We start from the raw sequence: 144,179 nt of genomic DNA on the forward strand, positions 1-144,179 counted from the left end.
GATACATCCACATGGATGCCCTCTTGTGTCTACATGTTACAGTTGTACGGCAAGGCACACGATACATCCGCTCTGGTACTCGAGACCGCCTCCGTGGTGTAGTGGTTAGAGCGGAAGGTCGCGGCTTCGATCGTCGGCCGCGTCATACCAAAAGACGTTAACATATGGTACTTGCTGGTCCCAGCCTGGCGCATGGCATTAATGGGTACAACATGGACTGGTCGGCTCTAAGTCGTATAATGTGTCTGAGTTGTGTATTCATGCTGAACTGCGGCATGATATCTCAGTGAGCTAGCACTAATATAGTATGACCAGAAATTATTGAGAATTTTAGGAATATGTTTAATTGGGATTTCTAGTATAAACAACCTTGACCAGCTATCAAGTGCTTGGTTTCATTCAAGAGAGACAACTCCGTTAATCCTTTTTCATTAGTTTGTGAAGAGTTATCCCCCTTTGTTAACTTGCTAGCAGACGACATTTTCAATGAACCCCCCGTATGGATGATTTAGAGAAGAGGAAGTTGATTTTAGAGTATTATAACAAGGACATCAGATCAACTAAAGTGATTTCAAGTAGAACAGGCATCCGTTTGTCCACTGTTTATCGTGTTTTGAAAAATATTGCAAATGGATATGGCATTGAGCATCAGGGAGGCGCAGGTAGGCCCAGAAAATTGACTGTCGGTGACAGGAGGCGGCTTGGTATTCTTGTTTCTAAAAACAAACGAAGGAGTTTAGAAAACTTAAGGCTGGATATGATTGATAGAGGAACTGTGGCTGTCTGTAAGGAGACAATTAGAACTGAGCTGCATGCAATGGGTTGGCAGAAAAGTCGAGGAATTCCATCACCGATCATGAAACCTGAACAAAAGGAACAAAGGTTGAACTGGTGCTTACAGCACGGAAATTTTAACTGGGACAATGTGATTTTCTCAGATGAAAGTTCTGTGTGGCTGTTTCCTAATACACTGAAATTCTGGACCAAACAAACTGAAAAACCTTTGTATCAGCGCCCAAAGTACAGTCCGAAATTTAACGTGTGGGGTGGCATATCTGTGTTAGAGGCAACGCCCCTCGGTGTATTTGAAGGGAATATGAACAGTGAGCGGTACACAGATATTCTCGAGAGACATTTACTTCCATCTGCTCACGTGTTCTATGGAAATGTTTGGATTTTCCAGCAGGACAACGACCCAAAACATTCAAAGCATTCACAGACCTGGTTTCGGACTCAAAATATGACATTATTAGATTGGCCAAGCTGTAGCCCTGACCTTAATCCAGTGGAAAATGTTTGGGGACTTATGAAGGAAAGTGTCAATAAGAAAAATCTGACAAATATTGCTGAAATGAAAGAAGAGGTGGTCCGATATTGGGACAGCATGGACCACGACTTTCTAACTTCTTTGATCAGTAGTATGCCCCGCCGCATTGAAGCCTGCATTGCTGCCCATGGTGACTTGACAAAATACTAACTGTTCACCTGTCTTTGAATCTGGAGTTATGTTCTGCTATTATTCACATTTAATACGTGAGCAATGAGTGAATTTTTAATTTTTTTTTACAATCTTTAAATTCTCAATAATTTCTGGTTGTACTGTAAAACCAGCATGCACGTCCTCAGATGGGCGAAATGTTCTTAAAGGCCGGGGTTCAAACCTATACACAGATGTGGTGTGGCCTCCTTATTCTTAAGTATGACGTTAAACCCCATTTCACCTTCACCTTCACCTCACCGATACATCCACACTGACGTACTCTTGTATCCAGATACAATAAATATACGACCAGATCCACATTGATGAAGTCATGTGTCCACATGTTATACCTAAAGACTAGGCACTCCATATATCCACTTTGATGTACACTTGTATTAAGATATTTTACGTAAAGGACCAAGCATTCTATACTGATGCACTCTTGTATCCAGATACAATAGATACACGGCCATGTGCTCGATACATCGCCACTGATGTACTCTTGTATTCAGATACAATAGATATACTACCATATACTCGATACATCGCTACTGGTGTACTCTTGTATCCAGATACAATAGATACACGACCATATAGTCGATACATTGCCACTGATGTACTCTTGTATCCAGATACAATAGATATACTGCCGTGTGCTCCATACATCGCTACTGACAAATTCTTGTATCCAGATATAACAGATATACTACCATGTGCCTCGATACAATAGATACACGCACATATCGATGCATCATATAATATCGCCATATGATGTACTCTTGTATCAGATACTGACAATAGATACATGTGCGATACACGCCACTGATAAATTCTGCCGTGCCTTACCGGGATAAATCTCATCCAGATATAACCGATGCACGCCACTGATGTACTCTTGTATTCAGATACAATAGGATATACTACCATATACCGATACATCGCTACTGGTGCTCTCTTGTATCCAGATACAATATATATACTACCGCATCGTTGCCCGATACACGCTACTGATCAAATTCTTGTATCCAGATACAATAGATATATTTACTACCATACATCGCTATAAATTTTGCATCCAGATACGATACACCGCAGCTCTATACATACTGATAAATTCAAATTCTTGTATCCAGATACAATAGATACACCATCATATACTCGATACATCACCACTGATGTACTCTTGTATCCAGATACAATAGATATACTACCATATACTTTCTACGATACATAGATATACGCCACACTGATGTACTCTTGTATCCAGATACAATAGATATACTACCGTATATCGCTACTGGATGTACTCTTTGTGCTCGATACATCACTACTGATAAAATTCTTGTATCCAGATACAATAGATATACTACCATGTATACTACCGCGGTGCTCGACATTATCGATACATCGCCACTGATGTACTCTTATCTATCCAGATACAATAGATATACTACCATGTGCTCGATACAACTTATTGGTGCCTGTACTCTTGCATCCAGATACAATAGATACACTACCATGTGCTCAATACATAGCTACTGATGTACTCTTGTATCCAGATACAATAGATATACTACAATGTGTGCTTTCGATACATCGCTACTGATAAATTCTTGTATCCAGATACAATAGATAGATATACTACCATGTGTATCCAGATAATAGATATACTACCTTGTGCTCGATACATCGCCACTGATGTACTCTTGTATCCAGATACAATAGATATACTACCATGTGCCTGATACATCGTCACTGATGGACTCTCTCTTCTTCTATGTTTCCACTGATGGACTCTCGTATCAGATATTACGTAAACGACCAGGCACTCGATGCATCCATACTGATGCGCTCTGGACAGTGTCTACATGTTATAGAAAAATGGTTAGGTACTACATATATCCACTCTGATGCTTGTATTAAGACATTTTACGTCAACGACCAAGCATTTGATGCATCTTCACTGAATACCCTTGTATTCAGATATGATAGATATACGCTGATGCCCCTTGTGTCTAGGCGTTATACCTACAAGAATCAGGAAGAGACTTACCTAGGCTGACAAAAGAAAGGATATCATTAGGGATGATACACTACACATTCGGCATCTCTAACAAGAGAGTTGTAAACATTTTGATGAATGCTCTGGATTCTAAGGCTTCAGATTTCTAACCAGATACGCTCCGTGTGAGAATATTAACCTTGTTTTTAAGAAGCTAATTTTGTTAGTCTCGGGCTCACCAATGGTCAAAGCAGTGGAAACACTTAATGTCTCTGCCTACTTGGAATGCAAAGTTGTAGGCATTCACCAGATGGATGAATGCCTACAGTGTTGGCAGCTGGAATTGGTGAAGCCTACAATGTTGGCAGTTTGATTCAGGTGATGCCTACAGTGATAACAGCTGGATTCAGTGATGCCTACAGTGATAACAGCTGGTTTCGGTGATGCCTACAATGTTAGCAGCTGGATTCGCTGATGCCTACAGTGTTGGAATCTAGATTTCGCTGAAGCCTACAATGTTGGCAGCTGGATTCTGTTATAGCTATAAAGTTGGTTTCCGGATTCGGTGATACAAACAGTGTTGGAAGCTGTATTTTGTGACACCAAGAATGTTGGAAGCCAGATTTGGTAATGCTTACAATGTTGGCAGTCGGATTCTGTTATGTCTATGATGTTGCCATCTTCACACAGAGCTGATGCCCTGCAAAAGGATGAGTTCTACACTTGAGATCAACACATGCTTCACACAGAGCTGATGCCCTGCCCCACAATAAGATGAGGTCTACTCTTGAGATGAACATCTACTTCACACAGAGCTGATGCCCTGCCCCACAATAAGATGAGGTCAACTATTCAGATCAACATCTACTTCACACAGAGCTGATGCCTTGCAATAGGATGAGGTCTACTCCTGAGATGAACATCTACTTCACACAGAGCTGATGCCCACAATAAGATGAGGTCTACTCCTGAGATGAACATCTACTTCACACAGAGCTGATGCCCACAATAAGATGAGGTCTACTCCTGAGATGAACATCTACTTCACACAGAGCTGATGCCTTGCAATAGGATGAGGTCTACTCCTGAGATAAACACATACTTCACACAGAGCTGATGCCCCACAATAGGATGAGGTCTACTCTTGAGATGAACACATACTTCACACAGAGCTGATGCCCCACAATAAAATCAGGTCTACTCTTGAGATGAAAATCTACTTCACACAGAGCTGATGCCCTGCCCCACAATAAGATGAGGTCAACTATTCAGATCAACATCTACTTCACACAGAGCTGATGCCCACAATAAGATGAGGTCTACTCTTGAGATGAACGTCTACTTCACACAGAGCTGATGCCTTGCAATAGGATGAAGTCTACTCCTGAGATGAACACATACTTCACGCAGACCTGATGCCCCACAATAAGATGAGGTTTACTCTTGAGATGAACATCTACTTCACACAGAGCTGATGCCCACAATAAGATGAGGTCTACTCCTGAGATGAACATCTACTTCACACAGAGCTGATGCCTTGCAATAGGATGAAGTCTACTCCTGAGATGAACACATACTTCACACAGACCTGATGCCCCACAATAAGATGAGGTCTACTCCTGAGATGAACATCTACTTCACACAGAGCTGATGCCCACAATAAGATGAGGTCTACTCTTGAGATGAACATCTACTTCACACATAGCTGATGCCCACAATAAGATGAGGTCTACTCTTGAGATGAACATCTACTTCACACAGAGCTGATGCCTTGCAATAGGATGAGGTCTACTCCTGAGATGAACATCTACTTCACACAGAGCTGATGCCTTGCAATAGGATGAGGTCCACTCCTGAGATGAACATCTACTTCACACAGAGCTGATGCCCACAATAGGATGAGGTCTACTCTTGAGATGAACATCTACTTCACACAGAGCTGATGCCCACAATAAGATGAGGTCTACTCTTGAGATGAACATCTACTTCACACAGAGCTGATGCCTTGCAATAGGATGAGGTCTACTCCTGAGATGAACACATACTTCACACACAACAGAGCTGATGCCCAACAATAAGATGAGGTCTACTCTTGAGATGAACGTCTACTTCACACAGAGCTGATGCCTTGCAATAGGATGAAGTCTACTCCTGAGATGAACATCTACTTCACACAGAGCTGATGCCTTGCAATAAGATGAGGTCTACTCTTGAGATGAACATCTACTTCACACAGAGCTGATGCCTTGCAATAGGATGAGGTCTACTCCTGAGATGAACATCTACTTCACACAGAGCTGATGCCTTGCAATAAGATGAGGTCTACTCTTGAGATGAACATCTACTTCACACAGAGCTGATGCCTTGCAAAAGGATGAGGTCTACTCCTGAGATGAACATCTACTTCACACAGAGCTGATGCCTTGCAATAGGATGAGGTCTACTCCTGAGATGAACATCTACTTCACACAGAGCTGATGCCTTGCAATAAGATGAGGTCTACTCTTGAGATGAACATCTACTTCACACAGAGCTGATGCCTTGCAATAGGATGAGGTCTACTCCTGAGATGAACATCTACTTCACACAGAGCTGATGCCTTGCAATAAGATGAGGTCTACTCTTGAGATGAACATCTACTTCACACAGAGCTGATGCCTTGCAATAGGATGAGGTCTACTCCTGAGATGAACATCTACTTCACACAGAGCTGATGCCTTGCAATAAGATGAGGTCTACTCTTGAGATGAACGTCTACTTCACACAGAGCTGATGCCTTGCAATAGGATGAAGTCTACTCCTGAGATGAACATCTACTTCACACAGAGCTGATGCCTTGCAATAAGATGAGGTCTACTCTTGAGATGAACATCTACTTCACACAGAGCTGATGCCCACAATAGGATGAGGTCTACTCCTGAGATGAACATCTACTTCACACAGAGCTGATGCCTTGCAATAAGATGAGGTCTACTCTTGAGATGAACATCTACTTCACACAGAGCTGATGCCTTGCAATAGGATGAGGTCTACTCCTGAGATGAACATCTACTTCACACAGAGCTGATGCCCACAATAAGATGAGGTCTACTCTTGAGATGAACATCTACTTCACACAGAGCTGATGCCTTGCAATAGGATGAGGTCTACTCTTGAGATGAACATCAACTTCACACAGAGCTGATGCCCACAATAAGATGAGGTCTACTCCTGAGATGAACATCTACTTCACACTGAGATGATGCCCACAATAAGATGAGGTCTACTCCTGAGATGAACATCTACTTCACACAGAGATGATGCCCACAATAGGATGAGGTCTACTCTGGGGATGAATTTCTACTTCACACAGATCAACAAAGGCTTCAATTACCAGTGAATGGAGTTGGATGGTTGTATCAATGTATGTGTAAGGGGGCTCAGTGTTCATTGTGTGTATAAAGTTGGGTAATGTGTGTGCTTCAACACAACTGGATAAGATGGTAAGAAATCAGTGAAAACAAACTGGTCCAAATGTCTTCTCAGTGAGCATGTCAAATCAGTGATTCTAGCAGTGCTTCAATTGCATTTTACTAGGGGAAATATTCCTTTCAGTGAGTGACTTGTCTGACTGAGTGAGTGATGCAATCTCTATAATTTTTTTACAACAGCAAACATAAAATATAAAGTAAACTTTAAAGTTTATTTAAATGTTAAATGCAACCATCTGAGCAGAAGTAAGAGCACATTGATACAGATTTGATATCACAACCTGACTGGTATTTGTTGCAATAAATATATACAGGACACTTTGCATTACCTGGCATAGCTTGAAATACCTATGGTAATATTTGTATAAAGCATAACTAGAATGTATAGGTTACCATGATATATCTATACAATCTGAAACATCACAGCAAGCTTATATTATCACATGTATAGTAAGTTGTCCAACGTTCCACAATCTACTTACAGAAATATAGGTACAATAATCAAACAAATCAACAAATCTTTCTCCAATAGACATTGATCATCAAAGCTGTGTCTCGATCATGTCAAGATATGAGATCCTACTCATGATCAGTCATTAGTTATTATTCGCCACATGAAATATTTGCTATTTTCACACAAATATTTTAAGCAGACTTAAGATGGTGTCAGTCCAGATGTCTAGGAACATCCTGGGCATCAAATGTTGCTATACAGGTTCTTCAGTGTTGGGGTGGGTGGAAGTGTTGGTGTCACCTGTTGCTACTCCGGTTGGCGATCTTCCTCTGTGTGGGGGGTGGATGTGGACATTGGGGTGGGTGGAAGTGTTGGGGTCACCTGTTGCTCCTCAGCCTGGCCATCTTCCTCTGTGTGGGGGAAAGAGGGGGTGATGTGGACACTGGGGTGGGTGGAAGTGTTGGGGTCTCCTGTTGCTCCTCAGACTGGTGATCTTCCTCTGTGTGGGGGTTGGATGTGGACATTGGGGTGGGTGGAAGTGTTGGGGGTCACATACTGCTACAGAGACAGCTTCTTGAACTTCTTGCTGGAGGTATTTGGAGTCTTTGGAGTAACAGATCGAGTGCCTGATGACATCATTCCTTCAAGAATTCTTAATGTTTTCTTTGACTCTCTGAAACATGGCAAAGAGAAAAATGTTTGTTAAATAATTTTTGACATCATAAGATTTAAACCATACACAAGCTAAATATATTTTATATTAATACAAGACTTCTGAGAAGAGGCATCTGACAGCTCTGACTTTTTACAAGTTAGTTTACAGATCACTCTGTTAGTTTAAAGATCACTCACACAAAGGGGCACTTCATAGAGAAAAACATCTGAAATTCGAATGACATTTAATTTACATTTTTTTCACCATTATTTTTCATGTTAATGGGAGCCTATTTGTTTTAAATTTTATCTGGGCTTGAGCAATCTTTCACTTACTCATTATTTGAACAGCCAATGTCATATAGAGCAACATAGTGACAGCAGTGAAGGAATGAGGAGCGTGTTCCCCCAGCAGACAAATGTGTACACACATATACATACATATCATGCAGATATCACACACCAAAAATGCAAGCACCTTTCACTTTGGCATCACACACACATCATCATCTGTGTGATGTGTGTGTATGCGTGTGATGTCTCCACGATGTGTGTGTGATGTTTGCGTGATATCTGCATGTGTGTGAGGTGTTTGTGATGTCTGCATGATTTGTGTGATGCATCTGTGTGATGTTTGCATGATGTCTGTGTGTGATATCTGCATGATCTGTGTGTAATGTCTGTGTGATGTGTGAGTTCTGCATGATTTGTGTGATGCATCTGTGTGATGTCTGCATGATGTCTCTGTGTGACATCTGCATGATCTCTGGGTGTGTAATGTCTGCATGTGTGATTTCTGCATGATGTGTGTGATGTCTGCGTGTGTGTGATGTCAGCATGATGTGTGTTATCTCTGCATAATGTGTGTGATGTCTATATGATATGTGTGATGTCTGCATGATGTGTGTGATGTCTGCATAATGTGTGTGATGTCTGCATGATGTGTGTGATGTCTGCATGATGTGTGTGATGTCTGTATGATGTGTGTGATGTCTCTATGATGTGTGTGATGTCTGCATGATGTGTGTGATGTCTGCATGATGTGTGTGATGTCTGCATGATGTGAGTGATGTCTGGATGATGTGAGTGATGTCTCGATAAGTGTGATGTCTGCATGATGTGTGTGATGGCTGCATGACGGGTGTGATGTCTGCATGATGGGTGTAATGTCTGCATGATGTGTGTGATGTCTGTATGATGTGTATGATGTGTGTGATGTCTGCATGATGTGTGATGTCTGCATGTGTGTGATGTCTGCATGATGTGTGTGATGTCTGTATGATGTGTGTGATGTCTGCATGATGTGTGTAATGTCTGGATGACGGGTGTGATGTCTGCATGATGTCTGCATGATGTGTGTGATATCTGCATGATGGGTGTGATGTCTGCATGATGTGTGTGATGTCTGTATGATGTGTGTGATGTCTGCATGATGTGTGTGATGTCTGCATGATGTGTGTGATGTCTGCGTGATATGTATGTGTGATGTGATCGTGATTTCTGGATGATATGTGAGTGTGTGCATATATGATGAGGTGAAATGTTGTGTTTATGATTCCAGCACTTCTATGGTGATGTGCAGGCATGTGTGTTCAGATGGGCATGTGAGTGAGTGATGTCTGCATGATGTGTGATGTCTGCATGTGTGTGATGTCTGCATGATGTGTGTGATGTCTGTATGATGTGTGTGATGTCTGCATGATGTGTGTAATGTCTGGATGACGGGTGTGATGTCTGCATGATGTCTGCATGATGTGTGTGATATCTGCATGATGGGTGTGATGTCTGCATGATGTGTGTGATGTCTGTATGATGTGTGTGATGTCTGCATGATGTGTGTGATGTCTGCATGATGTGTGTGATGTCTGCGTGATATGTATGTGTGATGTGATCGTGATTTCTGGATGATATGTGAGTGTGTGCATATATGATCAGGTGAAATGTTGTGTTTATGATTCCAGCACTTCTATGGTGATGTGCAGGCATGTGTGTTCAGATGGGCATGTGAGTGACTGATGTCTGCATGATGTGTGTGATGTCTGCATGATGTGTGTGATGTATGTATGATGTGTGCGATGTCTGCATGTGTGTGATGTCTGCATGATGTCTGTGATGTCTGCATGATGTGTGTGATGTCTGCATGATGTGTGATGTCTGCATGATGTGTGCGATGTCAGCATGATGTGTGCGATGTCTGCATGGTGTGTGATGTCTGCATGATGTGTGTGATGTCTGGATGATGTGTGTGATGTCTGGATGATGTGTGTGATGTCTGCATGATGTGTGTGATGTCTGTATGTGTGTGTGATGTCTGCATGATGTGTGTGATGTCTGCATGTGTGTGATGTCTGCATGATGTGTGTGATGTCTGCATGTGTGTGATGTCTGCATGATGTGTGTGATGTCTGCATGATGTGTGCGATGTCTGCATGATGTGTGTGATGTCTGTATGATGTGTGTGATGTCTGCATGATGTGTGTGATATCTGCATGATGTAGGTGTTAGAAGTGAGCTAGTATACTCTAGCTAGTAGAGAGGCAGACAGCAGATGATGTAGGTGTAGAAGTGAGCTAGTATACTCTAGCTAGTAGAGAGGCAGACAGCAGATGATGTAGGTGTAGAAGTGAGCTAGTATACTCTAGCTAGTAGAGAGGCAGACAGCAGATGATGATGTAGGTGTAGAAGTGAGCTAGTATACTCTAGCTAGTAGAGGCAGACAGCAGATGATGTAGGTGTAGAAGTGAGCTAGTATACTCTAGCTAGTAGAGAGGCAGACAGCAGATGATGTAGGTGTAGAAGTGAGCTAGTATACTCTAGCTAGTAGAGAGGCAGACAGCAGATGATGTAGGTGTAGAAGTGAGCTAGTATACTCTAGGTAGTAGAGACACAAACAGCAGATGATGTAGGTGTAGAAGTGAGCTAGTATACTCTAGCTAGTAGAGAGGCAGACAGCAGATGATGTAGGTGTAGCAGTGAGCTAGTATACTCTAGCTAGTAGAGAGGCAGACAGCAGATGATGTAGGTGTAGAAGTGAGCTAGTATACTCTAGCTAGTAGAGAGGCAGACAGCAGATGATGTAGGTGTAGAAGTGAGCTAGTATACTCTAACTAGTAGAGAGGCAGACAGCAGATGATGTAGGTGTAGAAGTGAGCTAGTATACTCTAGCTAGTAGAGAGGCAGACAGCAGGTGATGTAGGTGTAGAAGTGAGCTAGTATACTCTAGCTAGTAGAGAGGCAGACAGCAGATGATGTAGGTGTAGAAGTGAGCTAGTATACTCTAGCTAGTAGAGAGGTAGACAGGGAGGTATCAGGCCAGGGCATGACAGGATATGGTGTCATTGTTTTGGTTGTGTCTGAGGTAGAGCTTTATACCATAACACCCCCCAATGTACAATGGCACACAGAACAGGGTCTGAACAACAGTCACACAACTGTATACTTCACATACATGCTTAGTTTAAACACTTTACATATTTGTGAACATCATGATATTTGACAATGTGATCAAGGAAACACTGTACTTGTGTACTATGAAGCTACCTGTTTTGTACTGTACTACTGAGGTAAAGTCTGTAAACATGTAACACTTCACATACATGCTTAGTTTGACCATTTTACATATTTGTGAACAGCATGATGTTAGAGTGACAAAGGAAACACTGTACTTGTGTACTATGAAGCTACCTGTACTGTACTGTACTACTGAGGTAAAGTCTGTAAACTTAATTGTGGGAATAAAAACATGAAAAAAAACCCCGAAAACCCCGCGAAAAAAACCCAACAAACAGTGTCACACAACACTGTCACTGAAGGGAAGATAGTTTCAACATCACACAGGATAGTGTTTGACACCAGGGTCACAATATCACACAGGATACAGTTTGACAATAGGGTCACAGTATCACACAGGATATAGCTTGACAACAGGGTCACAGTATCACACAGGATATAGCTTGACAATAGGGTCACAGTATCACACAGGATATAGCTTGACAATAGGGTCACAGTATCACACAGGATACAGCTTGACAATAGGGTCACAGTATCACACAGGATATAGCTTGACAATAGGGTCACAGTATCACACAGGATACAGCTTGACAACAGGGTCACAATATCATACAGGATATAGCTTGACAATAGGGTCACAGTATCACACAGGATATTGACAACTTGACAATATCACACACAGGATACAGTTTGACAATCACACATATCACACAGGATACAGCTTGACAATAGGGTCACAGTATCACACAGGATATAGCTTGACAATAGGGTCACAATATCACACAGGATATACAACAGGGTCACAATAGGGCTTGACACAGTATCACACACACAGGATATAGCTTGACAATAGGGTCACAGTATCACACAGGATATAGCTTGACAATAGGGTCACAGTATCACACAGGATATAGCTTGACAATAGGGTCACAGTATCACACAGGATATAGCTTGACAATAGGGTCACAGTATCACACAGGATACAGCTTGACAACAGGGTCACAGTATCACACAGGATATAGCTTGACAATAGGGTCACAGTATCACACAGGATACAGCTTGACAACAGGGTCACAATATCATACAGGATATAGCTTGACAATAGGGTCACAGTATCACACAGGATATAGCTTGACAACAGGGTCACAATATCACACAGGATATAGCTTGACAATAGGGTCACAGTATCACACAGGATACAGCTTGACAATAGGGTCACAGTATCACACAGGATATAGCTTGACAATAGGGTCACAATATCACACAGGATATAGCTTGACAATAGGGTCACAGTATCACACAGGATATAGCTTGACAATAGGGTCACAGTATCACACAGGATATAGCTTGACAACAGGGTCACAATATCACACAGGATATAGCTTGACAACAGGGTCACAATATCACACAGGATATAGCTTGACAATAGGGTCACAGTATCACACAGGATATAGCTTGACAATAGGGTCACAGTATCACACAGGATACAGCTTGACAATAGGGTCACAGTATCACACAGGATATAGCTTGACAACAGGGTCACAATATCATACAGGATATAGCTTGACAATAGGGTCACAGTATCACACAGGATATAGCTTGACAATAGGGTCACAGTATCACACAGGATACAGCTACAATAGACAATAGGGTCACAGTATCACACAGGATATAGCTTGACAATAGGGTCACAATATCACACAGGATACAGCTTGACAATAGGGTCACAGTATCACACAGGATACAGCTTGACAATAGGGTCACAGTATCACACAGGATATAGCTTGACAATAGGGTCACAGTATCACACAGGATATAGCTTGACAATAGGGTCACAGTATCACACAGGATATAGCTTGACAATAGGGTCACAGTATCACACAGGATATAGCTTGACAATAGGGTCACAATATCACACAGGATATAGCTTGACAACAGGGTCACAATATCACACAGGATATAGCTTGACAATAGGGTCACAGTATCACACAGGATATAGCTTGACAATAGGGTCACAGTATCACACAGGATACAGCTTGACAATAGGGTCACAGTATCACACAGGATACAGCTTGACAACAGGGTCACAGTATCACACAGGACATAGCTTGATAACAGGGTCACAATATATTTGTTTTGTGGGAACGTCGGATACAGACTTCTCGCTTGAATGATCCAACCTGTATTATGTCCCGTGGGATCCTACAACATGAGCCAGAAATGTCAACAAAGATGCCTTCCCATTTATCAAACCGGAGAATAAAAAAAGCCACAGAGACATAAGCCAAACATTCCCTGACATTTCCCTCGCTATTCCTCCACTGATTTTCATTTTCTCCTGTCCACCAAACACAAAACCACAAACCATTAAGTGAATGGCATCCATGCTCTGTTTCACCCATTGTACTCAAGAGGACCCAGAGAACCACAAATATTTACATGGAAATCACAGATTCAAAGATAAACAGCGAGATTACTATATTATGTGACTAAATATTTATAATATTTAAGTTCTTGATTTCAAAGATATACATATCTAAATTGAAACAATGGAACATTTGAAAGTATGGACAATAGTTTCTAGCATTCCAGCACATGTTAAATCTTGCACCTAAACAAGATCATACAATGATGACATCAGTTCTATTTCACAAACACAAACAAGATCATACAATGATGACATCAGTTCTATTTCACAAACACAAACAAGATCATCCAATGATGATATCAGTTCTATTTCACAAACACAAAATCTCATTGATTCTACAAAATCTAGTGTATGTTGACAATGGGCATTTTCCCATGATGTATCCCCAGCTCTCTCTGATCTGTGGCAACACGTATAGGATCAGTGTGTTAAACATGTTAGAGGAAATATGCTCAGGCAATAATGTCAGTTGAAGTATGTATGGGGTTAGATTATTGGTCCATGTGGTGAATGTCCTACTGTGCTGACAACCATACCTGGCTAGAGGTCCCTCCTGCCTCTCACGCTCACGTAGGGTCCGCAACACACGCCGGTCAACCAGCCGCAGAACAGCAAACGACCGGACAACCTGAAACACAGTGAACAACTGTACAATCTGAAACAGTGAACACCTGGACAATCTGAAACACAGTGAACAACTGGACAATCTGAAACAGTGAACACCTGGACAATCTGAAACAGTGAACACAACTGGACAATCTGAAACAGTGAACACCTGGACAATCTGAAACAGTGAACTCACCAGGAGAGTGAGGGAGGGAGAGTGTACTCATCAGTAGAGTGAGGGAGGGAGTGTGTACCCACCAGGAGAGTGAGTGAGTGTGTACTCATAAGGAAGAATGAGTGAGGGAGTGTGTTCTCACCAGGAGAGTGAGTGAGGGAGCGTGTACACACCAGGAGAGTGAGTGTGTACTCAGAAGAGTGAGTGAGTGAGTGTGTACTCATCAGAAGAGTGAGTGAGGGAGTGTGTACTCAACAGGAGAGTGAGTGAGGGAGTGTGTTCTCACCAGGAGAGTGAGTGTGTACTCATTAGGAGAGTGAGTGAGGGAGTGTGTACTCATTAGGAGAGTGAGGGAGGGAGAGTGTACTCATCAGAAGAGTGAGTGAGGGGGTGTATTCACCAGGGTAGTGAGTGAGGGAGTGTGTACTCATCGAAACAGTGAGTGAGTGTGTCCTCACAAGGAGAGTGAGTGAGGGAGCGTGTACTCACCAGGAGAGTGAGTGAGGGAGCATGTACTCACCAGGAGAGTGAGTGAGGGAGTGTGTACTCACCAGGAGAGTGAGTGAGGGAGTGTGTACTCATCAGGAGAGAGAGTGAGTGAGGGAGTGTGTTCTCACCAGGAGAGTGAGTGGTGGAGTGTGTACTCATTGAGGAGAGGAGAGTGAGTGAGGGAGCGTTCACTCAACAGGAGAGTGAGGGAGGGAGTACTCACCAGGAGAGTGTGTACTCACCAGGAGAGTGAGGTGGGTGTGTACTCATGGGAGAGTGAGTGTTCACTCAACAGGAGAGTGAGTGAGGGAGTGTGGTGAGGTGGGTGAGGGAGTGTGTTCTCACCAGGAGTGTGTGAGTGTGTTCTCACCAGGAGAATGGGTGAGGGAGCGTGTTCTCACCAGGAGAGTGAGTGAGGGAGTGTGTACTCATCAGAAGTGTGAGTGAGGGAGCGTATTCTCACCAGGAGAGTGAGTGAGGGAGAGAGTATTCACCTGGAGAGTGTGAGGGAGAGAGTATTCACCTGGAGAGTGAGTGAGGGAGCGTGTATTCACTTGGAGAGTGAGTGAGGGAGTGTGTACTCAACAGGAGAGTGAGTGAGGGAGAGTGTATTCATTTGGAGAGTGAGTGAGGGAGCATGTATTCACTTGGAGAGTGAGTGAGGGAGCATGTATTCACCTGGAGAATGAGTGAGGGAGCATGTACTCAACATGGGAGTGAGTGAGGGAGGATGTTTTCACCTGTAGAGTGAATGAGGGAGCATGTACTCACCAGGAAAGTGAGTGAGGTAGAGGGTACTCACCTGGAGAGTGAGTGTGGTAGAGTGTATTCACCTGGAGAGTGGGTGAGGTAGAGCGTATTCACCAGGAGAGTGATTGAGGGAGTGTGTACTCACCAGGAGAGTGATTGAGGTAGAGGGTACTCACCTGGAGAGTGAGTGTGGTAGAGTGTATTCACCTGGAGAGTGGGTGAGGTAGAGTGTATTCACCAGGAGAGTGATTGAGGGAGTGTGTACTCACCAGGAAAGTGAGTGAGGTAGAGTGTACTCACCTGGAGAGTGAGTGTGGTAGAGTGTATTCACCAGGAGTGAGTGAGGGAGTGTACTCACCAGGAGAGAGAGTGGGTGAGGAGAGTGAGTGTGGTAGAGTGTATTCACCTGGAGAGTGAGTGAGGGGGCATGTACTCACCAGGAGAGTGAGTGAGGGAAAGAGTATTTACCAGGAGAGTGAGTGAGGGAGTGTGTACTCACCAGGAAAGTGAGTGAGGCAGAGTGTACTCACCAGGAGAGTGAGTGAGGGAGAGATTTATTCACCAGGAGAATGAGAGAGGTAGAGCGTATTCACATGGAGTGTGAGCATGTACTGAACAGGAGAGTGAGTGAGGGAGCGTGTATTTACCTGGAGAGTTAGTGAGGGAGCATGTACTCATCAGGAGAGTGAGTGAGGGAGAGTGTATTCACCTGGAGAGTGAGGAAGGGAGGATGTACTCACCAGTAGAGCTGGAGAGTGAGTGAGGAATGTTTTTCATCAGAGAGTGAGGGAGATTTATTCACAAGCAGAGTGAGTGAGGTAGAGTGTATTCACCTGCAGAGTGAGGTGAGGTAGTGAGGGAATACTCATCTGGAGGAGTGTTTACTGAGGTGGTGGGGAGTGTGTACTCATCAGAGAGTATGAGTGAGTGAGGGGTGTTTACTCAACAGGAGAGTGAGTGAGGGAGGGTGTGTACTCATTAGAGTGAGTGAGAGGAGTGTGTACCTGAGGGGAGTGTGTGCTCTCCAGGAGAGTGAGTGAGGGAGTGTGTACTCAAGGAGAGAGTGAGACTGTACTGAGGAGAGAGTGAGTAGGGAGTGTGTACTCAACAGGAGACTGAGTGAGGGGTGAGATGAGTGAGAGGAGGGTGAGAGTATTCACCAGGTGAGTGAGTGAGGGTGTGTGTATTCACATGGATAGTGAGTGAGGGAGCATGTAATCAACAGGAGAGTGAGTGAGAAAGTGTGTGCTCACCAGGAAAGTGAGTGAGGTAGAGTGTACTAATGAGGAGAGTGAGTGAGGGAGTGTGTATTCTAATGAGGAGAGTGAGTGAGTGAGTGTATTCACATGTAGAGGAGTGTGTAGCATGTACTCACTGGACAGGTGGGGAGTGTGTACTCAAGAGTGAGTGAGGGAGCATGTACTCACCAGGAGAGTGAGTGAGGGAGAGAGTATTCACCTGGAGAGTGAGTGAAGTAGAGTGTATTCACCTGGAGCGTGAGTGAGGAGGCATGTACTCACCAGTAGAGCGAGTGAGGGAGAGATTTATTCACCAGCAGAGTGAGTGAGGTAGAGTGTATTCACCTGGAGAGTGGGTGAGGTACAGTGTATTCATCTGGAGAGTGAGTGAGGGAGCGTGTACTCAGGAGAGTGGGTGAAGGAGTGTGTACTCACCAAGAGAGTGAGTGAGTGAGTGTGTACTCATCAGAAGTATGAGTTAGGGAGAGTGTATTCACATGAAGAGTGAGTGAGGGAGCATGTACTCACCAGGAGAGTGAGTGAGGGAGAGAGTATTCACCTGGAGAGTGAGTGAAGTAGAGTGTATTCACCTGGAGCGTGAGTGAGGAGGCATGTACTCACCAGGAGAGTGAGTGAGGGAGCATGTACTTACCAGGCGGGTGAGTGAGGGAGCATGTACTCACCAGGAGAGTGAGTGAGGGAGAGTGTACTTCACCAGGAGAGTGAGTGAGGGAGCATGTACTCACCAGGAGAGTGAGTGAGGTAAAGCATATTCACCTGGAGAGTGGGTGAGGTAGAGTGTATTCACCAGGAGAGTGAGTGAGGTGGAGTGTATTCACCAGGAGAGTGAGTGAGGGAGAGTGTATTCACCTGGAGATTGAGTGAGTGAGAGGGTATTTACCTGGAGAGTGAGTGAGTATGGTTTTACACCACTTTTAGCACTATTCCAGCAATATCAAGGCAGGGGACACCAGAAATGGGCTTCACTCATTGTACCCATGTGGGGAATCGAATCCAGGCCTTCAGCATGAGGAGCAGACGCTTTTTTACTCACTAGGAGAGTGAGTGAGGGAGTGTGTACTCACTAGGAGAGTGATTGAAGGAGCATGTCCTCCCTGCCCTGTGTACTCAAGGGGAGCATGTACTCACAGGGAGAGTGAGTGAGGGAGAGAAAGTATGCACCTGGAGAGTGAGTGAAGTAGAGTGTATTCACCTGGGAGCGTGGTGAGGAGGCATGTACTCACCAGTAGGGCGAGTGAGGGAGAGGTTATTCACCAGCAGAGTGGTGAGGGTGGGGGTGTATTCACCTGGAGAGTGGGTGAGGTACAGTGTATTCATCTGGAGAAGTGAGTGAGGGAGGCGTGTACTCAGGAGAGTGGGTGAAGGGGTGTGTACTCACCAAGAGAGTGGAGGTGAGTGTGTACTCATCAAGTATGAGTTAGGGAGAGTGTATTCATGAAGAGTGAGTGAGGGGAGAGCATGTACTCACTGGGAGAGTGGAGGTGAGGGGAGAGAGTATTCACCCTGGAGGTGAGTGAAGCAGAGTGTATTCACCTGGAAGTGTAGTGAGGAGGGCAGAGCATGTACTCACCAGGAGGTGAGTGAGGAGCATGTGTACTTACACCAGGCGGGTGAGTTGAGGGAGATTGTCATCATTCTGGGTTAATAGTAAGTATATGGTATTGTCATCATTCTGGGTTATTAGTAAGTATATGGTATTGTCATCATTCTGGGTTATTATTAGTAAGTATATGGTATTGTCATCATTCTGGGTTAATAGTAAGTACATGTATATGGTATTGTCATCATTCTGGGTTATTAGTAAGTATATGGTATTGTCATCATTCTGGGTTATTAGTAAGTATATGGTATTGTCATCATTCTGGGTTATTAGTAAGTACATGTATGGTATTGTCATCATTCTGGGTTAATAGTAAGTACATGTATATGGTATTGTCATCATTCTGGGTTAATAGTAAGTACATGTATATGGTATTGTCATCATTCTGGGTTATTAGTAAGTACATATATGGTATTGTCATCATTCTGGGTTATTAGTAGTAAGTGTATATGGTATTGTCATCATTCTGGGTTAATAGTAAGTACATGTATATGGTATTGTCATCATTCTGGGTTAATAGTAGGAGTACATGTATTGTCATCATATTAATAGTCATACATTCTGGGTTATTAGTAAGTACATGTATATGGTATTGTCATCATTCTGGGTTAATAGTAAGTACATGTATATGGTATTGTCATCATTCTGGGTTAATAGTAAGTCACATGTATATGGTATTGTCATCATTCTGGGTTAATAGTAAGTACATGTATATGGTATTGTCATCATTCTGTATTAGTAAGTACATGTATATGGTATTGTCATCATTCTGGTTAATAATAGTAAGTACATGTATATGGTATTGTCATCATTCTGGGTTATTAGTAAGTACATGTATATGGTATTGTCATCATTCTGGGTTAATAGTAAGTACATGTATATGGTATTGTCATCATTCTGGGTTATTAGTAAGTACATGTATATGGTATTGTCATCATTCTGGGTTATTAGTAAGTATATGGTATTGTCATCATTCTGGGTTAATAGTAAGTACATGTATATGGTATTGTCATCATTCTGGGTTATTATTGTAAGTATATGGTATTGTCATCATTCTGGGTTATTAGTAAGTACATGTATATGGTATTGTCATCATTCTGGGTTATTAGTAAGTATATGGTATTGTCATCATTCTGGGTTAATAGTAAGTACATGTATATGGTATTGTCATCATTCTGGGTTAATAGTAAGTACATGTATATGGTATTGTCATCATTCTGGGTTAATAGTAAGTACATGTATATGGTATTGTCATCATTCTGGGTTAATAGTAAGTACATGTATATGGTATTGTCATCATTCTGGGTTAATAGTAAGTACATGTATATGGTATTGTCATCATTCTGGGTTAATAGTAAGTACATGTATATGGTATTGTCATCATTCTGGGTTAAGTTTTGTAGGATAACAAGGTTATGAAAAGTGGATATTACATAGTTTAATAACAACAGCCATTTGTGTCATGTTTACAACATGTCAGAACGCCGATGTTGGGGAGGTTTTGAGGTTGTGTTACCTGACTGGCTGAATGTTTGGTGTGTGGGCATTGCTGACTGTCTACAAGAAGGAAATCCTATCATGATGTGTATATATGAGCAATGCAGTACCTCATGAATATTTTGTAGGTTGTAGTGCATGCATACTCAGGTTGGGTAAAAGAAGCAGAATCACTTCAGAGGTGGATATTGTAATATTTCTTTGTCACAGAAGTAGGAACGAAGGCATGTTTAGTGTACATAAGTCATAACTTGCTGACCAGATTACATGAAGACAGGACGACAGCGTTGGATTACGTCTTCAGGCATTGTTGACAGTGTTTACTCGCTCCATAGAGGGGTGTGTTGCTTCACACAGTCATTATCAATATTGATATTTTGGGTTATTGTTGTTAAGAGAAAGTTGTGTTTTATAAGAAAATGACATGTTTCATATACATGTGATAAACAACTGATTACTGTATACTGAACACAGTATTGTATCATGAAGTGATTACTGTATACTAAACACAGTATTATATCATGATTACTGTATACTGAACACAGTATTATATCATGATTACTGTATACTGAACACAGTATTATATCATGATTACTGTATACTGAACACAGTATTATATCATGAACACATATCATGTATTATTATACTGAACACAGTATTATTTATATCATGAACTGATTACTGTAATAGTGTATAGTGAACACAGTATTATATTGTGAACTGATTACTGTATACTGATTACAGTATTATATCGTGAACTAACAAAATTATCCAGAGAGATGAGGTATGACATACACCCAGTGAACAATTGTGTCTCAGTCAACAAACAGACATGTAAACAAAAACATGTACTAACCAAAACAAGTGTCTATACAATTACTTGAAGGAAATTCCCACTACAGAGTAAAACTTTTTGTAGCTTATTTGTTGCTGCACTTACTTCTCGATCGCCTCACATGCACGGGCAAACATCCGTAACGCAGTCAACGCCTTGGCCGCTGCTGTACGCACCTCCTACAACACAGAGATATGACCTGTACACAACTGCTTAGAATAGTAAACAGTACACAACTGTCCTTCAGTACAACACACACTCCGTGGTGATATGTGTAGTAAACAATACACAACTGTCCTTCAGTACAACACACACTGTGTTGTGCTATGTGTAGTAAACAGTACACAACTGTCCTTCAGTACAACACACACTGTGTTGTGCTGTATGTAGTAAACAGTACACAACTGTCCTTCAGTACAACACACAGTGTTGTGCTGTGTAGTAAACAGTACACAACTGTCCTTCAATACAACACACACTGTGTTGTGGTGTGTGTAGTAAACAGTACACAACTGTCCTTCAATACAACACACACTGTGTTGTGCTATGTGTAGTAAACAATACACAACTGTCCTTCAGTACAACACACACTGTGTTGTGCTATGTGTATTCGTATTCTTTTGTTAGATACAGCTTTGGATTTGTTTGGCTATCCCAAACCCTGGCCGACGTTAATGGATTTATCAAACTCTTTCGTACCAGGGCTATTGATATCTTTAAACAAGACTGGCATTCATCTTTATATGAAAGTTCAAGATATGATTGTTATCGTGAGTTTAAATCTTTACTTGAACCTGAGTCGTATCTACACAACTTACGTAGTAAAAAGCTTCGTAATGTTTTCATGCGCCTGAGACTTGGCCTAAATGATTTATATATCAATCAAGGAAGATATTCATCTATTATAAAATCACAAAGGTTCTGTCCATTTTGTAATACTGTAGAGAATGAATTACACTTTCTATTTCTTTGTCCTGCATATAATGATTTAAGGCAACTGTATTTTCCATAATGGCTACAATCAAATATTAATGCTACAAAACTGTATTCAATACTTTCATGTAAAGCATCCATATTACAATATAAGGTAGCTCTATTTATTTATCACGCGCTTATATTGAGAAGAGATTCAATGTAACGTGTGTGTCGCATGTTGTATATGTTGTACATATCATACATATTTATTCTGTATATGGGCCTCTGGCCTTCATGCAACAAACTGATAAACTATGTGTAGTAAACGGTACACAACTGTCCTTCAATACACCACACACAGTGTTGTGCTATGTGTAGTAAACAGTACACAACTGTCCTTCAATACAACACACACTGTGTTGTGCTGTGTAGTAAACAGTACACAACTGTCCTTCAGTACAACACACACAGTGTTGTGCTATGTGTAGTAAACAGTACACAACTGTCCTTCAATACAACACACTGTGTTGTGCTGTGTGTAGTAAACAATACACAACTGTCCTTCAATACAACACACTGTGTTGTGCTATGTGTGTAGTAAACAGTACACAACTGTCCTTCAGTACACAACACACACTGTGTTGTAGCTAGTAGTAAAACAATACATAACTGTCCTTCAATACAACACACACTGTGTTGTGCTGTGTGTAGTAAACAGTACACAACTGTCCTTCAGTACAACACACACTGTGTTGTGCTATGTGTAGTAAACAGTACACAACTGTCCTTCAATACAACACACACTGTGTTGTGCTATGTGTAGTAAACAGTACACAACTGTCCTTCAGTACAACACACAGTGTTGTGCTATGTGTAGTAAACAGTACACAACTGTCCTTCAGTACACCACACACAGTGTTGTGCTATGTGTAGTAAACAGTACACAACTGTCCTTCAATACACCACACACAGTGTTGTGCTATGTGTAGTAAACAGTACACAACTGTCCTTCAATACACCACACACAGTGTTGTGCTATGTGTAGTAAACAGTACACAACTGTCCTTCAATACACCACACACAGTGTTGTGCTATGTGTAGTAAACAGTACACAACTGTCCTTCAATACACCACACACTGTGTTGTGCTATGTGTAGTAAACAATACATAACTGTCCTTCAATACAACACACAGTGTTGTGCTATGTGTAGTAAACAGTACACAACTGTCCTTCAATACACCACACACAGTGTTGTGCTGTGTGTAGTAAACAGTACACAACTGTCCTTCAATACAACACACACTGTGTTGTGCTGTGTGTAGTAAACAGTACACAACTGTCCTTCAATACAACACACAGTGTTGTGCTGTGTGTAGTAAACAGTACACAACTGTCCTTCAATACAACACACACTGTGTTGTGCTGTGTGTAGTAAACAGTACACAACTGTCCTTCAATACAACACACTGTGTTGTGCTATGTGTGTAGTAAACAGTACACAACTGTCCTTCAATACAACACACACAGTGTTGTGCTATGTGTAGTAAACAGTACACAACTGTCCTTCAGTACAACACACACAGTGTTGTGCTATGTGTAGTAAACAGTACACAACTGTCCTTCAATACACCACACACTGTGTTGTGCTGTGTGTAGTAAACAGTACACAACTGTCCTTCAATACAACACACACTGTTGTGCTGTGTGTAGTAAACAATACATAACTGTCCTTCAATACAACACACAGTGTTGTGCTGTATGTGTAGTAAACAGTACACCTTCACTGTCCTTCAGTACAACACACACAGTGTTGTGCTATGTGTAGCTAAAGTAAACAGTACACAACTGTCCTTCAGTACAGTACACACACACACAGTGTTGTGCTATGTGTAGTAAACAGTACACAACTGTCCTTCAATACACCACACACTGTGTTGTGCTATGTGTAGTAAACAATACATAACTGTCCTTCAATACAACACACAGTGTTGTGCTATGTGTAGTAAACAGTACACAACTGTCCTTCAGTACAACACACACAGTGTTGTGCTATGTGTAGTAAACAGTACACAACTGTCCTTCAGTACACCACACACTGTGTTGTGCTATGTGTAGTAAACAGTACATAACTGTCCTTCAATACAACACACTGTGTTGTGCTATGTGTAGTAAACAGTACACAACTGTCCTTCAGTACAACACACACTGTGTTGTGCTATGTGTAGTAAACAGTACACAACTGTCCTTCAATACACCACACACAGTGTTGTGCTGTGTGTAGTAAACAGTACACAACTGTCCTTCAATACAACACACAGTGTTGTGCTGTGTGTAGTAAACAGTACACAACTGTCCTTCAATACAACACACAGTGTTGTGCTATGTGTAGTAAACAGTACACAACTGTCCTTCAATACAACACACAGTGTTGTGCTGTGTGTAGTAAACACTACTCAACTGTCCTTCAATACACCACACACAGTGTTGTGCTATGTGTAGTAAACAGTACACAACTGTCCTTCAGTACAACACACACAGTGTTGTGCTATGTGTAGTAAACACTACTCAACTGTCCTTCAGTACACCACACACAGTGTTGTGCTATGTGTAGTAAACAGTACACAACTGTCCTTCAGTACAACACACACTGTGTTGTGCTATGTGTAGTAAACAGTACACAACTGTCCTTCAATACAACACACAGTGTTGTGCTGTGTGTAGTAAACACTACTCAACTGTCCTTCAATACACCACACACAGTGTTGTGCTGTGTGTAGTAAACAGTACACAACTGTCCTTCAGTACAACACACACTGTGTTGTGCTATGTGTAGTAAACAGTTCTGAGACTCAGTATGTAGTTTTGTACAAGAGTTACCTACCTGACTGGGGTCATCCCACAGGCGTCGCCCAGCAGCAGGTAGATCTCCTCATAGTCGTCCGTCACACATGGATGGCCCGGGCCTGTACCATGGAGGAGAGAAAGGATCAGTTTACAAACTACTCTGACGGTTGTTTTCTGACAGAAACTGTAAGTGATTTCAATTGTGTGATGACAAAACAAGTTCTTTTGTCTCTTTGTCATTTACAAAAAAATGTTCAGATACTAAAGAGAAAGTTTGTAGATATGTTTCACATGACACTAGATAAGTTGACCCTATCATGTATCCATCTCTTGTACTATAACCCTGTCCCTAATGCATGCCCTTAAATAGTATCCCTAAGCGAGCTGAATTTGACGTTCTGGTGATTTCGCTGATTGCATTGCTCGCGCTATAGCGGGGGAGTATGTGCACGATCGGAGAGCATACCCTATTTCATCGGCAGGGCAGATGCCCAGTCACTATCGTGAGAAGTTTTATTGACAATTAAAATCCGGAAGTTAAGTTGTATAAATAGCAAACAAACATCAATATTATTTACCCGAGATCGTTAATACCACTTCAGATGCAAAATCAATTGCATTTATAACAAAAAATAGCAAGTAAAAATTCAGTAAGATCAGTCGTTTGCTAGTGACAGGCAATATCTAAATAGGCAGCCACATGATCACAACACTCCCTCGCAGTGCAGAGCGAAAAGTATGGCTCATCGTCGAAAACCCATACAAAATACCTGGATGTGGAGGGCGGCAACAGTTTCGCCGATACGATGTCATCAATGCTATTTTTGTAGGAAACACTTGACATTTTTGTGTGAAATAGATTAATATATCCTTTATCACTCAAGGCTAGTAAAATATAAACTTCAAATGATATTACAGATAAAAGTAACGTTTTTGTCTTACATCGTCGAAAACCCCTGTCACCGGGATATTGGCAATGGGGTTTCAGCCGCAATCCCCCTCATCAAACCCTTTCATCACTACGGCGGTGTAGTGTTCGCACTAAGGATTATGAACGTTGCCGAGCTGCTCAATATGTAGCACCTGATTGGCTGCTCAATACGTAGCACCTGATTGGCTCAATATGTAGCACCTGATTGGCTCAATACGTAGCACCTGATTGGCTCAATACGTAGCACCTGATTGGCTCATCGGCTGCTGATTGGCGGCACCTGATTGGCTGCTCAATGCGTAGCACCTGATTGGCTCAATCAATGTAGCACCTGATTGGCTGCTCAATACGTAGCACCCTGATTGGCTGCTCAATACGTAGCACCTGATTGGCTCAATACGTAGCACCTGATTGGCTCAATACGTAGCACCTGATTGGCTCAATACGTAGCACCTGATTGGCTCAATACGTAGCACCTGATTGGCTCAATAGGTAGCACCTGATTGGCTCAATATGTAGCACCTGATTGGCTCAATACGTAGCACCTGATTGGCTCAATACGTAGCACCTGATTGGCTCAAGGAAACCTTCAGACATTAATTTATGCAAGGTCAAGATAGACCCGTAAAACGGACGCTGGTGCTGTCAGAGCCTCGTTTGCTCAGGCTAGATAACTGTGGTGGCTGAGGCGCAGCTCTACATCATGAGTTCAAACCCCAACATACCTCTAAAGATACCTAGCACTTTCGGAACACTATCATAGTTAGGTATCAGGTCAGAAGAACAGGGGCACTCTCTGAGAGAGGAACAAAATATTTCTCCCCATGTGATTGGAGCTCACCGAGAACATTTTGCTAATTTTTGTAGTAAATTTTATCCATTATTAAAGGCTTCAACATTTAATACCAGCGGGGACATCAGACGCAGTTCCTGCTTATGGGCTACGATATTTTAATGGGGGGCTGGGAGCGGAATGGGGCAAAAGGGTTTGATGAGGGGGATTACCTGTACTACTCCTTACAACCATCCATCTAGGACATGTCCTACACCCATAGCTCACACTATACACCTGTCACTAATGCATCCCCTTACAACCATCCATCTAGGACATGTCCTACACCCATAGCTCACACTATAAACCTATCACTAATGCATCCCCTTGCAACCATCCATCTAGGACATGTCCTACACCCATAGCTCACACTATAAAGCTATCACTAATGCATCCCCTTACAACCATCCATCTAGGACATGTCCTACACCAATAGCTCACACTATAAAGCTATCACTAATGCATCCCTTGCAACCATCCATCTAGGACATGTCCTACACCCATAGCCTCACACTATAAACCTGTCACTAATGCATCCCCTTACAACCATCCATCTAGGACATGTCCTACACCCATAGCTCACACTATAAAGCTATCACTAATGGCATCCCCTTACAACCATCCATCTAGGACATGTCCTACACCCATAGCTCACTATACACCTGTCACTAATGCATCCCTTACAACCATCCATCTAGGACATGTCCTACACCCATAGCTCACACTATAAACCTGTCACTAATGCATCCCCTTACAACCATCCATCTAGGACATGTCCTACACCAATAGCTCACACTATAAAGCTATCACTAATGCATCCCCTTGCAACCATCCATCTAGGACATGTCCTACACCCATAGCTCACACTATAAAGCTATCACTAATGCATCCCCTTGCAACCATCCATCTAGGACATGTCCTCCACCCATAGCTCACACTATAAACCTGTCACTAATGCATCCCCTTACAACCATCCATCTAGGACATGTCCTACACCCATAGCTCACACTATAAAGCTATCACTAATGCATCCCCTTACAACCATCCATCTAGGACATGTCCTACACCCATAGCTCACACTATAAACCTGTCACTAATGCATCCCCTTGCAACCATCCATCTAGGACATGTCCTACACCCATAGCTCACACTATAAACCTGTCACTAATGCATCCCCTTGCAACCATCCATCTAGGACATGTCCTACACCCATAGCTCACACTATAAAGCTATCACTAATGCATCCCCTTACAACCATCCATCTAGGACATGTCCTACACCCATAGCTCACACTATAAAGCTATCACTAATGCATCCCCTTACAACCATCCATCTAGGACATGTCCTACACCCATAGCTCACACTATAAACCTGTCACTAATGCATCCCCTTACAACCATCCATCTAGGACATGTCCTACACCCATAGCTCACACTATAAAGCTATCACTAATGCATCCCCTTGCAACCATCCATCTAGGACATGTCCTACACCCATAGCTCACACTATAAACCTGTCACTAATGCATCCCCTTGCAACCATCCATCTAGGACATGTCCTACACCCATAGCTCACACTATAAAGCTATCACTAATGCATCCCCTTGCAACCATCCATCTAGGACATGTCCTACACCAACAGCTCACACTATAAAGCTATCACTAATGCATCCCCTTGCAACCATCCATCTAGGACATGTCCTACACCCATAGCTCACACTATACACCTGTCACTAATGCATCCCCTTACAACCATCCATCTAGGACATGTCCTACACCCATAGCTCACACTATAAACCTATCACTAATGCATCCCCTTACAACCATCCATCTAGGACATGTCCTACACCCATAGCTCACACTATAAACCTGTCACTAATGCATCCCCTTGCAACCATCCATCTAGGACATGTCCTACACCCATAGCTCACACTATAAAGCTATCACTAATGCATCCCCTTGCAACCATCCATCTAGGACATGTCCTACACCAATAGCTCACACTATAAAGCTATCACTAATGCATCCCCTTGCAACCATCCATCTAGGACATGTCCTACACCCATAGCTCACACTATAAACCTGTCACTAATGCATCCCCTTACAACCATCCATCTAGGACATGTCCTACACCCATAGCTCACACTATAAAGCTATCACTAATGCATCCCCTTGCAACCATCCATCTAGGACATGTCCTACACCCATAGCTCACACTATAAACCTGTCACTAATGCATCCCCTTGCAACCATCCATCTAGGACATGTCCTACACCCATAGCTCACACTATAAAGCTATCACTAATGCATCCCCTTGCAACCATCCATCTAGGACATGTCCTACACCCATAGCTCACACTATAAACCTGTCACTAATGCATCCCCTTTACAACCATCCATCTAGGACATGTCCTACACCCATAGCTCTTCACACTATAAACCTGTCACTAATGCATCCCCTTGCAACCATCCATCTAAGACATGTCCTACACCCATAGCTCACACTATAAAGCTATCACTAATGCATCCCCTTGCAACCATCCATCTAGGACATGTCCTACACCCATAGCTCACACTATAAAGCTATCACTAATGCATCCCCTTACAACCATCCATCTAGGACATGTCCTACACCCATAGCTCACACTATAAACCTGTCACTAATGCATCCCCTTGCAACCATCCATCTAGGACATGTCCTACACCCATAGCTCACACTATTAACCTGTCACTAATGCATCCCCTTGCAACCATCCATCTAGGACATGTCCTACACCCATAGCTCACACTATAAACCTGTCACTCAATGGCATCCCCTTACAACCATCCATCTAGGACATGTCCTACACCCATAGCTCACACTATAAAGCTATCACTAATGCATCCCCTTACAACCATCCATCTAGGACATGTCCTACACCCATAGCTCACACTATAAACCTGTCACTAATGCATCCCCTTGCAACCATCCATCTAAGACATGTCCTACACCCATAGCTCACACTATAAAGTTATCACTAATGCATCCCCTTGCAACCATCCATCTAGGACATGTCCTACACCCATAGCTCACACTATAAAGCTATCACTAATGCATCCCCTTACAACCATCCATCTAGGACATGTCCTACACCCATAGCTCACACTATACACCTGTCACTAATGCATCCCCTTACAACCATCCATCTAGGACATGTCCTACACCCATAGCTCACACTATAAACCTGTCACTAATGCATCCCCTTGCAACCATCCATCTAGGACATGTCCTACACCCATAGCTCACACTATTAACCTGTCACTAATGCATCCCCTTGCAACCATCCATCTAGGACATGTCCTACACCCATAGCTCACACTATAAACCTGTCACTCAGGCATCCCCTTACAACCATCCATCTAGGACATGTCCTTCACCCATAGCTCACACTATACACCTGTCACTAATGCATCCCCTTACAACCATCCATCTAGGACATGTCCTACACCCATAGCTCACACTATAAACCTGTCACTAATGCATCCCCTTGCAACCATCCATCTAGGACATGTCCTACACCCATAGCTCACACTATTAACCTGTCACTAATGCATCCCCTTGCAACCATCCATCTAGGACATGTCCTACACCCATAGCTCACACTATAAACCTGTCACTCAGGCATCCCCTTACAACCATCCATCTAGGACATGTCCTTCACCCACCGAGGGAGATGAGGAGTTTGGCTGCAAGTTCGCGATGCTTCCAAACAGTGGATGTTGCAAGGATGTCCTGTACGCTGGTAATGACGCTGCTGTCAGTGCAGTTCAGCTGCTTCACCAGGATCTCCACTGCCTGCAAGACAAGAGGACATACATGAGGACATACATAAACACAGAGGACACTGTCCTCCACTGCCTGCAAGACAAGAGGACAAAGCTGTAGATTCTCCTCTACAGGAAGAGCGGTGAGGTAACATAATGATTATAGCGTCCGCTTGTCATGCTGACGATTCCCCGCACGGGTACAATGTGTGAACCCCAATTCTGGGGTCCTCCGCCATGATATTGCTGGAACATTGCTGCATAAAGAAACATACTGTAGGACAGGAGGGCATTGATGAATACAGAGGACACTGTTCTCCTGGACAAGAGGACATATGTGAGGACATAGATGATATCAGGATATCCTCTATTTCAGGACAGGATTGATATGCATAAAAAAACTTGGTGGACACGGTGGGACAGGCCAACATACAACATGCACTCTAGATAGACGGTAGGCAGACCTTGGACTTGATGTGGGAATCTGTGGACTCGGTGAGAGCCTTCTTCAACTTCTCCTTGCCGTTGGCATCAGCCACACAAAGGCGTCCCAGCAGCACGGCCGCCTCAAATGATATAGGATCCTCAGGATCAGGGTTCCGACAGAAGTGGCTCAAGATTTTCACCAGTTCAGGGAAGGTTGGCATGTTCTGGAACAGAGGAACAGCATCCTCCATCACTGTGGTCAACTGGGGGTTACAGAGGAACAGCATCCTCCATCACTGTGGTCAACTGGGGGTTACTGTTGGCATTGTCCAACACACAGTGGGTCACTCGGAAAGGACATGGTCAACTGGGGGTTACTGTTGGCATTGTCCAACACACAGTGGGTCACTCGGAAAGGACATGGTCAACTGGGGGTTACTGTTGGCATTGTCCAACACACAGTGGGTCACTCGGAAAGGACATACACACTTGACAAAAACATTCCTTGTTGTAGCTGGCTTGCACAGCCTTTAGGACTGATGGGAGAGTATGGCTGTTATTGGTCCCATGACACAATGGCTACCATGATTGAACCAGATATGAGGACTAAATGTTTGCCATGTTACAGCTTTGATATGTCACACACCAGCTAACGTTTATCTAGAACATCGCTGTAAATACTTTCACACCTGCTGATGTGGCATCAAGCAATAATCACTCTGTCACTATGACATCATCAACAACTCACCATACATCATGTACGGGTGTAACCACTGCTCCGTGACCTGCACACTGCCATGGAACTACAGTATACAGCATATGTCTGTCTGGTGTCAGGACCAGCTCCCAGGGATAGACAGCTCACCTTGTCAACGTACTGCACATTTTTGCCATTGATCATGGTCCTAATCAGGTCCTGTCGGATTTCAGTGTTGCCAATAGCCAGGTACTTGAGGAGCACCTGCAGAATCTCATCCTCCCAGCAGCCTGTGGACATGTAACAAGGGTGAGAGGGAAGGAGGGTGGCTATGTGGATACATGGGAAGGTGGGTTAGTGGGAAGATAGCAGGTAACAAGAGTGAGAGGGAAGGAGGGTGGCTATGTGGATACATGGGAAGGTGGGTTAGTGGGAAGATAGCAGGTAACAAGAGTGAGAGGGAAGGAGGGAGGCTATGTGGATACATGGGAAGGTGGGTTAGTGGGAAGATAGCAGGTAACAAGGGTGAGAGGGAAGGAGGGTGGCTATGTGGGATACATGGGAAGGTGGGTAAGTGGGGAGGAAAATCTCGTCTTCGAAATTAAAGAAGAAAACTTCAATGGTCTCGAAGTCGGGGTCAATCGGAAATCTTTCTAAATGCTTCCGTAAAGAAAAATGCTCTCGTCCTCGGCATCGTCATCGGGCGTCGGTTAAATCCGTAAAGATAGATTATAAGTCGTCGTCGAAAGAAGGATCTAATGGTATGCAATCCGGGAAGTCGGTCGTCGGCGTCATAAATCTTTCGAAATTAAAGAAAACTTCTCGTTCCTCGGGCGTCGGTCGTCGTCTTCAAAGTAAAGGATGCTGTCGGTCATCGGAAAGTCGGTCGTCGGAAAATCTTTCAAATCTTCAAAATTAAGAAGATGCTTATAGATCTCGGAAAAGTCGATCACGTCGACAAATCTCCGTCTTAAAGATATAAAGAAGAAGGTCGCTATGGATATAGGCGTCGGTCGTCGGAAAGATGCTCGGCGTCGGTCGTCGGCGTCTCGGAAAGATGCATCCGCTCCATCGGGCGTCGGTCGTTCGGAAATCTCGTCTGCTCAGGTGAAGAGTCTTCGTTCTCGGGCGTCGGTCGTCGAGGAAGATAAACAAATGCTTTCGAAGTAAAGAAGGAAATTCTCGTTCTCGGCGTCGGTCGTCGAAAATCACCGATACTTCGAAGTAAAGAAAAATTAAATATCGTCGATCAATCAGGCGTCTCGATACTTCAAAGTAGAAGATGCTTCATCTCGTAATGCCGGGGAAAAATGTCGATGAAATATCGTCGAGAATGGAATGTCGTGATTAAAATTAATCGTCTCAAAGTGAAAAAGTCGATCAAGGTCGACGAAAATGCTTCAAAATAAAGAAGATGCTATCTTGGATCTATCGAAGGGCGTCGTCGACGATCAAAGTCTTCGGCTATTAGATATCGGAAGTGGATTAAATGATACCGGAAATTCGTCGTCGGAAAAGGCAAATCTTCCGTCGTTATCGGGCGTCGGTCGTCGATCTCGTATTTCAAATGTCGAGGAAGATGCTTCATCGTTCCACAAGGAAGTCCGGTCGTCGGAAGATAAAATAAAGTCATGCTTATCTGGATATAAGGTCGGTCGTCGAAGATCTTTCAAATCCGTCGTGTATGGATATCCGGAAGTCGTCCGTCGAAGATCATAAAATCGTCGAAAGGTCATATGGATCTCGGTCGGTCGTCGGAAGTCATAAATCTTCAAATTAAAGAAGATTATATCGTTCATCGGGGCGTCGGTCGTCGAGATAAATCTTCAATTAAAGATAAGATATCGAAGTCGATCGTCGGAAGATCAAATAAAGTCAGGTCATCGTTCTCGGGTCGGTCGTCGAGGAAATCAAATCTTCAAAGATATATCAGGCGTCGGTCGTCGAAGATCATAAATCTTCGAAATTAAAGGTCATATCGTCGGGCGTCGATCAATCGATCTTTCGTCATCGATAAAGATGGATATCGGGCGTCGGTCGTCGGGAAAAATCAAATCGATAAAGTAAGGAACTATGGTCAATACCGGTAACGTCGTCGAAAGACCTCGTCAAAGATAAAAGAAATATCTCGGAAAGTCGGTCGTCGGAAAATCGTCAAAATGAAGAAGAATATAAGGCGTCGGGGTCGTCGGAAAATCTCGTCGCTTCCGTAAAGATATCCGGAAGTAGATCAAATGAAGGATCGCAAAATCTTCGAAGTAAAGAAGGATCTGTCGGATATCGGCGTCGGTCGTCGAAGAAGTTTCGAATCTTCAGATAGGGGAAAAGGTCGTCGTCGGAAAATCGTCACTAAAGTCTAAAGATCGGTATCAATCGAAGTCGAAGTCGGTCGTCGGAAAATCGCAAATGCTAAAGATAAAGGATGGTCTTCATCGGTCTCCGGCGTCGGAAGTCGAAGATCATAATTTTCAGGTGAAGTCGGAAACTATCTTTCGTCTGGAAAAGTCGGGGTAGATCGAAGAAACAGATACCGTCATCACGGTGGAAGGAGGAACGTGGATCTCGGAAGGTGGGTTGTCGAAATCTTCCGTCGAAACTATGGAGATGGCAAGGTGGGATCAAGTCGGAAGATCTGGCTGGACCTCGTGGGAGGTGGGTTAGTGGGAAGATAGTCAGACAAGGGTGGAGAGGCGAAGTAGGGAGGCTATGTGGATGCATGGGAATGTGGGTGGAGTGCAGGAAGATGTAGCGGTAACAAAGGGGTGAGAGAGGAAGGAGGGCTATGTGGATACAGAAGGTGGGTTGGTGGGAGAAGGTCTTAGGTAACAAAGGGTGGGGAAGGAGATTTCACGATGGATACATGGGGAAGGTGGGTTAGTGCGGGGAGAAGAACAGGTGGCAAGGGTGAGAGGAGGAGGGGCTGATGGATGCAGAAGGTGGGTTGGTGGGAAGATGGCAGGAGGGAAGGGAGGGAGGCTATGTGGATACATGGGAAGGTGGGTTAAGTGGGAGAGATAGCAGGTAACAAAGGTGAGAGGGAAGGAGGGTGGCTATGTGGATACATGGGAAGGTGGGTGAGTGGGAAGATAGCAGGAGTAACAAGTGTGAGAGGGAAGGAGGGTGGCTATGTGGATACATGGGAAGGTGGGTTAGTGGGAGAGATGGCAGGTAACACAAGGGAGTGAGAGAAAGGGAAGGAGGGAGGCTATGTGGATACATGGGAAGGTGGGGTTAGTGCAGGAAGATAACAGGGATAACAAGGGTGAGAGGGGAAGGAGGGTGGCTATGTGGATGCATGGGAGGAGGTGGGTTAAGTGGGAAGATAGCAGGTAACAAGGGTGAGGGGGGAAGGAGGGTGGCTATGTGGATACATGGGAGGGTGGGTTAGTGGGAAGATAGCAGGTGGCAAAGAAAGAGTGAGAGGGAAGGAGGGTGGCTATGTGGATACATGGGAAGGTGGGTCAGTGGGAGGAGATGCTTAGGCAACAAAGGTGAGAGGGAAGGAGGGTGGCTATGTGGATACATGGGAAGGTGGGTTAGTGGGAAGATAGCAGGTAACAAGAGTGAGAGGGAAGGAGGGAGGCTATGTGGATACATGGGAAGGTGGGTTAGTGGGAAGATAGCAGGTAACAAGAGTGAGAGGGAAGGAGGGAGGCTATGTGGATACATGGGAATGTGGGTCAGTGGGAAGATAGCAGGCAACAAGAGTGAGAGGGAAGGAGGGAGGCTATGTGGATACATGGGAAGGTGGGTTAGTGGGAAGATATAGCAGGTAACAAGGGTGAGAGGGAAGGAGGAGGGTGGCTATGTGGATACATGGGAAGGTGGGTTAGTGGGAAGAGATAGGCAGGTAACAAGGTGGCAGGTGAGAGGAAGGGGAGGGAGGCTATGTGGATGCATGGGAAGGTGGGTTGGATAGATGGGAAGGTGGGAAGATAGCAGGTAACAAGAGTGAGAGGGAAGGAGGGAGGCTATGTGGATACAAAAGAGTGGGTTAGTGAGAAGATGCAGGTAACAAAGGGTGAGAGGAGGGGCAAAGGGTGAGGAGGAGGCTATGTGGATACATGGGAAGGTGGGTTAGTGGGAAGATAGCAGGTAACAAGAGTGAGAGGGAAGGAGGGAGGCTATGTGGATACATGGGAAGGTGGGTTAGTGGGAAGATAGCAGGTAACAAGAGTGAGAGGGAAGGAGGAGGCTATGTGGATACATGGGAAGGTGGGTTAGTGGGAAGATAGCAGGCAACAAGAGTGAGAGGGAAGGAGGGTAGGCTATGTGGATACATGGGAAGGTGGGTTAGTGGGAAGATAGCAGGCAACAAGAGTGAGAGGGAAGGAGGGAGGCTATGTGGATACATGGGAAGGTGGGTCAGTGGGAAGATAGCAGGCAACAAGAGTGAGAGGGAAGGAGGGAGGCTATGTGGATACATGGGAAGGTGGGTTAGTGGGAAGATATACTTGAAGAGCACCTGCAGCCTGTGGATATACAACAAACTAGAGAGTGAGGGGTTGGGTAGGTGGGTAGGTGGGTAGGTTGGAAGGTTGGTAGGTGTATAGATACAGTATGCGGATTGCTAGAGCAAAAAGGGTAGGTTAGTGGAATTTGACCAATTTAAACATATCACGATTATTTACGTATTATTGTTCCTGTGTATATGACCACAATGTTACCTTTCTTCTGTATTGATGTTGTTCGGTCACAGATATTATCAGAGAAGTAACAAAACCTTTGCTAGCTGATCTGAACATTGCTTGCTTGTACCCACCAATGAGGATGAGAGATTTGGCACTCTCGTATCGGACTCGCTGGTCCTCATCTTTGTTGAGTCTCTCCTTGAGAGCGTAGAACACCATTGTGTCTCCACAACGCAGCAAGCCAAGTTGCTGCAGCAGATCAAGAAGGGGGCAGCATCAGAGATTGTTGTCTTATGTGATGTACAAAGATAGCTGTCTTGTGTCATATGTCATGGTGTGAAGAGACAGCTGTTAGGATCTGAAGAGACAGGTGTGTCCTGCTGTGCTGTGCTGTGACAGATGTGTCGAGCTGTGCTCTGTGGTAGCTATGTGTCCTCCCGTGCTTTGTTGCAGCTGTCTGTCCTGCTGTGCTGTGTGGTAGCTGTGTGTCCTGCTGTGCTGTGTCCCACTGTGCTGTGTAGTAACTGTGTGTCCCGCTGTGCTGTGTTGTAGCTGTGTGTCCTGCTGTGCTGTGTGGTAGCTGTGTGTCCCACTGTGCTGTGTGGTAGCTGTGTGTGCTAGCTGTGCATCCTGCTGTGCTATGTGGTAGCTAGGTGTCCTGCTGTGCTGTGTGGTAGCTGTGTGTCCTGCTGTGCTGTGTGGTAGCTAGGTGTCCTGCTGTGTTGTGTGGTAGCTAGGTGTCCTGCTGTGCTGTGGGGGTAGCTGTTTGTCCTGCTGTGCTGTGTGGTAGCTGTGTGTCCTGTGCTGTGTGGTAGCTAGGTGTCCTGATGTGCTGTGTGGTAGCTAGGTGTCCTGCTGTGTTGTGTGGTAGCTAGGTGTCCTGCTCTGCTGTGGGGGTAGCTGTTTGTCCTGCTGTGCTGTGTGGTAGCTGTGTGTCCTGTGCTGTGTGGTAGCTAGGTGTCCTGATGTGCTGTGTGGTAGCTAGGTGTCCTGCTGTGTTGTGTGGTAGCTTGGTGTCCTGCTCTGCTGTGGGGGTAGCTGTTTGTCCTGCTGTGCTGTGTGGTAGCTGTGTGTCCTGTGCTGTGTGGTAGCTAGGTGTCCTGATGTGCTGTGTGGTAGCTGTATGTTCTGTGCTGTGTGGTAGCTAGGTGTCCTGCTGTGCTGTGCTGTGTTGTAGCTGTGTATCCCTCTGTGCTGTGTTGTAGCTGTGTGTCCTGCTGTGCAGTGTGGTAGCTGTGTGTCCTGCTGTGCTCTGTGGTAGATGTGTGTCCCGCTGTGCTCTGTGGTAGATGTGTGTCCCGCTGTGCTCTGTGGTAGCTGTGTGTCCTACTATGCTGTGTGGTAGCTGTGTGTCCCACTGTGCTGTGTGGTAGCTGTGTGTCCTGCTGTGCTGTGTGGTAGCTGTGTGTCCTGCTGTGCTGTGTGGTAGCTAGGTGTCCTGCTCTGCTGTATGGTAGCTAGGTGTCCTGCTGTGCTGTGGGGGTAGCTGTGTGTCCTGCTGTGCTGTGTGGTAGCTAGGTGTCCTGCTGTGCTGTGTGTGTTGTGCTGTGTGGTAGCTGTATGTTCTGTGCTGTGTGGTAGCTGTTTCCTGCTGTGCTGTGTGGTAGCTATGTGTCCTCCTGTGCGGTGTGGTAGCTAGGGGTCCTGCTGTGCTGTGGGGGTAGCTGTGGGTAATGCTGTGCTGTGTGGTAGCTAGGTGTCCTGCTGTGCTGTGTGTGTCCTGCTGTGCTGTGTGGTAGCTGTGTGACCTGCTGTGCTGTGTGGTAGCTAGGTGTCCTGCTCTGCTGTATGGTAGCTGTGCGACCCACTGTGCTGTATAGTAGCTAGGTAGCTAGGTGTCCTGCTGTGCTGTGGGGGTAGCTGTGGGTAATGCTGTGCTGTGTGGTAGCTAGGTGTCCTGCTGTGCTGTGTGTGTTGTGCTGTGTGGTAGCTGTATGTTCTGTGCTGTGTGGTAGCTGTTTCCTGCTGTGCTGTGTGGTAGCTATGTGTCCTCCTGTGCGGTGTGGTAGCTAGGTGTCCTGCTGTGCTGTGGGGGTAGCTGTGGGTAATGCTGTGCTGTGTGGTAGCTAGGTGTCCTGCTGTGCTGTGGGTGTAGTTGTGTGTCATGTGCGGTGTGGTAGCTAGGTGTCCTGCTGTGCTGTGGGGGTAGCTGTGTGTCCTGCTGTGCTGTGTGGTAGCTAGGTGTCCTGCTGTGCTGTGTGTGTTGTGCTGTGTGGTAGCTGTGTTCTGCTGTGCTGTGTGGTAGCTAGGTGTCCTGCTGTGCTGTGTGTGTTGTGCTGTGTGGTAGCTGTGTTCTGCTGTGCTGTGTGGTAGGTGTGTGTACTGAACCAACCTTGGCAGCATCCCTCCTCTCCTCCACTCGGGCAGACACCAGGTTACTGTGGACAAGTGTCTGAAATATACGTCACTCAGTCAGTGAAATATACCACACACATTGTACACCACCACTTACACTACCTTTACCATATCCTTGGATATGGACATGGTCCTACTTCAGCCTATCCTGGGATATAGACGCTGTTCTACCTTCACCCTATACTTGGATATACACGTCCTACCTTCACCCTATCCTGGGATATAGACATTGCACTCCTTTCACCCTATCCTGGGATATAGACATTGTCCTACCATCACCCTATCCTGGGATATAGACATTGCCCTCCTTTCACCCTATCCAGGGATATAGACATTGTCCTACCTTCACCCCATCCTGGGATATAGACATTGTCCTACCGTCACCCTATCCTGGGATATAGACATTGTCTTACCTTCACCCTATCCTGGGATATAGACATTGTCCTACCTTCACCCTATCCTGGGATATAGACATTGCCCTTATTTCACCCTATCCTGGGATATAGACATTGCCCTATCTTCACCCTATCCTGGGATATAGACATTGCCCTACCTTCACCCTATCCTGGGATATAGACATTGTCCTACCTTCACCCTATCCTGGGATATAGACATTGTCCTACCTTCACCCTATACTGGGATATAGACATGGTCCTACCTTCACCCTATCCTGGGATATAGACATTGTCCTACCATCACCCTATACTGGGATATAGCCGCTGTTCTACCTGCACCCTATCCTGGGATATAGACATTGTCCTACCTTCACCCTATCCTGGGATATAGACATTGCCCTTCTTTCACCCTATCCTGGGATATAGACATTGCCCTACCTTCACCCTATCCTGGGATATAGACATTGCCCTACCTTCACCCTATCCTGGGATATAGACATTGTCCTACCTTCACCCTATCCTGGGATATAGACATTGTTCTACCTTCACCATATCCTGGGATATAGACATTGCCCTACCTTCACCCTATCCTGGGATATAGACATTGTCCTACCTTCACCCTATCCTGGGATATAGATGTCCTACCTTCACCCTACCCTGGGATATAGACATTGTCCTACCGTCACCCTACCCTGGGATATAGACATTGTCCTACCTTCACCCTATCCTGGGATATAGATGTCCTACCTTCACTCTATCCTGGGATATAGATGTCCTACCTTCACTCTTTCCCATCGGAGACCTGAGTACTGGTTCCCTCGAGACTTGGGCTTCATCTTGCCCCACGTGTTGACAGCTGAAACAACACAATGGTAGAAGTCAACAGCTGACAAAAACTCAATAGTCCAAAATGGAAATCCTGGCAATCTACCTCTGAAAACAATTTATGGCGACATTTCAAGAAACTAAATCCATCCTCCATAACCAAACTTGGAAAACACACTGAAGACAATAAAATGGTTTCTCCTCACCAGTCAGTGATCACGCACAAGGAAGGATCATCAAGTTGCCATCCAACATAGAAATCCAACATAAACCCTCAGTTACCTTAGTGACATTTACTCAGTCGTCAGTCAGTGTAGTCTGATACCAGTGTGATCACAGTACTTAGAGGTGCTACAGTTTACCATGGTTACAACTCAGAAAATCAGCATGACAGCAGCATGTACAAAACCACTGACTGATGACGTGAGCATGAGGCTATGCCATTTGTTATTATTATTATTATTATAGGATATTTATATAGCGCACATATCCACGCAACTAGTGCATGCTCAAGGCGCTGGTATTTTTTCCCTCGATCACTGGATGTCAATCTCAACGGCACATCGTATTATCAATCTCAACTCCCTAGGGAGTATACAACTCTTGCAGCCACTAGGCGCACCGAGTTATTGTGGCGTTCTCATCCTTACGAGGTGCCCATTCACAGCTGGGTGGACTGGGACACATAGTCACAGTACTTTGTCCAAGTCTTACTGCACGTTGCTGTACCCGCAACTAGGTGTTTGCACGTATTCATGCGGCCACCATCTGGTCATATACCAACGGATTCGTGTGTTTTTTTAAGTGCACAGGGTTGTGTACTGTACACTAGGGGTTGTGACAACACTGAAAGAGTCTGCACACAAAGTTGACTCCAAAGTTTTTAACCCAGTCACAGGTGGGCTCGATCCTGTCACCTCAACCTTGCTGGATCACTAGCCTGGTGCCTTAGCCAGCTCGTCCACCGCGCCCCTTATTATTATTATAGGATATTTATATAGCGCACATATCCATGCAACTAGTACATGCTCAAGGTGCTTGTGTTTTTTCCCTCAATCATTGGATGTTAATCTCAATGGCACGTCGTATTATCAATCTCAACTCCCTGGGGAACATACAACTCTTGCAGCCACAAGGCACACCGTGTTATTGTGTCTTTCTCATCCTAATGAGGTACCCATTCACAGCTGGGTGCGATGACACACATGGTCAGGTTGGGACTGGAGAAAACAGAGATTGATCATGTGGGCATGGACCTCCCACATGGGTCACTTGTGTCTGGAACAATCAATCCCCCTTTTTAAACATTTCTGAGATTACCGGCGGGGATAACAAGTAGCCTACCCTGGCCAAGTATAGATACATGGACAAATGGATACAGGTCAGAGTTGGCCACATCCAAATGAGATAATGCCAGTCATGTACAGAAGCACAGGATATCGGTTATTATGGGTTTTCAGATAAGTGTCTTTTATAGTGACACATCAGATAAGTATTGTTGTGTGCATCATAATCTACTAGGATGCAATAAGTGCTATATTCCACAACCACACATGAGATAAGCGCTATAGTCTTCAAGGACAAATGTGATAAGCATTACAAGGACACATGGGATAAGTGTTATAATCTACAAGGACACATGCAATAAGCGTTATAGTCTACATGGTGAGATGAGATAAGTGTTATAGTCTACAAGGACACATGGGATAAGCACTATAATCTACAAGGACATGGGGATAAGTGTTATAGTCTACAAGGACACATGGGATAAGCATTACAGTCAACAAGGACACATGGAATAAGCATTAGAGTCTACAAGGACACATGGGATAAGCATTAGGGCTCTACAAGGACACATGAGATAAGTGTTAGAGTCTACAAGGACACATGGGATAAGCATTATCATCTACAAGGAAATCATCATGGGATAAGTGTTATAGTCTACAAGGACACATGGGATAAGTGTTACAGTCAACAAAGACACATGGGATAAGCATTACAGTCAACAAGGACACATGGGATAAGTGTTATAGTCTACAAGGACACATTGGATAAGAGTTATAGTCTTCAAGGACACATGGGATAAGAGTTATAGTCTTCAAGGACACATGCAATAAGCGTTATAGTCTACAAAGACACATGGGATAAGCGTTATAGTCTTCAAGGACATATGGGATAAGTGTTTTAGTCTGCAAGGACACATGGGATAAGCATTAGGGCTCTACAAGGACACATGGAATAAGCATTACAGTCAACAAGGACACATGGGATAAGTGTTATAGTCTACAAGGACACATGGGATAAGAGTGATAGTCTTCAAGGACACATGGGATAAGCATTAGGCCTCTACAAGGAAACATGGGATAAGCGTTATAGTCTTCAAGGACACATGCAATAAGCGTTATAGTCTACAAAGACACATGGGATAAGCATTATAGTCTTCAAGGACATATGGGATAAGTGTTATAGTCTTCAAGGACACATGGGATAAGCATTAGGCCTCTACAAGGACACATGGGATAAGCGTTATAGTCTACAATGACACATGGGATAAGCATTACAGTCAACAAGGACACATGGAATAGGCATTAGAGTCTACAAGGACACATGGGATAAGAGTTATAGTCTACAAGGACACATGGGATAAGCACTATAGTCTTCAAGGACACATGAGATAATGATTATAGTCTACAAGGACACATGGGATAAGTGTTATAGTCTCAGGGACACATGGGATAAGCACTATAGTCTACAAGGACACATGAGATAAGCGTTATAGTGTACAAGGACACATGGGAGAAGTGTTATAGTCTACAAGGACACATGGGTAAGCACTATAGTCTACAAGGACACATGAGATAATCATTATAGTCTACAAGGACACATGAGATAATCATTATAGTCTTCAAGGACACATGGGATAAGCGTTATAGTCTTCAAGGACACATGGGATAAGAGTTATAGTCTTCAAGCACACATGGGATAAGCATTAGGCCTCTACAAGGACACATGGGATAAGCGCTATAGTCTTCAAGGACACATGCAATAAGCGTTATAGTCTGCAAAGACACATGGGATAACCATTAGGCCTCTTCAAGGACACATGCGATAAGCATTATAGTCTTCAAGGACACATGAGATAAGCGTTATAGTCTACAAGGACACATGGGATAAGCGTTATAGTCTACAAGGACACATGCGATAAGCGTTATAGTCTTCATGGACACATGAGATAAGCGTTATAGTCTACAAGGACACATGGGATAAGCGTTATAGTCTTCAAGGACACATGAGATAAGCGTTATAGTCTTCAAGGACACATGCAATACTGTATATCGCCGCGTATAAGGTCAGGTTTTCATTCCTGAAATGAAGGGGCTGAGAAAGGGTTGCCTTATATGCGGGGGCTGGAAGATCTCAAATTATTTTCTGACTAGAAATGTCAAAACTAAGCCTAGTAAATTGAAACATAGATAATCGGCAATTATTTTTATTATGACCAATTTGGTGGGTGCATTGTGTGCAATATTTTTCTAATGACCTGGTAAGAGGGTGTTATGTTCTTACTGCTATGGTAACAGTCCATGAATATAGATGAAGCATTGCACCATCTACATGGGAGTGGACTACAGTGGTACTTCCTTGTCTAGAGTTTGTTGATACTCAGAGGTAATTTAGAACACTGTCTGACTACAAACTATGGTGAGACATACGAGAACATTCTATACATCAACAGCCAATACTGAACAATGCACAAACCAAATGCTGTACTATCTCAACAATACACACAAACACAAGGTTTACTATCTGAACCATGCACACAAACGTGTGCCTTATTACCTCAATAATGCACACAAACATGCTTTACGACTATGGAGCAGTGAGTTCTAGTCTTTATGTCGTGACTCAGCAATATTCCAGCTATATGGCGGCGGTCTGTAAATGCATCGAAGTCTGGACCAGACAATCCAGTGATCAACAGCATGAGACGATCTGCACAATTGGGAACCGTGGCATGTGTCATCCAAGTCAGCTGAAAGACCTGACCCTCACCTGATCCTGTTAGTCGTTTCTACGACAAGCATGGGTTACTAAAGGCCAATTTAACCCGAACTCATGGGTCCTTTACTATCTAAACCATACACACAAACATATGCTACCTCCCTTGTGATCTTTTGGCTATATTAAGCATCGAAAACGTCTGTTTCAGTTTTTTCTGAAATGACAGCAATACAAGAAGCATTCTAGTGACACAAAAGAAAGCTTGAAGATTTTATGGTTTTATCAGCCAAACTGACTTTGTCTGGTTTATCTATAGACATCACACACCTCTCCAACACCTACAGTACTTCCCTATACCTACACACTCCTCTCCAACTGCTCCCTTTATACCCAAACACCCCTCTCCTTAACAACACCCACAGCCCCTCCTTCTACCCAAACACCCTCTCCAACACCCACAGTAACTCCCTCCCTATACTCCACAAACACCCTCTCCAACACACACACAGTACCTCCCTATACCCACACACTTCTCCAACACCCACAGCTGCCCCTATACCCACACACCCCTCTCTCCAACACACACAGTAACTCCCTATACCCAAACACCCCTCTCCAACACCCACAGCCCCCTCCTAAACACATACCCACACACAGCCCTCTCCAACACCCACAGTACCTCCCTATACCCACACACCCTCTCCAACACACACAGTACCTCCCTATACCCACACACCCTCTCCAACACCCACAGTACCTCCCTATACCCACACACCCTCTCCAACACACACAGCCCCTCCCTATACCCACACACCCTCTCCAACACCCACAGCCCTCCCTATACCCACACACCCTCTCCAACACCCACAGTACCTCCCTATACCCACACACCCTCTCCAACACCCACAGCTACCTCCCTATACCCACACACACCTCTCCAAACACACACAGTAGCTCCCTATACCCACACACCCTCTCCAACACCCACAGTACCTCCCTATACCCACACACCCTCTCCAACACCCACACAGTAACTCCTCCCTATACCCACACACCCTCTCCAACACCCACAGTGCCTCCTATGCCCACACCCTTCCATACCCACAACACCCTCTCCCAACACCCACAGCCCAGCCCTCCTATACCCACACACCCTCTCCAACACACACAGTAACTCCCTATACCACACACACCTCTCCAACACCCACAGTCGCCCCTATACCCACACACCCTCTCCAACACACACACACCCTCCCTATACCCACACACCCTCTCCAACACCCACAGCCCTCCCTATACCCACACACCCTCTCCAACACCCACAGTACCTCCCTATACCCAAACACTCCTCTCTCCAACACCCACAGTACCTCCCCTCTCTATACCCTATATCCACACACCTCCTCCAACACCCACAGTACCTCCCTATACCCACACACCCTCTCCAACACCCACTGTACCTCCTATACCCACACACCCACAACACAGTAACTTTCCCTAGTCTCCAACACTCCACACACACCTTCCTCCAACACCCACAGCTCCTCCTATACCCACACACCCTCTCCAACACCCACAGCTCCCTCCCTATACCCACACACCCTCTCCAACACACACAGCCCCTCCCTATACCCACACACCCTCTCCAACACACACAGCCCCTCCCTATACCCACACACCCTCTCCAACACACACAGTACCTCCCTATACCCACACACCCTCTCCAACACACACAGTACCTCCCTATCTAGCTACTGGGATCCAGCAACACCTGCCTACTGTGCTGATCTCACTACACCTGCCTTTCTTTAATGATCTCGCTACACCTGCCTACTGTGGTGATCTCACTATACCTGCCTACTGTACTGATCTCGCTACACCTGCCTACTGTACTGATCTCGCTACACCTGCCTACTGTGCTGATCTCACTACACCTGCCTACTGTGCTGATCTCACTACACCTGCCTACTGTGCTGATCTCACTACACCTACCTACTGTACTGATCTCACTACACCTGCCTACTGTACTGATCTCACTACACCTGCCTACTGTGCTGATCTCACTACACCTGCCTACTGTTCTGATCTCACTACACCTACCTACTGTGCTGATCTCACTACACCTGCCTACTGTGCTGATCTCGCTACACCTGCCTACTGTGGTGATCTCACTATACCTGCCTACTGTACTGATCTCAAGCTACACCTGCCTACTGTACTGATCTCATTCGCCTGCCTACTGTGCTGATCTCACTACACCTGCCTACTGTGCTGATCTCACTACACCTGCCTACTGTGCTGATCTCACTACACACCCTGCTGTGCTGTGCTGATCTCACTACACCTGCCTACTGTACTGATCTCATTACACCTGCCTACTGTGCTGATCTCACTACACCTGCCTACTGTACTGATCTCACTACACCTGCCTACTGTGCTGATCTCACTACACTGCCTACTGTACTGATCTCATCTACTACACCTACCTACTGTACTGATCTCACTACACCTACCTACTGTACTGATCTCACTACACCTACCTACTGTGCTGATCTCACTACACCTACCTACTGTGCTGATCTCACTACACCTGCCTACTGTGCTGATCTCACTACACCTGCCTACTGTGCTGATCTCACTACACCTGCCTACTGTGCTGATCTCACTACACCTGCCTACTGTGCTGATCTAGCTACACCTGCCTACTGTGCTGATCTCACTACACCTGCCTACTGTGCTGATCTCACTACACCTGCCTACTGTGCTGATCTCACTACACCTGCCTACTGTGCTGATCTCACTACACCTGCCTACTGTGATCTACAAAGTCTGTGATACCTGAACAGATCCCCTTCTGTGTGGAATATGAATGGACTGAAAACAAGGAGATACAAGTAAGCAGTATATTCCATAACACTTGATACCCAATTATCCATACCATTGGTGACAACAGCATTGTCCAAACGACTAGTCACAGTACCGTGACTGGCCATACCACATGTCACAGTATTGTCCCTAGCAAGAACATTGTCTCTACCATTTGTGACAGTATTGTCCATTTCAGTTACCAGTGTACTGTCCATACCATTGCCACAGTATTCATGTGATGATCCTGTGTTTGTCTTAGAGGTGAAAACACTGGACGAGCTGATCAAATATCAATAACTTGATTGTTTACAGACTATCATCTTCTATCAAGCTGGAAAAATACTGAGTAGGGCATTGAGTATCAACTCAACAAATATCAAAGGTAAAGTATGTTTCACATGCTCTTCCAACTCACGCTGAGGTCTTGCTGCTGGCTGTCTTGTCTCTCTCCAACATTCGCCGGAACCTCCGCTCATGTACACTGGGGCCACTGGGTTTTGGCTTGGGCTTTTCACGGTACAGCACCAGCTTCGTCTCCTCCATCAGGTTGCGCTGGTCAACCAACCGCTGGGCTGGATCCTTCTGACATGCATCAGGGTCAACGTACAGGTCAGTCAACTTTGGGTACACTTTGTTCTGGTTCTAAAATAAACAAAACTGATCTCCAAATTCAACTGAAACAGGTTGAATGACGCAAAATTAGTTCAGAAATACTTTGAGGTATTCAGTCTTTCACAGCTTAAGTCCTGGAAAAGAGAAAAATACATGATGAGTGTGAACTATGTCAACCATCACAATATACAAGCATTGACTGGTGGGCTTCACTTACTGTACCTGTGTGAGGTGGGCTTCACTTACTGTACCCGTGGGAGGTGGGCTTCACTTACTGTACCCGTGGGAGGTGGGTTTCACTTACTGTACCCGTGTGAGGTGGGCTTCACTTACTGAACCCATGTGAGGTGGGCTTCACCTACTGTACCCGTGTGAGGTGGGCTTCACGTACTGTACCCGTGGGAGGTGGACTTCACTTACTGTACCCGTGGGAGGTGGGCTTCACTTACTGTACCCGTGGGAGGTGGGCTTCACTTACTGTACCCGTGGAGAGGTGGGCTTCACTGTACTGTACCGTGGAGGTGGACTTCACTTACTGTACCCGTGTGAGGTGGGCTTCACTTACTGTACCCGTGGGAGGTGGGCTTCACTTACTGTACCCGTGGGAGGTGGGCTTCACTCACTGTACCCGTGTGAGGTGGACTTCACTCACTGTACCCGTGTGAGGTGGACTTCACTCACTGTACCCGTGTGAGGTGGACTTCACTCACTGTACCCGTGTGAGGTGGGCTTCACTTACTGTACCCGTGGGAGGTGGACTTCACTTACTGTACCCGTGGGAGGTGGGCTTCACTTACTGTACCCATGTGAGGTGGGCTTCACTTACTGTACCCGTGTGAGGTGGACTTCACTTACTGTACCCGTGGGAGGTGGGCTTCACTTACTGTACCCGTGGAGGTGGGCTTCACTTACTGTACCGTGTGAGGTGGACTTCACCTTACTGTACCCTTGTGAGGTGGGCTTCACTTACTGTACCCCTGCAGCCCCTGGGAGGTGTGAGGTGGGCTTCACTTACTGTGTGTGGAGGTGGGCTTCACTTACTGTACCCGTGTGAGGTGGGCTTCACTTACTGTACCCATGTGAGGTGGGCTTCACTTACTGTACCCGTGTGAGGTGGACTTCACTTACTGTACCCGTGTGAGGTGGACTTCACTTACTGTACCCGTGGGAGGTGGGCTTCACTTACTGTACCCGTGGGAGGTGGACTTCACTTACTGTACCCGTACTGTACCCTGTGGGATGGGCTTCACCTACTGTACCCTTCACCTACTGTACCCGTGTGAGGTGGGCTTCACTTACTGTACCCGTGTGAGGTGGACTTTACTTACTGTACCCGTGTGAGGTGGGCTTCACTTACTGTACCCATGTGAGGTGGGCTTCACTTACTGTACCCATGTGAGGTGGGCTTCACCTACTGTACCCGTGGGAGGTGGGACTTCACGTACTGTACCCGTGGGAGGTGGACTTCACTTACTGTACCCGTGTGAGGTGGGCTTCACTTACTGTACCCGTGGGAGGTGGGCTTCACTTACTGTACCCATGTGAGGTGGGCTTCACTTACTGTACCCGTGGGAGGTGGACTTCACTTACTGTACCCGTGGGAGGTGGGCTTCACTTACTGTACCCGTGGGAGGTGGACTTCACTTACTGTACCCGGGTGAGGTGGACTTCACTTACTGTACCCGGGTGAGGCGGACTTCACTTACTGTACCCGGGTGAGGTGGACTTCACTTACTGTACCCGTGGGAGGTGGGCTTCACTTACTGTATAACACATTGACAATTACTGATAACTTAAACACAATGGTGATCTGTTATGACACACATCGTTTTTGTGCCAAGCCTGCCTAGATTTGCTCTATGAATACAACTAAGCAAGTGTTGTTATGACTGGGATCCAGTGACTGCAGGGTGAGACTCACAGTTCGTGTAATGGGCAGCACTTCTGGAGGTGGGATGGGCTTGGGGTAGTACACCAGACGACCAGACAGTGATGTCCCAAGACGCTTCTCCTCTATTCTCGGTAGGATGACGGTGTCGATGGTCTGTGGCCTTGGGGATTCAGCAGCTGGGACGTCCCAGGAAGCCTGGTGGATATCAAGTGTATGCTAACTACCCTGTATGTTAACTTTTCCATCAAGTATTGCAGCCTGTAAATACTAACATGTTGTCCAGGCAAACCAGTGCATCCAACATGAGCATATTCTTCACCAGTGGTGTATAGTCACATCACCACGTCACAGACTGTGAGAACCATCTTGTAGACAACATATGGCATGTATCTTGTAGACAACATATGGCATGTATCTTGTAGACAACATATGGCATGTATCTTGTAGACAACATATGGCATGTATCTTGTAGACAACATATGGCATGTATCTTGTAGACAACATATGGCATGTATCTTGTAGACAACATATGGCATGTATCTTGTAGACAACATATGGCATGTATCTTGTAGACAACATATGGCATGTATCTTGTAGACAACATATGGCATGTATCTTGTAGACAACATATGGCATGTATCTTGTACACAACATATGGCATGTATCTTGTAGACAACATATGGCATGTATCTTGTACACAACATATGGCATGTATCTTGTAGACAACATATGGCATGTATCCTGTAGATAACATATGGCATGTATCCTGTAGACAACATATGGCATGTATCCTGTAGACAACATATGGCATGTATCTTGTAGTTAACAAGACATTGCCATGTAGTTTGACCTACCTTGTTGGGAGCAGCACCCTTGTTTGACTCTGGAAACACAAAACAGCTCATTCAACCTCTCTCATGTTCCTGACATTAGATGGAACTGTCTTTCAGACAGAAAATGTGAACAAATCTGGAGACAACATAGAGTATCTTCAGATGGAAGAGTCTACTGAACAAAGATGCTCTTTGAGTAAGAGTTGAACTGGAGCATTATACCAACATCAGGTAAGTATTCCTTTGCTTTGTATACTGTCCGTGAACAGTGCTATTGCCAACATCACTAGTTTGGGCAACTTCCTGTCTGTCAGGAAAAGCAAAGGGGCCATATCTATATTGGTGTCAATATCTCAGACATGATTCAACAGGTGTCAATATCTCAGACATGATTCAACAGGTGTCACTATCTCAGACATGAATCAACTTTATGTCACTATCTCAGACATGAATCAACTTTATGTCACTATTTCAGACATGAATCAACAGGTGTCACTATCTCAGTCATGAATCAACAGGTGTCACTATCTCAGTCATGAATCAACTTATGTCACTATCTCAGACATGATTCAACAGGTGTCACTATCTCAGACATGATTCAACAGGTGTCACTATCTCAGACATGATTCAACTTATGTCACTATCTCAGACATGAATCAACAGGTGTCACTATCTCAGTCATGAATCAACTTATGTCACTATCTCAGACATGATTCAACAGGTGTCACTATCTCAGACATGAATCAACAGGTGTCACTATCTCAGACATGATTCAACTTATGTCACTTTCTCAGACATGATTCAACAGGTGTCACTATCTCAGACATGAATCAACTTATGTCACTATCTTAGACAAGATTCAACAGGTGTCACTATCTCAGACATGATTCAACTTATGTCACTATCTCAGACATGATTCAACAGGTGTCACTATCTCAGACATGAATCAACTTATGTCACTATCTCAGACATGAATCAACAGGTGTCACTATCTCAGACATGATTCAACTTATGTCACTATCTCAGACATGAATCAACAGGTGTCACTATCTCAGACATGATTCAACAGGTGCGTTTACTATCTCACTATCTCTCAGACATGATTCAACAGGTGTCACTATCTCAGACATGAATCAACTTATGTCACTATCTCAGACATGATTCAACAGGTGTCACTATCTCAGACATGAATCAACTTATGTCACTATCTCAGACATGATTCAACAGGTGTCACTATCTCAGACATGAATCAACTTATGTCACTATCTCAGACATGATTCAACAGGTGTCACTATCTCAGACATGAATCAACTTATGTCACTATCTCAGACATGAATCAACTTATGTCACTATCTCAGACATGAATCAACTTATGTCACTATCTCAGACATGAATCAACTTTATGTCGCTATCTCAGACATGAATCAACTTTATGTCACTATCTCAGACATGATTCAACAGGTGTCACTATCTCAGACATGATTCAACAGGTGTCACTATCTCAGACATGATTCAACTTATGTCACTATCTCAGACATGAATCAACTTTATGTCACTATCTCAGACATGAATCAACTTTATGTCACTATCTCAGACATGATTCAACAGGTGTCACTATCTCAGACATGATTCAACAGGTGTCACTATCTCAGACATGAATCAACTTTATGTCACTATCTCAGACATGATTCAACAGGTGTCACTATCTCAGACATGATTCAACAGGTGTCACTATCTCAGACATGAATCAACTTATGTCACTATCTCAGACATGATTCAACAGGTGTCACTATCTCAGACATGAATCAACTTTATGTCACTATCTCAGACATGAATCAACTTTATGTCACTATCTCAGACATGAATCAACTTTGTCATGTCACTATCTCAGACATGATTCAACAGGTGTCACTATCTCAGACATGAATCAACTTTATGTCACTATCTCAGACATGAATCAACTTTATGTCACTATCTCAGACACGATTCAACAGGTGTCACTATCTCAGACATGAATCAACTTATGTCACTATCTCAGACATGAATCAACTTATGTCATTATTTCAGACATGAATCAACTTTATGTCACTATCTCAGACATGATTCAACAGGTGTCACTATCTCAGACATGAATCAACTCATGTCACTATCTCAGACATGAATCAACTTATGTCACTATCTCAGACATGAATCAACTTTATGTCACTATCTCAGACATGAATCAACTTTATGTCACTATCTCAGACATGATTCAACAGGTGTCACTATCTCAGTCATGAATCAACTTATGTCACTATCTCAGACATGAATCAACTTTATGTCACTATCTCAGACATGAATCAACTTTATGTCACTATCTCAGACATGATTCAACAGGTGTCACTATCTCAGACATGATTCAACAGGTGTCACTATCTCAGACATGAATCAACTTTATGTCACTATCTCAGACATGAATCAACAGGTGTCACTATCTCAGACATGATTCAACAGGTGTCACTATCTCAGACATGATTCAACAGGTGTCACTATCTCAGACATGAATCAACTTATGTCACTATCTCAGACATGAATCAACTTATGTCACTATCTCAGACATGAATCAACTTATGTCACTATCTCAGACATGAATCAACTTATGTCACTATCTCAGACATGAATCAACTTATGTCACTATCTCAGACAGGATTCAACTTATGTCACTATCTCAGACATGAATCAACTTATGTCACTATCTCAGACATGAATCAACTTATGTCACTATCTCAGACATGATTCAACTTATGTCACTATCTCAGACATGAATCAACAGGTGTCACTATCTCAGACATGAATCAACTTATGTCACTATCTCAGACATGGGCTGACACTGGTTACCTACGTTGACTGTCCAGACTCTGGAGGAAGCTGACCTCCCGAGGCACGTTGGTCTTTCTGCGGGTGGGGTTGACTGACAACATGGCAGCACTGAACAACTTGTCCTGCATCCCATGGATCCGTGTTGCTAGTTTGTCCAAGGCAACACGCTGCAGATAAAATCATTTCTTTAACTGTAGTGATGAATGGTCTTTCTCATCATTTATAAGGAATCATGGAAACTAAACAAGCATTGTCACTAAGGTGACATAATCCCCCGCCACAAATTATCAAATCAAAGTAATCAAAGTTTAAGTTAAATGTCAACCAAAACATGACCAGTCAACCTCTCTTGATGTCTTGCTCTTTAGGTGTTCAAACACACACATATTTTCAAGACTGACTTTGACATGAATGTCATAGTGTATGAAATATTCAAAAATAGTACTAAAGAAATTGCTTTTTGAAAAACATTTAAGGGAAGTCTTGAAAGTCTTTGAAGAAGATCCAGTGAACTGTTTTTGAAATATCTTGCTGACAATTCAGGTTAACCTGCACCAAAATCGACTGGGCCCTGCGCCTTCCCTACATAAAGCTTTGTATTGAATATGAAGAAAATCCAGTGAACGGTTCTTGAGATTGCTTAACATGCAGGTTTACATGCTGAAATCATCAAAGTGTCGCCATGACCTTGAAAATTATGTGAAGGTCACCAAAATCAACTGGGCCCTGCGCCTTCGCTACATAAAGCTTTGTATTGAATATGAAAAAAATCCAGTGAAGGGTTCTTGAGATAGCTTAACATGCAGGTAAAACGTTAAAGTCCCCTTGTGACCTTGAAATTAAGGTCAAGGTCACCAAACCTTACTTGAACCTTTCTTATACTGTGATGAACCTAGGTACCAATTATGAAAAGAATCTAGCGAACGGTTCTTAAGATATTCCAATTCGTACGTACGTGCACGGACGGACGGACGGAGCCTAATACTATATCCCCCGCTTAGCGCTAAACGCACAGCGGGGGATAACAAAGCTGTATACTATTACAAATGCCATTACTTCTGCTCATCTAGGATGACACATCTGCAGTTAACAGAGTTTGTGCTAGCTGCTGCCTGCAACTCTCATGAATGATCTTACATGGACGTCCTTGATATCACTGCCCTTCCGATGTGGTCGCCATGGCAACTCCTCAAATTCAGAGTCCTCTGTCAAAAGAAATTCACATCAGCAACATATTTATATCCTTACAAGGTGTCTTCTTTTTTCGCTAAAACTTTGATAAAACAGAAAAAAGGAAAAAATCATGAACACATCTTTAATTCCTTTTTTTGTCTCATATTGCAATATTACCAACAAAATGTTTGTTATTTTCCGACAGTTTTAGAAATTTGATATTACTGATAGGGCTTCCACGGGTACCAGAGTACTCAAGCACGAGTCGGGTTTAGCTAGACTCGAGTCCATTCTCTAGGACTCGAGGACTCGATAAGGGGAGATAACTCTAATTAGGTTACGTTGTCAGACTGTCTGTCTGCCATGTGCTAAGCATGAGCGGCCGTTAACGTCTGATATTATTCATCATTTGAGACTTGACTTCTTAAAATGATTAGGTAATTATCTTGTTGACAATTGATAGACATGGAGAAAGACAAAAAATCAAATGTATGGGTGTATTTTGATCTGGATAGTGAAAAGAACGATGAAAAAGCATTTGTCACGTAAACATAATTTGGATGTTTAATATCAGATGTGAATGACGATGACGACCTTCACAAGGATGCCAGAGTGAGAATCATGAATATCTCATTATCTGTATGCCCCTAACAATCTGTCTGGGTCGTCAACACTAAAATCGTTAACCCTTGGCTGGTGGCAGGAATAAGAGGCGGAAGGGTAACTTAGTGGTTAAAGTGTTCGCTCGTCACGCTGAACACCCGGGTTCGATTCCCCACATGTGTACAATGTGTGAAGCCCATTTCTGGTGTCTCCTGCCGTGATATTGCTGGAATATTGCTGGAACATTGCTGTGATATTGCTGGAATATTGCTCACTACTCAACAAACCTCCTCTGGACTCACACACTACTCAAAAGAACTTAAGGAACACCCAATTTTAAATGCTGACTTATTTCCACGAATTGCAATATTGGCTCAAGAACATCTTTGCATACCCGATACACATGTACTATCTCAGAGAGCTTTCTCTAGCGTCGGTCTTGAATTGTACATCAATATCAATAAAAAATCTTCCTTTTAACCGTCTTGCATTCAGTGAATTGCGCTGACTGTAGGTATTCACTAAAAACCAATGGCTGATTATATCTGCATCATGTGATACTCATAATGCACAGCAACCTGAACCCATGAACCCTTACAGTCCTAAAAGTCCTGTCATGCTAGTAAGTAAATTAGTAAGACATGAAATTCCCATGAAACTAACTCAGTCATTTTGATTATGCACAATCAGGAGTATGTTTTTTAGTATGTCTTTGATTTTACATTATGATAGCAATAGAAAATGTAAGTCACATGACGATATCAAGTCGGAATGAAATAAGTGTTCATTTGCATGATCAGAATACATTTCATGCTTCAAACTGTAATTGTTTAACGACATATATGTGTATTACTAAATTATCAACTTCAATATTGATGGAACAATCATCAAATTGTGTGATGCTTGAAAGTTGTGAATTTTGTGTACCCGGGACTGAGTCGAGTCTGACCCCTCGAGTACGTGAGTCCAAGAAACTAATTACTGATAAACAATATGTGAACCCTGACCTTTTCTAATGAATGTTCCTGGTACAGCCAGACCCACGTTGTGGTAGGAGAGCGGGTCCAAATCCCGCATCACTTCTGCAAACTCACTCAGTTCAAACCTATGATGTTCCGAGTTCCAGTAGTCTTGAGCTGCATCCTCACCTAAAAAGAGGCATCACGACATGACATGTCTTTGGGTCACATGTCATGTTGTGATACCTGTCTTTGGGCTACATGTCATGTCATGATGCCTGTCTTTAGGTCACCAACACGACATGTGACCCAAAGGCAGGCATCACGACATGACATGTGACCTAAAGACAGGCATCACGACATGTGACCTAAAGACAGGCATCATGACATGACATGTGGCCCTAAAGACAGGCATCACGACTTGACATGTGACCCAAAGACAGGCATCATGACATGACATGTGGCCCAAAGACAGGCATCTAAACACGACATGTGACCCAAAGACAGGCATCACAACATGACATGTGACCCAAAGACAGGCATCACAACATGACATGTGGCCCAAAGACAGGCATCACAACATGACATGAGACCTAACGTCATGTGACATAGCATAATTGCATCACTGACAAAGATGCCATATGAAGACTTCGTAGTTCAATATGAAGAGATCAATTTCAAAATGTCAGTCAAGCAGGGCCTTGTATTCCATACAGACCATTTACAGGAAGCAAACAATGTTTGACTTATCTATCTTCTACTTTGAGTACCTGGCATGGGTTTCTTGCCTCCATCATTCAGTGTTGAGATGGTCACCTTGCTTTTAGGAGTGGACAGCTCAGTGAGAAAGGTTGGCATCTGTTCCACTTTTGGAGGATCCTCAGTTGGTGATGAAGCAGTAAGCTGGTCACTGACCTGGCTGTTGGATTCCACCCCCTTGTCGGAGTCCTGATCACTGACCTGGCTGTTGGAGTCCTCCCCCTTGTCGGAGTCCTGATCATTAACCTGGCTGTTGGATTCCACCCCCTTGTCGGAGTCCTGATCACTGACCTGGCTGTTGGATTCCTCCCCCTTGTCGGAGTCCTGATCATTAACCTGGCTGTTGGATTCCTCCCCCTTGTCGGAGTGCTGATCATTAACCTGGCTGTTGGAAGCTCCCCGACCGGTTTCAGCCTGGGATGCCTCGTCTTTGCTCTGATGAAAAAGTGACACAAAAAGCAAGAAAAGTGATCAAATATCTCACAGGATTATATACACATACAGATGTCATTTTGATATTGTTTACATGTCTCTGTTGTTTTAGGGATAATCCTAAGAGTGCATGAGAGTAGATAAACTGTGTGGGAGTAGCACATGTGTACAGTAGCTCCGTATGACTAATGCTCAGGTTAGAAGGAACAGTCCCCGTTGTATGTCCACACAATGTCTAATACAACTGTTACTACAGTACCTGGTGCCAATGTAAACAGAGGAGATATACACAGCCTACATACCTCCTCATCAGATGACTCCTCTGCTGATGACTCCTCACTGTCAGCAAATACGATTGGTTTATGCTTATAGAGAGGCTCGGGCGTGGCCTCCTCTTCAATCTCCCTATTCCGCCTTTCCATCTCTCGCAGCGCTTTTGCCCGCTTCAGAGCAGCCATCAACGATCCTGCTCCTGATGAGGCACTCTCCCCATACCGCGTTCTGAAGGGTCTGATAGTGATGTCATGATGGCGCAGACTGCCGTCGATCTGGACAGAGCTAGCATCACTCAACTGTGGTCTCTCAGAGTCATCACTGTCCCGATCACCTGATTCACTTGGTGGGCACAGCACTGACAAGGCTAGAAGGGGCTGACTCTGAGCACAGAGAGGGCATGTAGTAATGAAATACAGAAATTCACAAAACACAAACAATGAGGGAATACAAAACATACAGTAAGACAGTAAGAAACAAGCAGTGAGTGACGAATGTTAAGGACATCAAGAGAGGACATAGACTGAAGACATACAGAGAGTTTACAATTTTTTCAATTATTTTGTTCACAAAGGCTAAGATGAGGACTGAACTAGCCATAAGGCCATACAGTGAGGATATTCAGTGATTAAAGACAGCCACTCAAGGAGGACATAAGGCCATACAGTGAGAACATTCAGTGATTAAAGATAACCACTCAAGAAGGACATAAGGCCATACAGTGAGAACATTCAGTGATTAAAGACAGCCACTCAAGGAGGACATAAGGCCATACAGTGAGGACATTCAGTGATTAAAGACAGCCACTCAAGGAGGACATAAGGCCATACAGTGAGGACATTCAGTGATTAAAGACGGCCACTCAAGGAGGACATAAGGCCATACAGTGAGAACATTCAGTGATTAAAGACGGCCACTCAAGGAGGACATAAGGCCATACAGTGAGGCCATTCAGTGAGGATAAGGCCACAGTTCAGTGATTAAGTGAGGACATTCAGTGATAACCACTCAAGGAGGACATAAGGCCATACAGTGAGGACATTCAGTGATTAAAGATAACCATACAGTGAGGACATTCACTCAAGAAGGACATAAGGCCAGGAGGACATAAGGCCATACAGTGAGGACATTCAGTGATTAAAGACAGCCACTCAAGGAGGACATAAGGCCATACAGTGAGGACATTCAGTGATTAAAGATAACCACTCAAGGAGGACATAAGGCCATACAGTGAGGACATTCAGTGATTAAAGACAGCCACTCAAGGAGGACATAAGGCCATACAGTGAGGATATTCAGTGATTAAAGACGGCCACTCAAGGAGGACATAAGGCCATACAGTGAGAACATTCAGTGATTAAAGATAACCACTCAAGGAGGACATAAGGCCATACAGTGAGAACATTCAGTGATTAAAGATAACCACTCAAGAAGGACATAAGGCCATACAGTGAGAACATTCAGTGATTAAAGACAGCCACTCAAGGAGGACATAAGGCCATACAGTGAGAACATTCAGTGATTAAAGACAGCCACTCAAGGAGGACATAAGGCCATACAGTGAGAACATTCAGTGATTAAAGACAGCCACTCAAGGAGGACATAAGGCCATACAGTGAGAACATTCAGTGATTAAAGACAGCCACTCAAGGAGGACATAAGGCCATACAGTGAGAACATTCAGTGATTAAAGACGGCCACTCAAGGAGGACATAAGGCCATACAGTGAGAACATTCAGTGATTAAAGACAGCCACTCAAGAAGGACATAAGGCCATACAGTGAGGATTCATGATTAAGTGATTAAAGGAGGACATAAGGCCATACCACTGATTAAAGACAGCCACTCAAGGAGGACATAAGGCCATACAGTGAGGACATTCAATGATTAAAGACAGCCACTCAAGAAGGACATAAGGCCATACAGTGAGGACATTCAGTGATGGCATACAGTGACTCAAGGAGGACACACAGTACTGTGAAGGGCTTGTGTTATGACAACCTCACCTTGAGCCTCTGTTTGCCACACAGCTCTCCCATCTTGTCCTCCAGCCAGATGACCCGCTTCCTGGCAGCGTTGATGTCACCTTGGCCATTGTAGAGGGCGTCATCGAGGTCGGCACGAGCATAGGCCACTTCCTGGTTTAGTTTCTGCATCACCTGTATGAAAATTTTCCTTCAATTCCTATTCGGATCTTCACAGTTACAGTGCCAGTAGTGCATAACCTTCCAGCTCCATATGGAGGAGACAGGTTTGTTTCATAATCAATGTACGCATGTTAAATGATGCATGTTAAGTTACCATATATTTTAGGTAGTTTTGATGTAACATGAATATTTGACACTTCGACAATTCAAATATATATTTTATACTTAACCTGACTCATGCTATAATGCTTATCTCCCTTCTCCATTCGACGGTTAAGTGGAAACTTGAATATCTTTCAGTTCCCTGAAGCGAACGTACAATCACTAACCCTTGAGTTGTGCCCGTTTCCCGCCATAGCGAAGCCACATGACCCAAGCCATAAGACCGCCCGACCATCAGCTAGGTCGATGAAGGAGAGAGTGATGACAGCTAGACTCAGGTCACGTGGGACCGTTTTGGTGGGAAAAGGGAGGCTACTCTGGGTGAGTGATTGTACACGATCACTTCAGGGAATTGAAGAGGATTCAAGTTTCCACTGAACCATCGAAAGGAGGAGATAAGCAATAAGCATGAGTCAGGATAAGGAAAAATAATATACATTGTTTGCCTCTTCATTCCTACTGAATATAGTTTTGAAATATAGTTTGGACACTTTACCACAATCCACTTCCTTCTTAATTTATCATTTCAGTGTGGACATCCTGGCTCTACATCTATAGATAGGGAAAGTAAGGTCTCAACTAACATTGAGTTGTGCATCACTGACTTTTGTCAATCAAACTACACAACTGTTCTACTTCTCTGAAATTGGCTCACTTCACCTCAGACAGATGAAAATGCAACTTTGTCAAGCTACAGTTCACAGTGCCTCGGCCTAAGAAATGGAAATAAGCACATGCCGACCTGTAATACCACAATAAGCTGTTCCGACTTCTCACGAAGCTCAAGGACAACTTTTCTTTGCACCTCAAGATCATCTGAGGACTTGGCATTTTCCAGATCCACAAGAGCTCTCCTCAGATCCTCCTGTGTGGCCCTCACATTGAAGATCTGACAATACATAGAATGATCAATTCATTTTTAACCAACACAAGTTTTATCAATCTGATGACAACCTGGAGCACAAGAATCACTTCATCATCAATATCATTTGGAAGTGAAAATGGTAGATTTTTTTGGCAATTGAAGATAAATTTGTATGAAGATTATTTATTCATTATGTTTCGAAAAAACGAATCAGAAACATTTGCACAACCATCTCCTTTTTAATTGTAGTAGGGAATTAATCAAATATTCATCTGCTTTTTCATTTTACTTTTGCAACATTCGATGAAATTCTAATCTGCACTTCATTCAAAAGTGAAAAGCTTATTGACTCATATTCAGACAGATCTGCTATAGGATAGATTCTCTCATCTTGTTTCAAACTATCCTCGATAATCTCCAGGATATATGTACGATCACTCTCCGCTATACCCTGGATGCATCCAAGGCTTGGCCTCATAATTATATTACATCCCTTTGCTGACTCCGCATTCTCACAGTAGCCAATCAGCTAAGCCGCTGTTACATCCGAGCTTGCAAATGTCAACAAAGATAGCTGTCACAGGTATGAAGGTTTGTTCGCAGAGCCACTCAGATTTTTGGGGAAACAATACAGACAAATTGACAGATCTGAAACTTTAAAAAAGAACTCCTTCTACCTCTTTCAGAGTACCTCTGCAACAATTGTGTTGCCAAGTTTAAATGGTTAGATAATTTAAGAAGCGAAAGTGAGTTGTGATTGGTTCGCTCAACTTCCCAGCAGTAGACACCTGATTGAATAAAAAGCCGGCCAAGGGAGGTAATATAATTATGGGGCCAAGCCGTGGATGCATCCTGGGTTTAGTGGAGAGTGATCGTAACGTATACCCTGGAGATTATCGAGGACGGTTTCAAACCAGCACATCTGTCACGATAAAGAGAGATGTGAGTAGAGCTATGTAGAGTAGAAAACTACCGTACATGTTCCTCTAGGAGGAGATCAGACCGATGCTGAATGTTATATTCCGTCTGTAGCAGCACCCCACTTTGGGGTGTCTCAGGACGCTTCGCCAACCAGGCCATCTTTACTATTGTACACCTGCAACAAATTATTCATATGATATAAAGGCTATGAATAAACCTTTGACCTGCTTTGCTAATGTTTGTTGTTGTCTCAGCCACAATCAGCAATAGTCCAAATGCATCGTGGCAACCTGTAAATAATTTAGACCAGGCCAAAACAAAAATCATAGTCAGATGTTATCCAGGACATGACTCATAATAACTAGATTTTGGCACCCATTGGAAAGTAACTCTGCAGAGAGCATTATGGTACTTTAGAACAGATAACTGGGTGGCTACTGCTAAAACAAATAGAGGCAATGAATGCAAGTGTACACATCTGTTGGTAACCCCTGGAAAATAGTCATTGACGTTCGTCTTCAACAAATAACTGACCAATGCTTTTACCATTGCTGTTAGCAACATCACAATATGACGTTTTCTGTGAAGTGCTTAAGCACACAATTTGCAAATTGACATGCCGTAATGATATCCAATTTACCAACTATCACAAAAGCCAAATATTAGACGGAACATGATCAACCCATTTCAGTCCGTTGTGCTGAGTGACGATTGCGATCAGATCTGTAGTGAAAAGGCGTGTCTATATACTGTCTCAAGTAAGTTCAATCCAAATGCAAAACTAAAATTAGGCCGATATCTCCAAGTTAAAGGACCAACACCAACAGATCGATACAGGAGATACTTGGTCTAACAATACCCTCGAAATTATTCTATACAAGTATAGATAACTGTTATCTGGTGTCATTTTTCTTACTTTGTATGTAAATGTGTGCCATCGAAAAGAGGTTTGGTGTTTCGTTATTGGCAGCACTCTGACCTGCTCGTGTCAGTCTACAGGACCAGCTTCAGCAGGTACTTGTGTCGGCCATGTTAAGATGGCGACGTACACAAACCTCAACCATCCGGTTGCTAAGGCCAATTCATACAGTTACGGCAAAGAAAAATAAACTAGCTTTGATTTAAATTGTTTGTGAACATAACATCTGATCGTTGAAATGATTTTGGGAGTTGTTGTTTTTCATGAATACTTCTCAGTGAGGGAACTTGTTGAAAATAAGAATTTCCGGAAGTGACCCCTGTTCACCCGGAAGCAGCCTCGAATCGGTCTTTTCAAGCCGCCATCTTCTAGAGGTAGAACGAAAACTAGATAGTTTGTCAATATAATCGGAGAAATCTGAAATAAATGACCACCTATTTTTCATAGCCAGACGAAAAATGTGTAAACCAATATCAGTGGTTTTGAAAAGTGTCTGAATTTATGTTATTATCTGTGCTATGTTAAAGGTCTTGTCTGGTTTCTTCCGTTACCCTCTTTCTCGAAGCATGATCGGTCCTCATGTTTATTGACATCAACGCACTCGACTGTGTATGCTTCCTATTAAGTGTCTAAGTTGATCAATTTGCTCTAATGGCACACTTGTTTAAAACTTCGCCATACCAGTGAACCAGGGATCTGTTAATTCAAAGATGTGTAGCAGCCGTATTTATTTATAGAGGATCTATTATCGTGTAAGGTTAGGCAGCCCTGATGTTGCTGGAATATTGTTAAAAGCGGCGTAAAACCAAACTCTGTCAGTGTAAGGTTAGGGGTGCTAGGTCGATTGAAAACGTTCAACCTAAACTTTGTCAGAACGGTCTCGCAAAAATCGCCTCAAACCGTAAGTGGGAACGTTACGCATTCAAATTTATGCTTTTAATATTTGATGAAATTTACAGAGTATCCTCGAGTCATCTGTTTTCGTTCATCATCTGTTTTCGGTCGGCCGTTTGCGTGTTCATTTCTCGCGGTTATTAGCGAGATTTTACGTCACCAGACAGGTTATTTTTAGCAGGATGTCGACTGCTTCAGCTCTGACTAACAAAATGCTTCGTGTGAAATTTAGTAAGGTACATGATTGCAAACACACGTAAATGTTACGTTTTAGAACTGAGTTTACTAATGCATAAATTTTCATGTAATCAAAATGCCATATCTAAAAGATCGTCAGCTCCACCTTTTCAGTATAGCGTCGTCTGCTTGTTTATAGTATGACGTATTATTATCCCGTGACATATTACGTGGCGTTGCCGTCGTAAAAAAAATATATGGAAACTGGATAGGGTCATCTCTTATTACGATTTTTCAAAATACTCATTTAATTTTCGAAACTGCAATTAATATATTTCTGTGTCATGGGCCCAGTGTACTCATCCTGCATGCTGTCATTGGGTCCACCTCAAGCTGTGCACCTCCGCATGTGTAGTGAGATCTTCTGATGAGTTTTGGTGCCCTTGTCAGCGCGAACCGGAGGAGTGAAAACTGCCTGGACATGTGATGTAACTAGCGAAGTCTCATCATGATAAACTTTGACATGAAATTATTACGACCATAGTTTCTAATAATTATTATTGGAACTATTACAAATATTCTTTTTGGACTGGATGTTTATTAACTTTATATTATAAAAATATCAGCATAGCACGAATACTGCTATTAGATTTGTGTTTTACGGAGAACCAATGAAGTGAACGAAAACAGATGACGTCACTTCCGCATTCAGGATCTTTGCGTAGCGAACTACGAGGCCTGCTATGCGGGTGAAACACGAGGTTAATCCGTCAGATATTTGAATATCATAAATAAATAACAAACAAACGAGGTAGGATTGTTTATTATCGATTTATTTATGCACTTAATGTTACGTTGGTCGACAATCCTTACATGACCGAAAACCGAATACACAAGGATATATTCTCCCATAAAATAACCTTGTATTTCTTGTCATTTGTTTTTGTAGATATGAAGTTCTTTGATATACAACTTATTTCCCCCGTAGTTCATCACACCATCTTCTAAATGCCACTCAAAGACAAAATACAGACAGAGCACCTACAGTCTACACCAGAGCTAAGCATGAGAACATTGATAACATGGTTTTGCAGTAGGGATGTCACAACACATAAGTAAAATGAATCGATACGTATCACGATACCCATGTTACGATTCGATACGCATCATGATATCAATTTTTGTGGTATTATTGCATGAATTTAGTAACATTTTGAACATTAATATTTCATATTTTAGCATTTTCCATGGAAAGATCAACAATTTTTATTCTCCGAGATTAAAAAGTTCTAATTTCCCATCTTTGTGCATGAAAAATAATCATTTATCATAACATCAACAATACATGATACAATTGCAAAATGTAAACGATACATAAACATATTTAAACCGATACTTTCAAAACTAAATATCGATACAGTTTTGAATGTATCAATAATTGTATCAGAAAAAGTATTGATGCATTGATGTATCGTGGTGCAGTCGTGTCTTCAGATCCAACTCACCACGTCAATCATAACCATGCTTACTTTTGTCTGAAGAGACTCAATTACTAACAATTACTATGAATGTGTTTGTTGAAGGTATTGCCATCATAATTTCATCAATAATTGAAATGGCACGGATAAAAAATGTTCACAGTGCCCTTATGGCATGTCTAATATTTTAGAGTCGTGACTCACCTTTAGTCATTTAATCCCCAAAACGAAACACTTACACAAGAGACAAAAAGCAAAACCATTTATCGACTTTATCGCCCAGGAAATCACTGGAATTATGATGGATGATGTAAAGAAATCTGGTTGTTTTTTTCATTTAGAGTGATTGCAGTACTAACAGTTCAGTTATTGAAGAAGAAATTGTGTATGTTAGATAAATTGAACAAGTGAACCCGAGTGTCACAAAATTCTTAGCTATTAGAGGTGTTGGGAAAGCAGAACAAATGAAGCTTAAGGAAGCCAATTTATACAGAAGACATATCAGTGATAACAGAAAGCAGGTTACATTTGTTGTTTACTAACAATAAATTTCAAATGATCATCATTGCCAGTCAGTTATTCTAAATAGTAAAAACATGTGGGCACACTTGATTTCTGAAAGGCACATCTAAACAATTTGTCCAGTGCCATAAGGCACACTTAGAATTTTTATCCCTGCTAAGTGAAATTCCTGGGTGTTTTTCATTGTAACATGTGACACCTACAAGGTGTTTTTGTGTTTGGCATATTTACGTTTTACAAAGGAAAGTGATGATCTTTCAAGGTCTCAGTCCCTGTTCGTTTTCCTGGTTAGAATTTGTCACCTTCAACATATGTGTGGGTCACATGCTTGAATTCATGATGGAATGGAGTAGTTGATTTTAGTGGAATTTCAAGCTTGCCATCGAAATACCAACTCTCAGATGTATAAAAATGAATGTGAATTTTCATTTCTTTCAGGCATCAAAATGGTTCGCATGAACGTGTTGGCGGATGCTCTAAATTCCATCTTTAAAGCTGAGAAGCGTGGCAAGAGACAAGTGCTCATCAGGCCTTGCTCCAAAGTGATTGTCCGTTTCCTCACCGTCATGATGAAACATGGTATGTAACTCGAGCCATTCATAACAGAAGGTAATCTACTTGCCATGATACACATGAAGACCCAGCTTCGAAATGGGTCTTCAGCAACCCATGTTTGTCGTAAGAGGCATCTAAGGGGATGAGGTGGTCAGGCTGGTTGACGTGTTGTATGGATCTCAACTGCGTAGATTGATGCTCATAATGTTGATCACTGGAATGTTTTGTCCAGACTTCATTATTTTCAGACCGCCGCCTTATAGCTGGCATATTACTGAGTATGGCATGAAACAACACAAACTTGCCATGACAGTAGATTAGATAGATGGTACCATCTACTTGCCATGACAGTAGATTAAGTGGATGGTACTTTCTACTCTCCATGACAGTAGGTTAGGTAGATGGTACAGTCTACTCTCCATGACAGTAGGTTAGGTAAATGGTACAGTCTACTCTCCATGACAGTAGGTTAGGTAAATGGTACAGTCTACTCTCCATGACAGTAGGTTAGGTAAATGGTACAGTCTACTCTCCATGACAGTAGGTTAGGTAAATGGTACAGTCTACTCTCCATGACAGTAGGTTAGGTAAATGGTACAGTCTACTCTCCATGACAGTAGGTTAGGTAGATGGTACAGTCTACTCTCCATGACAGTAGGTTAGGTAATTGGTACAGTCTACTCTCCATGACAGTAGGTTAGGTAGATGGTACAGTCTACTCTCCACGACAGGTTAGGTAAATGGTACAGTCTACTCTCCATGACAGTAGGTTAGGTAAATGGTACAGTCTACTCTCCATGACAGTAGGTTAGGTAAATGGTACAGTCTACTCTCCATGACAGTAGGTTAGGTAGATGGTACAGTCTACTCTCCATGACAGTAGGTTAGGTAAATGGTACAGTCTACTCTCCACGACAGTAGGTTAGGTAAATGGTACAGTCTACTCTCCACGACAGTAGGTTAGGTAGATGGTACAGTCTACTCCCTCCACGACAGGTTAGGTAAATGGTACAGTCTACTCTCCATGACAGTAGGTTAGGTAAATGGTACAGTCTACTCTCCACGACAGTAGGTTAGGTAAATGGTACAGTCTACTCTCCATGACAGTAGGTTAGGTAGATGGTACAGTCTACTCTCCACGACAGGTTAGGTAAATGGTACAGTCTACTCTCCATGACAGTAGGTTAGGTAAATGGTACAGTCTACTCTCCATGACAGTAGGTTAGGTAGATGGTACAGTCTACTCTCCACGACAGGTTAGGTAAATGGTACAGTCTACTCTCCATGACAGTAGGTTAGGTAAATGGTACAGTCTACTCTCCACGACAGTAGGTTAGGTAAATGGTACAGTCTACTCTCCACGACAGTAGGTTAGGTAGATGGTACTGTCTACTCTCCATGACAGTAGGTTAGGTAAATGGTACAGTCTACTCTCCATGACAGTAGGTTAGGTAGATGGTACAGTCTACTCTCCACGACAGGTTAGGTAAATGGTACAGTCTACTCTCCATGACAGTAGGTTAGGTAAATGGTACAGTCTACTCTCCACGACAGTAGGTTAGGTAAATGGTACTGTGTACTTGCCATGACACTAGGTTATTTACGCATGGATAATTCAGATATACACATGAAAAGTCAAATCAGTGAGTGAAAGATACACATAACTTTGTCAGAATTGGAGTCAGGTTTTGTTTACATGCATGAACCAAACCTGTCAAAATATTGTTTCAGTCCTACACATCCAATCTTAAGATCTTGAATAGTGTTGGTTGTCTGTATTGATGCAAAGATTGTCGAGTTTTTCCGTTTGATCTCCATTATGTGATGGCCTTAAACCAGCATAGGAAAACATTTAATGCACAATAGCTCTACGCACATTGTCATATATTTCCTGTCATCTTCAGTAAGAATTACTAACGAACAGGGCTACAGATAAGGGGCGTACAGGCGTAATTTACTCCTCAAAATCAATTAAGTACGACATAATATAAGATTTCAAGCGTATCGTGTACGCACATAAATATCTCTGTACGTCTAACATTTAATTTCCGTGCGTATCGTGCAAATGGAAATCTATTTGGATAAATACTTGTCAAGTTTCTTTTGCGAAACACGATTTGACACATGAGGAAACCCCGACAGTAGGAATCACTTGCGTTGCCATGCAACGATATGCGTCACTATTTTTCGATTGGCTAAAAACTTCACTGTTCCTATTTATATCCAGTCGGACCTGACATTTCGCGCATTACATGGTCGCTCAGTTATTTCTCACGCGTCTTCAAATACAAATACATGGTTGGAAATAGTGATCGATGAATCGTCCTGACAAATCACATCACCAACTCGCTCACACAAAAACATGTCAGTACTCCTTCAAAATTCTCAGTACACCTCCACTTGCAATATGATGTGTAAGTACACTCACACCCCCAAAAGTTATCTGGAGCCCTGAACGAAGAAACTCGTCTAGTTGTTTTTTTAAAGGAAAACTGTTTCAATTAGCAAGGAAAAGTAATATAACCATGCAACCTGTGAAATACTCCTCCATTTATTTCCATTCCCTATTTTACCCCTCGATTTTAATTTTAGGAGTGAAATACTCCGGGTCAAAATAATTATCTGGAGCCCTGCTGTCTACTTGCCAATGACAATGCTTAGTTGGTACTGTCAACTTGCCATGACGTGAAGTAGTTGGTACTGTCTACTTGCCATGAAGTAGTTGGTGCTGTCTACTTGCCATGAAGTAGTTGGTACTGTCTACTTGCCATGAAGTAGTTGGTGCTGTCTACTTGCCATGACGTGAAGTAGTTGGTACTGTCTACTTGCCATGACGTGAAGTAGTTGGTACTGTCTACTTGCCATGACGTGAAGTAGTTGGTACTGTCTACTTGCCATGAAGTAGTTGGTACTGTCTACTTGCCATGACGTGAAGTAGTTGGTACTGTCTACTTGCCATGACGTGAAGTAGTTGGTACTGTCTACTTGGCATGAAGTAGTTGGTACTGTCTACTTGCCATGACGTGAAGTAGTTGGTACTGTCTACTTGCCATGAAGTAGTTGGTACTGTCTACTTGCCATGACGTGAAGTAGTTGGTACTGTCTACTTGCCATGGCGTGAAGTAGTTGGTACTGTCTACTTGCCATGACGTGAAGTAGTTGGTACTGTCTACTTGCCATGAAGTAGTTGGTACTGTCTACTTGCCATGGCGTGAAGTAGTTGGTACTGTCTACTTGCCATGGCGTGAAGTAGTGGTACTGTCTACTTGCCATGAAGTAGTTGGTACTGTCTACTTGCCATGAAGTAGTTGGTACTCGTCTACTTGCCATGACTCGCCATGAAGTAGTTGGTACTGTCTACTTGCCATGAAGTGAAGTAGTTGGTACTGTCTACTTGCCATGAAGTAGTTGGTACTGTCTACTTGCCATGGCGTGAAGTAGTTGGTACTGTCTACTTGCCATGAAGTAGTTGGTACTGTCTACTTGCCATGAAGTAGTTGGTACTGTCTACTTGCCATGGCGTGAAGTAGTTGGTACTGTCTACTTGCCATGAAGTAGTTGGTACTGTCTACTTGCCATGAAGTAGTTGGTACTGTCTACTTGCCATGGCGTGAAGTAGTTGGTACTGTCTACTTGCCATGCCATGAAGCACAAGTAGTTGGTACTGTCTACTTGCCATTATGTGAAGTAGTTGGTACTGTCTACTTGCCATGGCGTGAAGTAGTTGGTACTGTCTACTTCTACTGTCTACTTGCCATGACGTGAAGTAGTTGGTACTGTCTACTTGCCATGGCGTGAAGTAGTTGGTACTGTCTACTTGCCATGACGTGAAGTAGTTGGTACTGTCTACTTGCCATGGCGTGAAGTAGTTGGTACTGTCTACTTGCCATGAAGTAGTTGGTACTGTCTACTTGCCATGATGTAGTTGGTAGTTGGTCTACTGTCTACTTGCCATGGCGTGAAGTAGTTGGTACTGTCTACTTGCCATGGCGTGAAGTAGTTGGTACTGTCTACTTGCCATGACGTGAAGTAGTTGGTACTGTCTACTTGCCATGGCGTGAAGTAGTTGGTACTGTCTACTTGCCATGACGTAGTTGGTACTGTCTACTTGCCATGGCGTGAAGTAGTTGGTACTGTCTACTTGCCATGGCGTGAAGTAGTTGGTACTGTCTACTTGCCATGAAGTAGTTGGTACTGTCTACTTGCCATGATGTAGTTGGTACTGTCTACTTGCCATGACGTGAAGTAGTTGGTACTGTCTACTTGCCATGGCGTGAAGTAGTTGGTACTGTCTACTTGCCATGAAGTAGTTGGTACTGTCTACTTGCCATGAAGTAGTTGGTGCTGTCTACTTGCCATGAAGTAGTTGGTGCTGTCTACTTGCCATGAAGTAGTTGGTACTGTCTACTTGCCATGAAGTAGTTGGTACTGTCTACTTGCCATGACGTGAAGTAGTTGGTACTGTTTACTTGCCATGGCGTGAAGTAGTTGGTACTGTCTACTTGCCATGAAGTGTGGTAGTTGGTATTGTCTACTTGCCATGACGTGAAGTAGTTGGTACGGTCTACTTGCCATGGCGTGAAGTAGTTGGTACTGTCTACTTGCCATGACGTGAAGTAGTTGGTACTGTCTACTTGTCATGACGTGAAGTAGTTGGTACTGTCTACTGCCATGACGTGAAGTAGTTGGTACTGTCTACTTGCCATCAAGTAGTTGGTACTGTCTACTTGCCATGAAGTAGTTGGTACTGTCTACTTGCCATGAAGTAGTTGGTACTGTCTACTTGCCATGACGTGAAGTAGTTGGTACTGTCTACTTGCCATAGCGTGAAGTAGTTGGTTCTGTCTACTTGCCATGAAGTAGTTGGTACTGTCTACTTGCCATGAAGTAGTTGGTACTGTCTACTTGCCATGACGTGAAGTAGTTGGTACTGTCTACTTGCCATGAAGTAGTTGGTGCTGTCTACTTGCCATGAAGTAGTTGGTACTGTCTACTTGCCATGAAGTAGTTGGTGCTGTCTACTTGCCATGAAGTAGTTGGTACTGTCTACTTGCCATGGCGTGAAGTAGTTGGTACTGTCTACTTGCCATGAAGTAGTTGGTACTGTCTACTTGCCATGAAGTAGTTGGTGCTGTCTACTTGCCATGACGTGAAGAAGTTTGGTACTGTCTACTTGCCATGAAAGTAGTTGGTACTGTCTACTTGCCATGAAGTGTGGTAGTTTGTATTGTACTGTCTACTTGCCATGATGTGAAGTAGTTGGTACGGTCTACTTGCCATGGCGTGAAGTAGTTGGTACTGTCTACTTGCCATGACGTGAAGTAGTTGGTACTGTCTACTTGTCATGGCGTGAAGTAGTTGGTACTGTCTACTTGCCATGACGTGAAGTAGTTGGTACTGTCTACTTGCCATGAAGTAGTTGGTACTGTCTACTTGCCATGAAGTAGTTGGTACTGTCTACTTGCCATGAAGTAGTTGGTACTGTCTACTTGCCATGGCGTGAAGTAGTTGGTACTGTCTACTTGCCATGAAGAAGTTGCGTGAAGTAGTTGGTTCTGTCTACTTGCCATGAAGTAGTTGGTACTGTCTACTTGCCATGAAGTAGTTGGTACTGTCTACTTGCCATGACGTGAAGTAGTTGGTACTGTCTACTTGCCATGAAGTAGTTGGTGCTGTCTACTTGCCATGAAGTAGTTGGTACTGTCTACTTGCCATGAAGTAGTTGGTGCTGTCTACTTGCCATGAAGTAGTTGGTACTGTCTACTTGCCATGGCGTGAAGTAGTTGGTACTGTCTACTTGCCATGAAGTAGTTGGTACTGTCTACTTGCCATGAAGTAGTTGGTGCTGTCTACTTGCCATGACGTGAAGTAGTTGGTACTGTCTACTTGTCATGATGTGAAGTAGTTGGTACTGTCTACTTGTCATGACGTGAAGTAGTTGGTACTGTCTACTTGCCATGAAGTAGTTGGTACTGTCTACTTGCCATGAAGTAGTTGGTGCTGTCTACTTGCCATGACGTGAAGTAGTTGGTACTGTCTACTTGTCATGATGTGAAGTAGTTGGTACTGTCTACTTGTCATGACGTGAAGTAGTTGGTACTGTCTACTTGCCATGACGTGAAGTAGTTGGTACTGTCTACTTGCCATGACTTGAAGTAGTTGGTACTGTCTACTTGCCATGGCGTGAAGTAGTTGGTACTGTCTACTTGCCATGACGTGAAGTAGTTGGTACTGTCTACCTGTCATGACGTGAAGTAGTTGGTGCTGTCTACTTGCCATGAAGTAGTTGGTACTGTCTACTTGCCATGGCGTGAAGTAGTTGGTGCTGTCTACTTGCCATGAAGTAGTTGGTACTGTCTACTTGCCATGGTGTGAAGTAGTTGGTGCTGTCTACTTGCCATGAAGTAGTTGGTACTGTCTACTTGCCATGACGTGAAGTAGTTGGTACTGTCTACTTGCCATGACGTGAAGTAGTTGGTGCTGTCTACTTGCCATGACGTGAAGTAGTTGGTGCTGTCTACTTGCCATGAAGTAGTTGGTGCTGTCTACTTGCCATGACGTGAAGTAGTTGGTACTGTCTACTTGCCATGGCGTGAAGTAGTTGGTACTGTCTACTTGCCATGAAGTAGTTGGTACTGTCTACTTGCCATGACGTGAAGTAGTTGGTGCTGTCTACTTGTCATGACGTGAAGTAGTTGGTACTGTCTACCTGTCATGACGTGAAGTAGTTGGTGCTGTCTACTTGTCATGACGTGAAGTAGTTGGTACTGTCTACTTGTCATGACGTGAAGTAGTTGGTACTGTCTACTTGTCATGACGTGAAGTAGTTGGTACTGTCTACTTGCCATGGCGTGAAGTAGTTGGTACTGTCTACTTGCCATGGCGTGAAGTAGTTGGTACTGTCTACTTGCCATGAAGTAGTTGGTGCTGTCTACTTGCCATGAAGTAGTTGGTACTGTCTACTTGCCATGACGTGAAGTAGTTGGTACTGTCTACTTGCCATGACGTGAAGTAGTTGGTGCTGTCTACTTGCCATGACGTGAAGTAGTTGGTGCTGTCTACTTGCCATGAAGTAGTTGGTACTGTCTACTTGCCATGGCGTGAAGTAGTTGGTACTGTCTACTTGCCATGAAGTAGTTGGTACTGTCTACTTGCCATGAAGTAGTTGGTACTGTCTACTTGCCATGGCGTGAAGTAGTTGGTACTGTCTACTTGCCATGAAGTAGTTGGTACTGTCTACTTGCCATGACGTGAAGTAGTTGGTACTGTCTACTTGTCATGACGTGAAGTAGTTGGTACTGTCTACTTGTCATGACGTGAAGTAGTTGGTACTGTCTACTTGCCATGAAGTTGTTGGTACTGTCTACTTGCCATGACGTGAAGTAGTTGGTACTGTCTACTTGTCATGACGTGAAGTAGTTGGTACTGTCTACTTGCCATGAAGTAGTTGGTACTGTCTACTTGCCATGAAGTAGTTGGTGCTGTCTACTTGCCATGAAGTAGTTGGTACTGTCTACTTGCCATGGCGTGAAGTAGTTGGTACTGTCTACTTGCCATGAAGTAGTTGGTACTGTCTACTTGCCATGAAGTAGTTGGTACTGTCTACTTGCCATGACGTGAAGTAGTTGGTACTGTCTACTTGTCATGACGTGAAGTAGTTGGTACTGTCTACTTGCCATGGCGTGAAGTAGTTGGTATTGTCTACTTGTCATGACGTGAAGTAGTTGGTACTGTCTACTTGCCATGAAGTAGTTGGTACTGTCTACTTGCCATGAAGTAGTTGGTACTGTCTACTTGCCATGGCGTGAAGTAGTTGGTACTGTCTACTTGTCATGACGTGAAGTAGTTGGTACTGTCTACTTGCCATGAAGTAGTTGGTACTGTCTACTTGCCATGAAGTAGTTGGTACTGTCTACTTGCCATGACGTGAAGTAGTTGGTACTGTCTACTTGCCATGGCGTGAAGTAGTTGGTACTGTCTACTTGCCATGAAGTAGTTGGTACTGTCTACTTGGCATGAAGTAGTTGGTACTGTCTACTTGCCATGAAGTAGTTGGTGCTGTCTACTCTCCATGACGTGAAGTAGTTGGTACTGTCTACTTGCCATGGCGTGAAGTAGTTGGTACTGTCTACTTGCCATGAAGTAGTTGGTGCTGTCTACTTGTCATGACGTGAAGTAGTTGGTGCTGTCTACTTGTCATGACGTGAAGTAGTTGGTACTGTCTACTTGCCATGACGTGAAGTAGTTGGTGCTGTCTACTTGTCATGACGTGAAGTAGTTGGTACTGTCTACTTGTCATGACGTGAAGTAGTTGGTGCTGTCTACTTGTCATGACGTGAAGTAGTTGGTACGGTCTACTTGTCATGACGTGAAGTAGTTGGTACTGTCTACTTGTCATGACGTGAAGTAGTTGGTACTGTCTACTTGCCATGACGTGAAGTAGTTGGTACTGTCTACTTGTCATGACGTGAAGTAGTTGGTACTGTCTACTTGTCATGGCGTGAAGTAGTTGGTGCTGTCTACTTGCCATGAAGTAGTTGGTACTGTCTACTTGCCATGATGTGAAGTAGTTGGTATTGTCTACTTGTCATGACGTGAAGTAGTTGGTACTGTCTACTTGCCATGATGTGAAGTAGTTGGTATTGTCTACTTGTCATGACATGAAGTAGTTGGTACTGTCTACTTGCCATGACGTGAAGTAGTTGGTACTGTCTACTTGTCATGACGTGAAGTAGTTGGTGCTGTCTACTTGCCATGAAGTAGTTGGTACTGTCTACTTGCCATGATGTGAAGTAGTTGGTATTGTCTACTTGTCATGACGTGAAGTAGTTGGTACTGTCTACTTGCCATGATGTGAAGTAGTTGGTATTGTCTACTTGTCATGACATGAAGTAGTTGGTACTGTCTACTTGCCATGACATGAAGTAGTTGGTACTGTCTACTTGCCATGAAGTGTGGTAGTTCATACTTCATCAGCTTGTCATGGCAGTGGGTAGTTTGAACTTCGATGACTGCCCAAGATGGGAGGTAATCAGTGCTGGGAAAGTTTATTCCTTACTATTTCAGTGACTGATTCCAGTGAAAGTATATAATAGGAAGTTAAAGTATGCCAGCTGAGAACATAAGTGGCAAGAATCAGTGACAAAGACATTGTTGCTGTAAATACACTGCTGTTTGTTCAGTAACATGCTACAAGGTCCGTATTTTTATTTTGCAGGGTACATTGGTGAATTTGAGATCGTTGATGATCATCGAGGCGGAAAAATTGTAGTGAACCTCACAGGAAGATTAAACAAAGTAAGTTGGAGTGTCCTTTTGTATCATCAATATGTGGAAGTCACTGTTTCTTTCGCCAAGAATAGCTACAAAATTGTTCATGTAGCATTAAGCAATAATCACTCCCCTCACTCGCTCACTCTAGCCTGTGAAAGAAGTTCTTGTTCAAGTGAGAGGGAAAGCAATGTGTACTAAGGGAATGAGCTCTCATATTTTAGTAGCGGAAATGTTAAAATTTCCTTGGTGATTCTTTCCATTGTCAATTTATGGCCTTTCCATATAGCTGCCTGTGCTGTACACATTGCCTTGATGTCCAGCAGTTGTGCGCTGCCTCTGCTGTACACATTGCCTTGATGTCCAGCAGTTGTGCCCGCCGTGATGTTGCTGGAATATTGCCTTGAAGCAGTTTGTGTGCTGCCTCTTGCTAAAACCAAAACTCAGTCAGTTGTGTGCAGTGCCTTGATGTCCAGCAGTTGTGTGCTGCCTCTGCTGTCCACATTGCCTTGATGTCCAGCAGTTGTGTTGCTGCTGTCCACATTGCCTTGATGTCTTGTTGCTGTCCACATTGCCTTGATGTCCAGCAGTTGTGTGCTGCCTCTGCTGTCCACATTGCCTTGATGTCCAGCAGTTGTGTGCTGCCTCTGCTGTCCACATTGCCTTGATGTCCAGCAGTTGTGTGCTGCCTCTGCTGTACACATTGCCTTGATGTCCAGCAGTTGTGCGCTGCCTCTGCTGTACACATTGCCTTGATGTCCAGCAGTTGTGCCCGCCGTGATGTTGCTGGAATATTGCTAAAAGCGGTGTAAAAACCAAAACTCAGTCAGTCAGTCAGTCCAGCAGTTGTGTGCTGCCTCTGCTGTCCACATTGCCTTGATGTCCAGCAGTTGTGTGCTGCCTCTGCTGTACACATTGCCTTGATGTCCAGCAGTTGTGTGCTGCCTCTGCTGTCCACATTGCCTTGATGTCCAGCAGTTGTTCCTGCCTCTGCTGTACACATTGCCTTGATGTCCAGCAGTTGTGTGCTGCCTCTGCTGTCCACATTGCCTTGATGTCCAGCAGTTGTGTCCTGCCTCTGCTGTACACATTGCCTTGATGTCCAGCAGTTGTGTCCTGCCTCTGCTGTACACATTGCCTTGATGTCCAGCAGTTGTGTCTGCTGCCTCTGCTGTCCACATTGCCTTGATGTCCAGCAGTTGTGTCCTGCCTCTGCTGTCCACATTGCCTTGATGTCCAGCAGTTGTGTCCTGCCTCTGCTGTACACATTGCCTTGATGTCCAGCAGTTGTGTCTGCCTCTGCTGTACACATTGCCTTGATGTCCAGCAGTTGTGTCCTGCCTCTGCTGTACACATTGCCTTGATGTCCAGCAGTTGTGTCCAGCAGTTGTGCCCTCTGCTGTCCACATTGCCTTGATGTCCAGCAGTTGTGTGCCTGCCTCTGCTGTACACATTGCCTTGATGTCCAGCAGTTGTTGTGTCCTGCCTCTGCTGTACACATTGCCTTGATGTCCAGCAGTTGTGTCCTGCCTCTGCTGTACACATTGCCTTGATGTCCAGCAGTTGTGTCCTGCCTCTGCTGTACACATTGCCTTGATGTCCAGCAGTTGTGTCCTGCCTCTGCTGTACACATTGCCTTGATGTCCAGCAGTTGTGTCCTGCCTCTGCTGTACACATTGCCTTGATGTCCAGCAGTTGTGTCCTGCCTCTGCTGTACACATTGCCTTGATGTCCAGCAGTTGTGTCCTGCCTCTGCTGTACACATTGCCTTGATGTCCAGCAGTTGTGTCCTGCCTCTGCTGTACACATTGCCTTGATGTCCAGCAGTTGTGTCCCGCCTCTGCTGTTAGAAACCAATCTTTATCCATTAAAATCGCTTCTTACAACTGTGAAAATACTCTCGGCAAGGGTACAGTGATGATGTTCAGAGCTTTGGAACGATACCCAACATCAATCGATTCGCCTCCCATGTTATTCATACGAAGCTTCGAAAACGGAGATATTTTCCGCTGTTGTGTCATGTTACTGAGCGGAAAGCCACTGATATCGGGAAATAGGAGACCATACATATTATTTAAGAAATCTTTTTATAATAATTTTCTGATTACGTAAAAATGAAAATATAAAAGAAAAAGGCACTGCCATGTTATGGCATGTTACAAATCGAAAAAGATGCGATAGTTTTTGCTTCTTTCATGGTTTATCTGGACATTATAAATGTAAGCTTGCATTTTCATTACAAAAATATATCTATTTAAGTTGTAGTTGTATTATTTGAATAACATTATAAAAATAAACTTCATATTTATCAACAGTGGGATTAGATCTTTTAAATGGTGTATGAGATGTAGTAGCAATAACGTTTTACAAGCTTATAATTTCCTTCATAAACATAGGCTTCATCTGTGACCTTAGAGTCTCTGGGAACTCGGTGTCATGGCAGTAAATACCTCTGGTTGACTGGTGTTGAAAGAGTTAAGTCTGGGCTAGTGCAAGCAGCCACACATACACGCATGCACGTCGTCATATGAGTGAAATATTCTATAGTACGACGTTAAACCCCATTTCACCTCACCTCCAGCAGTTGTGAGTGAAGAGGAACACAACTTACACACAATCTTGCATATTAAGGATGAATTGTCATTAAATTGTGCAAATTAAATTTGTGACATATCATTGATTTGTTTAAGATATAGATTTGTGTGGACAAACGGCTCAGTGCTGGGTAAGGTTCTGTTCAGTGAGGTCTCTTATATCAGTGATATTTTTGTTATTCAGTGTGGTGTGATCAGTCCACGATTTGACATTGCCCTTCGTGATATGGAGAAGTGGACAACAAATCTACTGCCATCAAGACAGTTTGGGTAGGTGCTTGTTGCCCAATTCCACTGGAGAGCAAGTCTTAATGAACAAAATGTTTTTAAAAAATAAGAACGCTGTGTGGTTGCATCATTTGTGTTACATGATCAACTTCTATGAAGCACTTACGACAGGCACACAGACTTTTTGCCCTTTCTGTTTTGTTTTTCCTTTTTTCACATGACTTATTCCCTGCTATGTACAATACTGATAACCTTGTCCCATCATCCAATTGGAAGCAACTTGTGATGGTCACCATGGTAACTCTTCAGGCAGGACAACCAAGCTTTCATACAGTAGTAAATCACAAAGTCGAACTTCATGTTATCCTGTATTCCTGCCAGCAACCAGGTAACTGTCTGATTAAATTATAGATGCAGGTGTGTTTTCACTACCCACTATGTTTACTACTCTTGCGTGATATGAAACAATGATTAGGTAAATTATGATCATAAAAATACCACAAAATACATATATTACTTGAAATATTAAACAGTATTCTCAAATACAGTTTTTGACTACAGTGTGTGCATAACACACGTTTATGACACTCTTTGCTTTTCTTCTCAACACAGATATTATCATAGCACAAAAAACCTGAACCAGCACATTGACAAATACATACTGGAGTATGAACATTAGTTCTGTCATTTAACAAAGTGTTCATTGCAATGGCATATTTTGTAATGTAATCTTATTCTCTGTATAAGAAACGCTATCTTGCATCCAGTACACAATTATGATTGAATTTCTGAGCCTTGTCTACTGAAGTTTTATTGCAAATTTCACTTTGATAGTGACCAGATTTACGAACAGCATAACAAGCTAAAGAAACCTCATATTGACACATTTTTCTTCTTCTTTGAAGTCAATGGCCAGACTGCCAGATGTTGTGTATAAGTAGCTTAACTATTTCCACATTGCACAAGAAAGTGGGTGTGTCATCTCCTGATGACTCCTTTTCCCCCCCTCCCCCCTCACCTCACCTACCCACCTCCTCCCCTACCCACCGTGTTTTTCTTGACAATGAGTTGCACCATAGCTAATTTTCACCATGGTGATCCTTCTCCCATGGCAGTTAAGGGCTTGAACCAATGCTTGATATTGGATGTGACTTGTTCACTCTGTAACTTACTTGATAGCCCATCTATGTGAGTTATTTCTCATATGAATCACTGGATTGTCTGGTCTGGACCAGTTATTTGCAGTGACAAGTACCATCCTGGTGTTGTCCATATTTTATGCCACAAGTGCAAATCAGAACCTGTAGAAAAAGCACATGTCAGTGACATACTGAATAACTGTTTTTCCAAAGGAAAGGAAATACAAAAAATCCTAACTGAGGCCAGACCAATTATATTTCTTGTTTTACGGATTTCTGTCCTCAGAAAACCTAAAGGCAGGAGGGAAAAAAAAAAGAAATTCCCCCATCAAAGTAATATTCCTTCTAAATACTAAAACTATTTTACTTTTGGCAATTTATGAAGTGTATATGAGGCAAAATACAATTTAAAAAAATGTTTCTTGTAAGTTTACAGTTTTGGCCACTACAAACATTAGGACTTTATTTTTTGAGCGGGGAAAATACATTTTAATTTTTTTTTCTTATTGTTGAAAAATATGACCAGCGGATCGGTAAAACAAGAAATATAATTGGTCTGGCCTGAAGACTTGTTTCAATGGGGTCAAACAGTAACTTGTGGTTATATTGGCCTTAGATCAGTTGACAGTTTGTAGTTAAGGCATGTGATTTATCAAGTGTTTATTTTTGACTGTGTTATGATCTTGCTGATTATGTTGTTCCAGTTTTCTTATCCTGACCACGTCCGGGGGAATCATGGACCATGAAGAGGCCAGGAGGAAACACTTGGGAGGGAAGATACTGGGCTTCTTCTTCTAGTGATCACATAAATGGAAAAGAGACTCTGCCAATTTGGGTGACCCTTCCATGTATGCACAGAAATAAATGGTTGGGGAAAAATACTGGTTTTGATAGTTTGTTCCATGGTAACTAGAGATGATTTTATGTGCTCTCGAACCAGTGTATATTTGAGAGGCCACAGTTTTGGTGGAGGACAGCCATGTCATGGGTGGGTGTCACATGTCTAGTTAGTGTTAGATTGTCTGCTGGTGCTCCCCAGTTGTTGAACAGTTGCTGAGTACTGCATATTGCCTTCACCTCTTTCATAGTTATGTGAAAAGTGTTGGTAATTACTTCAGATGAACTAAACCAGGATAAGCCATATGAGATAATACATCTGAACCACGGCAGCCATCATGAACAGACCTTAGTTTCATATGTTTTGTAAGGAGACAATTTCCCAAAGGTTGGTAGACATTCCCTTCAGTAGATACAAGGAAGTAGGTTTTTGAAGACCTACCAAAGACAACATAAATTTAAATTACATACTCAGTAATCCAATATGGCTGCCCCAAAACCACATCAAACATTTACCTGCTGTCTGCTGATGTATTTTAAGAGGCCCATGTTCATATGATCAGAAAAATGAATGTTTGATAATTGCACCCAGAGTGGATCTACCTCCGACTATTAATGTAAGCAGAAATGTATGCAGAGTTGAAGGACAAACAGTTTTCAAATGGTGGAATATCCCTATGGTATTCGAGGTGTTTAACACATTGACTGCCTATCACGAGTATAGTATGACCAGAAATTATTGAGAATTTTAGGAATATGTTTAATTGGATTTCTAGTATAAACAACCTTGACCAGCTATCAAGTGATTGGTTTCATTCAAGAGAGACAACTCCGTTAATCCTTTTTCATTAGTTTGTGAAGAGTTATCCCCCTTTGTTTACTTGCTAGCAGATGACATTTTCAGTGATCCTCAGTATGGATGACTTAGAGAAGAGGAAGTTGATTTTAGAGTATTTTAACAAGGACATCAGATCAGCTGAAGTGATTTCAAGTAGAACAGGCATCCCTTTGTCCACTGTTTATCGTGTTTTGACAAATATTGCAAATGGATATGGTACATTGAGCACCAGGGAGGCGTAGGTAGGCTCAGAAAATTGGCCTTCGGTGACAGGAGGCGGCTTGGTATTCTTGTTTCTAAGAACAAACGAAGGAGTTTAGAAAACTTAAGGCCGGATATGATTGATAGAGGAACTGTGGCTGTCTGTAAGGAGACAATTAGAACTGAGTTGCATGCAATGGGTTGGCAGAGAAGTCGAGGAATTCCATCACCCATCATGAAACCTGAACAAAAGGAGCGACGGTTGAACTGGTGCTTACAGCATAGAAATTTTAACTGGGACGATGTGATTTTCTCAGATGAAAGTTCTTTGTGGCTGTTTCCTAATACACTGAAATTCTGGACCAAACAAACTGAAAAACCTTTGTATCAGCGCCCAAAGTACAGTCCGAAAGTTAACGTGTGGGGTGGTATATCTATGTTAGGGGCACTGCCCCTCTGTGTATTTGAAGGGAATATGAACAGTGAGCGGTACACAGATATTCTCGAGGGACATTTACTTCCATCTGCTCACGTGTTCTATGGAAATGTTTGGATTTTCCAGCAGGACAACGACCCAAAACATCGTTCAAAGCATTCACAGGCCTGGTTTCCGATCCAAAATATAACATTATTAGATTGGCCAAGCTATAGCCCTGACCTAAATCCAATAGAAAATATTTGGGGACTTATGAAGGAAAGTGTCAATAAGAAAAATCTGACAAATATTGCTGAAATGAAAGAAGAGGTGGTCCGATATTGGGACAGCATGGACCACGACTTTCTAACTTCTTTGATCTGTAGTATTCCATTTATGGAATGTAAACAATTGTTCTGTACATCAAAAACTGTCGCAGACGGTGCCGTCGGTGTTGGCCGAACTGCTTTCAATGACAAGCTGCGTTATGATGTTCGTAAAGAGCGCTCCGAGGGATATAACTGTATGAGGTTAGCTTGAAATATAGTTCGGCCGGTAGAGGGCGCGAGAGTTGATTTAATACAACGTTGCTTTAATTCATTCGAACTTTTTAACTCAATATTGTACTCAAGTACGTAATTCTTTCAAATGAATTATATGGTAGCTTCCCTGATGGATGATCGTTAGTATTATTGAGAGAAATGCATTAGTTGTTTTTAGAGAAGTGTATTGCCTTTCAACAGCAAACAAAATGTGCTTTTGTGTGGAGTCGGTCAAAACTCTGGAGTCGAGCTGCTGAACATCGAACTATTTACACCACTGGAATAAGGTAACTGTGCATTATTTGATGTTATGCCATATTTTAATGCAAACAGGTAATAACATAATTTGTGGTGTTTTCCTTAATCATTATTTAGATGTTGACAGGATAATATCGAAATCTGTATGATTTGACACTAGGCATCGTGACACGTCCTTGAAGAGATGTGTCAAAATACAGTTCACAAATTCAGTATCGTGTGTGTCCACCATAGACGTTGATGCAGGCTTGACAACGATGACGCATAGGCGACACAAAGCGATCGTAGAAAGCGTGGGGAATAATGTTCCAGGTCTGAACTTACGCTTGTCCCAAGTTAGCTAACGTCAATGGCAAATTCTGGGCTTGACGTAAACATCTCTCCATTTCATCCCAAGCATGTCCGATAGGGGACAGGTCCGGAGACACAGCTCGCCAGGGGAGTGCTGGAATATTCTGCTGTCTGAGGAAATCTATCACAAACACGACAGACACGTGGACTAGCATTATCTTGCTGAAGCGTGAAGTTAAGCCTCTGTTCTTGAATGAACGGCTGCACATGACTGTCATGAGGTCCCATGATCTCTTACCTGTATCGCAGACCTGTCAGATTGCCTTTGACAATAATTGTGTCATACCATGATATATGACACCTCCCCATATCACTGCCGCCACCAAACTGTCGACGTTGAACAACGCACGCGTCAGCTTACCGTTCACTTCGCCGTCTGTTGGATGTTGTGCTCCCTCAGTCAGTTCCGTACAGTCCGGGAACTGATTGGACCCAAGCCAGGAATGGTCCGAGCTGTCAAACTGGCAGTCTGGAATCGATTCCTTAGATAAGTCAGCGGAGTGTTGTTGTCTTGTTGACGTGACGTCACGCGTGAACGACCGGTCCAAGGCAAATCTCCCGTGTACCCATTATGTTGAAAACGTCTCCATAGAAATGAGACCGTGTTTCGATGTACACCAAAAAGTCTCGCCACTTCATTTAGGGCCATTCTAGTCTCCAGCATACCGTCGTCGAGGAGACGCTGCTTTGCTGTAAGTCGTGGCATAGCGTACGCGCAGTTGAGGTTGACATTAAAATTAACGTGTTTTCCACAACATACATAGGCTGTAGAATAATCAACCGTTCTTCTATTTTCTATATCAGGTATTTGAACTTCAGGTGTCAAAAGTAAAAAAGCATGCAAAAAGTAAGTTCATTCTGCACAAAGTGCACGTGCCACAGGAGATACGTGACACCAGATTTCATGCAAAGTGCTTTGCTACATGTTTATTAAGGGTTATTTTTATGAATAACTTTTCAAATAGCTTTTATTTTATGCCATTTCATGTTCTGCACAGTTACTTCTTTCCGTTAGTATAGTACACTACCAACGGTACTTAAATTCATCTGAATTGTCAGATATCCACTTGCCACTACAGCAGACACGGGAAAGTTTTAAACGTTTCTGATTCTGTGCCAGTACAGTACAGACTTAATTAGTGCCACATAGTTTTGAAAAGCCATCTTTTCGAATATATGCTTAGTGGTTCTTGAATTGTGGAAATTGAACATTACATTTAAACAACACAAGTTTGTAAAGAATATGCTATACCAATATATAATTTTCACAAATTAGTGATGTTTCAAACTCTGATGTACAATTTCAAATTGATGATCATCTGGTCCTGGCAACTGTTTATGAAAATAAGAGGCAAAACAATATCGTGTGCTTCTTTCAAGAAAAAAGAAAGAGATAAAAAAATATCAGTTGTTTTCAGAGAAAGAAATATTGGAAAACAATTTCGATGAATCAATAAATGAAGAATTGGAGACTGAAAAACAGGATTTACAGCAATTACGTGAACAAAAGCTTGATGTGGTTTTGATTATATCCAAGTATAAATGGACTGATGAAGGTGAAATTATAAGTAAATACTTCTGTAATCTGGAGAATAAACACTATATAAGTAATTATATAAAAGAAATAGAAAGGAAACTTTAGTCAATACGGATGATAACATAGAAGAAGCACCAAGTTATTACCAAAACCTCTACGCATCTCAAGAACATTTAGTTACAGATATTGGACTCGAATCGCTCCTATCTGAACAAGATGTAAGGAAGATTGTTAAGGCTGGATCAGATCAGACTGAAGGTCCAATAACTAAACACGAACTCCTTACATCCCAAGAACATTTAGTTACAGATATTGAACTCGAATCGCTCCTATCTGAACAAAGTGTAAGGAAGATTAAGGCTGGATCAGATCAGACAGAAGGTCCAATAACTAAACACAAACCCATTACAGATCTTTAACAATACATTTTTTTAACAAAAGTCCATTTTCTGATGGCTTTTCGAATGAATTTTTTTAGATGTTTTGGCTTGAGTTGGGAGATTTCCTGTTAAGATCCCTAAATTACAGCTAATATATTGGTGAATTATCTCTGACACAAAATAACTTGTATTCCAAAGGGAGAAAAGCCAAGAATTCTTTTGAAAAATTGTCGCCCAATTTCACTTTTGAAATCATATAAGTTATTATCATCAGTTATTGCTGACAGTCTAAAAGAACTTCACCCTAATCTTATAGATGAAGATCAGACAGGCTTTATGGCTGGCTGATATATTGGGGATCACAGAAGTATGATGCATGTGTATATGACTATTAGATAACAGAAGTATGATACATGTGTATAGGACTATTAGATAACAGAAGTATGATACATGTGTATAGGACTATTAGATAACAGAAGTATGATACATGTGTATAGGACTATTATGATACATGTGTATATGACTATTAGATAACAGAAGTGTGATACATGTGTATATGACTATTAGATAACAGAAGTGTGATACATGTGGATATGACTATTAGATAACAGAAGTGTGATACATGTGGATATGACTATTAGATAACAGAAGTGTGATAGATGTGGATATGACTATTAGATATCAGAAGTGTGATACATGTGTATATGACTATTAGATAACAGAAGTGCGATACATGTGTATATGACTATTAGATAACAGAAGTATGATACATGTGTATAGGACTATTAGATAACAGAAGTATGATACATGTGTATAGGACTATTAGATAACAGAAGTATGATACATGTGTATAGGACTATTAGATAACAGAAGTATGATACATGTGTATATGACTATTAGATAACAGAAGTATGATACATGTGTATATGACTATTAGATAACAGAAGTATGATACATGTGTATAGGACTATTAGATAACAGAAGTATGATACATGTGTATATGACTATTAGATAACAGAAGTATGATACATGTGTATATGACTATTAGATAACAGAAGTATGATACATGTGTATAGGACTATTAGAGATAACAGAAGTATGATACATGTGTATAGACTATTAGATAACAGAAGAAGTGTATATGACTATTAGATAACAGAAGTATGATACATGTGTATAGGACTATTAGATAACAGAAGTGTGATACATGTGTATATGACTATTACATAACAGAAGTGTGATACATGTGTATAGGACTATTAGATAACAGAAGTGTGATACATGTGTATAGGACTATTAGATAACAGAAGTGTGATACATGTGTATATGACTATTAGATAACAGAAGTGTGATACATGTGGATATGACTATTAGATAACAGAAGTGTGATACATGTGGATATGACTATTAGATAACAGAAGTGTGATACATGTGGATATGACTATTAGATAACAGAAGTATGATACATGTGTATAGGACTATTAGATAACAGAAGTATGATACATGTGTATAGGACTATTAGATAACAGAAGTATGATACATGTGTATAGGACTATTAGATAACAGAAGTATGATACATGTGTATAGGACTATTAGATAACAGAAGTATGATACATGTGTATATGACTATTAGATAACAGAAGTATGATACATGTGTATATGACTATTAGATAACAGAAGTATGATACATGTGTATATGACTATTAGATAACAGAAGTATGATACATGTGTATATGACTATTAGATAACAGAAGTATGATACATGTGTATATGACTATTAGATAACAGAAGTATGATACATGTGTATATGACTTACTAGCGTACACAGAATCTAAACATATTCCGGGAATGTTATTGCTGGTAGATTTTGAGAAGGCATTTGATTCTGTATCATGGTCCTTTATAAATAAGACACTTTCATTTTATGGATTTGGGGATAGCATTTCAAAGTGGGTATCTATCTTATATAATGATATTAAATCTAGTCTTATTATAAATGGAAATATGTCACCTTAGATACCAATATGTTGTGGCTGCAGACAAGGAGATCCTTTATCCCCTACAGTTTTCTCCTATGTGCTTAAACACATATAAAAGGCATAAACGTTGATGATACAGAGTACTTGATTGCACTATATGCAGATGACACTGAATTTATTCTTGATTGCTAAAAAAATTCTTTTGAAAATGTTATTGATACATTAGACTTATTTGCAAGAATTTCGCGTCTGAGGATTAATTGTGACAAGTCACAGATTGTTTGGATAGGTTCCAAAAACATTGCCAAGTTAAATATAGACAAGATCTGGCCCTTGACTGGGATCCGGAAACGTTAGATAGAATTGAAAGAACTGGTGCTTGTAAACCTGCTGCAGAGGGAGGGTTAGGAATGATTGATATATTTGCTTACGTTGATGCATTGAAGTTTAAACATGGCTATGACAAAAAGTGGAATCACCTGCTATTTACTACTGTTACAAATATTACAATTTAACACTTTTTGGAAATTATTATCCATTGATGTTATCAAATGATACTCCTAATATGTTTTTGAAAGGTAGCATGACAGCTTTTGTTAAATATAGCAGTAACCATAGACCAGCAGCGTATGAAGAGTTCTTTCGAGAACCACTCCTGTATAATAAAAATATAACTATATCCTTTTTTAAACAATCCTTTTTTAGCAAAAACATCTATGAAAAAGATATTACCAGTTTTGCTGCATGTTGGAGGCTGATGGAGATTTTATGTCTCTTCAACAGTTTTGTGATAAATTTTTCAAGAATCTTGTTTTTGCCTTTTCAAGGATTATTAAGATCTTTCAATATTTATATTTAAAGATATAAACTTGACTATGGTATCTTTATAGAAGGTGATAGATCACAGAATGTGTGTATGACTCAGTTGCCTTCCTGTAAAAGGGGTTCGAAACAATGTCATTATGCTATGATACAGACTGAAGAAAATCTAAAGATAACTGAAAAATGGGAAGAGGAAATGTTCGTAAGGCAGAACTGGTCAAACCTATTTATCAAAGCATTTAAAACTACATTTGATCAAAAGTTAAGATAAATGCAATACAGGCTACTACATAGAATTATACCAGTCAATACATACCTAATTTAGATGAGTATTGTTAATAGCAATCTATGTACATTTTGAAAACCTCGACCCGGAATCAATACTCCACCTGTTGTGAGGATGTAGAGAAACTGAATCTTTTTGGAAGAATCTTTCTCAGTGGATTATGCTGAAATGTTCACATGCTACCAGAATTATATTTTTTGTATTTCAGAATCCTTCCACAGTCATGCTGTATTTGACATGATAGTTTGATTAGCTAAATGTTTATACCTATAAATGTAAACTTACAAATCAAATACCACATCTATCCGTATTTGAAACAAAATATTACCTCAAGGTAGAAGAAAACACTTATTACAGCAAAGCATGGTTTCAGGAATACCATAACAAATGGAAACAACATGAAAATCTTTTTCAGTAGTAAACATTGACAATAATTTATGTTTGTATTATTACAGTATGGATTTGTGAACGAATATTTTTAGTTATGTGTTAGAAAAAACACACCCAAAACCTGAATGGGACCAGCTTTATACACATTAAAACACACCACTCACTTCGTTCTCACCCAGTACACTCGCTGGAGCCTTATTATGCTAATGCTATTGACCTTTAACCTCCTTAATACTTACCTAGTCCATATTTGTGAACGTTATCACTCTGTCTTTGTGAAACCACGTTATCACTCGCCTACGAAATAAATTTAAATCTGGTTTGTAAGTGCTTTATACGTAATTTGGTTAAAGCGTACCGATCCCACATCCATTTGACATGCATCTGCCTCTGTCATCCAGAAAAAAACACAAAAACCAAGCTGATCAGCTTCATGTATTTGACATTGCAGTCAAATATTTTATTCGATTGACAACCTTGACCTTTATGGTCAGTTGATCCAGGAATAGGAGAAGAAGCCGTTGCGAAGCAGGAAGGAACACTGGTCCCGGTGGTAGAAGGTGGTCACCGTCGTTGTCGACCCCAGCAGGGCAGTGCTGACCTTCGTGGGTTTCCACGTCCTGGACGCTGGTTCACCAGTCTTTACGAAGGCGGATATTTCTCGACGTAAGTTGGCAGTGAAATCCAGGTCCGATTGGGAAGGATTGCGAACTATGTCCTTTATTCCCCGGAAAAAGGCAATAGCGTCCCAACCGTGGAAGGCGTATCGTCCGAGGCCCTGGATAGGCTGGGAGGGCCACTGTGTCGCAATGTATCTATAGGTGAACGACGTGAAATAGCTGTCAGCAACATCGGCTACAACGTCCATTGGGCATATGGCCCTCAGGTCAGAGGTCAAGTCCGACAACTGAAGTTTGGGGGAGCTATATTGTGATTCCGGGTAAAGTTGCAGTAGTTTGTTTGAAATCTCACTTCCAAAAGAGGCCAACTGTCGTGTGACCTCTGACCTGTACTCACTCCACGTGGTCATGTTGAGATGGTATTTGTCCGTCTCTTCAGCCACATTACCTGCCGCAAATAAACAAAGTGACACATTTCTCGTCTTATTCACACTACTTATTGCTCGGAATGACTCTCTCCATTAAATATTCCTGTTACTGCATCTTGTATTGATCGACATATACCTTTGACATTTAAACTTGTTTGAACGTATAAGTTGTTTGAATGTTAGACCGTAATGAATGGTCAGCCAATGATCCATTTGTGCGTCCTTCATTACAAGCAGTAGGGTTTTGGGGTGATACAGTCTAGGGTGTTGGGGTGATACAGTCTAGGGTGTTGAGGTGATACAGTCTGGGGTTCTGAGGCGATACAGTCTAGGGTGTTGAGGCGATACAGTCTAAGGTATTGGGGTGATACAATCTAGGGTGTTGAGGTGATACAGTCTAGGTTGTTGAAGTGATATAGTCTAGGTTGTTGAGGTGACACAGTCTAGGGTGTTGAGGTAATACAGTCTAGGATGTTGAGGTGATACAGTCTGGGGTGTTGAGGTGATACAGTCTGGGGTGTTGAGGTGATACAGTCTAGGGTGTTGAGGTGATACAGTCTAGGGTGTTGAGGTGATACAGTCTAGGGTGTTGAGGTGATACAGTCTAGGGTGTTGGGGTGATACAGTCTGGGGTGTTGAGGTGATACAGTCTAGGGTGTTGAGGTGATACAGTCTAGGGTGTTGAGGTGATACAGTCTAGGTTGTTGAGGTGATACAGTCTAGGGTGTTGTGGTGATACAGTCTAGGGTGTTGAGGTGATACAGTCTAGGGTGTTGGGGTGATGAAGTCTAGGGTGTTGGAGTGATACAGTCTAGGGTGTTGAGGTGATACAGTCTAGGATGTTGAGGTGATACAGTCTAGGGTGTTGAGGTGATACAGTCGAGGGTGTCGAGGTGATACAGTCTTGGGTGTTGAGGTGATACAGTCTAGGGTGTTGAGGTGATACAGTCTAGGGTGTTGAGGTGATACTGTCTAGGGAGTTGAGGTGTAGCAGTCTAGGGTGTTGAGGTGATACAGTCTAGGGTGTTGAGGGTACAGTTGAGGGTGTTGAGGTGATACAGTCGAGGGTGTTGAGGTGATACAGTCTAGGGTGTTGGGGTGTAGCAGTCTAGGGTGTTGGGGTGATACAGTCTAGGGTGTTGAGGTGATACAATCTAGAGTGTTACAAAACCAACTCACTGAAGACAGTAGGCACATCGACAGCTTTCCCTTGTTGCCAAGCATCCATGGGTGATTGAGGGATCACGTAACCTAAACACAAGCATGGCGCATGAAGAATTTCGTCACACTGGCCAGTAGGTCTGACAGCTCCTGGAGGTCACCTCATTCACCACACGAGTCACAGAATGCCGGGGCCAGCAGTTGGCTCAAACGTTCCCCAATGAAAAGGAAATGTGTGGGTAAACGTTCGCAGTCCGCCGAAAATGTTGGCAGTACTGGGACGGGCGCTGCAAGATTTGTCTTCAGACTCTTTCAGATCGCAGTACTCGAGCAGTACTCATGACAAATCGTGGTGGTAGCCGGATCGTTGGCGGCCATAACATTTACTATTACACTTCATCGTAATGTGTAACTGTAATTCATTTATTGATATCACCATACGACCGTTAGTGGCAACCCATATCTCCTACAACGTGAGTCTTGCTTCCCCTCAACGTTGTGCCAACATTCTGGGAAGCAGGTCAACATGATGCCCCTCTTTCCACCGTTATGATCACATCACAACTACAGACTTAGGCGATACATGTAAACTCGCCATTGTCAACACAGTAACAGTCTGTGGTCACATATTTCCAAGTGAGTGTGAACCTCGGTCTGTCAGTGTAACAGAGGTCTAGAATTGCTATCATATATATATAGAGAAATACAAATCTACAGTCTTCGACCATTTACGCGTATATTTACCGTCAACGACAGCCAGGGCGCCGTTAAATTGGCCTTTGACGGGTAGGTTTTCCAGATCTGCCATTGCCCAGCTTGGGTATACTGTCCAAGGACTGTCCGTGAAGATCTTCTCCACGCTCAGACCTAAAAGGCACTGGATGTCGGCGCACCCGGTAGTTGTCAGGAACACCTGGTTGTCACGTGATGCCTCTGATGACGTCTTGTTCAGAATAGCAGAGGAACTCATTGGCCACGCCCGATGGAATAGCCCGGCTGCTAGCGGTGACGCCAAGAGAGCATAAATGCTGGTTCCGCCGGAGCTTTGTCCAAACAGTGTGACCTGATGGAAAAGATAGGGCCTCACTATATCACCAGGTGGGCTGTTTCAGGTCATGTTATAAAGCATCTTATGTTTACTGATCAATGTTTGATAGGGATAAGATATTTCACTTATTGTTTCAGTTTTAAAATCAGTTGTCATGGAAACGTTTACCTTGTTTGGGTCGCCCCCAAAATTTCTGATATTGGATTGAACCCACTTCAAGACCTGAATCTGATCCATAAAACCGTAGTTCCCGGATGTTCTTGTTTCGGATGCCTTACTGAGGAGGTCAAGGGTCATAAACCCCAGTGGTCCCAGTCGATAGTTCATACTGACAAACACAAATTGTAAATCCCTAGCCACCTCTGGATTCGGCGAGTATGCGACCATGCTGCCATTTCCGACCACCAGGTCGCCGCCATGGATCCACACCATGACAGGTAGACTGTCACTTCCGTCTAAAGATGGCGACCATACGTTGAGATACAGACAATCTTCGTTTCCAACTGAGTGTGTAAAATCGGTATTATTTATAGGTTGTGTACACTGTGTCCCGAATGTAGTCGCATCATAAGTTCCCGACCAGCAGGTGCCCGTCGAGTTACTGAGAGGTACTGGGGCCTTCCACCGGTTCTGGTTTACAGGTGGCTCAGCGTAGGGGATTCCTTTAAACACGTTGACGCCTTGTTCCAGACTCCCTTTCACGAGACCACACTCCGTCATAACTACTGGACTGGTTATAGCTGCAGTCGGAGGTGCCCCGTGTTGCAATAGACCTCCTGTCGCTAGGGCGAGCCTCAAAGCTAACAGTGACAGCAGCGCCAACATCATATCGTCTGAAACACATTATCTTGTTGTACTTGATCATCTGTTGTCAAGGTGATGTGTAGGAACCACACGAGTGTGCTTCACGAGCATTCCCATATAGATACAAGGTCATCACACAACGTCAATTTTACACTAACGGCACAGAAAATATTACAGAATATCATTTTCAAAGAATTGCTTAAACAGAGAAGAAACATTAAATACATTAATATCATCAAGTGTAAGTCGAATGTAGATTGAATGTGACCGCGAGCAGCACTGAACATCACCTACCTTCAATCTAATGATTGTATATTCTGTACACCTGATGTATAATGGGCCTGTGGCCCCTTTACTGAATAAAAACTCTCTCTCTTCAGTTCAGGACACTGTTGGTGAGTGGAGTGGCCTGGATTCCTTTCCAGTCGAGATACCAAAGAATGAAGACGTTTGCCTCAGTGTTGACGACAGTATATAGTACAACCAGAAATTATTGAGAATTTAAGATTGTATTAAATGTGAATATTAGCAGGACATAACTCCAGATTCAAAAACAGGTGAACAGTTAGTATTTTGTAATGTGCAGCAATGCAGGCTTCAATGCGGCAGGGCATACTACTGATCAAAGAAGTTAGAAAGTCGTGGTCCATGCTGTCCCAATATCGGTACACCTCTTCTTTCATTTCAGCAATATTTGTCAGATTTTTCTTATTGACACTTTCCTTCATAAGTCCCAAACATTTTCTATTGGATTTAGGTCAGGGCTATAGCTTGGCCCATCTAATAATGTTATATTTTGGGTCCGAAACCAGGCATGTGAATGCTTTGAACGATGTTTTGGGTCGTTGTCCTGCTGGAGAATACAAAAAAAATCCATAGAACACGTGAGCAGATGGAAATAAATGAACGTTCCACACACAACTTTTATTTGAGAAATTCACATTGTCCCAGTTTGTCCCAGTAAAATGTCTATGCTGTAAGCACCAGTTCAACCTTCGCTCCTTTTGTTCAGGTTTCATGATCGGTGATGGAATTCCTCGACTTTTCTGCCTACCCATTACATGCAGCTCAGTTCTCAGCCTAAAGTTTTCTAAACTCCTTCGTTTGTTTTTAGAAACAAGAATACCAAGCCGCCTCCTGTCACCGACAGTCAATTTTCTGGGCCTACCTGCGCATCCCCGGTGCTCAATGTACCATATCCATTTGCAATATACTTTAAACAGTGGACAAAGGGATGCCTGTTCCACTTGAAATCACTTTAGCTGATCCGATGTCCTTGTTATAATACTCTAAAATCAACTTCCTCTTCTCTAAATCATGCATACTGAGGATCACTGAAAATGTCGTCTGCTAGCAAGTAAACAAAGGGGAATAAGTCTTCACAAACTAATGAAAAAGGATTAACGGAGTTGTCTCTCTTGAATGAAACCAATCACTTGATAGCTGGTCAGGGTTGTTTATACTAGAAATCCAACAAAACATATTCCTAAAATTCTCAATAATTTCTGGTCATACTATAAATCATGGATCATATAGGTGCGTGTCAAACAAGGATTGGGCAACTCTGTTCAACAGTAGATCGTACCAGGGGAGTTGTGTTCATTGGTGATTGTCGTCTGTAGGTTATATGTGTTGTATGTCAGTGGCAGTGCACTGTGTGATGCAGTAGCCATGTGGTAACGTGCCGCGGTAGTTGAGCCCAGGAGGAACACTTCTACATGCTCGTGACACACCCTTAGTGGGGAACACTTCTACATGCTCGTGACACACCCTTAGTGGGGAACGCTTCTACATGCTCGTGACACACCCTTAGTGGGGAACACTTCTACATGCTCGTGACACACCCTTAGTGGGGAACACTTCTACATACTCGTGACACACCCTTAGTGGGGAACGCTTCTACATGCTCGTGACACACCCTTAGTGGGGAACACTTCTACATACTCGTGACACACCCTTAGTGGGGAACACTTCTACATGCTCGTGACACACCCTTAGTGGGGAACACTTCTACATGCTCGTGACACACCCTTAGTGGGGAACACTTCTACATGTTCGTGACACGCCCTTAGTGGGGAACACTTCCACATGCTCGTGACACACCCTTAGTGGGGAACACTTCTACATACTCGTGACACACCCTTGAGTGGGGAACACTTCCACATGCTCGTGACACACCCTTAGTGGGGAACTTCTACATGTTCTACATGCTCGTGACACACCCTTAGTGGGGAACACTTCTACATGCTCGTGACACTTCACCCTTGAGTGGGAAACACTTCTACATGCTCGTGACACACCCTTAGTGGGGAACACTTCTACATGCTCGTGACACACCCTTAGTGGGGAACACTTCTACATGCTCGTGACACACCCTTAGTGGGGGAACACTTCTACTCGTGCTCGTGACACACCCTTTAGCGGGGAACACTTCCACACGCTCGTGACACACCCTTAGTGGGGAACACTTCTACACGCTCGTGACACACCCTTAGTGGGGAACACTTCTACACGCTCGTGACACACCCTTAGTGGGGAACACTTCTACACGCTCGTGACACACCCTTAGTGGGGAACACTTCTACACGCTCGTTACACACCCTTAGTGGGGAACACTTCTACATGCTCGTGACACACCCTTAGTGCGGACACCTGTTCCGGCGTCGTGTTTCTCAAAGTTAATAAGTCGACATCCATAACTCCCCGTCATTATTTACTTCTACTATGCTAAGTATTTGTGTTATATATTTAGATTAATTGATTTACATCGTGTTACTAGTTTAATTCCCAAACAGGGTCACAATAAGATACTACCTGTCATGTATCTTTGATGAACATGACTTCTTTAGTTTCATGGCTGAACAACTTGCTGTTTTGTCTCATAGATGTATTACTTCTTTAATTTCATAGATTATTTAAATAAGGTGTCATGTGGTAGTGTTTTTCGTTGTGTAACACTGTTCCAGTTGTAAGACATTGTATATGTGGCTAGTCAGTAGTGCGATCTATCAGGACTTGTGGTGTATTTAGACTTGTAGTAGATTTAGACAGAAAGATGTGGACGGTGCTACAAGAAGCTGTGTTTCGTGCTGCCGTATTGCTACCTCTGCATCATGCCAACTTGTGATGTTAGAATACAATTGTTAATTCCACCAAATGTCGTCGTTGTTTGTTGGTGTCACCCCTAGCTCTATATGGAATGATTCCTGGATTCCTTGGAGTCAACTTTGTGTGCAGCCTATTTCAGTGTTGTCACAACCCCTAGTGTACAGTACACAACCCTGTGCATTTAAAAGAACCCACGAATCCGTTGTTATATGACCAGATGGTGGCCACATGAATACGTGCAAACACCAAGTGGAGGGTTCAGCAACGTGCAGTAAACGTGGACAAAGTACTGTGACTATGTGTTCCAGTCCACACAGCTGTGAATGGGTACCTCGTAAGGACGGGAAAGCTGCAATAACGCGGTGCGCCTAGTGGCTGAAAGAGTTGTATGGTCCCCAGGGAGTTGAGACTGATAATACGACGTGCCGTTGGGACTGACATCCAATGATCGAGGGAAAAAAAACAAGCACCTTGAGCATGTACTAGTTGCGTGGATATGTGCACTACAAATATGAATGAATGAATGAATAAATACAATAGTTATAACTTGTTAGGTTTAACTTGCGAATCAACACGCACAAGGTATTGCTTGATCTGCTTATTTCTAGACATAGATGTGCTTCGCTCGCCTGCAACAAATACCTATTTGGCTGAGTTGACCTCAGTTTACAGTCGATATGCATCTCATGCTCATTGAATATCATGCATAACATTTGGTGGTTGTTGAAAAAGGAACGAAGAATATTGACACATCAATTTTAATTCAGAAGTTTAAAGGGTAACCTTGAACTAAAAGCTTGTTCACATTCGTGTATTTTAACATACTGTGATCCGTACGTAGGAGAAGCGTCCGTTTTCCGAAGGGTTACTTTTAAAGGGGTCAATATCAATTACTGTATTCGATTTAACAACTTTGACCTTTATGGTCAGTTGATCCAGGCATAGGAGAAGAAGCCGTTTCGAAGCAGGAAGGAACACTGGTCCCGGTGGTAGAAGGTGGTCACCGTCGTTGTCGACCCCAGCAGGGCTGTGCTGACCTTCGTGGGTTTCCACGTCCTTGACGCTGGTTCACCAGTCTTTACGAAGGCGGATATTTCTCGACGTAAGTTGGCAGTGAAATCCAGGTCCGATTGGGAAGGATTGGGAACTATGTCCTTTATTCCTCCGAAAAAGGCAATAGCGTCCCAACCGTGGAAGGCGTATCGTCCGCGGCCCTGGACAGGTTGGGAGGGCCACTGTGTCGCAATGTATCTATAGGTGAACGACGTGAAATATCTGTCAGCAACATCGGCTACAACGTCCATTGGGCATATGACCCTCAGATCAGAGGTCAAGTCCGACAACTGAAGTTTGGGGGAGCTATATTGTGATTCCGGGTAAAGTTGCAGTAGTTTGTTTGAAATCTCACTTCCAAAGGAGGCAAGCTGTCGTGTGACCTCTGACCTGTACTCACTCCACGTGGTGATGTTGAGATGGTATTTGTCCGTCTCTTCAGCCACATTACCTGCCGCAAATAAACAAAGTGACACATTTCTCGTCTTATTCACACTACTTATTGCTCGGAATGACTCTCTCCATTAAATATTCCTGTTACTGCATCTTGTATTGATCGACCTATACCTTTGACATTTAAACTTGTTTGAACGTACAAGTTGTTTGAATGTTAGACCGTAATGAATGGTCAGCCAATGATCCATTTGTGCGTCCTTCATTACAAGCAGTAGGGTTTTGGGGTGATACAGTCTAGGGTGTTGGGGTGATACAGTCTAGGGTGTTGGGGTTATACAGTCTAGGGTGTTGAGGTGACACAGTCTAGAGTGTTGGGGTGATACAGTCTAGGGTGTTGAGGTGATACAGTCTAGGGTGTTGAGGTGATACAGTCTAGGGTGTTGGGGTGATACAGTCTAGGGTGTTGAGGTGATACAGTCTAGGGTGTTGAGGTGATACAGTCTAGGGTGTTGGGGTGAAACAGTCTAGGGTGTTGAGGTGATACAGTCTAGGATGTTGGGGTGATACAGTTTAGGGTGTTGGGGTGATACAGTCTAGGGTGTTGAGGTGATACAGTCTAGGGTGTTGAGGTGATACAGTCTAGGGTGTTGGGGTGAAACAGTCTAGGGTGTTGAGGTGATACAGTCTAGGATGTTGGGGTGATACAGTCTAGGGTGTTGGGGTGATACAGTCTAGGGTGTTGAGGTGATACAGCCAAGGGTGTTGAGGTGATACAGTCCAGGGTGTTGGGGTGATACAGTCTTGGGTGTTGAGGTGATACAGTCTAGGGTGTTGGGGTTATACAGTCCAGGGTGTTGGGGTTCTACAGTGTAGGTTGTTTGGGTGATACAGTCCAGGGTGTTGAGGTGATAAAGTCCAGGGTGTTGGGGTGATACAGTCTAGGATGTTGAGATGATACAGTCTAGGATGTTGAGTTGATACAGTCGAGGGTGTTGAGGTGATAGACCAGGGATGGTGATGGGTGGTTTTGGTGTTTGTGTGTGTGTTTGTGTGTGAGTGTGTTTGTGTGTGAGTGTGTTTGTGAGGGGGAGAGTGGTTTTAAACAACAATGTAACAAAACCAACTCACTGAAGACAGTAGGCACATCGACAGCTTTCCCTTGTTTCCAAGCATCCATGGGTGATTGAGGGATCACGTAACCTAAACACAAACATGGCGTAAGAAGAATTTCGTCACACTGGCCAGTAGGTCTGACAGCTCCTGGAGGTCACCTCCTTCACCACACGAGTCACAGAATGCCGGGGCCAGCAGTTGGCTCAAACGTTCCCCAATGGAAAGGTATAGGATTATGTGTGGGTAAACGTTCGCGGTCCGCCGAACATGTTGGCAGTACTCGGACGGGCGTTGCAAGATTTGTCTTCAAACTCATTCAGATCGCAGTACTCGAGCAGTACTCATGACAAATCGTGGTGGTAGCCGGATCGTTGGCGGCCATAACATTTACTATTACACTTCATCGTAATGTGTAACTGTAATTCATTTATTGATATCACCATACGACCGTTAGTGGCAACCCATATCTCCTACAACATGAGTCTTGCTTCCCCTCAACGTTGTGCCAACATTCTGGGAAGCAGGTCAACATGATGCCCCTCTTTCCACCGTTATGATCGCATCACAACCACAGACTTAGGCGATACAAGTAAACTCGCCATTGTCAACACAGTAACAGTCTGTGGTCACATATTTCCAAGTGAGGGTGAACCTCGGTCTGTCAGTATAACAGAGCTCTAGAATTGCTATCATATATATATATATATATATATATATACGCACAAAATGTCCAAAGTAGTACAGGTGTTCAGTCATAAATATTGCATAGATAAATAAAAACAGAATGCCGTTTTCTCCAACATGTTTCGTTCTTTACTCTTCAGAGAACCGCTACAACGAAACATGTTGGAGAAAAACGGCATTCTGTTTTTATTTATCTATGCAATAATATATATATATATATATATATATATATATATACAAATCTACAGTCTCTGACCATTTACACGTATATTTACCGTCAACGACAGCCAGGGCGCCGTAAAATTGGCCTTTGACGGGTATGTTTCCCTGATCTGCCATTGCCCAGCTTGGGTATACTGTCCAAGGACTGTCCGTGAAGATCTTCTCCACGCTCAGACCTAAAAGGCACTGGATGTCGGCGCACCCGGTAGTTGTCAGGAACACCTGGTTGTCACGTGATGCCTCTAATGACGTCTTGTTCAGAATAGCAGAGGCACTCATTGGCCACGCCCGATGGAATAGCCCGGCTGCTAGCGGTGACGCCAAGAGAGCATAAATGCTGGTTCCGCCGGAGCTTTGTCCAAACAGTGTGACCTGATGGAACAGATAGGGCCTCACTATATCACCAGGTTTACTGATCAATGTTTGATAGGGATAAGATATTTCACTTATTGTTTCAGTTTCAAAAATCAGTTGTCATGGAAACGTTTACCTTGTTTGGGTCGCCCCCAAAATTTCCCCTTATGTTTACTGTTCAATGTTTGATAGGGATAAGCAGATATGTCACTTATTGTTTCAGTTTTAAAATCAGTTGTCATGGAAACGTTTACCTTGTTTGGGTCGCCCCCAAAATTTCTGATATTAGACTGAACCCACTTCAAGACCTGAATCTGATCCATAAAACCGTAGTTCCCGGATGTTCTTGTTTCGGATGCCTTACTGAGGAGGTCAAGGGTCATAAACCCCAGTGGTCCCAGTCGATAGTTCATACTGACAAACACAAATTGTAAATCCCTAGCCACCTCTGGATTCGGCGAGTATGCGACCATGCTGCCATTTCCGTCCACCAGGTCGCCTCCGTGGATCCACACCATGACAGGTAGACTGTCACTTCCGTCTAAAGATGGCGACCATACGTTGAGATACAGACAATCTTCGTTTCCAACTGGGTGTGTCAAATCGGTATAATTTATAGGTTGTGTACACTGTGTCCCGAATGTAGTCGCATCATAAGTTCCCGACCAGCAGGTGCCCGTCGAGTTACTGAGAGGTACTGGGGCCTTCCACCGGTTTTGGTTTACAGGCGGCTCAGCGTAGGGAATTCCTTTAAACACGTTGACGCCTTGTTCCAGACTCCCTTTCACGAGACCACACTCCGTCATAACTACTGGACTGGTTATAGCTGCAGTCGGAGGTGCCCCGTGTTGCAAGAGATCTCCTGTCGCTAGGGCGAGCCTCAAAGCTAACAGTGACAGCAGCGCCAACATCATATCGTCTGAAACACATTATGACATGACATGACAAGACATGACATATTTATTTGTATATGTGGCCGTGAGGCCAATAGTACATGTGTACAATAATAACAGTGCATTTATGAGCAACCTGTAAATACGCGAGTTATAGGAACATCAATAAATCCATAAACACCCATTCACAGTTTACATTCTTTCTCTCAACCTAAGTATGTGGTACAACACAAGGGCTACCTTAAACAACAAGTCAATATTTTCTGTGCGAAGTAGCATACAGAATTTTTGTCTCGACGGTTGGTTATAGAAAAAATAAGACATATATGTTTCTCTTATTTCTAAATATTTCGGGCATATTAGTAATACATGGTACTCATCTTCTTGCGATAAATTGCAGAATGGACATTGGGTATCTATTGCATTTGAAGTTTTGGCAAATCGCGCCGCTTGGACTTTGAAGTTGTAAGCGTTACATCTAAATTTAGTAAGCCTATGCTTAAGTTGTGGTGATTTAATCTTTGAAAGGTAAATTTCTGTATTAATACAATATTTATATTCTGAATAAAAGTTGACACAGGTTGATGACGTTATTTCATTATACCAGTCCTGTTGATAAATGTCTTTGCATCTCTGCTTGAATACTTCGATGAAATATTGTGCATTACTTAAATTTTGAGCGAGCCATACATTTCCAAAGCCACGACTAAAAAGAATAGTTCTAACGAAGGAAACCCAATTAGTATCTCCGGTATCATCTAGTGTTTTAAGCATTTCATAACTACATCTTGAATATCGTGAAATTGGTTGTCTCATCAATCTTAGCCAATATGAAATAACCCGACATCGGGCGTTAATAAACAGTGGAAAACGTCCACATTCAGCTAGAATAACCTTGTAACCTGTAGCCAACACGCAACAAAAACTTACAGAACTTTGAATGTACCTTTTCAATATTCTTGTTTATGTTAATGCCCCATATTTCAGAGCCGTACAATAAAATTGGTAGAATTGTTCCATCAAACAGTTTAAATGATGCATGGAGCGGTAATTCTTTATATTTGCATATGAATTTCTTTATGACATGTAGGGCTCGTTCAGCTTGCATAGATAATGTTTCACAGGCTCTGGAGAATATATTTCTACACGAAAATATAATACCTAAATATTTGTAATATGATACCACCTCCAATTTTGGGACATTAAGGAACCATTTTTCACTTTTGGAGATTTTACCCCCATTTTTAAAAAACATTACTTTAGTTTTACTAATATTTATCTGAAGACCCCATTTCAAACAATATTCATTTAGAGTATCGATCTTGCATTTTACCTGGACAACAGAATCGGCAAGAATCACGACATCATCTGCAAATAGCATTATTGCAAGATCTGTGATATGTTCGTTAATAAATACACATTTCGTATCATTTGATAACATTTCCTTAACAAGTTCTTCAAGATATAACAGGAAAAGTACAGGTGATAAAATGCAACCTTGCCTCACTCTGGCATATGTATCAAATATATCACTCATTTGAAATTTACTGGTTCTAACAGATGCTCTCACATTGGTGTACATATTACGTAAAAGACGTTGGAGTTTGCCATGTATACCTGACTGTAGTAGTACATATAACAGTTTTGATCTATTAACGGAATCAAACGCTTTCTTAAAGTCTACGAATAGACAATAAAACTTTCCCCCTTTCTTCCGCAGATATTTATGGATAATACTGTTGAGAGTAAATATATGGTCCGTAGTTGAATACTCTTCTCGAAATCCCGCTTGGCACTCAGACAAAAGTTCAAGAGTGGATATCCAAGACTTAATGCGATTATCTAATATAGTGGTAAGTAGTATATACAATGATAGTCCGAGACCAAGTCCAACAAAAGCCTCTGTAAAGCTTTATTTCATAAATAAAGCTTTTGTCAGGCCCTTAGATCTCGCCACCATTGTATATACTACTTTTGAATCCCCAGTTAACTTCCCGGTCACTATGACCGCGAACTAGCACTTTCCTTATCACGTGGCACTATTGTGCCCGCCCTATGTCGTGTTGACCTCGAGGAAACAGTTTAATGTGAATCGCCTATGATCTCTTTGGTGTTCGTAATGAAGGCTTGCTGGGCTTTTCGTACTCCCTGTTCTATGTACTTTTTTTCTCATCTTCACTGATAGCAGACTTACGAGACTCGGACCGGATTTCTTGTTTCATCTTACCGTAGTTGTCGAGTTCAGAGAGGATTGAACGAAATTCCTCCTCTGAGATCTTACTGTCAGTGAGTGCCGTGGAAATACGCTCGCTTACCGTGTTCAGCTTTGCTTCGGCCAGAACCCTGATCTCATCATGTTTCAACGCTTTACGATGCAGTCTGCGGGATGCAAACTTAAACACCAACCCTGCCACCCCTACAACCCCAGCTGTTATTTCAATGCCTAGCACTATAGGTGCGGCCATGATGGTGGCTAACAACCCAACACCTGCCGCCCCTAGTCCCATGCTGGTTGTCGTAAGGGCAGTATCAGCCCCATCCACGATATTGAAAGCTCTATGGTACTTCTTACATAGTGCTTTCCGCGTGTCGCGGTCTTGTTCTAGTTGGGGTTTTACATCACATAACTGTCTCAAGCGGAATCCGTCTCTACGGTTTCCAGTGTCTTCGCGACTTCCTCTACGACTGGGTACAGTCCCATCCTGTGTATAATATCTACTGCAAGATATTTTTTAATTCGTCGATTTTAAAATGAGTATCAATGTATTTGGGGCTTATAAGGGCTAGGTTCTCATTCAGTATAAGTCGGGTAAGTTATGTTTTAATTCATAGTGGTTAAATGTGGCATAAATGTATTTGAGGCTTATAAGGGATAGGTTCTTGTTCAGGAAAATCTGGGAAAGGCTAATAGGTGCATTTTCTTCTACCTGAACCAGTGAAGGTTCTACTAAGATGTTCGATCCCGAGTGCCTGATGATACGGCAACGTATGCCCTCATAAGAAAGTCCAGCTGGCCAATATATTGTCAACCCAGGTAAAAGTTGCCAGTGGTAACTCAAAGCAGTGCCTGCGAGAAGGAGTTCTATGGTGAGTCTGGTTTCACAGTCATCAGGTAAGTTGGCCCTTAAACTTGAGCCCTCAGATGAATGTAACATGTTGCCTGAGCGGACTGTTCTTTGGGAAACTCTTATATTATCAGAATTCGGTATGAAAGACGTGAGCCAGACGCCGTTGTTCCTAATTTCGGAGGCAAACCCATTTTTTGTTTATGGAGATGTAAGGTGCTGTGAGGGTTAAGTTGATAAACCATTCAGGTTCTTTATATAATGTTAGGTCCGCCCACCTATACACGTTGTCTTTCAAGCGCATGGCGTACAAGGAGTTGTCATCACCCAAATCGAACCCCTCCACGTTCTCTAGATCCCCGAGTGTGATGTTGGGTCGATGATCGGTTATTGCCGCCCGCCTATACACGTTGTCTTTCAAGTGTAGGATGTACAAGGCGTCTTCCTCGCCGGGCAGATCGAATCCCTCCGTGTCTCCTAGATCGTTAAGCATGGCGTTGGGTTGATGATGATTGGACATTGCTATATTACTATTACGAGATAATTTCCAACTGTTTTTCTGATAATTTCTCAGGGGTGCACTTCACCCCCATGAAGTGTATGTTGTCGGGTAGGAAGATCTTGGTGAGTGATATCGTGTCTTCCACGGTCACGGTGACCCCCCTGCAGATTGGTGTGGGAGTCGACACCCACCCGCATGTAAACAGTGCAAACCTGATACTGGTGCCGTTTCACCCACCGGAGTTTGATCCCCTTCACAATTTCGACATCATCCAGCGACGGTTCCCCTAGGTAGACTTGGATGACCAGCGTGGAGTTCTCCAGGATGTTGACCACGCCTTCGAATTCAGACACCAACTGCAATGGCACGTCTTGCACTCCCGGTTTACTCGATAGCATGTGGGCTGCCATACTGGAGAGTGGGCTGATGATTACACTACGTCTCTCCGCGGGATGTAAGCCACGAGTAGGGTTCCGTTGTTCACGACTTTGTTTAGGTAGTTGTCTTTGTTCTCCGTGAACACGTAGGGGGAGCCTAGACTAATGTTGAGAAACCAGTCGACTTGAGCGGGTAACAACACCCACTTGTTGGCGTTGGTGAAGACGAGGGTATATGGCTTGTTTCGGGCGACGGTCGTGCTCTCAACATCTTCTATGTCGAACAGTTTACCTCTGAACGATTGGGATACCGACCATGTATCATCACCGATGCGGACTAGGTCGAACCGAGTGTTGAGGGCCTCTCCTGAGGTATCTACTATGTCACCTAGGGTTCTACCGATGGAGGAGACTTCAACACGTTTGTAAATGTTGTTTTTCAGTTGCAAGGCGTACAATTTACCATCTACTCCGGGGTCGTCGAATCCGCGTGTGTCCCCGAGGTCGGAGATCCCCACATTGACGCATTTTTTCAACTTCATTCCGGGACCTTGCGCGCTAGTCATTTTATGTGCAGCGTTATGCTGAGGTATCCTATATTCACAGGATTATGCTTTATATCTAACACTGATATTATCAACTCAGGGATGTTGCCCTGAGTTAACCTTTTATACTGACGCGGTGAAAACCACTCGGTTCTACCGTCGTTGTATTTCTCCGTTTTCACCGGTACGGCTCTCAGTATTGTGGAAGGGTGACCACCTTGAATGTTGTCCGTTGTGCTCAACTGACTGAGATGAATGCACAGCTCTCGGTATGGTACTAGGTCGGGTAACTTCGTGCCTGTGACGGTAGTTGTGGGTTTTATCTTGTCCGGCGACATCCTGAGTGTCCTCGCCAATGGTCGACCGAGCCTCAAGGGGTTTATTCCGTTGTTGGTCACCGTTTAGGTCGTTCATCTTGAGTTTGGCTCCCAAGGGTTTGAAGACCTCGTCGCTTAGCGAGCACACGCTGTAGTAGCCGTCAGTTTTCTGGTTGCGGGCGCCACTGACGAACAGCTTGTTGTTGCTGGCGTGATGTTAGTCCATCGCGGTAGGTTGGTGATATCGCAGAGTGCGACTTCGAGTTGGCCCGACGTGTTATCGATCGCGAGCATCAGCTGAACAGACTCACCGCTCGTTATTCCTGGAAGTGTTACGTACATGTTAGAGTATATATACCCATTATATAATACTTTAACAATGTACAAACCAGGAGTGTTTTACCCTAAACTGGACATAGATTTCCCACATATAAAGATCGTGGTCGCTGCTGGGTTGTATATCGGAGCCCAGTTTATAGATGTGTTTGACAGGTATAGGTTTTCGGTGACTAACGCTAAGGTAGTCCACGCCTGGTTCAACACTCCTATGCTGTTCTGGCAGAATCAACTCAACTTCGCCGTGTGGTGCGCTACAACAGGGTGTGGCTTGACATTGACCGACACTCGGCGGGGACCACTGAGTCAGTCTGTGTTCACGTTTCATGTGTACTACCAGGTCAGGCGTATCCTCAAAGAGATCAGCGCTCCGCTCCCACAGGACAAAGCATGGGACGCAGTAAACAACCCGTACGATCGAGTTTGCAACGAATTCAAACTAGACCCGAAGACGGATTGGCATTTGCCGGGCCCGAACCATGGGTTGGGTATCCCCATCGTTCACAAATATGTCCCTCGTGGAAGCCAGCGAAAAGATGAAAGAATGGGGGTACAAGTCGGATCATATCACAACAAACGAGTCGGATGACCGTTACATGTCTTTCGACGACAGCAAGGATTACCGAGTCTGGAGGTTCGAGCAGGGGCCCGCGGATGACTGCAAAAAGTTCATGCTGGACACGTCGAAAGGGTTTACTCGTGCCGGTGTCACCAGATTGAACGACTCGATTCGAACGTACGTGTGGGCCGTGCTGGGAGCTCAGAATCAAACGCGTTCCGGTATCATCGGTATGGGTACTGCTTTAGACGCGCAGAAACAGTTCGTGTCAAACGTCGAGGATGCCATAGCCTCCCCGGTCGATCTACCGGGTGCCATCCGAAGATACCAAGACGTGTTGGAATATGCCCGGTCGAAAGTCGACTACATGTTCGACGTGGGGCTGTACATGGCTCCGAGTGACTTGCGACTGAGAATCAACAAAGTGTCGGGCTACAACAACAAAATCGTCATAGCCACGGCAGGCCAAAAGTTGGGCGTCAACCCCGATGTCAACGTCCCCCACGTACCACCCCCCACGACCGGTGAAACGGGTATAGTGGCGCCATCCCCGGAAACCAGAGTTGTTGAGATTACTCGACATACAACCCCCTCCCACGGTAAAACAACTAAAATTTCGAGCGAAAGAGCTGGGGTTGACGTGTTATTCCCGCCTTGGGAAAGCCGGGCTAGTCGCACTATTGCACGACCCCATAGTAAAGACCCCCACTGTGAAACAACTCAAACAGGAAGCCCGAGAGCTGGGGTTAGTAGGTTATTCCCGTATGAGGAAGCCTGGGCTAGTTGAACTATTGCGTCATCATAGAGCTGTTGATCTACAGTTCGTGCGCACTGAGCGCGCTATAGGTAACTATCTGAGAGGCTGGCGTATGCATGTTGATAAGAACATAGACATCGCCAACATCAAGCCTCTAATTGCTGATAAAGTTAATGAGGAACTAAACGATTTGGGAAGTATAAAGTTTCAGATCACAGTGAAAATGTCACTCGATAAACAGCAGAATGGGGCTATTGAGTACATTCAGCCTTACTCCGGGGTAAACAAGAAGTCGTGACTCATACCGAGACTATAGACGAGTCAATCGATATCAGTTTTCAGCAGATACGAGAATACCTAGAACGCTACACGCACATGGGTTCCGGGTGGGTCGTGGATAAAATCGATAAGGTCTATCTAGACATAGCTAACTACATACCGTTCAGAGGCGGGTCGTACCTAGACTTACCCCCCTACTATAAGAAAAAACAAGCCATAGTCAACATCAAGAATAGGGGAGGCGATTGCATGAGGTTAGCTATCAGGTCAGCCTTGTTTCCGGCCGACGTACATTCGGACAGACCTTCTAGCTATCCCCAAAATGATGGGCTCAACTGGGATGGTATAGATGAACCCACCCCCATATCCCAGATCACTAAAATAGAAAAACAGAATGATATAGCTATAAACGTCTTTGGGCACGAAGGTAACACAACGATCGTGCACAGGGTCAGCCCAATTGGGGGGCAGGAGGGGCGCAAGACGATCAATATATTCATGATCAGGCGAGGTGGAAAGTACCACTACGCCTGGATCAAAAACCTCAGCTGGCTGTTGCACGACCAGTCGAAACACGTTGGGAAAAACACTTTTGCGTACGATGCCTACACGGCTTCACACGAGCTGATTTATTAGAATCCCACCGGGAGGATTGCCAAGGTGTGGGGCAGACGGCCATACGAATCGAGATGCCTAAGGAAGGCGACAATGTCCTAAAATTCGCCAACCACAAGAATCAGATGCCCGTGCCTTACATCATCTACGCCGACTTTGAAGCCTTGATCAAAAGCGTTGATATCGGGGCGACCCCCAACACACACAAAACGCAGGAGCACGAGGCCTGTGGGTTTGGATACGTGGTCGTCCAATGTGATGGGGAAACTAAAGCTCCCGTAGTGTACAGGGGTTCCGACGCGGCTGAAAAGTTTCTGAAGTGTTTGCAGGAGGAAGAGAAAACTATCAGGAATGCACTGTACACTGTCGCTCCCATGCGTATGACTCAAGCTGACCGGCAAGCTCACGGCTGCAGCACTCACTGTCACATGTGCGATAAACCGCTGAACGGCGATTCGGTGAGAGATAACTGTCATGTCACCGGTAAGTATAGAGGCGCCGCTTCACAGCCCGTGCAATCTCAAGCTCAGAATCAACCCCAAGACAATCAACATCCCCGTGGTCTTCCACAACTTGAGAGGGTACGACTCTCACTTGATCATGCAGGCCATCGTGAGGGTTGACGGCAACCTGACGTGCATCCCCAGCAACATGGAGAGATACATCTCCTTCTCCCTGAACGGCCTGAGGTTCATCGACTCGGTTCAGTTCCTCCTGTCATCACTCGACAGTCTGGTCAAGGCCAACGATACCTTCCCCATCACCGATCGACACACCAACGCCGAGACTCGACCCCTGCTGATGAGGAAGGGTGTTTACCCCCTACTAGTACATGGATGGCTGGGCCAAGTTCGCCGAGACCCGACTGCCTCCCATCGACCGATTTTACAGCAACCTAACCAACTCGACAATCACTCAAGACGATTACTCGCGATAAACGTATGGAATAAACTGGGCTGTAAGAATCTGGGTGACTACCACGACCTGTACTTGAGAACAGACGTACTCCTGCTAGCCGACATGTTCGAGACGTTTAGGAGGACTTGTTTTAAGCAGTATCAACTCGACCCAGCGTGGTACTACACCAGCCCAGGTCTATCTTGGGATGCCTTGCTGAAGAAAACTGGAGTTAAGCTGGAATTGCTCACCGATTACGACATGCACTTGTTCATTGAGAAAGGCTTGCGAGGTGGGATTTCCATGGCTGCCAAACGCTACGCGAAAGCCAATAATGAGTACGTGAAGGGCTACGACTTAAGCAAGCCAACCACTCACATCTTCTACCTCGACGCCAACAACCTGTACGGCTAGGCCATGAGCCAATATCTACCCACAGGGGGATTCGAATGGATATCACCCGAGATCGATGTTATGAGCATCGCGCCGGATTCGAACAAAGGCTATATCCTCGAAGTGGACTTGGAATACCCCAAGGCATTACACACATCACACAACAGCTACCCCCTGGCCCCCGAACGTTTGAGGGTTAACCCGGACTGGATGTTCGAGTACCAACATAACTTGCTGGGTGGGCGGGTGGCAGACGTTGAAAAACTCGTGTCCAAATTAATGAATAAGACCAAGTACATCGTACACTATCGCAACCTACAGCTGTACCTGTCGTTGGGTATGAGGCTGACCAAAATACACAGGGTGCTCGTGTTCAGAGCCCCTGGATGGAGCCCTACATCAGAATGAACACGGACCTGCGAAAGCTGGCCACCAGTGACTTTGAGAAAAACCTCTACAAGCTCATGAACAACTCGGTGTTTGGTAAGACTATGGAGAACCTGAGGAAACGCGTGACCGTGAGGCTAGTCCGGTCGAAAGAGGAAGACAAGCTCAGGAAACTATGGAATACTGTAAGGGACATTCTCGCGATCTCGCATTCTCGCGATCTCGACCTTTGGAAACAAGCTAAAAATCCCAAAAGTGCGAGAATGCGAGATCGCGAGAACGCGAGATTTGGCCAAAATCTTGCGTTCTCGCGATCTCGCATTCTCGTGTTTTTGGTACATAGCACTTTTGTCAAAAGTCGAGATCGCGAGAATGCGACATTTGTACATGCTGTCAAATCTCGCATTCTCGCTATCTCGACTTGTCAAATATGGCTATAAAAACATGAAATCGCGAGAACGCGAGAATGCGACATTGCATTTTCTCGCGATCTCGCGTTTTAGACGCTGTCGTTGCGCATGCGTAATATCATAAGGTCAAGGCGCATGCGTATCTAAGTAGTGCTGTGGTCATGCTTCTTTCATGCTTTTCACTTCCCAAGTAGCATTTAGCAAAATTATGACATACTAGTAGCTTGAAAATGCTATGTAATTTACAACATACACGATGTGTAGGGTAGAGTTTATGAGACCGTTCCCGTTGTTACAATTTCCTATGTACTTAAACATCCTCAACATGTAAAATTGTATTTAAGAAACGAAATTGTGAATATGAATGTCCAATAAAAGTCAAAACATGAAAGTGTCCGGAAGCTGGAAAAATATTGACGTCAGTGAGTGATAAAATAGTGCTTAAAGCCGCATCAATACGCAGCTACACCGTCAGTTATACAAATAATCACCGAGCAGTGGGTTTCTCCATGATGCGATATCATATACGGCTAGCATATTCATTCAAACAAAGTTCTAACAGACCAGTTTGTAGCAGTGGGCTAAAATGAACATGTCTGATGATTTTTCTTACTCGACATTATATTCGCTACTTTAGGCCATAAAATATTAATTAATAAATTTTCTCCCGCTCCCGCCTCATTACAAAACACCCTGTCTTACATGATTCTTTCGTCTCCAAGTTCCAAGAAATAAAAATGCATTTGTACCAATAATATTTGTGTTCCTCTGGCAGACATGATATAGTGGGGACTCAATGTGTTATTAACCACAGACTACGGATTATGGGTTAGATATCTGTTTATTTCCATATCGTGGTGGAAGAAGACACCCTGTAATAACAATAATATACAGTCGTGTTAAGCCAAACTCACTCACTTCTTTAGAGCAATGCACGTGCCCCGGGCTGTGAATGGGGGTTAATTTCCAATATTAGCATGCCGAGCTTGTGAAGGTAAGGCCGCAATACATTAATAGACAGAGTTTGATTAATTTCTAAAACAACATGAGAGGCGGGAAGTATGTTGATTTGCATTTAGTTTTTGTCTAATCGAACTTTTTAAGGCACCCGTGTACATTTACTGTAGAAGGATTCGATTCACATGCATCATGCATGTTCAGTAGGGCTACGTTTGTGGAGTATTTCATCAAGTAAAGAAAGTAGGAATGTAACGGGTGAATTAAGTAGTTGTATATTGTGTACGTAAATGAATAACTAATCATCATTATCAGGATATAGTGGTCTCGCAGACGACGACTTCTTTATGCATTTAAGTTGCAATTAGTTGTCAGTTCAGCTGTCTCTTGTCCTTGTGTTTCTGTGAGTGAGTTATTGGGTTTAGTTTATATGGCGGCGGTATGTAAATAATCGAGTGTGGACCAGACAATCCAGTGATCAACATCATGAGCATCGATCTGTGCGATTGGGAACCAATGATATGTGTAAACCAAGTCAGCGAGCCTGACCACCCGATCCCGTTAGTCGCCTCTTACGACAAAAATGGGTTGCTGAAGATACATTCGAACCCTGACCTTCACGGGTGTCTTTGTGTTTCATGTACAGTTCTGTGTCACAATTTGGTCAGAATCAAAGGTTAGTTATTATACATTATAATTTTACATACATAGTAAATTAAACCCTAACATTAATCATTACACAAAATAGGTATAAATATGCCCATGATAACAAAATAAAAGTCATTACACAATATACCATTTAACGTGTATGAATGTGCTTATGGTAGTTTTTTATATGTCCAGTCAATATGTTGGCTAGTAGTTGTTGTTTGGTAACTATTTTCTGTATCATGTAAGATTGATACATCTCATCTACCATGTATATTGTATGTACTTGACAAAGGTTACATTTGATCAGTGTGTGGTTCTTATATGGGATTATTGCATGCGTTGACTGTGCGCCTGCTGAATGTGCAGACACATTCTCGTGTAACCCACAGGATAGGTTTCTTTGTACAGTATCTACAGTATATTTAATCATTATACTATGTATTATTATAAGTCTTTATGTCAACACTCATGTTGTATATCACTGTAAACACGTGATCACGTAAGTCACCTGTGTTATATTGCATCGCGTAATGCCTGTATATGATTGTTGATAGGCACATTTATGCACTATATTTATTATGATGACATGTTCATCGGATGTGATTTTATGTTACGTTTATTGTGTATAAAAATAGAATTGTTATTACAGGGTGTCTTCTTCCACCACGATATGGAAATAAACAGATATCTCACTCGTAACCCGTAGTCTGTGGTTAATAACACATTGGAACTCCGCCATATCATGGCTGCCACAGGAACACAACTATTAGCTATACAAATGTATTTCTATTTTTTGGAACTTGAAAACAAAAGAATAGTATAAAGCAGGATGTTTTGTAGTCAGGCGGGAGCGGAAGAAAATCTATTAAAGTAGCGAATATGGTGTCGAGTAAAACATCACACATGCTCATTTTAGCCGACTGCTACAAATTGGCCTGTTAGAATTTTGTTTGAATGAATATGCTAGCCGTATATGATATTGCATCATGGAGAAACCCACTGCTCGGTGATTATTTCTATAACTGACGGTGTAGCTGCGTATTGATGCGGCTTTAAGCACTATTTTATCACTCACTGACGTTAATATATTTCCAGCTTCCGGACACTTTCATGTTTTGACTTTTATTGGACATTCATATTTCCAATTTCGTGTGTTAAATTATATTTAACACGTTGAGGTTGTTTAAGTACATAGGAAATTGTAACGGGAGCGTACTTATATATACTTCCCTACACATCGTGTATGTAAATTACATAGCATTTTTAAGCTATGGCATAATTTTGCTAAATGCTACTTGGGAAATGAAAAGCATGAAAGAAGCATGACCACAGCACTACTAAGATGCGCATGCGCCTTGACCTTATGATATTACGCATGCGCAACGACAGCGTCTGAAACGCGAGATCGCGAGAAAATGCAATGTCGCATTCTCGCGATCTCGCGATTTTGTATTTTTGTGGCCATATTTGACAAGTCGAGATAGCGAGAATGCGAGATTTGACAGCATGTACAAATGTCGCATTCTCGCGATCTCGACTTTTGACAAAATGTGCTATGTACCAAAAACACGAGAATGCGAGATCGCGAGAACGCAAGATTTTGGCCAAATCTCGCGTTCTCGCGATCTCGCATTCTCGCACTTTTGGGATTTTTAGCTTGTTTCCAAAGGTCGAGATCGCGAGAATGCGAGATCGCGAGAATGTCCCTTACAGTATTCCATAGGAAACTGATAGCCAGCCCGGCATTCAACCGGAGCAAGATATTTAACGACGACCTGGTGGCCCTACACATGAAGAAGAGCCACATCAAATTCAACTGGCCTGTTTACGTGGGGATGAGCATCCTCGATTTATCCCCAACATCTGATGTGCGACTTTTACTACAACGAACTGAAGAAACAGTACGGCGACAGGTGCGATGTGCTGTACACGGACAGGGACTCCCTGCTGATGGAGATTCGAACCGAGGACGTGTACGAGGACATGGTAAAACACATCCATTTATACGACACAAGTGACTACCCCAAGGACCATGCCATGCAGAGCACGGTTAACAAAAAGGACCTCGGTTAATTGAAGGACGAGTGTGCTGGCACGCCCATAGCAGAGTACATAGGCTTGAGGCCCAAGATGTACTCCATCCTGAAAGCCGACAATAGCGAGACCAGGAAGGCGAAGGGTGTTAAGAAGTACGTGGTGAAACAACACATCAAACATGCTAGATTCAAGGAAGCCCTATTCAAGACCCGCACCTTCAGACATCAAATGAACACGCTGAGAAGCGACGGGCACAGGATATACGGACTGACGATAAACAAGACGTCCCTGTCGCTGATGGACACGAAGCGTTGGATAGCCATCGACGGGATCAACACGTACGCGTACGGGCATGAGAAAATTGAACCAAGAACATAGGTGTATATATACAATGTCACGAAACCAAAGAAAGTTTGAGGCTATTTACTACAGCCCTCGTGGGTACTGGAAAGGAGCTAGCGCCGTACATAAGCTGGCCAAAATGGCGCGAGTACCCCCGGACGAGGCCAAAGCGTGGCTTGAAAAAACAAGCCCTGTGGCAGATCTATTTACCGGCACCACGCTACGTGCCCCGAAGAAAGTTCGGTATTACCGCACCCAATAGCGTTCACCAGGCCGACCTCCTGTTCCTACCCCACGACAGGAGGTACAAGTGTGCCCTAACCGTCGTTGACATTGCCGGCCGCTACAAGGAAGCCGAGCCCTTGACCGCGAAGGATGCGGCCAAGTAGCCCGCGGATTCGACCGCATATACAAACGCAGTCCGCTGACATGGCCCACAGAGCTGCAAGTCGACCCCGGACGGGAGTTCATGGGTGCCGTGTCACAACTGCTAGCCAAACACGATACCAAGGTCAGGCGTGGCGCGGCTGGGGCTCATCGCAGCTAAGCCATAGTCGAGAGATTCAATCGGACTTTGGCCGAGCGCTTAGTCGGGCACCAGTATGCGAGAGAGATGGTCAACCCGGGAAAACGATCGACGGAATCAAATGGGTGGCTACCTCAGGTGGTGTCGGCTATCAACCACGAAACCACCCGTCTCACTGGCAAGAAACCAGCCGATGCTATCAAACTGAAATCAGTGGTGGCTGAGTCGGCTGCACCATCGCGTGGGAAGGAGAAACAGATACCCTATAGGGCACTCGTGAGGTACCTCTACCAGCCGGGGGAACACGAAGGGGACACTCGGAAACGAGCCACCGATCCGATATCGTCAGTCAAAACTTACATCATAGATAAAGTAGACATCAAAGCCAACGAGCCGAACTTGTACTACTTGAGAGATGGGCTAGGGAGAGGTTTCGTTAGAGAGGAATTATTAGTCATACCGTACGGCACAATGTTGCCACCCAAGCAAAATATTTAACACTTACCTTGTCGGGTAATCTTGATGGTATCCTGTCAACACGACATAGAGCTATCACATGATCAGGAAAGTGCTAGTTCGCGGTCATAGTGACCGGGAAGTTAACTGGGGATTCAAAAGTAGTATATACGATGGCGGCGAGATCTAAGGGCCTGACAAAAGCTTTATTTATGAAATAAAGCTTTACACAGGCTTTTGTTGGACTTGGTCTCGGACAATCACTGTATATACTACTTGGTAAATATTTTGTTTAGGGTATTCAATAATGCAGTACCTCTATAATTGTTTGGATCACCCCTTTCACCCGACTTATGCAGAGGTACAATCAATCCTACATTCCAGGAATCTGGAAAAACGCCGCTGTCTAGAACTCGATTAAACAGACAATTCATAAAAGGAAGCAATAAAGAAATACATTCTTTAAAAACTTCAACTGGAATACCATCTCCCCGGGTGATTTTCCACATTTCAGACTTTTTACTGCACACAATATCTCGTTATCAGTTATACGATTACCAAGGTATTCATCAACATTATCTTGTTACTCATCTGTCGTCAAGGTGATGTGTAGGCACCACACGAGTGTGCTTCACGAGCATTCACATATAGATACATGGTCATCACACAACGTCAATTTTACACTAACGGCACAGAAAATATCACAGAATATCAATTGCTTAAACAGAGAAGAAACATTAAAAACATTAATATCATCAAGTGTAAGTCGAATGTAGATTGAATGTGACCGCGAGCAGCACTGAACACCACCTACCTTCAGTTCAGGACCCTGTTGGTGAGTGGAGTGACCCGGATTCCTCTCCAGTCGAGATACCATTGAATGAAGACCTTTGTTTCATTGTTGACGACAGTATATATCATGGATCATAGGTGCGTGTCAAACAAGGATTGGGCAACTCTGAGCAACAGTAGATCGACAGTCTCATACCTGTCAACTCTCACGCATTTGGCGTGAGTCTCACGCTTTATTGACAAATGTCACGCTCTCACGCCTCCAAATAATAATCTCACGCATATCTGGTAGCCAAAAATAATTTCAAAATTAATACGCATTTTCGTTCGTTTTTGCGTAAAGTTGAACATTGAAAGAACGCCTGAATGAACGAAGTACTAAAACGATGTTTATGCGAATGATTCGGCTTATTATTATTTATTAGCATGCATCTTTTAGTGTCAAAAATATGCCACCAGAAGGCTCCAAATGCTCCTGAAAATCACTAAACTTCATTTTCGGGGTGGGGGTGGGTGGGTGGGGTGGGTGGGGGGCTTCGCCCCCAGAGACCCTCCACCAGGGCGTCGCCCTCGACATGACCCCGGCTGGACCCCGGCTTATTTTTTTTTGTCTCACTCCAAACCATCTTTAGGGGTTGACAGCTCTGGATCGTACCAGGGGAGTTGTATTCATTGGTGATTGTCGTCTGTAGGTTATATGTGTTGTATGTCAGTGTCAGTGCACTGTGTGATGCAGTAGCCATGTGGTAGCGTGCCTCGGTAGTTGAGCCCAGGTGGAACACTGCTCGTGACACACCCTTAGTGGGGACACCTGTTCCAGCGTCGTGTTTCTCAAAGTTAACAAGTCGACATCCATAACTCCCCGTCTTTATTTGCTTCTACTATGCTAAGTATTTGTGTTATATATTTAGATTAATTGATTTATATCGTGTTACTAGTTTAATTCCCAAACAGGGTCACAATAAGATACTACTTGTCATGTATCTTTGATGAACATGACACATTACTTCTTTAGTTTCATGGCTGAACACCACAGACAACTTGCTGTTTTGTCTCATAGATTAACATTTTGTTGTATTACTTCTTTAATTTCTAAGATTATTTAACATGAGGTGTCACGTGGTAGTGTTTTTCGTTATGTAACACTGTTCCAGGTGTAAGACATTGTATATGTGGCTAGTCAGTAGTGCGATCTATCAGGACTTGTGGTGTATTTAGACTTGTAGTAGATTTAGACAGAAAGATGTGGACGGTGCTACAAGAAGCTGTGTTTCGTGCTGCCGTATTGCTACCTCTGCATCATGCCAACTTGTGATGTTAGAATACAATTGTTAGTTACATCACATGTCGTCGTTGTTTGTTGGTGTCACCCCTAGCTCTTAAAATTATGGAATGATTCCTGGATTCAACTTTGTGTGCAGACTCTTTCAGTGTTGTCACAACCCCTAGTGTACAGTACACAACCCTGTGCATTTAAAAGAACCCACGAATCCGTTGGTAAATGACCAGATGGTTGCCACATGAATACGTGCAAACACCTAGTTGAGGGCTCAGCAACGTGCAGTAAACTTGGACAAAGTACTGTGACTATGTGTTCCAGTCCACACAGCTGTGAATGGGTACCTCGTAAGGACGGGAAAGCTGCAATAACGCAGTGCGCCTAGTGGCTGCAGGAGTTGTATGGTCCCCAGGGAGTTGGGACTGATAATACGACGTGCCGTTGAGACTGACATCCAGTGATCGAGGGAAAAAACCCAGCACCTTGAGCATGTACTAGTTGCGTGGATATGTGCGCTAAAGATATGAATGAATGAATGAATGAATAAATACAATAGTTATAACTTGTTAGTTTTAACTTGCGAATCAACACGTACGAGGTATTGCTTGATCTGGTCATTTCTAGACATAGATGTGCTTCGCTCGCCTGCAACAAATACCTATTTGGCTGAGTTGTCCTCAGTTTACAGTCGATATGCATCTCATGCTCATTGAATATCATGCATAACATTTGGTGGTTGTTGAAAAAGGAACGAAGAATATTGACACATCAATTTTAATTCAGAAGTTTAAAGGGTAACCTTGAACTAAAAGCTTGTTCACATTCGTGTATTTTAACATACACTGTGATCCGTACGTAGGAGAAGCGTCCGTTTTCCGAAGGGTTACTTTTAAAGGGGTCAATATCAATTACTGTATTCGATTTAACAACTTTGACCTTTATGGTCAGTTGATCCAGGCATAGGAGAAGAAGCCGTTTCGAAGCAGGAAGGAACACTGGTCCCGGTGGTAGAAGGTGGTCACCGTCGTTGTCGACCCGAGCAGGGCAGTGCTGATCTTCGTCGGTTTCCACGTCCTGGACGCTGGTTCACCAGTCTTTACGAAGGCGGATATTTCTCGACGTAAGTTGGCAGTGAAATCCCGGTCCGATTGGGAAGGATTGGGGATCCTGTCCTTTATTCCTCCGAAAAAGGCAACAGCGTCCCATCCATGATAAGAATATCTTGCGCGACCCCCGACAGGCTGAGAGGGCCACTGTGTCACCACGCATCTGTATGTGAACGACGTGAAATAGCTGTCAGCAACATCGGCTACAACGTCCACTGGACACGTAACACGCAGGTCAGAGGTCATTTCCGAGTACTGGAGGTCCGGCGTGGTATTCTGAGATGCAGGGTAGAGTTCCAGTAATCTGTGTGGTATTTCACTCCCAAACGAGGCGAGTTTTCGTGTGATCTCTGACCTGTACTGGGCCCAAGTCCATGTAGCTATGTCACGTGGTTCCCATCTGTCCATCTCCTGACCAGTGGTACCTACAATTAATGGTGACTACAGGTTATTGAAAATATTTCTTTATGAAATAGATCCTTACATATTCTAAACATAAAGGCAGGGGACTGAGGGGCGCCTGATCGCCACGATTAGCGACACGATAGATCGCAGGTCTGATGCATGATAGCTTGTAAAGGCAGGGGACTGAGGGGCGCCTGATCGCCACGAATAGCAACACGATAGATCGCAGGTCTGATGCATGATAGCTTGTAAAGGCAGGGGACTGAGGGGCGCCTGATCGCCACGAATAGCGACACGATAGATCGCAGGTCTGATGCATGATAGCTTGTATTATCCGCCCACCTGGGGAACAAATGAGAAAACAGGGTGAGGAGGGTGGGGGTGGGATAAGTTTCTGTACTTACTGAAGATGACGGGAACATCATTCCTATGTCCTGTCTGCCAGGCCGTTAGGGGAGCGAGGGGGATCACGTGACCTACAACGGAAGAATGTCGCGACGTCGTGGAGAATCGTATGTGAGTGGCATGGTAGATGTGGCGGGTACCTGGGTGTAATTTAATACATACAAACGAGAGAGAGAGAAATCGGATAAAATGACAATAGGAACTATGACTCTAGAGCTGAGACAGGGAGGCACAACCATTGTGGAACGGAGAGAGGACACAGATCCATAATGGAACTGAGAAAGTGAGACACATGGCCTGAACATACCATCGACAACAGCCAGGGCACCGTCGAAAACAGCCTTAGTAGGAAGGTCTGTATTGTCCGGCATAGACCACGTAGGGTAGACTGCCCAAGGACTAGCCCGCATCACGTCTCCCACGCTTAGACCAAGGAGGCACGAAATGTCCTTGCAACCGGAAGTCTTCAAAAATACCAGATTGTCACGTGATGCATCTGACGACGTCTTGTTCAGTATGGCTGAAGCACTCATGAGCCAGGCGCGATGGAACAGGCCTTTAGCTGGGGGTGAAGCTAAAAGACCGAACACGCTGGTGCCCCCGGAACTGTGGCCAAATAGTGTTACCTGAAATACGTTTACCAGAATGTGTTGCTTATTGTGCAATAATCAGATTATAACTTGTTGGTAATCTGAATTATGTGATAATTTGCAGAATTTACCTTGTTTGGGTCACCCCCAAAATTTCTGATATTAGACTGAACCCACTTCAAGACCTGAATCTGGTCCATAAAACCGTAGTTCCCGGATGTTCTTGTTTCGGATGCCTTACTGAGGAGGTCAAGGGTCATAAACCCCAGTGGTCCCAGTCGATAGTTCATACTGACAAACACAAATTGTAAATCCCTAGCCAGCTCGGGACTAGGGGAGTAACCGGGTATACTGCCATTTCCAAACACGAGATTGCCGCCATGGATCCACACCATGACAGGTAGACTGTCACTTCCGTCTAAAGATGGCGACCATACGTTGAGATATAAACAGTCTTCACTCCCAGACGATCGGTTGTAATTATAAAAGTTCAGTGGCTGCACACACTGTGTCCCGAATGTAGTCGCATCATAAGTTCCCGACCAGCAGGTGCCCGTCGAGTTACTGAGAGGTACTGGGGCCTTCCACCGGTTCTGGTTTACAGGCGGCTCAGCGTAGGGGATTCCTTTAAACACGTTGACGCCTTGTTCCAGACTCCCTTTGACGAGACCGCACTCCGTCATGACAGTTGTTCCAGATGCGGACAGTGGTTTCCCAATATGCTGTGAGCTATCGGTCCCAACAAGGAAAATTAAAGTCAGTAGTGTTACTGGGGCAAGTCTCGCGGCCATTTCTTTCATTAACTGCATCGACAATATGTCTAGTCCAAGGGTTGATGTTCTCGAAAACCTTTCACGAGAATGTCAAGGAAAAACTTCAAGAGTTGAGATGTTTCGCACAGCGACAGGGCAAGCGGGATATCTTACCAGGGCGAATGCCGGTGTGGCTGTCGGCTTGGCTTACATTACTTGTTTTCGTTGTTGCTAGGAAGTTGGTGAATGTGGTAATCTCGACTCTCCACCAATTTGTAATACACGGTCAGACATAGATAATAATTAGACAGGTTACGGTAACCAGCCCACTGTAAGTGGTTTGACACGACGGCCTCGAAATATATAATATTTCGATGTGACAGGATAGATTGGCAATGCTTACCACGTGTGTTAGGGTCACTACCTGGCTTCACGATGACAAAGCGTCCACATATATACTCACTATAACTATTGAAGAGTCACAGATGTCACCGGTCTGGGGGTAATCTGTGTGCCTGATGCATTGTGACACCAGTCTGGGGGTAATCTGTGTACCTGATGCCATGTGACACCGGTCTGGGGGTAATCTGTGTGCCTGATGCATTATGACACCAGTATGGGGGTAATCTGTGTGCCTGATGCATTGTGACACCAGTCTGGGGGTAACGTGTGTGCCGGATGCATTGTGACACCGGTCTGGGGGTAATCTGTGTGCCTGATGCCATGTGACACCAGTCTGGGGGTAATCTGTCCTGATGGGTCTGGGGTATCTGTGTGCCTGATGCATTGTGACACCAGTCTGGGGGTAATCTGTGTGCCTGATGCATTGTGACACCAGTCTGGGGTTAATCTGTGTGCCTGATGCATTGTGACACCAGTCTGGGGTTAATCTGTGTGCCTGATGCATTGTGACACCAGTCTGGGGGTAATCTGTGTGCCTGATGCATTGTGACACCGGTCTGAGGGTAATCTGTGTGCCTGATGCATTGTGACACCAGTCTGGGAGTAATCTGTGTGCCTGATGCCATGTGACACCGGTCTGAGTGTAATCTGTGTGCCTGATGCATTGTGACACCAGTCTGAGGGTAATCTGTGTGCCTGATGCATTGTGACACCAGTCTGAGGGTAATGTGTGTACCTGATGCATTGTGACACCAGTCTGTGGGTAATCTGTGTGCCTGATGCATTATGACACCAGTCTGGGGGTAATCTGTGTGCCTGATGCCTTGTGACACCGGTCTGCCGAAAAGGAAGATGAATCAAAAGTGCAGCATGATAACCTTTTTGGACAATAATTTAGATAGTTACCTCAAAATGCAAATGGACAAGAGAAAATCATAGATTTTACAGATGATTCACTGTTCATTGTGAGTGAGTGAGTATGGTTTTACGCCGTTTTTAGTAATATTCCAGCAATATCACGTCGGGGGACACCATAAATAAGCGTCACACATTGCTGTTCATTGTGAAATGTCTGGATAAAATGCACAAAATATTCGAGGAGCATTGTGCTAACTGTCCAATCTGAATTGCAGAGGTGAGAAAAAGCGGCTACGTTTTACATTGTTTTTACAAAGCTTTGCCATCTGATCACCTAGAATTCCTTATTACCATTTGCACACGGCTTCATTGAGAACTCAAAATATATATCCCTGCAACCTGCAGTGGCCTTATAAGGGCATGGAACAAAAGACTACCACAGTTTGCAACTTTCGGACATGTTCACGAGTATTTTGCAAGGAAAACACTATTAATTTCCTTTTCGGCTATAAGGAAAACCAAGTTCTATGGAGTGTCAACTTTTATGTTCCAACGAGTGCGACGTTTCGGTGTCGGTACTAACACCGTTATTTGCATTGGCAGAGCCAAGGGGGTGTACTCTGTCTATGCAAATAACGGTGTTAGTTCAACACACACACACACCCTACCCCCAACCCCCACCCAGCTCCTCCTTTTGAAACTTCCCCAATCCGCCTATGACAATTGACACTAAGTGATTGAAGAAAGCTTGGGCTGTTCCATGTCTGAACCAACGGTTGTCCCAATTGTTGGGATTACAGACATGCTGTTAATTAAGTATTCTGTTTTGACCCTTTTTCATTTGAGGAGACGGAAGCAAGGTGGACATGGTGCACCTAGTGGGGGACATTCCCCACAGAGATAAATAGCACACGCTATTTAACAATGACAATATGTTTTATGTTGGGGAACAGGTCAAAATTGCCACACGAAAAAAATGGCCATACCACAAAGTGAAAATGACCATAGAAAACGTCAAGATGGCCATACATTAGTTTTTCATATTAATGAGTATTGTTCTTGAAATGCTTTCCTGTTAATTAATTAATACTTTGAGATTGTTACTTATTTAATATTTTGAGATGTTTTTTTTATCCTGTTCTTTGAGATGTTTTCTTATGCAATACTTTGAGCTTCTTTGACACTTCTGATATGCATGTGGAATTTGGTGGTGTGGAAGAAGTCGTCGATTTCGTTGTGAGGTCAATGGAACTGTCCATTGAGGAAGACGAAGACGAGACTCATGAAGTGGAAGAGCGGTTCACCCTTCTCGAGACCGGCTCACAGAAGGGAAAACCTCTACTGATGGAGTCACATGACGAGGATGAGCGGTTCACCCTTCTCGAGACCGGCTCACAGAAGGGAAAACCTCTACTGATGGAGTCACATGAAGAGGAAGAGCAGTTCACCCTTCTCGAGACCGGCTCATTTTTTTATTGGAGAGGGTGTGTGTGTGTGTTGTGTGTGTGTGTGTGTGTGGTGGTGGGTGGCGTGACAACCATTATTGGCATGAGTATAATATCTATTATTATAGTAAATAATAGTAATTCATTGCAGTTCTGTATTACATTGTAATGTGATGTTGTAAATATAATATATACATTATAACGTATCATGTAATATTTATCAAGTGTATTTTCATTTTAGTCTTCAAGAGGCCAGAAAGTGTACTGATTTGTTGATGTGTAATATACATCAAGTTTTGTCTGATATAACTTCCTTTGTCATTTTTACACCTTGATATCAAATAATACACCTTGATATCACAAATAATACAACATGGAAAATGTTATGGGTATTAACAAATAAAACAATAATGTATGGCCATTTTGACTTTTTCTATGGCCATTTGTCAGCAATTTTGTACACATGTACCAGAAGGCGGGGTCAGCAATTTTGTACATAAAATTATGTTTAATATTATGCTTAGAAATTTTGGGAAGGGGAGGGGGGGTCATTGATTTTGTACATGACATGCTGGGGGGGTCACTTATTTTGTACATAATTTTTTTTTTCGTTTTCGGGGGTGTCATTCACATTGTACATGCTTCTCCATAAAAATAATCATCAAACACACACACATACACACACCAGCCATAGATTATGAATGGTCCCTTATGTGACTGTAAAGCTGTGTAACCCCCATGCATTTTTAGCGGTCTGAAGTACTCGTACTAGAGTTTGGTCCCTTGTTGGAATTTCAAGATGGCTCCCTAGCACCGCGTAAACAAAAAGGATTACTGAACACTGGGAATGTGTTTTTAAAGATGATAGTATCATGAATAAGAACTTGAAGACTCGGGTTGCTGTATCTTTGAAGAATACAATCGGACGACATGTCGGGGTTCTTCCTGTTGATCCAAGACCACGTGTGACAAGGAAAGCTCCCTCGAGGTGAGAAACACTGATTATCCTCGTATTCTCTTGTTATGAGATTTCGGACGCTTATGAACATCCATTGTTTTCCAATTATCGTATGAAAGGTTGAAAAGCATGTCACTAACTTATCACAGACACTTCTGTCTTAGACATAAGTCATCATCTGAGTATGTACAATCGCAAGAATGTCAGAGTGAGGCACTACCGCAAACATGATAAACGTATGATGGCCGAAATGTGGGGAATAAAACACAGGTCTTTGGCCTTAAGAGCAAACGCTTTAACGACTAGGCTACACCATCGCCCCTTAAAAAATGAGACTTCGTCCGCAAAGATATCATTCTAACTGTAAAGGTGAAGAGTTTAGTTATGTAGCCCACTTTGTAATATTTGTTAAGATAAAATGATTTATTGTCTTGTCGTCAACGCTGTTATCATGACGTTATTGAGCTGATATGACTGTTATTAAACTCAGGGTCAATATATTCTGTCTTTACTCATAGCAGCTGAAAAATATAACAGCAGTATCTGGCAATCAATGGTATTGATCATCATGGAGTCTGTCACCAATAACTGGTGCTCATTTATCAAGCCATTTTCTCTGGGAAACTGGAAATTTGAGAATAGTTATGGAATTTCTTTCAATAATGTTATATGAATTTGTTGAAGGTAGCTAAATCATATCCTACCTCACCATCCCCTATGTGTCGTAAAGGGGTGCCAAACCCTACAGAACGTAAAGGGGTGCCAAACCCTACAGAACGTAAAGGGGTGCCAAACCCTACAGAACGTAAAGGGGTGCCAAACCCTACAGAACGTAAAGGGGTGCCAAACCCTACAGAACGTAAAGGGGTGCCAAACCCTACAGAACGTAAAGGGGTGCCAAACCCTACAGAACGTAAAGGGGTGCCAAACCCTACAGAACGTAAAGGGGTGCCAAACCCTACAGAACGTAAAGGGTGCCAAAACCCTAACCCTACAGAGCGTGGGGGTGCCAAACCCTACCCGTGGGGGTGCCAGACCCTACGGCCCAAACCCTACAGAACGTGAAGGGTGCCAAACCCTACAGATTGTAAAGGTGCCAAACCCTACAGAACGTGGGGGTGCCAAACGTTGTAAGGGGTGCCAACAGAGGCCCTACAGAAGAGCGTGGGGTGCCAAACCCTACAGGTGCCAAAACCCTACAGAACGTGAAGGGGTGCCAAACCCTACAGAACGTGAAGGGGTGCCAAACCCTACAGAACGTAAGGGGTGCCAAACCCTACAGAGCGTACCAGAGACGTAAAGGGGTGCCAAACCCTACAGACAGAGCGTGAAAGGGGTGCCAAACCCTACAGAACGTGAAACCCTACAGAGCGTGGGGTGCCAAACCCTACAGAACGTAAAGGGGTGCCAAACCCTACAGAACGTAAAGGGGTGCCAAACCCTACAGAACGTAAAGGGGTGCCAAACCCTACAGAACGTAAAGGGGTGCCAAACCCTACAGATTGTAAAGGGGTGCCAAACCCTACAGAACGTAAAGGGGTGCCAAACCCTACAGAACGTAAAGGGGTGCCAAACCCTACAGATTGTAAAGGGGTGCCAAACCCTACAGAACGTAAAGGGGTGCCAAACCCTACAGATTGTAAAGGGGTGTCAAACCCTACAGAACGTAAAAGGGTGTTTGATTGGTTAGTGGTGATTGACTGAAGAGGGATACCTTCCCTTCTTGATCAGAAAGGGTATTCAACCCTAACACAAGAAACCTTGAAGATCGGAAATGCTCCTAAGTTCTGTGAGATCCGTGAAGATCCGGGTTAGAAATGATCTTCAATAACCCACGCTTGTCGCAAGATTCGACTAACTGGATCGGGTGGTTAGGCACGCTGACTTGATTGACACATGTCATTGTATCCCAACTGCGTAGATTGATGCTCATAATGATGATCACTGGGTCGTCTGGTCCAGACTCAATTATTTGCAGACCTCCGCCATATAGCTGGAATACTGCTGAGTGCAATGTTAAACAACAAACCAACCAACCACCCATGTTGTGTGAAGCGAGAGCCACAGTTGGCTGCCTGAGCGAATTAGCCCTAATGTAAGCTGCACTCAGTCAACTGCATTGCTGCTGATCTTATAACTTTTAATTATGCATGTAGTATTCTCAATGAGTACAGCCTATAGTATCTCCGTGATTACTTCATGTGTATCACGTGACTTGTGTACTACGTCAGAATAAAGTGGGTGATTGGAACTACTCGCATGTCGTGTTGTCCCTTGTATGTGTTGACGAAAAGAGCCCATGAACTTTCATGATGAAGATACTAGAATGCATATTTTCCTGAATATTTGTGTTATTTTTCTTTCCAGCTAGATCAGTATTAAAGAATCTAGACATGACCAGTTACTATTGTGTAGTGAGTGAGTTTCAGTTTTACGCCAAACTCAGCAATATTCCAGCTAGATGGCGGCGGTCTGTAAATAATATACACAAAGAACAGTGACACACAGTCAGCTGGTTCACGGTCAAGCAGTGGGTCTTCAGTTAGTTTCTAGGGAGTGAAAATGAATTAATTACAAGTTATTTTGGATTCTGATGGTGTCAGATGTATGTCCGTAAGCTGTTACATTCAACTTTATCATTGTGCATCATTAGCCGTTGATCCCCCCCATGTCCGTCTGGAATCAATAATTATGGTATATATATTGACCAGTGCTGACAAGCAAATCAAACTGAAAGGATTTTTACGACATATTGATTATTTGAGGACATCTCCAATGTTCTGTTTTAAACAAATGCAGGAAGTCATTAGTTTTCATGATGTTTTTTTCATTTAATACTTACACTTATTTATATACTTCTCTGTATTCCAGTGGTGGAGGAGTTGTCAGGAAGGCAGGATCATGCACATCAGCTGCACAGCCACTGTCTCGCACGTCATCCCTCACCTCCACTAACCGTGACCTTTCTGATGATGAGGAGCATGATGATATCAAGTTATCAAGTGCTATTAATTCGAGACAGGGATCTTCAAGATCTGTGTCTTCCCAGTTTGGGTCAGCAAGAAGTAGGTCTTCACGTATTGGGTCATCCCGTGCTGGGTCATCTCGTGCTGGGTCATCCCGGAGGGCCTCTACTGGCACAAGGCCGCACACATCAGAAGAGAAGGAAAAAGATGATCGCCCCAAAAACACCATAGAACCTGAAGAAATTGTAAGTATTCTGGCAGTCATCTGACAAACAGTTTCTGATCATTACAAATGAACTTTGAATAATGATATGTTATTTGTTATGAGATGAGATTCAAAAAAGTATTGTTTCTTTATTTAGAAGTTGGTAGCTTAAACATTATCAATGGCCTGTGACTTGTTTGTGATCCTACTGGGCTTGTTGTAACAAGGGCTAGGTAAGACAAGGGCTAGTTGTGACATGGGTTAGTTGTGACATGGGTTAGTTGTGACATGGGTTAGTTGTAGCAATGGTTAGGTGTTAATGGGTTAGTTGTTACAAGGGCTAGGTGTGACAAGGGTAGGTGTGACAGGGGCTAGTTGTAGCAAGGGTTAGTTGTTACAAGGGCTAGGTGTGACAAGGGTAGGTGTAACAAGGGCTGGTTGTGACAAGGGCTAGGCGTGACAAGGGCTGGTTGTAACATGGGCTAGGTGTGACAAGGGCTGGTTGTAACAAGGGCTGGTTGTGACAAGGGCTATGTGTGACAGGGGCTAGGTGTGACAAGGACTGGTTTTAGCAAGGGCTGGTTGTAACAAGGGTTGGTTGTGACAAGGGCTGGGTGTGACAAGGGCTAGGTGTGACAAGGGCTGGTTGTAGCAAGGGCTGGTTGTGACAAGGGCTAGGTGTGACAAGGGCTAGGTGTGACAAGGGCTGGTTGTGACAAGGGCTACGCATGACAAGGGCTGGTTGTAGCAAGGGCTGGTTGTGACAAGGGCTAGGTGTGACAAGGGCTGGTTGTGACAAGGGCTGGTTGTGACAAGGGCTGGTTGTGACAAGGGCTAGGTGTGACAAGGGCTGGTTGTGACAAGGGCTGGTTGTGACAAGGGCTAGGTGTGACAAGGGCTGGTTGTAACAAGGGCTGGTTGTGACAAGGGCTAGGTGTGACAAGGGCTAGGTGTGACAAGGGCTGGTTGTAACAAGGGCTGGTTGTGACAAGGGCTAGGTGTGACAAGGGCTGGTTGTGACAAGGGCTAGGTGTGACAAGGGCTGGTTGTAGCAAGGGCTGGTTGTGACAAGGGCTAGGTGTGACAAGGGCTGGTTGTAACAAGGGCTAGGTGTGAGAAGGGCTAGGTGTGACAAGGGCTGGTTGTGACAAGGGTAGTTGTGACAGGGGCTAGTTGTTGTAACAGAGGCTAGTTGTAACAGGGGATAGTTTTGGCATGGGTTAGTTGTGTTGAGGACTAGTTGTATCGGAGGCTAGGTGTGACCTGGGTTAGTTGTTGTAACAGAGGCTAATTGTTACAGGGACTAGTTGTAACCATCATCTTCATATTCTAATTTAACCAGAAATGTAAGTTGTCAGTCTCACTGCTGCTTCTACTGTCACCAGTTGGAGCAGTGTCAGGAGCGAGACTACAACCGGGTGTACGAGATCAGCCTCCATGGAGAGGCCTTGACCCATGTGGCTGACCTAGAAAAGGTAGGTAACTCTCACCACAGCTCATACAGATTTGAAGCTTTAACTTATTATAATAAAGATATTTATAGTTTAAGCAGTGTTCGACCCCATAATGCAACTACCCACTGACCTGTTCCCTGCTGCCCTCTCCAGGTCATTTCTCCCCTTTCCTCTCCAGCTCATTCCTCTCTGGTCCTCCTCTTCCCTCTCCAGGTCATTCCTCTCTGGTCCTCCCCTTCCCTCTCCAGGTCATTCCTCTCTGGTCCTCCTCTTCCCTCTCCAGGTCATTCCTCTCTGGTCCTCCCCTTCCCTCTCCAGGTCATTCCTCTCTGGTCCTCCCCTTCCCTCTCCAGGTCATTCCTCTCTGGTCCTCCCCTTCCCTCTCCAGGTCATTCCTCTCTGGTCCTCCCTTCCCTCTCCAGGTCATTCCTCTCTGGTCCTCCCCTTCCCTCTCCAGGTCATTCCTCTCTGGTCCTCCCCTTCCCTCTCCAGGTCATTCCTCTCTGGTCCTCCCTTCCCTCTCCAGGTCATTCCTCTCTGGTCCTCCCCTTCCCTCTCCAGGTCATTCCTCTCTGGTCCTCCCCTTCCCTCTCCAGGTCATTCCTCTCTGGTCCTCCTCTTCCCTCTCCAGGTCATTCCTCTCTGGTCCTCCCCTTCCCTCTCCAGGTCATTCCTCTCTGGTCCTCCCCTTCCCTCTCCAGGTCATTTCTCTCTGGTCCTCCCCTTCCATCTGCAGGTCATTTCTCTCTGGTCCTCCTCTTCCATCTGCAGGTCATTTCTGCAGGTCATTCCTCTCTGGTCCTCCCCTTCCCTCTCCAGGTCATTTCTCTCTGGTCCTCCTCTTCCATCTGCAGGTCATTTCTGCAGGTCATTCCTCTCAGGCCCTCCCTTTCTTCCCTCAACATGGCATTTCTCCATGTGCTCGCACTTCCCTCTGCACATCCTTTCCCCTTGGTCCTCCCCCCTCCCATCTCCAGGTCATTTTTCCCAGGTCCTCTCCAGGTGATTTCCCCTTGTTTTTATACCCTCTACAACTATAAAGAAAAGGTAGACATTATCACACTATAATATTTGTAAGAATGATATATTAAGTGTCCAAAAGGCGATGAACATGACCAGCGGGCAGTTGGCAGGTTGGAATATGTTGTAGGGACGGTGATCGAAAAAAAAGTCATGGAAAAAATGTCATAGGAAAAGAACTATTATAAACATCCTGTTCTCCAGTTATTTACTTTGTTTATACTGTATTTTATAAATTTCACTTTCATTGTAAGTAATAAAATCATCCTCTTCTCCAGATATTTTGCAAAGAAAACACAAACAAACTAATGCAACAACAACTGTTATGAAAATGTCCTGTTCTCCGTTTACTTTGTTTATACTATTTCACTTTCAAGGTAAATATTCCTTTCAATGTGATGCTATAAGCAATTGGATCTTATCAGAACAGGAGGAATGAACATATTTGATAATGTGATAATATTGTTATGACTTGTTAAATAAATACATTATCAATATTGACCTTTTTTGAGACTTTTTTTCCCATGACTTTTTTCCTATGACTTTTTTTCCTACAACCGTAGGGATCAGGGGCCATACCCATGTTCCCAGTATATTGTTGGTTGCATTCATGTTTCTGAAGACTGTTTTCTATTCTTTTCAACAGTTCCGGAAAGTCCGGGTTCTGGATTTGTCCTGCAATCACATCAGAAGAATAGATAATCTGGAGTTCAATCAAGTAGGTTCCTACGTTCCATGTACACAGGGGTACTCATTTTATCTGTTTTTACACAGACAAGCAACATTAAGGTGTAATATGCCATCATTTCTTCTGTGTATACAGACAGGTGACATTAAGGTGAAATATGCCATCATTTCTTCTGTGTAAACAGACAAGTGACATTAAGGTGTAATATGGCTTCATTTCTTCTGTGTAAACAGACAGGTGACCTTAAGGTGTAATATGCCATCATTTATTCCTCGCTATGACAGGTGACATTAAGGTGTAATATGCCATCATTTCTTCTGTGTATACAGACATGTGACATTAAGGTGTAATATGCCATCATTTCTTCTGTGTAAACAGACAGGTGACATTAAGGTGTAATATGCCATCATTTCTTCTGTGTATACAGACAGGTGACATTAAGGTGTAATATGCCATCATTTCTTCTGTGTATACAGACAGGTGACATTAAGGTGTAATATGCCATCATTTCTTCTGTGTATACAGACAGGTGACATTAAGGTGTAATATGCCATCATTTATTCCTCGCTATGACAGGCGACCTTAAGGTGTAATATGCCATCATTTATTCCTCCCTATGACAGGTGACAGTTCTGAGGAATGTGCCCTAATGCCATCTGGAAATACACAAACAGCTTGTGTCACACTGCGACATTCATTGCATTTGTAATGAAGTATATCATCTTTGTATCTGGTCAAAATGAGAATTTTTTAAACTTACCCTATCTCACGTAAATGCCATCTCTTGATCTTACGGCCATTGAGTGGAAACAACCTGGAACCTCACCTGAACACACCCAAGGTCCTATTGTTGTAAACTCATACACAGTGTGTTCTCCTTATTGTTGTCTAGGGTGTAGACATCGCATCTTAGAGAGTTTTGTTCTCTATTATTGGGGGCTAGGGTAAAGCTTTTTCAATCTTAGAATTTGTAGGTATTTCTAATGGGAATGGATGACATGTCTTCTTGGAAGAAAATCATATGAAGTTTTGGAAGATGCAAAAGGACTTCTACTTCATTTGACTCCACTCACTCATCTTGATATTGTCTGGGCAGGAGAATTGGAATATTTGCCAAGAACTGGACCATATTTGATGACCAGTACATTGTCAGTGTTCTTTCAGAAGGATACAGACTACATCTTGTGTGAGTGCCGCCCCTGACTCTTGACCTCCACATCCATGGTGCCTGGACTGTGTGTTAGTAGAATAGTTAGCGATAGAATGGTTAGTGATAGAATTCATAGGTCCCTTGTGCGACAGACCTTGTTTTTGCTCACTGATCTCTCTCATCCTGAAGAAAGATTCGAAGAAGCTTTGCATGATTATCAACATGAAGATTTTCGGTGCTCAGTATTTTCAGCTGACTTCACACTTTAAGATGGTCTCCATTCACACGATCATCAATCAGGGGGATTACATGCTCAGCCTCAATCTCCAAGACACGTACCTACATGCACCAATCTTCCTATATCATTTAAAGTTGCTTTTATTTAATTTCTGCAAAAAAACCCAACACACCCCCACACACAGCTACAGACTACCCTCAGTACATTGTCAGACAAATTAACAATAGAGTCGTAAGGTCCATTTCTCAACACCTCACACTTCACCTGGAGTGCTAAGCTTCACCATCACTGAGTTGCAGGTCTGTGGTCAAGTGACAAACTGTTCCTCCACATCAGTTTTCAAGGAGCCAATTGTAACCCAGTTTTCAAGGAGGCGATTCTAGCAGTATGTCACTGGTCCAATTCACAGATAAATTTACAATTCCAGTATCTGAAAGTAACGGTTTTACGTCTTCACGTTTAGTCTGCGCTATCAGATCTACAGATGGCTTAACCTAGCTGTATAGGTGACGTAGCTGAGCTGCTCTGCCATAAGAGCCACAGTTACTGTAGCATTACAGATGGCACAACTTAGCTCTAAATTGGCCCCTGTAGGACCAGACCAGGTCCAGGTCCCCAGTAGAACCAGACTCTCCTGTAACACCAGACTCACCCGTAAGACCAGACTCACCCATAAGACCAGACTCACCCATAGGACCAGACTCACCCATAGGACCAGACTCACCCAAGGACCAGACTCTCCTGTAAGACCAGACTCACCCATTTGAAGCTTTAACTTATTATAATAAAGATATTTATAGTTTAAGCAGTGTTCGACCCCATAATGCAACTACCCACTGACCTATTCCCTGCTGCCCTCTCCAGGTCATTTCTCCCCTTTCCTCTCCAGCTCATTCCTCTCTGGTCCTCCTCTTCCCTCTCCAGGTCATTTCTGCAGGTCATTCCTCTCTGGTCCTCCCCTTCCCTCTCCAGGTCATTCCTCTCTGGTCCTCCCCTTCCCTCTCCATAGGACCAGACTCACCCATAGCACAAGACTCTCCTGTAAGACCAGACTCACCCATAAGACCAGACTCACCCATAGGACCAGACTCACCCATAGGACCAGACTCAGCCATAGCACCAGACTCTCCTGTAGGACCAGACTCTCCTGTAAGACCAGACTCACCCATAGGACCAGACTCACCCATAAGACCAGACTCACCTATAGGACCAGACTCTCCTGTAAGACCAGACTCACCCATAGGACCAGACTGACCCATAAGACCAGACTCACCCATAGGACCAGACTCTCCTGTAAGACCAGACTCACCCATAAGACCAGACTCACCCATAGGACCAGACTCACCCAAGGACCAGACTCTCCCATAGGACCAGACTCACCCAAGGACCAGACTCACCCATAGGACCAGACTCTCCTGTAGGACCAGACTCACCCATAGGACCAGACTCTCCTGTAGGACCAGACTCACCCATAGGACCAGACTCTCCTGTAAGACCAGACTCACCCATAAGACCAGACTCACCCATAGGACCAGACTCACCCATAGGACCAGACTCTCCTGTAGGACCAGACTGGTGGTATTGATTCAGCTGATGCTGGCTTATCTTCAGTTTTTCTTTCCAGGATTTACGCGAGTTGAAACTTTATGGGAACCAGATTTCAACTATTGAGAATCTAGACAAGTAAGTTGTGTTAGATTATCATAGGACATGCTGAATGTCCAGGATGATATGAGAAAGTCACACAGTCAGTCAACGGTATAGTTGTGTCGAGCAACAGTGGCAGAAGCTACAGTAAAATATCTGGCCCTCTCAAATTATTAACTATTGATTGGCAGTGTGACCACTTATCCAACTCATGGCAGTCAGATGTTGGCTGGAGAAAGTATTGTACATCTCTGTTTGATAACCCCTTTGTTTGTGTGTGCGCATGTGTGTTAGAGTAGTTAGTGAGTGTTCTGGTAGTTTGTATGTGTTAGTGAAGGTTGTGACTGACTGACTGACTCAGTTTGGTTTAACGCCGCTTTTAGCAATATTCCAGCTACATCACGGCGAGGGACACCAGAAATGGGCTTCACACATCGTACCCATTAGGCTACCCCACCGCCCCTAGTGAAGGTTGTGAGTGTTATGGTAGTGTGTGTGTTAATGTAGTTAGTGTGTGTTAGGGAGAGAGAGAGAGAGAGAGAGAGAGAGAGAGAGAGAGAGAGAGAGAGAGAGAGAGAGAGAGAGAGAGAGAGAGAGAGAGAGAGAGAGAGAGAGAGAGAGAGAGAGAGAGAGTGTGTGTGTTAGGGTAGTGTGTGTGATAGGGCAGTTAGTGTGTGTCATGTAAGTTAGTGTGTGTGAGGATATGTGATCAGTTTGGATACATATTGTGAATATTGTATGTCTTCATGTGATGTTTCTGTTTTAGTCTCAAGGAACTTTGCAGTCTACAGCTGCAGCACAACAAGATTAGATCAGTTGGTGAGTAGCTGTAACCTCGGGTTGTGTCTGTCTTCACACTGTCCAATTCAGCTGTACCCTCGGGTTGTGTCTGTCTTGACACTGTCCAATTCAGCTGTAACCTCGGGTTGTGTCTCTCTTGACACTGTCCAATTCAGCTGTACCCTAGGATTGTGTCTGTCTTGACACTGTCCAATTTAGCTGTAACCTCGGGTTGTGTCTGTCTTGACACTGTCCAATTTAGCTGTAACCTCGGGTTGTGTCTGTCTTGACACTGTCCAATTTAGCTGTACCCTCGGGTTGTGTCTGTCTTGACACTGTCCAATTCAGCTGTAACCTCGGGTTGTGTCTGTCTTGACACTGTCCAATTCAGCTGTACCCTAGGATTGTGTCTGTCTTGACACTGTCCAATTTAACTGTAACCTTGGGTTGTGTCTGTCTTGACACTGTCCAATTTAGCTGTACCCTAGGATTGTGTCTGTCTTGACACTGTCCAATTTAGCTGTAACCTCGGGTTGTGTCTGTCTTCACACTGTCCAATTTAGCTGTACCCTCGGGTTGTGTCTGTCTTGACACTGTCCAATTCAGCTGTAACCTCGGGTTGTGTCTGTCTTGACACTGTCCAATTTAGCTGTACCCTAGGATTGTGTCTGTCTTGACACTGTCCAATTTAACTGTAACCTTGGGTTGTGTCTGTCTTGACACTGTCCAATTTAGCTGTACCCTAGGATTGTGTCTGTCTTGACACTGTCCAATTTAGCTGTAACCTCGGGTTGTGTCTGTCTTGACACTGTCCAATTCAGCTGTAACCTAGGATTGTGTCTATCTTGACACTGTCCAATTCATAAAGTGTGGGAGGTCGGGTTGGTATGGGGTGAATACAAGGTGAGGGAGGTCGGGTTGGTGTGGTGTGAATACAAAGTGAGGGAGGTTGGGTTGGTGTGGTGTGAATACAAAGTGAGGGAGGTTGGGTTGGTGTGGGGTGAATACAAAGTGAGGGAGGTTGGGTTGGTGTGGTGTGAATACAAAGTGAGGGAGGTCGGGTTGGTGTGGTGTGAATACAAAGTGAGGGAGGTCGGGTTGGTGTGGGGTGAATACAAAATGAGGGAGGTTGGGTTGGTGTGGTGTGAATACAAAGTGAGGGAGGTCGGGTTGGTGTGGGGTGAATACAAAGTGAGGGAGGTCGGGTTGGTGTGGTGTGAATACAAAGTGAGGGAGGTCGGGTTGGTGTGGTGTGAATGCAAAGTGAGGGAGGTTGGGTTGGTGTGGTGTGAATACAAAGTGAGGGAGGTCGGGTTGGTGTGGTGTGAATACAAAGTGAGGGAAATTAGGGTTGGTGTGGGAGTGAATACAAAGTGAGGGAGGTCGGGTTGGTGTGGTGTGAATACAAAGTGAGGGAGGTCGGGTTGGTGTGTGGTGAATACAAAATGAGGGAGGTCGGGTTGGTGTGGTGTGAATACAAAGTGAGGGAGGTCGGGTTGGTGTGGTGTGAATACAAAGTGAGGGAGGTCGGGTTGGTGTGGGGTGAATACAAAATGAGGGAGGTCGGGTTGGTGTGCAAAATGAGGGAGGTGGGGTTGGTGTGGTTTGAATACAAAGTGAGGGAGGTCGGCCTGATGTGGGGTGAACATTAAGTGAGGGAGGTCGGTCTGGTGTGGTGTAAACATAAAGTGAGGGAGGTCGGGTTGGTTTGGGCAGAACATAAAGTGACGGAGGACGGCCTGGTGTGGGCATAACTTATAAACCTATGGCCAATGTTGTCTATTGTTCTTGCAGCTGCTTCGCATTATGGAATAACCTCGGTAGAGGTTTTACGATTGCAGGAGGTTTTACAATGACCATTGTAAAACCTCATATGAGGTTCGAAGTTTTACAATGGTCGTTGTAAAACCTCATGTCAGTATGAACCATGTGTTTCTCACAAGACAGGTACTGCGGGCAGCGCATGTGCAGGACACGGGTAGCGCATGCAGAGCATAAGCATTGCGCGTGCGGGGCAAGGTGTTGTCTGCCAGTCGCATCCCAGTTGATACTGGCTGTTCCATCATTTGTGGGCTGTTCCATCAATGTTGTTCTACTCAGTACATGCACAAATTGAAAATAATACATATGTAATTTTTGTTGTCTAAGACGGTTTATAAGTTTGATAAAAGACTCCTCCTCGGTTTTGGTTAAGAATGTAAAACCTCAGTGTCAGGAAATCCAAATTCTCAACCAAAACCTTGGAGTCATCTTGGTGTGGGGTGAACATAAAGTTAGGGAGGTCGGTCTGGTGTGGGGTGAACATTAAGTGAGGGAGGTCGGTCTGGTGTGGTGTGAATACAAAGTGAGGGAGGTCGGCCTGGTGTGGGGTGAACATAAAGTGACGGAGGACGGCCTGGTGTGTTGTGAACATAAAGTGAGGGAGGACGGCCTGGTGTGGGGTAAACATAAAGTTAGGGAGGTCGGGTTGGTGTGGTTTGAATACAAAGTGAGGGAGGTCGGCCTGATGTGGGGTGAACATTAAGTGAGGGAGGTCGGTCTGGTGTGGTGTAAACATAAAGTGAGGGAGGTCGGGTTGGTTTGGGCATAACTTATAAACCTATGGCCAATGTTGTCTATTGTTTTTGCAGCTGCTTCGCATTATGGAATAACCTCGGTAGAGGTTTTACGATTGCAGGAGGTTTTACAATGACCATTGTAAAACCTCATACGAGGTGCGAAGTTTTACAATGGTCGTTGTAAAACCTCATACCATGATGTGAGGTTTTGAAATGACCATTATTTATGACTGATACAACTTTGTCTTGCTATGACTGATCGTAAAATATCTCATTATTGAAAACTTCCAATATTTAGTGGCGATAACTGGTTTCGAACCCGCAACCCATCGCTTCTCGAGCTTGGCGGTTTTATCCACCACGCCACGGAAGGATCGCTGTGAGGAATGAGATTGTTTGTCAGTATGAACCATGTGTTTCTCTACAAGACAGGTACTCGCGGGCAGCGCATGTGCAGGACACGGGTGGCGTAGCGTGCAGAGCATGAGCATTGCGCGTCTTGAGGGCAAGGTGTTGGCTGCCAGTCGCATCCCAGTTGATAGTGAACGCGGCGGAGGACGCACAACGGAGGACGCCCGGTGGAACGCGGCGGAGGACGGGTGAACGACATGGACCGGACAGGAACATTATGGAGGACCGGTGGAATATGGAGGACCGTTCCAGGGTGAACACATGACCCGGAACGCATGGAGGATCGCCCGGTGAACACAAGGATCACCCAGGAACGCATGGAGGACGGCCCGAAGGAACACATGGAGGACCCAGTGGAATATGAGGAGGAAGGAACACGGTGGAGGACGGAAGGAAGGAGGACCCAGCCCGGTGAACGCAAACGAACTGGATGGAGGTCGGCCCAGAACACAAGGAGGACCGCCCAGGAAGAACGCACGGAGGAATATGGAGGACCCCAGGAACGGCCAGTGGAACACGGAGGACGAACACGGAAGGAACGACAGCGGAGGACGGCCCGGTGGAATATTGCGGAGGACCGGTGGAGGACAAGAACACAAGGAGGACGCATAAGGAACGCGTGGAGGACAGGCGGAGGAATGGAAGGACATGGAGGTCGGCCTGGTGGAACAGTGGAGGACGGCCCATGCAGTGAACGCCCGGTGGACGGCCTGGTGATCGGTCAGGATGGAGCCCGGCCCGGGTGGATAACGGAAGGATCACCGGAGAACACGGTCTGGTGGAACATATGGAGGACCGCCCAGTGGATTACTGGACCGCCCAGCGGAAGGAACGATGTCGGCCCAGGAACGAACAGAAGGAGGAAAAGGAGGTCAGTCCGGATGGATAATCGGCCCGGAACACGAAGGAACACACGGTCCGGCCCAGTGAAACGCCCGGAGGTCGGCCCAGGACGGCCCAGCGGAACACGAAGGACGGCCCGACCAGGAGGCCCGGCCCGACCAACATGGACAGTCCAGGAAGGAACACGGAAGGAATCACGGTGAAGGAGGACGGGAGTGAACGGCCGACCCAGGAAGGTCAGGAGGAACGACAGGAGGAAGCAGCGGAACACACCGCCCAGCAGGAACCAACGTGGAACAGGAATCCGTCTGGATATCGGCCCAGAATGGAGGAACACGCAGGACGGCGCAGGAACGACGGCCGGAATGGAGGACGGTCTGGTCAAGGACACGGAGGACGGTCGGCGTGGAATGCGGAGGACGGCCCAGTGGAGGACAGGCCCAGGAAGACACGGCATGGAACATGGAGGAGGACGGCCCAGGAACACAGCGAACGATAAAAGTGGAGGACGGCCCAGTGGTGGAACGGCCCAGTGAACAGAAGGATGGACTGGTGGAACATAAAGGAGGACAGTTCTGGCGGAACACAGTGGAGGACGGAGGAAGGTGGACGGAGAACAGGAACACAGTGGAGGACGGCCCAGTGGAACAGGTGGAGGACGGCCGGTGACAGTGGAGGACGGCCAGGTGGAACACAGTGGAGGACAGGAACACAGGACGGCCTGGTGGACACAGTGGAGGTCGGCTCGGGTGAAGGAACATGGAGGATCGCCCAGTGGAACACAAGGCCGGTCCAGTGGAACACAGGGAGGACGGCCCAGGAACAGAAGTGGAGGACGGCCCAGTGGAATATGGGGTGGAGGACGGAACAGTGGTGGAACGAGTGGAGGGTCGTGGTCTGGTGGGGTGGAATGGAGGACGGAATAGGGAACAGTGGACGGCCCAGTGGAGGATCGATACAGTGGTGGAACATGGAGGGAGGATATAGTGGAGCATGGCCCAGTGGAATGGAGTGGAGGGACAGTGGAACAGTGGAGGACGGGAACAGTGGAGGACGAAAAGCAGGGGTGGAATGAGTGAGTGAATGGCAGTGGAACATAGTGAGGTTTGAGCAGGTGGAATGAGGACTGCCCAGAGGAATTGAAGGAGGCCTGGAAGGAATGGAGGTCAAGTGGAATGCCCCAGAACACAGAGGACGGAATATGAACAGGAATAATGGAATGGAGGGAGAATGGAATTGAAGGAGGAATGGTGGATGGAAACAGTGGATAATGCAAGGATGGTTCAGGGTGGGTGACAGCTGGATTCCACTTGAGCTGGACGAGCCTGGTCCCCATGTTTACAGGATAGATCTACTCATCTGTACAGCAGGCTTGGAACTACCTGTTTATATAGCATGTCTCCAAGAACTTGGATATATTACATTCCTTTAGCAGCTTGTTTATATTGCTGGCCTTGGACAATCTGTATATATTGCTAGCCTAGAGCTATCTGTATATATTGCTGGCCTTGAAGTATCTGTATATATTGTTGGCCTTGATCTATCTGTATATATTGCTAGCCTTGTGCTATCTGTATATATTGCTGGCCTTGAAGTATCTGTATATATTGTTGGCCTTGATCTATCTGTATATATTATTGCGGGCCTTAAACTGCATGTATATATCCCTGGCCTTTAACTAAGTGTATATATTGCAGGCCTTAAACTACCTGTACATACTGATGGCCTTTTAACTAAGTGTATATATTGCAGGCCTTAAACTACCTGTATATATCTCCGGCCTTTAACTAAGTGTATATATTGCAGGCCTTAAACTGCCTGTATATATCTCCAGCCTTTAACTAAGTGTATATATTGCAGGCCTTAAACTACTTACCAAACCTGGAGGAGCTCTCAGCCTCCAACAACCGACTTCGAAGGTGACAGATATGCAGCGATGTAAGAAGCTACAGGAGGTGGATCTTTCTGGAAACAGGATCTCTGATCTCAGTGGTCTGGCAGGTCTACCTCACCTACAGGTGAGATGGTAGATGTAATTTGCTATAGATGCAGAACTGCATTATATAATCGATTGTTTTAAATTTGAATATCTCCGTGAAGGTGCAACAATTGAAATGATATTGTTTGATTGTGATGTCATGAAGGTGCATGGGATGATGGTATGTAATGTATTGATGTTTACGACTGACAGATCACCACAGTAGAGACAGGTCTAGTTAAGTCACCACACCATTATGTTAAACTTTGAATATTTTCATAAAACTCGAGTTTTTAAAGAAACCTGCACTCATTGATAAGTGGATGGAACCAGTCATATGTCAGGAAACCACATGGCACTGTGAAAAGTGGCCTAAACAGTCACAGAAGCTCTGAATACAGTTCAAGGATTTGATACCAGATTTGAGCAGGAAACTGAATTCCACTGGGATAAACTACAACATAAATGGTGAAATCTGAAGAACTTTGTAGCAGTGCCTCAGGAAAGGAACGTGTAATTCAATGTGATGCCAGCCACTTTGCACTTGGAAGTCTTCTTCTCCAAGTTGGAAAACCACCGGCATACACCTCCAGGGCTCTGACCCCTACAGAACAGAACTGACACCCAGAACCAGCAGGAGATGCTTGCAATTGTCCACATTTGCAAGAGATATCATTATTACATTTTCTGCGAAGCACTAACAGTCAGATGCCATGTCTCTGCAAGGTTTCTGTACAACATCCCTACTACCTGCACACCTGAGACTGCACACAGAGATGCTGAGATGCAGTCCTGAGACATTGCAGCTGTGTACAGTCTGAGACACTGCAGTTGTGTACAGTCCTGAGAAATTGGAGTCGTGTACAGTCATGAGACCTTACAGTCGTGTACAGTCCTGAGACCTTACAGTCGTGTACAGTCATGAGACCTTACAGTCGTGTACAGTCCTGAGACCTTACAGTTGTGTACAGTCCTGAGACCTTATGGTCATGTACAGACATGAGACCTTACAGTCATGAGACCTTACAGTCGTGTACACATGTATCGTCATGAGACCTTACAGTTGTGTACAGTCCTGAGACCTTATGGTCATGTACAGACATGAGACCTTACAGTCATGAGACCTTACAGTCGTGTACAGTCATGTATCGTCGTGAGACCTTATAGTCGTGTACAGTCCTTTAGACCTTACGGTCGTGTACTGTCCTGAGACCTTATAGTCATGTACAGACAAGATACCCTACTACCTGCACACCTGAGACTGCACACAGAGGTGCTGAGATGCAGTCCTGAGACATTGCAGTCGTGTACAGTCCTGAGACATTGCAGTCGTGTACAGTCCTGAGACATTGCAGTCGTGTAAAGTCCTGAGACATTGCAGCTGTGTACAGTCCTGAGACATTCCAGTTGTGTTCAGACATGAGACCTAATGGTCGTGTACAGACATGATACTTTACAGTCATGTACAGTCCTGAGACTGTACGTTCTTGTACAGACATGAGACCTTACAGTCGTATAATCATGAGACTTTACATTTGTGTACAGACATGAGACCTTACCGTCGTATAGTTGTGAGGCCTAATGGTCGTGTACAGTCCTGAGACCTTACAGTCGTATAGTCCTGAGACCTTACATTCATGTACAGACATGAGACCTTACAGTCCTGAGACCTTACCCTCGTGTACAGACATGAGACCTTATAGTCATGAGACCTTACAGTTGTGTACAGTCATGTACAGTCGTGAGACCTTATAGTCGTGTACAGTCCTTTAGACCTTACGGTCATGTACTGTCCTGAGACCTTATAGTCGTGTACAGACATGAAATCTTGCAGTCGTGTACAGTGCTGAGACCTTACAATTGTGTACAAACATGAGACCTTACAGTTGTGTACAGTCATGAGACCTTACAGTCGTGTACAGACATGATACCATACAGATGTGTACAAGCTCGGGAAGGATGTTCCAGCAGACGAGTCTAGATGGCATACCAGAACTGCTCTGTGTTGACAATGGCTCCCATTTTGCTTCCTTCTCTTCTGTTGAGTCTAAGGAATACAGCATGCGACATCTCCACCAGGTTTTCCTTAGTCAAATTGAGAAGCAGAGAGAGCTGTCCAAACAGCTCAGCAGTTGTGGAGGAAGAACAAGGAACGATATGTTGCTCTTCTAGATTACCGATCCGCTATTGTGCCGTAAGCAGTCAAACTCAGCTACTCATGTGTCACCGACCTAGAAAAATGGCAACAGTGACAACTGGCTTTGTGACTAGCTAAAACAGCTTCACTACTGACTCTCAACATTCACAGAACACGTGTATCCATCTTTGTGATACACTCAGTTCTCCAGTTATTACATTCATCGACACCCATACAGCCAACACCAGCATCTGTCCAAACATCATTGACACTGCTGAAAACATCGTGAATTCTGAATCAAGGAATGTGTTCAACTTGAATCATTACCGTTCAGTATTAAGCCATAAACTAGTTCCAATGTAGTTGTTTAAAATCTATTCTATTATCTTCTTGGTCAAAAAGGAGATGTATCGTATTGATGTTTATGACATTAAAGACAGACGTAGTTACCATGCTGTTATGTCATTCCTAAATGCTACAGCTATCACTGTGATGTCATTAAGATTCAAGAAATAGAATGATTATGTCATTTTTTATTATGACGTCATGAAGATGCAAGAAATAGGGAGACAATGTCACTGTTTGGTTTTTGTTGTCATAAAGGTGAAATGCAGAATGATGTAATTTTCCATATTGTGATGCCAAGGAAGTGAGGATATGAAACGTTGATGTCTTTGACTGCCCCATCCTGCTGTTGTATGGGTGCAAGTTTAAATGTCTTTTCATTGTAAAGGTCTGATGAATACCTCAGACTTGTTCTGCAGGAAGGTAACTGGCCTTAGATTACAGATGGCTATGTGTAGCAAGGTTTCCAGATAAAACATGTAAAAAGCGATATGCATGGTCTATGGAAACATCCATTTACCATGTGAACCACATCCATCAACCAATCAAACTCTTATGTTCAATATGAACCACATCCATTAGCCAATCAAACTCTTATGTTCAATATGAACCACATCCATCAGCCAATCATACATCCATGTGAACCACATCCATCAGCCAATGAAATATCCATGTGTCATGTGAACCACATCCACCAACTAATCAAACATCCACTTACTATATGAACCACATCCATCAGCCAATCAAACATCCATGTGTCGTATGAACCACATCCATCAGCCAATCAAACATCCATGTTGATGTGTGAACCACATCCATCAACTAATCAAACATCCTTGTGTCGTATGAACCACATCCATCAACCAATGAAACATCCATGTGCCATATGAACCACATCCATCAGTCAATCAAACATCCATGTTTCATATGAAACACTTCCATCAACTAATCAAACATCCATGTTGATGTGTGAACCACATCCATCAACCAATCAAACATCCATGTGCCATATGAACAACATCCATCAGTCAATCAAACATCCATGTGCCATATGAACCACATGCATCAGATAATCAAACATCCATGTGTCATATGAGCCACATCAAAGAACCAATCAAACATCCATGTGCCATATGAACCACATGCATCAACCAATCAAACATCCATGTGCCATATGAACCACATCCATCAGTCAATCAAACATCCATGTGCCATATGAACAACATCCATCAACCAATGAAACATCCATGTGCCATATGAACAACATCCATCAACCAATGAAACATCCATGTGCCATATGAACCACATGCATCAACCACTCAAACATCCATGTGCCATATGAACAACATCCATCAGTCAATCAAACATCCATGTGCCATATGAATCACATCCAAGAACCAATGAAACATCCATGTGCCATATGAACCACATGCATCAACCAATGAAACATCCATGTGCCATATGAGCCACATGCATCAACCAATCAAACATCCATGTGTCATATGAACCACATGCATCAACCAATGAAACATCCATGTGTCATATGAACCACATCCATCAGTCAATCAAACATCCATGTGCCATATGAACCACATCCATCAACCAATCAAACATCCATGTGCCATATGAACCACATGCATCAACTAATCAAACATCCTTGTGCCATATGAACCACATGCATCAACCAATGAAACATCCATGTGCCATATCAACCACATCCATCAACCAATCAAACATCCATGTGCCATATGAACCACATGCATCAACCAATCAAACATCCATGTTGATGTGTGAACCACATCCATCAACTAATGAGATATCCATTTGCCATATGAACCACATGCATCAACTAATCAAACATCCATGTGTCATATGAACCACATCCATCAACCAATGAAACATCCATGTGTCATATGAACCACATGCATCAACCAATCAAAGATCCATGTGCCATATGAACCACATGCATCAACCAATCAAACATTCATGTGCCATATGAACCACATGCATCAACTAATCAAACATCCATGTGCCATATGAACAACATCCATCAACCAATGAAACATCCATGTGCCATATGAACCACATGCATCAACTAATCAAACATCCATGTGCCATATGAACCACATGCATCAACCGATCAAACATCCATGTGCCATATGAACAACATCCATCAACCAATCAAACATCCATGTGCCATATGAACCACATGCATCAACCAATGAAACATCCATGTGCCATATGAACCACATGCATCAACCAATCAAACATCCATGTGCCATATGAACAACATCCATCAACCAATTAAACATCCATGTGCCATATGAACCACATGCATCAACCAATCAAACATCCATGTGCCATATGAACCACATCCATCAACCAATCAAACATCCATGTGCCATATGAACAACATCCATCAACCAATCAAACATCCATGTGCCATATGAACCACATCCATCAATTAATCAAACATCCATGTGCCATATGAACCACATCCATCAACCAATGAAACATCCATGTGTCATATGAACCACATGCATCAACAAATGAAACATCCATGCTCCATATAAACCACATGCATCAACTAATGAAACATCCATGTGTCATATGAACCACATCCATCAACCAATGAAACAT

The 144,179-nt window shown here is 43.8% G+C and overlaps 6 protein-coding genes and 1 long non-coding RNA gene across 8 annotated transcripts in view; 3 read left to right on the forward strand and 4 right to left on the reverse strand.

Moving 5' to 3' along the window:
- Window positions 1-7,949: 7,949 nt before the first annotated feature.
- Window positions 7,950-62,358, reverse strand: LOC124287928. Its single transcript, XM_046724418.1, is given in 26 exon segments — window positions 7,950-8,079; window positions 14,535-14,826; window positions 18,501-18,563; window positions 20,394-20,434; window positions 21,315-21,388; window positions 25,007-25,035; window positions 25,038-25,088; window positions 30,437-30,566; window positions 31,000-31,185; window positions 31,827-31,948; window positions 36,421-36,538; window positions 38,622-38,681; window positions 39,819-39,978; window positions 46,705-46,740; window positions 47,150-47,376; window positions 49,268-49,432; window positions 50,092-50,120; window positions 52,952-53,096; window positions 54,067-54,134; window positions 55,713-55,853; window positions 56,435-56,860; window positions 57,157-57,511; window positions 59,135-59,287; window positions 60,180-60,326; window positions 61,281-61,398; window positions 62,140-62,358. Coding segments are annotated over 25 exon segments (3,435 nt in total). The 5' UTR covers window positions 61,383-61,398; window positions 62,140-62,358; the 3' UTR covers window positions 7,950-7,964.
- On the forward strand, window positions 10,608-11,011 carry LOC124287935. Its single transcript, XR_006901341.1, has 3 exons — window positions 10,608-10,736; window positions 10,771-10,908; window positions 10,967-11,011. It is a non-coding gene; the product is annotated as an uncharacterized LOC124287935 (long non-coding RNA).
- A 133-nt stretch (window positions 62,359-62,491) lies between the features above and the next one.
- On the forward strand, window positions 62,492-79,878 carry LOC124287933 (40S ribosomal protein S15a). 2 transcript variants are annotated; one of them, XM_046724428.1, is made up of 5 exons: window positions 62,492-62,516; window positions 65,652-65,792; window positions 74,986-75,065; window positions 77,817-77,902; window positions 79,704-79,878. In XM_046724428.1, exons 2-5 carry the CDS (start codon window positions 65,660-65,662, stop codon window positions 79,795-79,797), a joined length of 393 nt encoding a protein of 130 aa, XP_046580384.1. In that variant the 5' UTR covers window positions 62,492-62,516; window positions 65,652-65,659; the 3' UTR covers window positions 79,798-79,878. The 2 variants fall into 2 exon arrangements, with proteins under 2 accessions (XP_046580384.1, XP_046580383.1); XM_046724427.1 differs by lacking the exon at window positions 62,492-62,516 and adding an exon at window positions 62,583-62,604.
- Window positions 79,879-88,260: 8,382 nt separating this feature from the next.
- On the reverse strand, window positions 88,261-92,240 carry LOC124287945 (para-nitrobenzyl esterase-like). Its single transcript, XM_046724437.1, has 5 exons — window positions 92,191-92,240; window positions 91,261-91,925; window positions 90,789-91,107; window positions 90,063-90,134; window positions 88,261-88,903 (listed from the first exon to the last, which is right to left on the reverse strand). The coding sequence occupies exons 2-5, from the start codon at window positions 91,918-91,920 to the stop codon at window positions 88,326-88,328; spliced, it is 1,629 nt and encodes a 542-aa protein (XP_046580393.1). The 5' UTR covers window positions 91,921-91,925; window positions 92,191-92,240; the 3' UTR covers window positions 88,261-88,325.
- Window positions 92,241-95,748: 3,508 nt separating this feature from the next.
- Window positions 95,749-115,004, reverse strand: LOC124287929 (para-nitrobenzyl esterase-like). Its single transcript, XM_046724420.1, has 6 exons — window positions 114,942-115,004; window positions 114,177-114,201; window positions 99,081-99,745; window positions 98,526-98,844; window positions 97,582-97,653; window positions 95,749-96,508 (listed from the first exon to the last, which is right to left on the reverse strand). The coding sequence occupies exons 1-6, from the start codon at window positions 115,002-115,004 to the stop codon at window positions 95,931-95,933; spliced, it is 1,722 nt and encodes a 573-aa protein (XP_046580376.1). The 3' UTR covers window positions 95,749-95,930.
- A 1,952-nt stretch (window positions 115,005-116,956) lies between these two features.
- Window positions 116,957-119,646, reverse strand: LOC124287944 (para-nitrobenzyl esterase-like). The gene is made up of 4 exons (XM_046724435.1): window positions 118,836-119,646; window positions 118,422-118,740; window positions 118,114-118,185; window positions 116,957-117,729 (listed from the first exon to the last, which is right to left on the reverse strand). The coding sequence occupies exons 1-4, from the start codon at window positions 119,511-119,513 to the stop codon at window positions 117,143-117,145; spliced, it is 1,656 nt and encodes a 551-aa protein (XP_046580391.1). The 5' UTR covers window positions 119,514-119,646; the 3' UTR covers window positions 116,957-117,142.
- A 3,309-nt stretch (window positions 119,647-122,955) lies between these two features.
- LOC124287949 (protein phosphatase 1 regulatory subunit SDS22-like) overlaps window positions 122,956-144,179 on the forward strand; it is a 107,274-nt gene continuing 86,050 nt past the window's right edge. Inside the window, exons 1-6 of the mRNA XM_046724443.1 lie at window positions 122,956-123,149; window positions 125,991-126,330; window positions 127,676-127,765; window positions 129,411-129,482; window positions 132,465-132,523; window positions 133,254-133,306. Coding sequence (XP_046580399.1) covers window positions 123,034-123,149; window positions 125,991-126,330; window positions 127,676-127,765; window positions 129,411-129,482; window positions 132,465-132,523; window positions 133,254-133,306 — 730 coding nt within the window. The 5' untranslated portion in view covers window positions 122,956-123,033. The remainder of the gene's footprint in view (window positions 123,150-125,990; window positions 126,331-127,675; window positions 127,766-129,410; window positions 129,483-132,464; window positions 132,524-133,253; window positions 133,307-144,179) is intronic.

Source organism: Haliotis rubra, unplaced genomic scaffold (genome assembly GCF_003918875.1).
Source record: "Haliotis rubra isolate DU_JTF1 unplaced genomic scaffold, ASM391887v1 Scf409, whole genome shotgun sequence".
Taxonomy (NCBI): domain Eukaryota; kingdom Metazoa; phylum Mollusca; class Gastropoda; order Lepetellida; family Haliotidae; genus Haliotis; species Haliotis rubra.

What these genes read in the sequence shown, in the direction of transcription:
- LOC124287945 (XM_046724437.1), bottom strand. Translation starts at nt 91,920, where the DNA reads ATGATGTTGGCGCTGCTGTCACTGTTAGCTTTGAGGCTCGCCCTAGCG. An exon ending in TTGGGGGCGACCCAAACAAG is followed by an intron (nt 91,108 to 91,260) that starts GTAAACGTTTCC and finishes CTTTTCCATCAG; the next exon opens with GTCACACTGTTTGGACAAAG. An exon ending in CGCCCTGGCTGTCGTTGACG is followed by an intron (nt 90,135 to 90,788) that starts GTAAATATACGC and finishes GCTTGTGTTTAG; the next exon opens with GTTACGTGATCCCTCAATCA.
- LOC124287944 (XM_046724435.1), bottom strand. Translation starts at nt 119,513, where the DNA reads ATGCAGTTAATGAAAGAAATGGCCGCGAGACTTGCCCCAGTAACACTA. An exon ending in TGCCCTGGCTGTTGTCGATG is followed by an intron (nt 118,186 to 118,421) that starts GTATGTTCAGGC and finishes CTTCCGTTGTAG; the next exon opens with GTCACGTGATCCCCCTCGCT. An exon ending in TGATGTTCCCGTCATCTTCA is followed by an intron (nt 117,730 to 118,113) that starts GTAAGTACAGAA and finishes CATTAATTGTAG; the next exon opens with GTACCACTGGTCAGGAGATG.
- LOC124287929 (XM_046724420.1), bottom strand. Translation starts at nt 115,004, where the DNA reads ATGGTATCTCGACTGGAGAGGAATCCGGGTCACTCCACTCACCAACAG. An exon ending in CATCAAGATTACCCGACAAG is followed by an intron (nt 99,746 to 114,176) that starts GTAAGTGTTAAA and finishes AATGTGTTTCAG; the next exon opens with ACGATATGATGTTGGCGCTG. An exon ending in CGATGTGCCTACTGTCTTCA is followed by an intron (nt 96,509 to 97,581) that starts GTGAGTTGGTTT and finishes TATTTGCGGCAG; the next exon opens with GTAATGTGGCTGAAGAGACG.
- LOC124287933 (XM_046724427.1), top strand. An exon ending in TCACAGGAAGATTAAACAAA is followed by an intron (nt 75,066 to 77,816) that starts GTAAGTTGGAGT and finishes TTTGTTATTCAG; the next exon opens with TGTGGTGTGATCAGTCCACG. An exon ending in CTGCCATCAAGACAGTTTGG is followed by an intron (nt 77,903 to 79,703) that starts GTAGGTGCTTGT and finishes ATGTTGTTCCAG; the next exon opens with TTTTCTTATCCTGACCACGT.